At 41.9% G+C, this 144,179-nt stretch overlaps 1 protein-coding gene across 2 annotated transcripts; it reads left to right on the forward strand.

The window, feature by feature from the left end:
• Positions 1-29,646: 29,646 nt before the first annotated feature.
• On the forward strand, positions 29,647-80,644 carry GPCPD1 (glycerophosphocholine phosphodiesterase 1). Of its 2 annotated transcripts, XM_086701739.1 has the most exons (21): positions 29,647-29,774; positions 34,710-34,786; positions 37,535-37,631; positions 41,656-41,740; positions 47,524-47,599; positions 49,471-49,512; positions 51,408-51,531; positions 55,607-55,838; positions 57,711-57,873; positions 58,190-58,322; positions 59,071-59,125; positions 61,548-61,640; positions 64,301-64,378; positions 65,109-65,148; positions 66,541-66,602; positions 68,531-68,596; positions 70,130-70,266; positions 70,771-70,906; positions 71,341-71,501; positions 75,933-76,004; positions 77,209-77,346. In XM_086701739.1, the coding sequence occupies exons 2-20, from the start codon at positions 34,738-34,740 to the stop codon at positions 75,955-75,957; spliced, it is 1,854 nt and encodes a 617-aa protein (XP_086557865.1). In that variant the 5' UTR covers positions 29,647-29,774; positions 34,710-34,737; the 3' UTR covers positions 75,958-76,004; positions 77,209-77,346. The 2 variants fall into 2 exon arrangements, with proteins under 2 accessions (XP_086557865.1, XP_025788603.1); XM_025932818.2 differs by lacking the exon at positions 75,933-76,004 and having other exon boundaries at positions 77,209-80,644.
• Positions 80,645-144,179: the final 63,535 nt, after the last annotated feature.

The following is a 144,179-nucleotide window of genomic DNA, read 5'->3' on the forward strand; positions in this document are numbered from 1 at the left end:
TGGCCTTTGAGTTGCTGACAGGCATCTAAAGATGATGAGGGGCGCCTGGGCTGGCTCAATCAGGTAAGCATCCAACTTCAGCTCAGGTCATGATCTCGTGGTTCGTGGGTTCGAGCCCTGTGTCAGGCTGTGTGCTGACAGCTCAGAGCCTGGAGCCTGCTTCAGATTCTGTGTCTCCCTCTCTCTCTGCCCCTCCCTGCTCATGCTCTGTTTCTTTCTCTCTCTCAAAAATGAACCTTTAAATAAATAAATACATAAATAAATAAAAATAAAATGATAACGAGACATACTTGCTGAGATTATAGCCAGCATGGGGAAGTGGAGGCAAGAAATAATCACAAGATTAAAACCACTGGCTCAAACCACGTCTACACCAGTCACCAGGGCATTTCTCAACCTACAAACCAATTAATTCACTCTATTGTCTGAGTCCATTTCAAGTTCCCCAACTGTAAAATGGCATCGATGACTGTAGAACCTTTTTCATGAGGACGTTTTGGAGAATAAATTATCAATGTACCCAGCACGTCGGAAGTGTCCCATGGATTTTAGAAATTCATATGGATTTCAAAACCCATAGCTAATTTACTTGATGGAAGCATGGGTTTTTCAAAGGTACAAGGGTCTTTACTGGACAATATCTGGGGCTTTCCTTCAACCTGTAGTTAGGCTTTTTGCAGAGCTAAGATTTTCAATTTTTATGCAGTGGCATTTTTTTTTTTCAACATTTAATTATTTTTGGGACAGAGAGAGACAGAGCATGAACGGGGGAGGGGCAGAGAGAGAGGGAGACACAGAATCGGAAACAGGCTCCAGGCTCTGAGCCATCAGCCCAGAGCCCGACGCGGGGCTCGAACTCACGGACCGCGAGATCGTGACCTGGCTGAAGTCGGACGCTTAACCGACTGCGCCACCCAGGCGCCCCTATGCAGTGGCATTTTTAAAAAAAATTTTTAATATATTTATTTATTTTTGAGAGAGAGACAGAGTGTGAGCAGGGAAGGAGCACAGAGAGAGGGAGACACAGAATCTGAAGCAGGTTCCAGGTTCTGACCTGTCAGAGCCCGACCCGGGACTCAAACTCAGGAACCTTGAGATCATGGCCTGAGCCGAAGTCGGACGCTCAACCAACTGAGCCACCCAGGTGCCCCCATTTTTTTTTTAATGTTTATTTATTTTGAGAGAGAGAGACAGACAGACAGAGTGCGAGCAGGAGAGGGGCAGAGAGAGAGAGGGAGACACAGAGTCCAAAGCAGGTTCCAGGCCCTGAGCTGTCAGCACAGAGCCCGACGCGGGGCTGGAACCCACGAACCGCGAGATCATGACCTGAGTCGGATGCTTAACCGACATAGCCAGCTAGGTGCCCCTGCAGTGGCATTTTTAAACCTGAAATCTCCCGTGGAAACTGTGAATACATATACACATAATAATCCCCAAAATGTTTAGCACACTTGCTGTGTGCCAGGGACCATGTGTACCATTTCACTTTTACGTTATATGTGCATACTTGTGTTATGTACGAACTCACCGGCACCTCCCAACAACCTTGTGAGGTACACGCTATCATTGTCATTCGTAGTTTTGGGGGGAAACTTCTCAAATGCATTCCCAATAGTACAGAGAATGGTGGAATTTGATGAGTATGACTGTTTACTCTGAATAATAGACACTGTGAATGCAGTTTGGGGGGGTGGGTCACAAGAGTATAAAAAGCAGGAAATCGAATATATGTAGCAGAAATAGCATAAAGTAATAGTGCGCGCACACATTCACACACAGTCACACACACTTATTTCTGAGGTTTAGCTGGCTCTCGGTGTGGCTGAGAACAGTTATTGAGGAATGCGGCCACTCAGTCACAGATCTCTTTCGTATTCCGAACAGGCCTGAAAAAAGCCATCTGAAAGGGGGAAAGGGAAGGGAAAGCAGATTAAGGAAAGGAAGGAATGCAAGCTTATATAGAGATGTGGAGTTTTATATTCACCGGGGAAAGATAACTATGCCAATTATAGGGTATGTAGGAAGATGTTTAATTTCCTCGTTTTGGTTTAGACTAAGGATTTACGTCTCTCTTTGGGAGACTGTGCGTGTGTTGTGTGTGTATGACACACACACACACAATAAGTCGTTTCAGCATCCTGAGGGGCAATGAGAGAATAAAGGGTTTTCTCTGTAACCAGACTGGCAGGGAGACTTGGAGTTCAGAGTCAGGACTTAGGGACCCACGTCCCTGTTGGACTCTTGGAAGAGATTTGGAACACCGCTACCTTCAAGAACCATCCTGACACCCATGTCCCCAACGTGTTGACCCAGACCAAATAAATCAGCCTTGAGGCCACGAAACACTCAGGGAGGGACACCTGATGAGGACCCAAGACAAAGTCATATGGGCAGGGGCTGGGTTTGAATGAGCGAAAGAGCTCTGTGTGGCAGTGAAAGAGACTCTTTCACAGACGATAAAAGATGAGTTGGTGAGGGCAGATTTCAGAACTGGGGTGTGCCAACAGGAAGTCTCAGTGAATAACTGAACTGTTTGGAAAGTTTTCCCTTGAACTAGAGAAAACTTCTTGCCCAGGCTCATCTGAACTCATATCTTTCCCCTCCTATGTGATCTGAGTTTTCCTCAACAGTATGGTGAAATCTGACCCAACGGCATACCTTGTGAGCTGTGACAATCAGGGGGCACAGGACCTGGGGAGACCTGCATCCAAAGCAGAAAAGGGGAGGGGGAGGGCCTCTTAAGACTGGGGGGTTAACGGGGTCCATAATGGATATCGGGAACCTCTTGTGTCCCAAAAGAATGTGCTGGGGGCACCTGAGTGGCTCAGTCGGTTGAGAGTCCACTCTTGATTTAGGCTCAGGTCATGATCCTAGGGTCTTGAGATTGAGACCTGCTTGGAGCCTGCATGAGATTCTCTTTCTCTCCCCCTACCACTTCTTCTCTCTCTCTAAAAAAAAAAAAAAAAAAAAAAAAAGGACAGTGCTGGCCCTCAAAGGGTCCAGAAAACCGACCCTTGAGTTACAATAAGCTTTTCTCCTTAGCAGAGTAATCAAAATGCATTCCAAACATTTCTCTACAGAATTGAAAATATTTGTTCAACATTTCCTGTGGTAGAAATGTGAGATCATGTTAAAGACTGATCAAAGAAGTTGTGGGAGCCATGTTTTTCTTAAAGAGAGACATTCAGCACCAGTGGACCTCATGTTACCGTGTGCAGAGGATCCTTTATGCAAGGACCCCGGGTCCATGAAACACAAGCACATTTTAGCAAGAAAAGAGAGTGGTGTACGATGGGAAGCCAAGAGCTCCAGCTTCAACCCACCACCAGCCAGCAAGGGTAACCTCCGGCACATCCCCTCAGCCTCTTGGAGCTTCAGGCTTCTCTTGTTCAAAATGAGAGCGTTGCAAAATCTGCCATTAGAGATTCATTCTTTTGGCCTAAAGTGTTTCCTCCTGCTAAAATATATGTACCCCTGAGAGTGTGGTCAAAAACCATAACCAGGTATTTATGCTAAAGCGAATTTATTCAAGAACAGCCTTTAAAAAAATTGTTTTTAATGTTTATTTTTGAGAGAGGGGGAGAGTGAGCAGAGGGGGGGCAGAGAGAGAGAGGGAGAGAGAGAGAAAATGTGAGGCAGGCTCAGCGCTGTCAGCGTAAAGCCCAACATGAGGCTCAAACCCACAAACTGTGAGAACACGAGCTGAGCTGAAGCTGGATACTCACCCCACTGAGTCACCCAGGTGCCCAAGAAACAGGCTTTGATGGAGGAGAAGGGAGACGTGGAGGAGGTCACTAAGTTGGAGAAAAAGTACCAACGGGGGAGGCCGGAGAGGCCAGCATACGGTTTTGATTGGACCTAATGAGCTAAGAGAAGCACAATGAGGAGTCTTGACATTGTTTCCGTGTCAGAGTGAGAGGGAATTAGAAGGCAGACACATGGCACCACAGTTGAGTTTTACTAAATATCGGCTCTCTTGGTAAACAGCTGCTAGCTGTGCTGGTTAAAACCACGGAGGGCAAAACTGGGGTCGTGATATGACTGCCAGGTAGACCTCGGAGTGGGAGAATAAACTAATGCCTTTCTTTCAGATTTCCCCTCTGTAATGTATGTCTGGTGATCGTTTTCCAATTAAATCATTTATTGAGAATGTAGGGACGTTCTACTCTGTTTTATCAACTCCAAGCTAAAAGATGAGTCAATGATTTAAAAAAAAAAAAAAAAAGGCAGCATCAGAGGAGGTCAGCCCTCAAGTTCCTTCCTGAGATATTTGGGTTGCCTGCCTTGCCTTGCATCTAGAAAGTGGAGGTATTTGAAGAAGGCCCAGGCCCAGGCCCAGGCCCACAGGACCCAATGAAAGACGGGGAATGCGCCGTGCTCGGGGCTGACCAATTTGGCTGACTCATGGAGAGCAGAAAATGCACACTGTCGGTATTTATTGAGCAGTAAAAGGAGAGCTGTAAAACAAATAAACAAATAAAAATAAATAAGTCAATGAAGAGCTGTGTCTTGTAGCTGGTGGCATCTCCTAATTTCTTCCAGAAGCAAGGCAGACACTGAGGTAGTGATGAAGCCAGTGTCATTTTCTTTTTTTTTTTTTTTCAACGTTTATTTATTTTTGGGACAGAGAGAGACAGAGCATGAACGGGGGAGGGGCAGAGAGAGAGGGAGACACAGAATCAGAAACAGGCTCCAGGCTCTGAGCCATCAGCCCAGAGCCCGATGCGGGGCTCAAACTCACGGACCGCGAGATCGTGACCTGGCTGAAGTCGGACGCTTAACCGACTGCACCACCCAGGCGCCCCCTTTTTTTTTTTTTTTTTTTGCCAGTGTCATTTTCTACCTACAAGTTAAGCTGGTCACCTCAGTGCCGGGCTCAGTACAAAGAGCTCCCTTTAGAAGCAGCCAAGGAAACGGTCTTTACCAATACAGCATGCATGGATCGGTTAGGACAATCTCTTAATCCAATCATCTGATCCTTACAGTTCACCAAACAAAACAAAAATGCTTCTCTTGATATCATTTACAATTTTTAATTGGGTCCTGCATACCATAAGGATTGTAATAATTGGCAGAAGAAAATATAAAAGTGGCATTTTGGGGGGCACCTGGGCGGCTCAGTTTATTACGTGACTGACTTGGGTCCCAGTCATGACCTCACAGTAAGTTTGAACCCGCATAGGGCAGTCTGCTGTCAGCAGGGGGCCGCTTCAGATCTTTCTTCTGTCTCCCTCTCCCTCTGCCCCTTCCCCGATTGCCCTCTGTCTGTCTCTCTCTGTCAAAAACAAACAAACATTAAAAAAAAAACTTTAAAAAAGTGGCATTTTTGTCACTAAAATAAGCTTTCTTCCTCATAGAAACAAATACGAACTGGGCACATTTCCTCTTCAGAGTTTCCTCAAAGAAAAATGAGCTTAGGATCTTTGACCCTTGAGTATCTGTCGACTCCTCTCTACAGGTAAAAATCTTTTTAACTGTCTGAAGATTGGCCAATACAAGCCTATTCCCTGGAAAATACATTTCTTCCCAGAGAATTTCATCCACGCACTCTTTTATGATTTATTTTGAAGCCCTTGAAACATTTTTGCTTCTTTGGGTGGGGGCTTGGGGAGGATGACCTGAATTCCCTTAACATAGGCTGAACTTTCCGGATCTGTAACTTGACAAAAGGGATTTATGGCTTTTATGAATGCTGGAAAGTAGGAGCTTCTGTGGGTTAAATTCCACTGATAACTTGCTGGTAATTTGTACCCAGCACCTAGTGATTTATTAACAAAACAGAAGGGGAGCTGTTTAAGGTGTTAGAGCAGGATTCAAATCCTGAGTCGGATGTAGCCAAGTAAATGACAACTCCCAGTTGCATAATTATTAGACCTGTTTCTGGCTCAGAGAGCATAACACAAAGTGGCTGTAGGCTTAAAAGCGAGACATAGGACTTTGAAGGGTCTATTTCCTTAAGGTTAATAGTTTCTTTTTTTTTTTTTAATTTTTTTTAACGTTTTATTTATTTTTGAGACAGGGAGAGACAGAGCATGAACAGGGGAAGGTCAGAGAGAGGGAGACACAGAATCGGAAACAGGCTCCAGGCTCTGAGCTGTCAGCACAGAGCCCGACGCGGGGCTCAAACTCACGGACCGTGAGGTCATGACCTGAGCCGAAGTCGGACACTTAACCTACTGAGCCACCCAGGCGCCCCAATGTTAATAGTTTCTATGAAGGTGAGAGTTTAAAGTGCCAGAAGCTCATCTGGAATTTCATTCACGCGCTCATCCACAAGAGTTTAAGCCCAGTTCGAACCTTCTTTTCTTACTCCATTTCCCAAGACTTCAATCTTAGGGGCAGAAAAAAGAGAACAACAGTCAACTCCAATGAGAAACACAGGAAATGAGACTTGTGAGAAAATTCTTCCAGTCTCTGCATGTTAAGTTGAATGCAGCTGTGTGTCACTGAGGGCCAAGACCGCAGCAAAACAGGAACTGCTTAGTGAAACACTTTCCACTGAAGGGGTCTCAAGAATGTCCTTATTTTCGGTTTCAGATGCTGATTCACCTTATCAATGTTTAGATATGGATACTATTGGGTGTGGTTGGTCACATCCAGCAGGATCCCCAGAGAGGAGAGAATTCATTGTTTATGTTGCCTTTGGTTTGTTTCAAATCTAATAAGTTTCCTTAAAAGTTTCCCAGTATCATTCATGGAAAAATTGGGCTGACAGTATAACCATGGGAATAACTGTGATGATGGGGGCGGGGAAAAGGAGCCAAGAAGAGAATATAGAGGAAGAGAGAGGCTTACTTTAGATAGGATGGTCTGGGAGGCTTCTTTGAGTGGACAATAATTAAGCTAAGATCCAAAGGAGGAAAAGAAAGTGCTAGGATAAGAAGAGTATGGGAAGAGCTTTCATAAGAAGGTATAGCATGTGCAAAGGCCCTGAGGCTGGACAGGGCCAGTATAGTGAGCCTGAGAGACAGAGGTGTGAAATGACTTGGGGAGGTAGATAGAGGTACTATAGCAGCTTAGAGGGCACAGCAAGTTTATATTTAATTCTAAGTGTGGTAGAAATCCATTGAAGGATGTTACATAGATCATGGCACGATGTGATTTTTAAAATCAACCTATTGGGGCGCCTGGCTGGCTCAGCTGGTTAAGCATCCGACTTCAGCTCAGGTCATGATGTCGTAGTCTGTGGGCTTGAGCCTCGCATCAGGCTCTGTGCTGACAGCTCAGAGCCTGGAGCTTGCTTCGGATTCTGTGTCTCCCTCTCTCTCTCTCTCTCACTTCTTCCACCACTCATGCTCTGTCTCTCTCTGTCTCTCAATAATAAATAAATATTTTAAAAAATCATAAAACATTCAAATCAAATCAACCTATTTAATGTGTAGAGAATGGGTACGATAGGGCAAGGAGATTGGATGGTAGTGGAGGTGGACAGGTTTGAAGTGGGCTTTGGAGATAAAATCAATAGCCATTCTGATGAATTGGATATAGAGAGTGAGGGAAAGGATGAATCAAGATACACTGAAGTTTCTCACCAGGAAGACTAAATAAGGGGTGGTACTGTTTACAAGGCAGGTTAGGATTAGGGTGTGGCAACAGATTTGGGAGGTGAGGAACTAAGAGCAGACACATTGTGACATCTGTGAAATTCTCTAATGGGAATATCAAGAAGGAAGTTGGATCTAGGAGTCTTGAGTTCCAGGAAGAGATCACGGCTGGAGGTATTAATGTTGGCATTGTTGGTACCTACATGGTGTCAGAGCCGTGGGATGGATAAAGTTATGCAGAGAGACGAGAGAGAAAATTACCAAGTTTAGAGGTTGGATGGTAGAAAAAAGTTTCAGACATGGTGAACAAAAGGGATTTATGGCCGAAGAGTATTTCCAGAAACAGTGGGATGGTCAACTGGGTCAATGATGCTCAGAGATCAGTTAATACAAGAAACAGAAAAATATCCATCAGATTGGGCAACCAGGAGGTTCGTGTTAACCATGATGAAAGCAGGTTCGATGAAATGATGGGGGCAAAAGCCAGGCCAGAGGGATTGGGGGAGGGGAAGAAGTTGAGACAGCATGTGGAGGGCATTCTTCCAAGAAACCTGGCTCTGATGAAAGTAGTTAAAAAGATCTTTGGTTCCATTCATGTTGTGCAAAAACAAAGCTCTAAGATTCTTTTCATATTAGTCTGGTTTTCCCTTCCTGTTTTGATTGCAAAGTCCTCTTTGCTTCAATTTTCAATTAGCACTAACTGGAAAATCACCTCCTTTCATCGCAGCATGAAACCTGGACATTATTGTCCTGTGAAGTAACTACTAATTATGTCGACAAAAGTAAACTTCCTAAAAGATTGTGTCTTTGCTGAATAAAGATATCATTCAGGCAGGCCTGATTTCTTGTTAGAAGCTGAAAATATTTATCTTCATAAAACCAAATAGTTATTCAGGAGAAATAGTCTCCTTTATGGATCAGCCAAGAAATTGAAAATGACCTTTAAGGGCAGGGACAGTTTGTCTCCCATTGTTAATACGATAATAACTTTGGAGGAGGAGAAATTGGCCTGTCATGCTCCCTTCTGTTTCACTTCTTATCTTCCACAAGATGTGTCAGGGACTATTAGCCCTCAAGACTCTCTACCCCATTTCCAGCTCCCACATGAAAACTATTGCTTGACTTCTCCTTAAAATGCTCCTGGGTTCAATATTACATACATCCTTTGTGTCTTCTTTTCTTTTCCCAATCATCTTTTCCTTAGTTTAACTGAGCTCAGTTTCCAGGATGGCTCCCAATGATCTCTACCTCCTAGTATTTATTCATGTCCTTATGCAGTCCCCTCTTTCATTGAAAAGGGCCAATGTCTGTGACCAATAGGATATTACAGAAATGACAGAGGATGACTTCTGAGGCCAGGTCACAAAAAGCAACATGGCCTCCACTTTGCTGTCTCTTGGACAGCTTACTCTGGGAAAAGGCAGCCACCGTGTCAAAAGAACAGCAAACAATTCACTGAGAGGTCCTCAAGGAGAGGAACAAAAGATTCATGTCTATAACCAGGACTATGTGAGCGTGCCATCTTGGAAATGGATCTTCCAACCCAAGTCAAGCCTTCAGATGACAACAGCCCCAGACTACATCTTGCTACAGCTTCCCACAAGACCTGGAGCCAGAATCACCCAGCTAAGCTACTACTGAATTCCTGACCCATGGAAACTATGATATAAAATGCCTATTGTTTTACAACACTAAGTTTTGACGTTATAAAGCAATAGATGACTAGTACATCACCAGCCCCTATCTGCTCCAGTCACTCAGCCGAGTGCAAATAGAGAAGCCATCTTGGACACCTGGTCAGTCTTTTAGCCAGCTCCAGCCCCAGCTGCCATGTCACTGCAACTGCATAAGAAACCTGGGCAAGATCCTCCCAGCTGAGCCCAGCCAGCCAAAAGAACTGAGGGAGATAATATAATGGTTGTTTTACAACACCGAATTGTGAAATGGTTTGTTCTGCAGCAAAAATAATTGGAACAATGAAAGAGGGAATTGATCAGAGAACACTAGGATGTGTTAATGCTGGTCATTAGTTTGTAATGAAGCCATTATCCAGCGGTGTGACCTCCTCCAGCTTGGCATCTCAGGTTCAGGAGTAGAGGGAATAAAGGGTAGGGTTATGCAAGATTAATATTTTGCTACATGGCATGAAGAGACAGAAAACATTCCAGGGGTGATAAAACGGGCATGTAATGAAACTGAATTTGATTTAAAAAGGAGAGAAGGAATCCAGAAAATGGAGGTGTGGTTCCTAAAGTCTTGTTGTCTAGGGCCAGTGGTACCCAAAGAATCAAGTTGTTAAAAAAAAAAAACAACACTACAAAACAAAAAAAGACAAAGCTAATGCATTTTCTCTTCTGAACTCTTCGCCATCTCGGTTCATTCACACTTTTGTGTCTTCCACTGTAATTACTTAGGTACTGAGTTATTTCCAACTATGACATGGTGACATTTAATAGGGCAATGACCATCTCATTCTTTTGAACATCCTGGTAGTCCCCTGCCTTATGCTTTAATCAGGCCTTCAATAAAAGTTTGTGGTGCTGCTAGGCATTTAGTTTTTAAGAAGAAACATCAACATCCTCTTACTGTTAACATTTTTCTTGATCATGAAGCAGGGTGCTGGAAGCTGTCAAATCCACTAGAGGGGCACCTGGCTGAGTCAGTGGAGTCTGTGACTCTTGATCTCAGGGTTGTGAGTTTGAGCCCCACATTGGGTGTGGAGCCTACTTAAAACAAAAAACAAAACAAACAAACAAAAAACACTGGAAATATGCTTCCTATCACTGTCTTTGGTCACTTTGATTACTTCTTTTGGTCAGGTCAACCTCCTCATTCTTGGGGTAGCTCTTGACTTTGGTGAGGCTTCCAATGGCAAATATTTCAGACTTGGATATTAGGTACACCACTTAATAATGAAAATGCTTATTCTTCAGGGAGGTAGGGTAAGGCAGGATGTTTTGTTTTGTTTTGTTTTGTTTTCAATATGAGCCTTTGGCAGGGCATCCAGCTGGCAACAAAGTGACATTTAAGACATTATAGAAAGGACCTAGGAGATGAGTGCCCCTAAGCTTATCAAGTGGATGGTTTCTACTAGACGGTCAAGAGTAAGGTGATTTATTTTCAGAAAGCAGGTACATGCTATTAAGAGAATCAATAGGACAAAAGTTTATTCTCTTGACTTGTACACCTGCTATTTTGAAGGTATTCTACTTGGAGAACAAAATGTGAGACTCATTGTCTGGGATTTCCATAAAAGCAGTCTCAGTGCCTGCTGATAAGTTACAAACTCTACAACAACCACTCCCAGACCATTAAAACAGGCCTGAACCCATCCTGTCTGACAAGTAGCTGATATTTCACAAAACAAAAGTGAGAAAAGTAAATGCAAATAGAGCCCAAGATTGAAACCCATGACTGTGTTGACTGGGCATAGAATATGAAATACCCCTATGTCTACAGTGTTGGGTTTTTAATCTCATTTAATACCCAGAAACTCTCAACATATTTCAAGCAGAGACAATCAAATGAAGACACCAACTTTCATTTCCCTAAAAAAAGAAAAATACAAAGGTTATTTATTACATACTTTGAAAAAAAATTGTTGTTTTAAAATACTTTTTAAGGGGCGCCTGGGTGGCGCAGTCGGTTAAGCGTCCGACTTCAGCCAGGTCACGATCTCGCGGTCCGTGAGTTCGAGCCCCGCGTCGGGCTCTGGGCTGATGGCTCGGAGCCTGGAGCCTGTTTCGGATTCTGTGTCTCCCTCTCTCTCTGCCCCTCCCCCGTTCATGCTCTGTCTCTCTCTGTCCCAAAAATAAATAAAAAACGTTGGAAAAAAAAATTAAAAAAAAATTAAAATACTTTTTAACATCTTAATCTTTTTTGAGAGAGAGGGACAGACAGACAGACAGGGACAGAGAGTGAATGGGGTGGGGGGTGGGGGCAAAGAAGGAGACACAGAATCCAAAACAGGCTCCAGGCTCTGAGCTGTCAGCACAGAGCCCAACACGGGGCTTGAACCCATGAACTGTGAGATCATGACTTGAGCCAAAGTTGGACACTTAACCCACTGAGCCACCCAGGCACCCCTGAAAAATTTTTTTAGATGACTTAATATCTTGAAAAGCAAAGCAGCTATAATTCTATAATCTCATTGTATCAAATAAATATGTAGGCTATTATATGAATTTAACATTAAACATACAAGTCTTTTTTCTGTCATTTAAAAAACACCTTAAGGGGCGCCTCGGTGACTCAGTCGGTTAAGTGTCAGACCTCAGCTTTGGAAGGTAAAAATCTTTAGTAAGTAAAATAAATTTTAAAAGTTATGAACTAAGTGTTCAAATAAACTTTCACCTATCGATGGCAGTTTTAATACATCACCTTGCAATTGCTTAGATTCTCAGCTATGATTATGCATAGTTTATAAAAATAGCTATCCTTTTAGCACCTGAGACTGGAAATGGAAGGGGATTTTTCCTAAATAATCAAGTTGTATAGAATCTGTAAGCTCAAAAGGAAGATTTGCGTAGATGAAAACAACATGGTATAATTTAGTTCAGCCTAACTTCTACCTGACTTGGGGAATTTGTAGAATTTATCTCCGTATTTTTTTTTTCCCTTAGAGAGATCACCCAACCTACAGTTTCACAACATCTCTGGTGGGTTGTAAATATTATTGTCTCTACTTACTGGCTGTGGAATAGCATAAGAAGCTTGGGGATTTAGCAAAGGTCTTCACAAACTTGGGAAAAGCTAAGTGAATTTGGAACCAAAGATGTTGAAGATCATCTTGATGTGTGTCATTTACCTTCTATGCAAATACTTTCCCACTTTTGCTTTGCTTTCATGAGTCATTATGTAAAAGCAACTGCACAAAGGCGGGGTGTGGATTGTCAGCCAGCCTCTGCCGGCGGGGTGACCTGATTGATGGCAGGGGTGGCCAAGCCGTGCATGGCTGAGGGAATTCAATTCACCTGAGGCAGATCAAAGGCTCTAGAAGTTTAGTGAATACACCGCAAGGGAGCAGTGGCCCACTGGTCAGCTAGGGCTTATGGATATTTTGAGGTGGGTCATCGAATGGGCCTGTTTGCATTCAGCCAGGAGGTTGGGGGTCACTGTGGGGCCCTTTACCTTACTCAGGTTTCCATTGCTCAAGCCTATTGCCTAAAAGCAGCCTCTACAGGGGAGGCAATTTAAACCCAGGGTTGCAGGGGTGTCTGGGTGGCTCAGTCGGTTGAGTGTCTGACTTTGGCTCAGGTCATGATCTCATAGTTTGTGGGTTTGAGCCCCGCGTCCAGCTCTGTGCTGACATCTCAGAGCCTGGAGCCTACTTCAGATTCTGTGTCTCCCTCTCTCTTTTTCCCTCCCCCACTCACACTGTGTCTCTCTCTCTCTCTTAAAAATAAAATAAACATTAAAAAAAAATTTTTTTTTAAACCCAAGATTGCAGTATCAGGTCATGTGCAGGGACGAATGCCTTTGTTTAAGAGGCAACCCTATGATTTTAGGTGTCCATGTAATTTTTTCATGACTCGCATTGGCATCACCTTGAAAGCTAGTTGGTGTTCCACCATCTAGAGCTCCTGAAAATACCTGCTCTAACCCAAGAATGTTAGGTGAGAGAGGAATCACAAAAGGCTTACGAAATGACCTATTCCTTGAGTATTACTCCACTGTAGCTAGACTGTGTGAACCTCAGTGGTGATTTGAGGGTACGTTAAAGTTTGAGAGGCACTGATCTGGGCCCTAGGTTCCAGGCCATCCCATTATTGTATTTAATTGCCTCAAATTATCCAAAGACCCATGACACCTCTCTGCGTCTCACTTCCACACATCTCTCTTCTGTTCTCTTTATCTCTTCATCCTCCTTCTCCTTCTTAGTCTCTTTCTCTCTCGTCCTCCCTGCCTCCCTCTCTCCTTTTTCTTCCCCCTCTCTCATCTATAGAACATATGCTAGGAAAATAGAGACCTTCAATTCAAGCATTTCTATGCGTATTTGCAAAGCCAAATAACCCAGCCCACATGGAGCATAAATCTGTAAAGAAACTGAGACTGGGGCATGGAAAGGTAGTGGTTCTAGTTGTTTCTGCCGAGTTGGAGCCGCTCTCTCTTCAGCAGCAGAACAAGGAAGGAAAAGGCAGGTGGACCATGGCAAAAGGGGGGTTTTGCCTCCCTCCTCTGCTAGCCTGAGATTGGTCACTGAGATGTCATCACTTAACTGAAGTTATTGAAGAAGAGGCAAGGTATCATGACTCTGTACCCTTTCCCCCTTGTTTTCTTTTGTTACTATTTTATTTTGAAATAATTTCAATCTTAAAGAAAATTGCAAAAAATAATGCAAAGAACTTCTGTATATTCTTTATCTGGATTCGCTTTTTTTTTTTTTTTTTAAGTAAACTCTATGCCCAACATGCAACTTGAACTCACAACCCCAAGATTAAGAATCACATGCTTTGCTGACTGAGCCAGCCAGGTGCCCCCAGATTCACCATTTTTAACATTTTACTATATTTGCCCTGCTCCCTCTCATTGTCTCTGTACACACACACACACACACACACGCACACACACACACATGAATTATTATCTCAGTAGGCTGTATCCGTTATGCCCCTTACTCTTATCCCCATTTTTTAATGTGGAGCAGACAAGGATCATACCATATTTTCGCAAACTTGTGATTTGAATTTTATGATTTGGGAGATTATCCTGATTGGTTAGTAGGAAAAAAGAAATTCAAAGTTCTCAACATTAAAAAGCTTGCCTTGTCCATGAATTCCACTCTTAGATTAATTAGGCTTTTGTTTTGTTTTTCCTCTATGCCTGTTTACATACTCTATCATCCTTGAGAACAAATAGCCACGTTGAAGCTGTCTTTCTAATCATTTTTATATGTATTTTTTTGATATGTCTGTAGGGAAAACCAGCAAGAGCTAACCACATTTTGCGTTTGAGTGTGTGTGGGTTTTTTTTTTTCCAGCTTATTGAGATAACTGGCATACAACATTGTATACCTTTAAGGTATACACATTGTTGATTTGATACACTTCTATATTGCAAAATGATTGTCACCATAGCATTAGCTAAAACCTCCATCCTATCACATTATTACTATTCCTTTTTTGTGGTCAGATCTACTCTCTTAAAAACTTTTTTCTTGGGGCGCCTGGGTGGCGCAGTCGGTTAAGCGTCAGACTTCAGCCAGGTCACGATCTCGCGGTCCGTGAGTTCGAGCCCCGCGTCGGGCTCTGGGCTGATGGCTCAGAGCCTGGAGCCTGTTTCTGATTCTGTGTCTCCCTCTCTCTCTGCCCCTCCCCCGTTCATGCTCTGTCTCTCTCTGTCCCAAAAAAATAAATAAACGTTAAAAAAAAAAATTAAAAAAAAAAAAACTTTTTTCTCAACATTTATTTATTTTTGAGAGAGAGCGGGAGCGGGAAAGGGGCAGAGAGAGAGGGAGACACGGAATCCGAAGCAGGCTCCAGGTCCTGAGCTGTCAGCACAGAACCAACATGGGGCTTGAACTCACTAACCATGAGATCATGACCTAAGCTGAAATCAGACGCTTAACCGACTGAGCCACCCAGGCACCCCACTCTCTTAACTTTCAAGTACACAATACAGTGTTATCAGTTTTAATCACCATGCTGTACATTAGGTCCCCATGTACATCAGATCTCATAACTGGGAGTATGTTCCCTTTGACTAATATTTCCCCATCTCCCACATCCCCCAGCCCCTGGTAAACACCACTCAATTCTGTTTCTCTACTCCTAATACTTTAGTGTGTATTTCCTAAAAACAAGAATATTCTCTTACGAAATTAAAGTATAAGTTATCAAATTCAGAAATTCAACATTGATAGAATACTATTATCTAATCTATAGTCCATATTCCAGTTTTATTAATTGTCCCCAAATGTCCTTTATAGAAATTTTTTTTCTGGAACAGGATACAGCCCGGGAGCACATGTTATGTTAGATGGTCATGTCTCTGTAGCATTGTTTAATTTGGAACAGTTCCTCAGCTTTTAGACAAAGAAAGATGGGGTGACATTTTAGAACAGTATAGACCAATCATTACTTTGACATTATTAGACTCAGATTATACATTTTTGGCTTGAATACTCCACATGCTATTATGCCCTTCTGCCTGTGTTTATTCTAAATGACAATCGGGAAGTGTTAGAAAGCTCACACAAGAGATGTTTTAACAACTTTGAGTCTAAGGTTTCAGTATAAAAATTTCAGATTCTCCATATCAATACTCCTTTCCCTGTAGGCTAAAATATTTTCCATGCCCAGGTTGGAACAACCAGAAAGTTCTGTGCAATAGTGGAAATGGTCTGCCTTTTAGATATCAGCATGGACTTGGGAAATGCAGAAAACTTGTGGGGCCAGACTCTTAACAGACATGACTCGGCAAGGCCATGGCCAGGCACTGGCCTCTTAGGAGGTGTCTTGGGGAAGGGAATATGAAGATTAATCAGAAAGGGTAGGCCCTGGTAGTAGTTAATATTCTTCAGGCTACTAATAACAAAAACCTGACTCTTCTTATCTTGTAAGAAAGGGAATATATTGGACTATACTAACGAATATATTAGAGCCTCACTACTTAAAAGTGTGGTCCCTGCACCAAGAGCATCACCATCACCCGGGAGCTCATCAGAACTGCAGAGCCTCAAGCCCCACCTTGAAACCACTAAATGGCAGTCTGCCGTTTAACAGGATACCCAGGTGATTCACCTGCGTGTTCACTGACATGGGTGGGGCAGGGGTCTCAAGGAGATGGAAATAGCTGCAAACCAAGCGCTAAGAGGCAAGAGCCAGGGCAAGTCTGGAGCTGTAGGGGCACATGACTCTCCTGTTGGAGTTCACTGTCAGGAAGACTCCTCAAAGTCACGGAGATGAAAAGCACAGCATAGGGAATATAGTCAATGATATTGCAATGATGTCGTATGGTGACAGATGGTGACTACACTTGTCGTGGTGAGCAGTAATATACAGAGAGCTGTGAAATCGTTATGTTGTACACCTGAAACTAATATAACATTGTATGTCAACTACACTTCAATAATACGGTTTTTTTTTTTATTAAAAAAAAAAAAAAAAAGACTCAGCCCAAGTACTCCCTAGCTCTGGTCTCTGTGTTCAAAACTCCCAGTTCCCAGTGAAGTAGTTTCTGTTGATAGCCTAACCATGGTCCTCAGCTTCTCCCAGAGATCACCTGCACACCATTCCCCAATGTTCATGGCTTCCAGTGCCTTCTCTTTGTCCAGAGGTGTTCTCTGGCCACCTGCCTCAAGTGCGGCAAGCCAGCAGGTATGCAAAGCTCATGCTCCCAGAAGCAGCCCTCAGAATGAGAGATGGGATAAATGAGAGTCATGAGGCTGGGGATAAAAGCCTCAGCCTCCTCACCCCTCAGCAGGACAGGGTGGTCTTCTACACAGCCTCTGTGCACCCTAGGAGGATTGAGCCCTGGTTGCCCACAGCGGTCACTCCCTCTTGTGTAATGGGCTGGAGACATGTTCTACTGGCCCTTGAGAGTGAATTGTTAAATTTTCAGAAATGTGGCAAGCTTAGAACCATGATTAAAATAAATTATATTAAAAACAAAGGTAATACATACTCAAACTCACTTCCTAATTGCTTTTGAGGTTATTTACACCTATTATATTTGTATGATGGAAATGCTGTATAAGGGCATGCAATTGTGCATTTCATCCCAGCTCAACATTCAGTGATGTTAAGTTGGTAGGTGAAAATGGCCATGGTGGGGGTATTGATACTATGGAAATTGGCAGAAGCTGTAAATTAGATTTTTTTTTTCCTTCTGGGGGGTCAATATCATGAACTTACACATTCTTTACTGGCTCTTCTCCATTCCTTGTCCCCTTCCTCACTCCCTCTTAATACTTTCTGAGATCACTATGCAAACAAACTACTTGCATACAAATCTTGGTCCCAGAGTTTGCTTTTGGAGAAATGCAAACTCAAACAACAGGAGAGAGGGGCGCCTGGGTGGCTCAGTCAGTTAAGCGTCCAACTTCAGCTTAGGTCATGATCTCAAGCTTAGGTTCGTGAGCTCAAGACCCACATCCAGCTCTGTGCTGACAGCTCAGAGCCTGGAGCCTGCTTCGGATTCTGTGTCTCCCTCTCTCTCTGCCCCTCTCCCACTCCCACTCTGTCTTTTTCTCTCTCTCAAAAATAAAAATAAACATTAAAAATAATTTTAAGCAACAGGAAAGAAAAAATTTTTCCAAGCTGACACCGCTGCTCACGTCTGGATCAATTAGCTATAGCCAGGGAGGCTGGGTCTCTTAACACAAAGCTGCGGCCATGTATCCACCCTTACAGTTTCCAAGCAATGAAGAATCCTTGTGAGCCCTGTAGTCACTGCAAAGGAGTCCTGACGGAACTCTCAGCCTGGTGAAAATGTATTTCAAATGGGGCATTAAGGGGAAAAGGAGCTGATGTGGGCTTCATTAGAGAAAGGAACTGAATTCCCTACTCGGCAAAGCTTGTGGGTGTTATGTGTATGGAATTCATGGGTTTTAGCACAGGTCAGCGGCTATCAGATTTTAGAAATTTTAATCCAACAAGGTCAATTTAAAATAAAATTCTGGATCTAGACATAGGATTGCCAGCTTTTAATATTGCCAAATAGAGCATTATGAAACATCTGCCTTTTACTAGCCATGTGACCTCAACCTCCTTATGCCTCAATTTCCACAGTATTATATGGTAGTAACAATCTACCATTGGTAAAAGAAAAAAAATATATATAAAACAAAACAAACTACTGTCATTTCAATTTTAATGCTATTTTAATCTTTAAAAAGTAGAATAAATAGTATTTATTACAGGATATCTTTTTGTGGGATAAATTCGGCTTCATGGAGAATTAATGACACTTCCTTTGGATTTCTCATTTCTCTTCTGACTAGTGAACGTGCCTCCAAGGAATCATTGCTTGGGGAAATCATTCTTCTGATCAGAGTTCCAATGGTTTTACAATATACAAAGAGACAGTCTCTCAAGTGAACAAACATAAAGAAGGAAATGAATGGTTTAATGGCAAGGATGCAGTGGAGATCACATGGTCCATATTTCAGACATTGTTCCCTCTGCTTCCTTCTGTACATCTATCCTGCCTGTCTGTTCTTTCTACTGCCTTCCCCTGTTGACTCATCTTGGACTCGGCCTGAGTATTTACAACCTCCTGGCCTAAATGTACAGCACTTGCTGAGGACTTCCTCCTCAGTGTCTGTTATGGGATGAACTGTGTCCCACAAAAAGATGAGTTCAAGTACAATCCCCACATCTGTGAATGTGACCTTCTTTGGAAATGGGGTCTTTGCAGATAAAATCGAGATAGGATGAGGTCGTTAAGGTTGGTATGAATCCAATATAACCCGTGTCCTTAGAAAAAGAGGAGAAGAAACACAGACAGACACACGGGAGCATGCTGTGTGAGGACAGAGGCAGAGACGAGAATGAACCACCTACAAGTCCGCAATGCCGAGGATTGCTGGCAACACCAGAAGCTAAGAGAAAAACATGGAAAGATTCTCCTAGTGCCTTCAGAGACAGCATGGTTCTTCTGCTGGCTCTTCTCGCTTTCGGAACTGTGACAGAATAAATTTCTCTCGTTTTAAGTCACTAAGAGTGCGGTACTTTGTTACAGGAGTCCTAGGAAACTATTACAGTCTCCTAGCCGAAGTTGCTGAGAGAAGCCTCTCGGGTGTCTAACTCTGGTCCACTCAGAGGCCAGCTTTGCTTCCCAGCCTGAGTAACTCTGAGTGGGGCAGTTTGACCTACGTGTCTAATATAGGAAGGCTGGCAGTCTAGGACCCACTGGAGAAAGACCAGTGAGTGTGGCCAGTGGCTTGAAGACATATGGGGAAGCAGGACTCTTACCCTCAATCTTCATTGACTTGCAACTTGGCTTTTAGAAGGGGACAATGAACCCCAAAGTCTCTCATTTCTTCAGCCATAATGAGAAATTCTCAATATTTTATCATGGGAGAAAGGGAAGCTTTCCAGGGTTGAATACCAAGTGCTAAAATAATGCTGACCAATACTGCCTTATTTTGATAAAATACCTTAATTTCTCCATGCCAGGCATTCTTGCAAGATGTGGTTCCACAAGAGAAGAAACACAGCCTGATTAATGAACTAGCTGTTCCAAGGCACAAATATGCCAAACAAAATGGACTATTCATAAAATTATTAATCTGGGCCCTTTCTGGCACCAATAAGCAGGGTAGAGAGTCAAAAGAAAAAGAAGAAAAAAAGCTCACATCAACACCCAAAGATACTGTATGTGGTGTATTGTTTCTCTAATCAGATTGAAGCAGCTGAAATGGGAAAAATCTTTTTCTGGGGCTTTTTTGCCATTCTTGAAATTCCTCCACATTGCACTGGGAAAATAGACCTCATGACATGCAGAGCCAAGTGATGAATCATTTGCCATAAATAAATAAATAAAACCTGAATTTGAGCCAAACCAGTAAATCCATTATCTTTCAATCTAGGAGCTGTGGTGTGTTGGTAAATATCCAACAACCAAGTCTCCAGAGAGAAAGGCTCTGGTTTGCAGCCCTTGCTGGTTTCTTACTCCCACCATGACTTCATTTCCAGTCACCACCCTAAAGACAGTGAACTTGAAGTTGGGAAGAAGTGTCTACAACTGACTTGTGAGCTAGCGCCTGCATGCTATTGCTTAGGAGTTTATTTTAATAGTTGTACTTGACATCTGTAGAGAACCTAAAAAAAGATGTTTTCTTTATATGGGGTGTTTCACAGAAGAACTCCTTCACAGTTGACGTCCTTTTTTAATCCTTATACTTGATGAGGTCGCTGCTATCTTAGGTTTATAGGCCATAAAATTGAAAGCCTCAGAGAATGAGGGGTTTAGATGAAGCCAGGTAGCAGAGCTGAACCAGGCAAGTTATTTAATCTCAATGCCCTTTGTTTCCTTTGCTGCAAAGTGGTTTAATAAGAGCATCTCAAAGATGGTGGGGAGAGTTTAATAAAATAATGCGTGTAAAATTCTTAGCACATTGCCTGGTATGCAGTTCTTCTCTATTTCAAATGCGATATTCATTGTAGAACATTAGAAAGTACCAATACGCAAAAAAAGGAGAAAACTTAAAATATAAAAATTCCCATTTAAAATATTGTAACAACGTTGGTGCAGAATTCTGGTTCTGGCTTCATACGACTTAGGAAGGGCAGGCTGAGCATATGAAATATTTTTTCAGTGATGACGTATCTGAACAATCGTTGAGTGCAATTCTGTTTGGTTCATCATGGGAGCTTAGGTCGCATACCGATGTATGCAAATTACTTTTTAAAATAAATTAGAGCCGGAATAATAATGTCGTTGTCACTGGAGTGTGCTATGATGTCCTCTCTGGAGTGGGAATCCTAAGGAAGGAGATGTAGCTGGGGCCACGGGCTGGGACATGGGGACACATGGTGGTTGTAAACTATACCCCCCACGAATGTTGCAAGAGAGATGGGGAGAGAACAGAGTCAGCTAAATTCATAGTTAGGGGGAGCTAATGTGTTTCTTCCAAGCCTGCTCATTGGTAAATGCTCTGTATGCTGTGTGCTATGTTGCAAAGGACAGCAAGGCCTGTCCTCTGAGGGGGGCAGCAGGCTGTGTGTATGTCAAGCTTACCATGGAGAGGAGGGGGAGCGGTGGTTTGCATGCCAAGGACATGCTATTTTTGGTAGGTGGCAGTTCTCTCTCTGAGTTGACTGAGGATTTTCAGTGGAAACATGAAGTGATACTTTTCTTTTGTTCCCCAAATTTTACATTCTCTTGTCTCGCTTTTGTTTCCTTTGTTACCGTAACTCAGTATTTAGAAGATGGGCTGGTAGTTTAGTGTGCTTGTGTATGAAAGAATCTTTCCTGTTGTTCTCAGGCATGATAAAAAAATTAACACATATTCACATCTAATATTTGAAAAACTGAAAAAAATGAAAAAAAAAAAAGCAACAATGTCACATAGCCTCACTGCCTTTTTGTGCATTTCTTCAGCCTTTTAAAAAGTGTTATAGCCACTAGGAGGAATTTATCTAAGGGATACAGGAGTGCTGATTCATAGGGGCACATGCATCCCAATGTTTATAGCAGTGCTATCAACAATAGCCAAATTATGGAAAGAGCCCAAATGTCCATCAACTGATGAATGGATAAAGAAGATGTGGTTTATATATACAATGGAATACTACTTGGCAGTGAGGAAGAATGAAATTCTGTCATTTACAACGATGTAGATAGAACTGGAGGGTATTATGCTAAGTGAAATAAGTCAGTCAGAGAAAGACAGATCATATGTTTTCACTCATATGTGGAATTTGAGAACCTTAACAGAAGACCATAGGGGAAGGGAGGGGAAAAAAATAGTTACAAACAGAGAGGGAGGGAGGCAAACCATAAGAGACTCTTAAATACAGAGAACAAACTGAGGGTTGATGGGGGGTGGGGGAGAGGGGAAAATGGGTGATGGACAATGAGGAGGGCACTTGTTGGGATGAGCACTGGGTGTTGTATGTAAGCGATGAATCACAGGAATCTACCCCCGAAGCCAAGAGCACACTGTATACACTGTATGTTAGCTAACTTGACAATAAATTGTATTTTTTGAAAAAGTGCTATAGCAACATCTATCTCTGTAGATACACATATATCAACATATACTTCTCAAAAAGCGGGATATACTATGCACCTACCATTTGCTTTCTTTTACTTAAAAATAGACTGAACATCTTTCCAAGTCAGTTCGTAAGGAGTAATCACATTCTTTCACTTATGTATCACTTATATATCCATTACCATACTTCCAACTGAAGGGTGTTTACATTGATTTACTTTTTTTTTTGAAAATTTTTAAATATTTATTTATTTTTGAGAGAGAGAGATACAGAGAGCGAGTGGGGGAGAGTCAGAGATGGGGGGGGCACAGAATCCGAGGCAGGCTCCAGGCTCTCAGCTGTCAGCCCAGACCCCAATGTGGGGCTCAAACCCATGAACCAAGAGATCATGACCTGAGCCAAAGTCAGATGCTTAACAGACTGAGCCACCTAGATGCCCCGATTTACTTTTTTTTTTTTTAATGTTTATTTATTTTGAGAGAGAGAAAGAGAGAAAGAAAGAGCATGAGCGGGGGAGGGGTGGAGAGAGAGAGAGAGAGAGAGAGAGAGAGAGAGAGAGAGAGAATCCTAAGCAGGCTCCATGCTGTCAGCACAGAGCCCACATGGGGTTCAATCCCACAAACCATGAGATCATGACCTGAGATGAAATAAAGAGCCAGATGCTTAACCAACTGAGATACTCAAGTGCCCCTACATTGTTTTACTTTTTACTTTTGTTTTTCGTTTCTGTGTGTGTGTGTGTGTGTGTGTGTGTGTGTGTGTGTGTGTGGAGTTTTTTCTTTTTGGCAATTTCAAGCTATGCTACATGAATATTCTTGGTATATCTTTATGTGCCTGTATTAGTATTTTTGTAAATATATATTTCTAGAAGTACAATTTGTGGGTTGAAAGCTATGCACACTTAAATTATTCATAGCTATGATCCAAATATTCTCCAAAAAAGGGTTATCAATGAATCTGATAAGGATTAATGTGCCAGAACACTCATTTCCTCACATCCTTCCAACAATGGGTATTACAAACCCTTATCACAGAAACAGGTAAGTTTCCATGATTTCCTCCTTATTAAGGATTCTTGGAAACTGAGGAGGTTGAAGGCCACAGAACTACAGATGGGATGGAACAGATTGCTCCATGGGCTGCTAGGAGAGGTCTTTGGACCTAGAGTCAAGGGGGCCATCCTGGGATCTGGGACTCACACTTGCCCTCAAACCTCAAGGACTAAAGCACTACACACAGTGTAGGCCTGTGGTGGCAGTAGGGTGGCATGGTAAGATGGTAGGTGCCAGCATTTGGCTCAGGGCAGCATCTCTTGTACGAGAAACAGGATGGGGAGCTAATGTATACTGGAAACAGGATAGGAGGAGTTTAGTGCTCAGTCCCGTGCCAAATTTAAGTAGTCCTGTGAGATTAAAGATCTGTGATTCTGAAATCCCTTTAAACTCTATTAAAGATTAGATGATCCTTTAGGTGACTGAGTCTAAGTACAAGATAGGGTGGGCTGGGCTTTAGAAGGCAATCTTTTATTTCCTCAGGCAACATAATTCATCAACGCTATCTTATAGGCATTGTTCTAGGTACTGGGACTTCAAAATAGAAATAAGATAAGGTTCCTGACTCCAAGGAGTTTCTACTCTAGCTGGGGAGTGCAGAGGAGATTGAAAACCAGAAACCAGTACCTTCCCTGGAGTTCAATCCAGGCGTGAGGAACATTTGCTTATGTAAACTTCTCCCATATAAATTTTTGTCCCACCCACAGAGGAAGAACTAAGGAGGGAGGAGGATGTTTGGAAGGATAATGCTTCCAAGATGAGTAGCAGATCACTCGATTGCTTCTTGGAGCTAATTTTACATTGGTTCAAGTAGGTGGGTGGGTGGCCAGTGAAGAAGGGTCTTGTAAGAGATTTTCTCAAACTTTGTACACGTGAATCCCTGGAGTTCTTGTTAAAATGTAGGTTCTGAATCAGCAGGTCTGGGGTGAGGCCCGAGAACATTTCTAACAAGCTCCCAGTGAATGTCAATGCTCCTGGCTCAAGAATCACACTTTGAATGGCAAAGTTCTAGACTGAGGAGGCCCTGAATCCTTTAGTATGACTGGGAAGGAAAGAAGTGGCTTGGGTCAGAAATAAAGCTTGAGAGGTAGGTGGGAGATAGCTGAAGAATAGCTATCTAATTGTGGGGAGCCATTGGGACACTAAAAAGAGGAGTGATGAGTTGGGGAAGTTCGTGGAATCTAATTCAGAGAAGCAGACTATGGAGAATAAATCTCCTGCTTCCTCCCTTTCTCCTTCTCCGTCTAAGAATTGTTCTTCCTCTCCTCCTCCTTATCTTCCTCCCTTCTCATTATCATCATCATCATCTTGCACTGAGGCCATAAAAGTGGAGAATAACTTGAAGCAGGCAAAGGAGATTTCTAAAACTATAGATTCAACTTGGCCGATAGAACACAGACAACCTATGCCAGCAGTATTTACAAAGAGGTGAATAGATACCCTGGAGGGAATCTTGGTTTGGTTGAGTTTGGCACACAGTGAAATCAGCACTATTGTGAAGACAAAAAAGAGATCTTTGGCTATTACAGGATTCTTAGGTCTCTGAATTCCTTAAAATTTCCAAGGTGAGTTTTTACCTATAAAACAATTTTGGGCTATTTGCCTTACACACTGGGTGTCTGCTTTGACTGTAATTCTACGATTTGAATAGTGAATTAGTGAGTCGACAGTGGCTTCTCTGGACTGTGATCTGATACCTGAAATAATCACTGATTTTACTGACAAGTTTTCTCAGACTGAGTCCATTTTCCTATAGAACTTTTCTGTAGTAAACTCTCTACCTGGAACTTCTCTCCCCAAACTCAGTAAAATCAACATCTGTACAACCAAATAGTTGAATTTATCAATGCTCAATTTCTGTAGTTGGCTGGGCAACACAATAATTCGGGAGACAATTTCCATTTCTGATGGTCTTTGGTTGACACCCTATAAATTAGTCCTCTAACCATGAATCATAGATATGATGTTTGTATTAAATAAAGGAAGGCCACTTATTCAGATTAAACAACAAAAAATGCCTAGTAGTTTGTTAAATCTGGAGGAAAAAGATGGCCTCAAAATTCTAGCTTCCATCCCTTTCATAGGTCTTTAGAGTTTTCTTTCTTTCCTTTAGGAAACGATTTTGATTACTTTAATCTTTGATGGCTTAGCATTTTTATGTACAGTCACATTAATTGGTTGCATGGTGAAACTAATGAATCCCAAGTGGTTTGAATGATTCTTACCCTCTATACTCCTTGGGTTGGGACTTATAATTACTTTTTTTTGTTTTTTTTTTTAAAGGAAAATGCAATAAGGAACACAGCCATAGCATGCACTTATTTCCATGAAAGGAAGACAAGGTTCTCTTGAGCCCCACTGGACTAGGATAATCCAGCTGGGTTGCCTTGGAATCCAAACTCAGAGGGCTATCTGGGCCAGGAAAGACAGAAGTTGTAGGATGAGGACAATGGATAAGTAGTAGGGAATGGTGGGGCCTGTGTCGGGCTAGGGTGTGCATTCAAAATTAAAGAAACCAAAAAACCAAAAACCCAACACTGTGTGAGCCATATATCCATGGCTGTAGGTCAGAATGTCATCTAACTAAATGTCAGTGTTGATAATCAGAGCAGTAATCCTGTAAGACAAGTGAGTGAGTGATGTGAGTGCAAGGAGAGGCCATACAATGGAACCCATAGCAACTGAATCCCTGCTTCTCCGGTGGGTATACACAACATTGCTCATCATTAAATACTGACTTCTAGAACTGATAAACTTACTTAATACTTTTTCCTAAAATTTTCAGTGATTTCTATAAGCGTGTTTATACCTGCTATGTGCCAAGCACTGTGCTGGGATATGAAGTTCAATAATACGTAATCCTGGCCCTCGAGAGCCTGATTACAGGAGGGCAGAATAGCACTGTCACAGATAAAAGCAATCAAGTGGAAGTTCTCACTCTCATTTTCGTTTTATAGGAAAAATAACAATGGTATGGTGTAAGCCAACAAGTCAAGAGTAAGACAAAGGGCAGAATCATTGCCTCTAATCTCCCCCATCTAAATCATTCACATAATAGATGCACCACTATTGCCAAGAACCTCTGCCTTCCTGACTTCAATCCCGGCTCTCTGGCGTGTTGCCAGCCTCGAGTGAGCAGCTGGGATTTTGAGGCTGTGTGTGGTAGCAGTGCTGTTAGAGTCCTTTTGTTCAAAGTAAGGATATGCCCTGAAAACAACAGCTCATTCTGTGGACAGTCATCAGTATTTTCACTAAAATGATAAAATGATAGCCAGTCGACTGCTGAACAATTTGAGCAGTAAAGGGAATTCCCTTGGGGAATCCATTCTGATGCAGAATGCACAAGACTGAGAGGCATTTAGAAAGACAAAAAATAATGAGAAGAGGCTAAAAACAAAATGGCTCAGTTCAGCGTTTTCTGAAATAACTTGTGCTTTTTAGTTTTACGAGGTCTTGTCTCCTAGAATCCATAAGATAGATGCCTTCTAGAGTTGTAATCATGTTAAATTACGTTACGTGTAGTAATTTTTCTTTAGACACTGTTTGATGATATCCAGTTTTACCAATGTACATTTACAAACGGTATTCTACTCTCCTAAATATGAAAATTAGTGCTAACTTTATATGGGGTTGGTAAATGACCCCAAATGGGGCCCACACATGACTTATTTATAGATGAAAAGCTACTTTAGTCAAATTTGAATTGAAGATGTCCTCAATTACTTATGAAAAATGGTTATTTATAATCAATGATATATACTCAAAATGTCAGATGGTGAGGGGTAGGTTTCAAGTTGAAGTCTGGCCCCTAAATCTAGAGCTTTTCCATCAATAGCATTACCTTAACCCAGCAAACGTGAGTTGGCTCCTTGGTGAGTCACAGAAACTACACCGGTTGAGTTGATACACAAAGAAAAAAAACCTTTATTTGCAGCAAATAAGGAGATCACTTGGAATAGCTTGCAAAGCCATGACTCCCCGAGAGAGGGTGAATGGGTACCCTCTGTGTAGGATTATGATGAATATTTCCATAGGGAAACCTTGTCATCAAATGTAGAGGCGGACATAAGGTCAAGCATGCGCCTTAAGGAAACATCATATACATACATTGTATGTTATGTAAATGAGGCTGGGGCTCATTCCTTGGGAGGAGATTTACCTTTAATGAGTTAAAGGTCATGGTAGATCTTTCCAGAGGTCACTCCATGGTCCATCTGTGCAGGCTGGAGCTGGGGTTTAGCTCAAAGGGTGCAGGTGGTCTGGGCCTGTGGGAGGTCTTGTCAAGGCAGTTGCTATCACCTGAGGGGTGGTTTTGAGTTTCACTGGCCTGAGGTAAGAGGTAAGTTGAAAGAAGAGCTTAAGGGAAAATGCAAGACTATGGTTTGTGAGTACAAGCAAGTGGGCAGTAAAGGTCAGGTGTTGGGATCTAGCTGATGACATCACCACCTTTAAAAAAATTACAGTATAAAGTGAGATCATGTAGTGTTGATTTTAGATGAATGAGGTACCATATTTCATTATGTAATCAAATAAGATGTTAATATTTTGTAATATTCAATATATATGGAGCTCTTCTGGAAATAATGAGTAAATCAATCTCATCAATGATGTTTTTAAAAAATAATAACATTCCACAGAAGTGGCAGGAGGAAAGAATGTTTTATATTCTACCTGAATATCTCAATCAGAATGGGGCATATATGATGTAATCTAAAATATCTTGCACTATTAAAGAGTTTTTAAGCAAGGTTTTGTAATATGGCATCTCCAGGAGTACCTTCTTCCCCTGTGTGGGTCCAGGTTTTTCTGTCCTTATTCTTCTTCCAATCATCTAATGCTATTGGCTTGTTTTAGATCTTGTAGAAATTCCTCAACTTCCAGCCCACTGATGGCATCTTTCGAATCTATGTAATGCTTCTATAATTTCAACAGGATTTAGGGAAGGAACACAGACTGGGTCCATCAACTTGAACCATGAACATCGGCCAATAATAACTTGAGTAAGTGGTGATCACAGGAAAACAAAGATCTATTACACACATTTAAAGGAAGCAAACTTGGGGTGAAGAAATCCATCGCTCAAGTATGACTAACAACAGAAAGAAATGATATAGACTCCAAGCTATTAAGAAATGTACAATAGCAGACTTCAGCAGATAATGGTACATAATTGGGAGGAAATTTTAAGTCTTTAAGAAATTTGGGATTAAAATGAGCACTATCAAAAAACCACTGCATCCTGTGCCTAACACAAAGCAGGCACTTGATAATTATTTATTAACTGAATGGGTGACATTGTCATTAGAGCCCTGGGATCTCATCCAAGCTCAAACATCAAATGTGGTCGTGAGCAATTTGATTTATAAAACTAGAAACTTTCTAAAGCTAGCGTTTATCCAGTACAAACGCTTTTTTTCAACCAACTTGCAACTCGGAGCTATGTCTTTAACTGCAAGAGTCCTTCAACATTCACTAAAAAGGTAGTTCTTTAATTGTCAGCACCTCACTTGATTTAAATGAAATCTGCTAATGTAATTTTGTATTAGAGGTTAACCAGAGGTTAACTTTGATGCCGGACAGGTAACAGTTTAAGTTAGGTAAGTGGCAAATGCTGATTAATATTTCTGGGACCATCAAAGGAGAGAAAAAAACTTCACTTTTTTTTTTTCTTGTAGGGTCGATTTTTCAGAAAACAAAACAGTACTACGTTTGTTGAGAGGGTCTTTCTTGCTTTAGGAAAAGTTCCTTTAAACTTTAATTTGCTTACAAATAACCTGGGGATCTCGTTATACGCAAATTAGATGAGAGCTGAAAAGGTCCTGAGAATGCGAATTTGACAGCTCCCAGGTGACGCTGCTGGCTCTGTAATATAAACGCTCAAACATCTTAGGTCACCTAATTCTCGTTTTCAACTTCAAAGATTTGGTCCAAATGTGCTTGCTGTTTTGTAACGAAAGAAAGTTTCCAGAAAACCTTAGGCCTGCTAATTTCCATCACTTTTGAATGGCAAAAAATGCAACTCAGAACTGCGGTTCCGGCCTCCACATTCGGTCGTCCTAAGGCGGCTTCGGGAACCAACTAAGGAACGCGTCTAAGTCCCGAGCCCGGGTGTCTGCGCGGCATCCCGCCTCTGCTCGAGGTCTGCGGAAAACGCTCACCGCGGGAACTCCGGGGATGCCCGGCCGCCCCCGGCCGCCGATTCCCTTTCCAGGAACGCGCGAGACCGCCCCCCGCGCGCGGCCGCCGATTGGCCAGGACGGCGCCGGCGTGACGTCACTCCCCGCCCCGCCCCGCCGCCCCTCCGGCCCCGCCCCGCGGGGTGGCCTGGCGGTTTGGTCTGGAGCAGCTGAAACCGGTTTGAGCGGATCCGCTTCCTGCCGCTCGGCGCCGCCGCGGGCTGCCTGGGGGAGCGCTGGCGAGGCGCTGACGGCGGGCGCCGGGCATCTCGGCCCGCGGCCCTCGCTCTCGGGCGCAGCGGTAGCGGCGGCGACGGCGCGGACCCGCGGACCTGGCAGGTGAGGCGGGCCGCCAGAGGCCTGGCCCGGCGTTCGGTACGGGGGCCGCGGCGGCAGCTCACGTGGCGGTGGAGCTGTCAGGGCGGCCCGGCCGGGGACGTGGCGGGGCGAGGGGTGGGCAGGGTGCCCCGGCCCCGGCGGGCACTGCCCACCCCCCTCCCGGGGGGTGGGGTGTGTGTGCAAACAGCGGCCTGGACCTTGGCGCCCGCACGTCGGTGGGCAGTCTCTGTTTGTTCGACTTGTATTGTTTGCTGCCACGATTCCGCTGGCCTGCCTGGTGCTTAGTTCCCCTCTGAAAAATGTGTGAAGTCTCTTCCATGCAGCAGAAGGCATGGAGCGTAAGACCACCACGAGGAGACGAACTTAAGGAACGAAGAAACACAAATTGGCGCTGAAGTCGTTTGCGTACCCCTAACCCGCAGCGTGTCCCTCGCCGACCACCTCTCGATCCGTCCATAAGTAATTCCCGGTGTTTTGGCGGCTGCTTGTTTTCTGAAATTGCCCAACCGCATAGTGGAAGGCATGCTTGTGTAATTCAGCTGTATTCCAAAAAAAACCCCAAAGTGCCTTCCTGTCCTGGGAAGAGGTTCCAGGAATAGACATCTGTGCTGTCCATGCAGTTTTGGGAGAGCTGCACCTTGTCGCCAAAGCTGTACTTTTCCCAGAGCTGTTCGGATTGCCTTGATGACTTCTGCGCCAAAGCCCCCCTCCTACCCCACTGCCTGCTTATAAAGGGAATCATGCGTGCATTCAGTCATGAATCGTAGAGAATTGTTTCATTTTGAGGCCGCCGTGCCGTGCCGTCTGATGCGGTGATAACGTAGAACAAGATCCAACCAAACAGGATGTTTCGACCTGATGATGTTTTCTTCATGCTGTGCTGTGGGGCTCCCTGTGTGTCCCCAGCAGCTCCCCCCTCCGCTGCCCCTGCATGTGTCTCCATCTTGCTACATTTCTGACAGTTGTGACTTAGCTAAGAAGTGAATACAAGCTATCGGTCCTCTGTCAACTCCTGATGTTCTGGAGACGAGGAGTAAGTCAGGATGAAGCAAACAGGTCAACCTGCACATGGCCTCATCTGTTCTGGACCTAAGGACTAGGGAGAACCAGTATTCAGGACAAAGTAAGATTTAGGAAAAAGTTGTGTTCAGAAAAATAGTGACCACGAAAGAAGTCTTACAGCAGCAGAGTGGGTAAAATTTGATACTTACAGAATGTAGGTTGATGAATCAAATCCTTTTGTATGTAACTTCGCCAGGAAAAGTATGTGGGTTATACGTGAAATAATACCAAGACCAAGTGAGATGGAAAACATTTGGAAGAGTTTTACTGCATTGTTTACAAAGTTGAACAAGGAATTAACCTGAGTGAAATCTCCAGAAACGCTTTCTTTTATAAAAGTCCATTCATGTCTGCATACGTTTGATTAAAATATTGGCTCAACTGTACTGGGGTCAGAATAGTGGGGGGGATCCTACGACAGGGTGAACAGAAATGAACTCTGAAAAACCTAGGCATTTCATATATTCCTTATGGCCAGTTATGAGGACCAGACCTGCTGGCATCTAAGAAAGAGCAAGACTTGGAAATGGCTTTTTTTTCTTTTTGAAGGAAAACAGAGATGTTCTTTTTGGCCAGGAAAACACACTTTAGCTAAAAATATCTATGACCTCAATTTAGCTCTAAACTAAATGTCCCTGTACCTTTGGTTTGCTTAACTATCCCTTTTGTTCCCCAAGCTGGTAAACCAGTAAGATCATGTGTTGGGATAGTTTATTTGACAAAAAGAATAGAGTAGAATTTATTTTGGCAGATAGTGTAAACTCTGAAATATTTCTTGAATGTAAATTGCAATCTCATTTTACTAATTGCTTGTGTCTTTAAAAAACTATTAAAATAGTGTTAAATGCTACTCAAAATCTCAGATAAGAATACTGTTTTATATTTGTCTTCAAAAAGCGCAAAATGGAAGTTATATGTAAAACAAATTGAGTTGGTTAAATAACATTTACAGTCAGCTCATACACATAAAAAGGACTAGGATTTTTCATCTTGTTTTGTGTGTCTGGAAGAGCTCCCCCCTCCAAGTTGGGGTGGTTTTTTGGTTTGGTTTGGTTTGGTTTAGGGTTTTTTGGCTTGTATGGAAGAAGAGTTGGTGAGTGTGTAAATTTTGCGTTCCATGACAGGACAGTATTTTACTTTGTCACTGTTTTGGTGGTAACTGGGTGTCAAAATTGTACATGCCAGTCCTGCACCAGAATTTTGGCCTCTGTCCACGATCAAGTAAACTGGGGTAGGAGCAGCTCCCCAGGCTTTTATTTGGTATGATATTAAATTGTGGGAGGAAGGGGAGTGGAAATTAAACCAGACTATAGGACTTTTGGCAATCCAAGCGGAAAATGATGCTTTGTTGATGTCCAGGGAGTTTTTTTTGGGTGGTATTTTTGTGGTTGTGTATATAGGTTTGTATAGTACCTTTACTGCAGCTGTTTACAGACAAGTTACTATGGCCACTCTTACAAGCAGCCTTAAGATTGAAAGTCAGTTTTAATGATCAGTTGAATTCTTTTATTAAATTTATTGTGTAAGTTCCCCATTTAATGCAGTAGAAATTTAGAGGTAATTTTGTACTCATTGTTGATTTTAATATATAGGAATAATTATATTTGATTTCCCTAAAATTGGCTGAAGTAGATATTTAAAAGTGATCAAAAATAGTTAAGTACCACCTATGTAATTATGTAGACGAGATGATGTAGTCTTAGTTGAAAATTGTGACAGTAAACACTGGGTGAAAGTAACAATTCTAGGTAGAGATTGAGGTTGGTTATTCAGCAGTTTTGCTGGATGATGGGGCTTTTTGCTGTGTCTTTAAATTAATTCAGTTACGTAAAAGCCAAGCTCTTTTGCTAGCCTTGAGGTTTCTTTATATTACATGAATAATTAAATGTAAGAAGGCAGTGTTTCAGTCAACTAATTATTAGAAAAGGATTATTCCTACTCTTAGAGTTATACTCAGATTGATATGTCATGTTAAAGGAGAGCTAATAAGATGTTTGGATTGGTTGACGAGGGGGTAACAATGTAGAGCTATTTTTAGATTTAGAACATTCTTTGCTAGAACTGGATGTATATGCTTTAAATAGATCTTGTTTATTCTTAGACACAGAAAGTGGATTAAGGCATCTTAGAAATTATTTTGATCAAGGACAGGTTTTTCTCCAGTGCACGGTCTTGGGTTTTCTAGCTGAAATAGTAGAGTTATCAAATAGGGAATTCTGTATATAGGTGATATGACACTGACGGGTGGTCTTGCTTAATATACTTAACATTTGCGTCTTATAATTGATGAAAGTGGGATGATAAATAATACGTAGCTAACATTGAGCCTGGATTCTTGACCTTCATAGCAGCCCCCAATAGATCAGCTTTCTCAAACTCAGCTATATTAATATTTGGAGCTGGGTAATGATTTGTGGAGAGCTCTTCTGTGCACTGCATGTGTTTAGCAGCACTATTAGCCTCTACTGACTAGATGCCAGCAGTATTGCCCCTAGTGAGAACTGCTGCTCTAGATCCACCTTGACTTTGAAGTGTAGTTACTGGAGTAGCAGTGTTCATTAAATGCCCATCACATAGTTGTGCATGTGGTGGGGGGGGGGGGGGGGGGGTAACAGAAAAATGAATAGCTGTGAAAATTACCTTATGATTTTTTAAATAATGTATAAATGCAAGTAACATTTATGCTGGTAAATTAATGAAATGATGCAGAGTAGAGCCATTGAAATTCTTTTAGGAACACATTGGTTCACAATGGTGAAATTCAGAGGGAGTTGGAGAAATTATGTGGAATATGATCTACCTTTGTGTAGAGTATGGGTTTTTTCTCTATATAAATTGTGTAACCCATTTTAGAATTGATATTGTATATATTTTTAAAAATCTATTTGTCATCTTCCCTCAGGTACTTAAATTAGGGGATAGTAAACAGACTGGTTTGGGTGGGGAAAACAACCAAGTAATGAAAAATCAACTAAAGAGAAAATGTGGATAGGACATCAAAGGCTTAGGGGTTTAGATTTCTATAAGTAATCAAGCTAATTTCAAGCCAGGGACATGAGGAAGAATATTCTAACTGACATAAATATATTATTGGGAAGACATTTAGAAGCCAAAACACAGGTTATAACGGATACTTAGGAGTTTGAATGAAGTTCAGACTGTAGACAGATAGGCATGGATGTAAGAATCAACAGGATTTGGTAATAGATTGCAGAGTCGAGACTCTAAATTCCAGTCTATAGAACTAGAGTAATGACAGTCCTATGGTTAATACAAAGAAAATCTGAAAAGAATGATTTATGGGGGAGGGTTGTGTTTCATTTTAAGTTATTAGTTACATTACTTAGAAGCAGAATCTCCCTCTTGTAGCAGAACATAACTAGTTTGTTTCAGTGAATGGTACTTAAGTTGTTCAGTTGTTTCCTTGTTATTAAAGTTGAAGCATTACTGAAGTAGAAATCTTTTCTTGAGCCAAGTTTTTTTCTATCTGTAGTTTTTTTGTTTTTGTTTTGCTTTTTTTTTCTTCTTCATAACATGAGCCTTGTCTGGAAAGATAGGCTGAGTTCAGACCAGCTGCTTATCAGAAGAGAAAGTTTGTAACAAGAGAATCTTGAATCCTTAAAAAAAATGTTGGGACACACCTGTTTTGCAGTCTTTCTGGCCCATACACATAGACTAGGTTTTAACATTAGGCCCTAAAAATTGCTAGGTACTTCTTAAAAAGTCTTTATATGTAAGTTTTCTGAAACCTTTTGCTCACAATTGAGACGTATTTTGGGTTTTTTGTTTGTTTTTAATTTGTTTCTTGGAGGTAGCTATCTAGAGCTAAGATTTTTATATACTGTAAATGACGTTTTCTCTTCTTCTTTCTAGCACAACATTCTAAAATAAATCCATCAGAATGACACCTTCTCAGGTCACCTTTGAAATAAGAGGAACTCTTTTACCAGGTATTGTAAAGTTTTATTTTAAAACAAAATTTTAAGTTAAATGAGCATTTTTCTTATCTGGAATGTCTTAAATATAGAGTTTGTTAATACAATGGGCCTACTTTTTAGATGAAGATACCTTTAGGGCTTGCCTGATGTCAGAAATGTGCTTGGAGTATAGTAAACTCATGAAAAAAACCCATACTTCCCCAAATAGTAAATATCTTAGTCTCATGTTTTCCAAGAAAACTGTGAATGTATTTAATTTTCCATAGACAGTTGGACTATGATTTTTTTTTTTTTTTAATTTTTTTTTCAACGTTTTTATTTATTTTTGGGACAGAGAGAGACAGAGCATGAACGGGGGAGGGGCAGAGAGAGAGGGAGACACAGAATCGGAAACAGGCTCCAGGCTCCCAGCCATCAGCCCAGAGCCTGACGCGGGGCTCGAACTCACGGACCGCGAGATCGTGACCTGGCTGAAGTCGGACGCTTAACCGACTGCGCCACCCAGGCGCCCCTGGACTATGATTTTTAAGTACTATGAAAATGAGGGAAGTTTTGCTAGTGCAAGAAGTTGGTGAAATAAAATTAGTTGGCTAAGATAACTTTGTTCCTTTTTTTTTTTTTTTTTTTTTTTGGCTACTTGTATTTCTTGCTGTCTATTAAAGCAGTGTGAAATAATTTTAGTGTAAGCTAGCAAATCAAAACAGTATCATGCCTGGGATATGGATCTCCTTATTTGATATACTCTGGCTAAACTGACCATTTCCCAAATCTGTTAACATTCCTTCCCTCTTTTGGGGGCTTTTTCAGATTATTACCTCTGTATCTTTGACCTCCCTTCTCCCCTTTAACTCTTCTTACTCTAACCCCACATTTAGCTAGGTTAGGATCCCTGTGAAATTCAGAATTTTAGTACCTTTAAGATTTTATTTGAGGAGCGCCTGGGTGGCTCAGTTGGTTAAGCGTCCGATTTCGGTTCAGGTCATGATCTCACGATTCATGAGTTTGAGCCCCGCATTGGGCTCTGTGCTGGCAGCTCAGAGCCTGGAGCCTGCTTCAGATTCTGTGTCTCCTTCTCTCTCTGCCCCTCCCCCACTTGTGCTCTGTCTCTGTCTCTCAAAAATAAATGTAAAAAAAAAAGATTTTATTTGAGATTGATAGATTGTAACCACTGTGAAAATTTGACCTTGTGTTCATGCTGAGTGCCTGCACTTAACACAGTACCTGGCTCAGAGCTGGTGTAAAATATGTGTTCAAAGAATGAATGAGTGGTTCACTTGTGTATATCCAGCATCTTTGGTATAGCAGCCATCAGAGCAGTTGACAGAATGTGTGTTTGTCCAAGTTCAAGTCTTAGCCAAGAAGATCTGGTAAAGCTCCATCTCTGGGCAGGATTCTGCAGATTGAAGATTGCTAGTCAGCTGATAGGTTGGCTCCTTTGGGTCAAAAGCTCACCTCTAGTCCAGTTTGGAGCCTTCTCTATGGGTAGAAGACTGCAGAAGTGTATTGTACTCTCTCAGGGAATTGTTCACAGGCAGCTTAAACTAGGAGGAGGAGCTTGGCTCTACCAGGCAAATGGACCAAGCACAGAATTAGCCACAGAAGGGTCAGCTTGATGAGGGTCTCAATCTTAATGACTAGAGGAAAGATCGTGGCGGATGTGAATGTAGATGAATCTGTAGGTACAAAAGAGAATATTTGTATTTAGCAACAGTGTTAATCTTTTCTTTTTGTATCAGGGAGGGTAGTGATAACCTAAGTTTACTGCAAAACAAAATCTGGTTACCCTAAAGGATTGGTAAGTATTTTGATGTGAAATCTCTATATGTAACCCCTCTGTGCTTGACAAACATGTATTTAGAACCCCGAAAACTCCTGAAGGACTATCGCACTTGAAACTTTAGTTAAGTTTTAGACAGTCCAAGCTTACAGAGTACTCACGCAGGTAGCTGAACCCAACTATAGTTCTCGTTTTACTAGAGTAGTGCCTAGAAGTTACTCAGAATGTGGAGGAGTTTGTCTTGAACTCTGTTCACTTGGGCTCAGTTCATCTTTTTCTTTTATGAATTTTAATTGTAGTAATTCAGAATGTATTGATACATAAGTCAAAGACTTCTTCATACTTCTATCCAAGAAGTTGTAGACTTTTATCGAATATACAAAATTCAGCAAATGTAGGCAATAGCTGTATTTTGGTTTGTCTCTTGATGATAAATGTTCAGGTAAAGCAGTAGTCATTATTTTAGTAAGGAAAATTAGATTTGTCACACTCTGAGTCTGTTTTGAGTAGTTTTTGTTATTGTTGTTACATCGCTGCTTTCCCATTGATCATTTTCTTGACGTTTAGTGTGTTAATAGCCACTGTTTGTTCCTGGAAAATACTGGTTACTATTTCTCTACAATACTTAACATGCATTTAGTGTTTGCCTTTTTAAATTGGAAGCTGCCTTGAAGGTAGGAACTGATCACTCAGACTGATCACTCTGTCTTCTTGGTGCTTGTTATTGGCTCAGTTAAGGAGTTGAACAAACGAAGGATAGTTCATCCCTACACATCCCTCCTTTTCTTTGGCTTTGGTTCTGTAGAGGTAGGTCAAGTTAAGAACACAGGGTCCAACACATATCTCTGGTGAGGTTCCTCCATCTGCTAAAGGGGACTCTGTATCCAGGTGATCTAGTGCAACGGACTGTTCTTTTCTTCTTTAAACTGAAATTTGAAACTTTCTTACTTATCCCACTGTAACAGGTTGTTCTGTTTCTTTAGGAGAAGTTTTTGCAATATGTGGAAGCTGTGATGCTTTGGGAAACTGGAGTCCTCAAAATGCTGTGGCTCTTCTTCCAGAAAATGAGACAGGTGAAAGGTAAGCAGGAAGACAACAGTTGACAGAGTACTTGTGACATTCACATTATAAACTTAGGGGGTTTATAAGATACCTTCGTATAGTTTCCTCTTCTAGTTTTAATTTTTATCAGTTCTCACATGTGCCAAAGAGTGAGGTAGTTGTACAAGGTTGGTGGTAAACAAACAAGTTTCTCTGTTTCTCAATTTCTACCTCTCAACCATTTTCAGCTTTTGGCTGGTTCTTTTGGTAGTGACTACCATTTTTCTAAATAACTGGCTTATATTGCTATTTCTTTTTTTTTTTTTTTTTTTTTAACTTTTTTTAGGTATTATCTTTTGGCTCTCAGTACATATTCTTTTTTTTATATTTTTATTTTATTTTTTAATGTTTATTTTTGAGAGAGAGAGCAAGAGTGAGCACGAGCAGGGGAGGGGCAGAGAGAGTGAGTGAGAGAATCCCAAGCAGGTGCTGAGCTGTAAGCACAGAGCCCGACATGAGATCATGATCTGAACCGAAGTCAGATGCTTAATTGTCTGAGCCACCTAGGTGTCCCTCTCAGTACATGTTCTTGATAAAAGATCTTATTTTTGCTTTAGCCTATAAAATAATTTTCTGTAGCAGAGAGTGGAACAAGTAAGTATGTTAGCTAATGTACTGAAATGAATTCACAACCAATATCAAATACAACACTAAACTTAGCATGGGTGTATTGGTGCATTGCCCTAGAGAAAGGAGGGTCTGGGTACTGGTTTCAGTTCTGTAGTTAACTGTGATCTTGGGCAGATCTGATTTCTCTAGGCCTAGGTCACATCATCTACACAGTAAAGAATCATGAATGTCGATAAAGGTGGGACTTGTTCAGTTGGGGATATTTGGAAGGGTTATGGGTTGTCGAGATGTTATGTGTGGGAGGTAAGGAGATATGAAATCTTAAATAGTATACAAACACATACAGTGGCCTAAGGGAGAAGCACCAGATTGTGTGATTATTAGGCTCAAATTCTGTTTTCCTGTCGAGCAGTGCTACTGAAAATGTGGCCTGTGGGCCAGTGCTAGAGAAAAAACTTTATTGTCAGTGCATTATGGGAGAAATACAGAAATTAAGAGCAAGCAATGTTTATAGCAATTTGACATTGCTGGGACATTCATGCATGTCACTGTGGATTCATCTCTGTTGTACTGGATACATAGACCAGAAGTATTGGTTGCAGGACAGGCAAGCAAACAAAAATTGGTCCTTCGCAGCAAATAGTTTGAGGAGCACCAATGGCGAAGCAAAGGAAAATAACAATACAGTATCATAATGTAAGCTAAGAAAAAGAAAAAACATCTATAAAACACTCTTCCCTGTTTGTCATTAGTGTAATACATTTTTCAGCCAATTCTCAGCTTTTTTTTTTTTTTATGTTTATTTTTGAGAGAGAGAGAGAAATAGTGCAAGTTGGGGAGGGGCAGAGAGGAAGACAGAGAATCCAAAGCAAGTGAAGTTTTATTGGTAAATACTGGGATCACAGAGGAATGAGATGTTCGTTCCTATTTAGTGGCTGGTTTTTCCTCCAGTTTCAGATCAGCCATTCTGATCTGAAGTAAAACCTCATGTCTTTCTGAACTTGTTCCTAAAACACAACTCTGCTCTGGATGCTTGAGCTGCCCTGTCACCTGTCTTAAGTCCCTTTCCGCCAACCTGGCCAAAATTATGTGAACAGATAACACTTAACTACATAACTTCAAGGGACCAGCCACTTTTGCCTTACTGAAGTACACTGAAATGTAATTGATTCATATATGTAGATAAACAGTGTTTCACACGAAGGAAAGAAGATGATGATACAAGATGATAGAAAAGACATTTGCCTTGGACACCATTCTTGTATTTTAGAAGAGTGTTTGGTGTGCTCTGCATTTTTGTTTTTGTTTTTGTTTTTTTTTAAGTAAGCTTCAGCCTAGCGTGGAGCCTAATGCAGGGCTTGAACTCATGACCCTGAGATTAAGAGTTGGCCGCTGAACCCACTGAGCCACCCAGGTGCCCCCTCAGTGTGGTCTGCATCTAAGCCCTCTGTACCTCTTTTTTTAGAATCTCTTAAGCCTCTCCATACCTACAGGCTATTAGGATTTTTTTTTTTCAACTTAAAGATAATTTGAAGGTTGTAGTATTGTTTTCTAATAATGCAGAAAATGTGGGTCACTTGTGGTTTTATTTGCTCTTGTAGATTTTATAGTATTTGGGGGCAGGATATGAGGGGGCTATTCAAAATCAGGCAGGTATACTAGACCTCATTGTCCCTGTGTCCTCCCTTTTCTTGAATTTCATCAGATTATGTTCATTTTTGATGTCACTGAACAGTTCTGGTTCATTTTTAACTTTGCAACCTTTATTTAAGGGAAATGGAGTAAAAAAATTCATTGCTTTGTTCTCCCCATCTCTTTTCATTCAGTGGTTCTTAACCAGGGGTGCACATTAGACCCACTTGTGAGGGCTTTAAAAAATACACGTCTAGATCCTACCCCTGGGCAATGAGGAATAAATAATGGTTGAGAGAGGGGCCCAACACATTTTTCAAAGCTTCCCACTAAGTTTATTGTACACATGGGGCTAGTTTCACATAGTCTGGCTGACTATGAATGAAATAGTATTAGAGATTTGCTATTTTTTTTGGAGCAGAGGTGAGAGAGAATTTCACCTCAGAGTTGGTAGAGTCTGCCTGGGGTGCTGTGTTGAAAAGATTCTGAGGCTTACCAGGGAAAAGTAGTGGGGCACGTATGCCAAGCATTTGCTATTCTTGTTTTATAGCAGTGCTTCTCAACCAACCTTACGTGTTCAGACACTCTGTGAAGTTTGATCAGACGCCACATGACCAGGCTCCACCCAGACCTATGAAATCAGAGTCTCCTAGGGTGGAGCCAAGGCATATGTATTTTATTACTACCAGATGAATCTAATTGTTGACCATGGGTGACAGCTGGTTGTGGAGATTTTGTTAGGAACCAGGATTGAGTCAGAGGGAGGATAATGCCCTAAAGCCTGTCTTGGCAGAGCCAGGTGGGGAGCCGTGCTAGCCATCTGGTGTCATGGAAGAACGTTTGGAGCTGCTGTTTATTCACCAAACTATTCATGCTGAATTAAGGTTTGGGTAATGGCCTGTGACGGTGGCTCTCAAACTTAAGTGTTCATCATCAGAGTCACCTGGAGGCTTGTTAAATTACAGATTGTTGGACCCTCCTCCAGAGTTTCTAATTCAGTAGCTCTAGGTGTGGCCTGAAAATTTGGATTTCTAACAATCTCCAAGGTGATATTGATGGCCCTTGGATCACACTTTGGATACCACTGGTCTATGACTGGAAGGTAAAAGTCAGTTATCATCATGAATTGTAGTGATTTCTTTCACTGTTGAGTCAAAACTTTAGAACAGCAATAGACTATGTTAGCGTAGCATTGTTCGGAGGAAGACGTTGAGTTGAGACAAGGAAGATGCAGATACTGATTGCTTGACTAGGGGAATGAATAGCCAGAGGCTGGGCGGGACAGTCAGAAAAAGGGACAGTTGGGAACATGAGTATAGCTTGCCTGCCTCAGCCCTAAAGCCTCTTAGGCCTGTAACATCTCTGAATAGGTGGCAAGTCAGAGAAGATTCTGACTCTGGCTTCCACCTTTGGGCTACCTTTTCTGTTTGGAACACTCTGGCTCTTTTATGGCTGATTCCTTCTCATCACGTAGGACTCCTGTCAGACAATTCTTCCTCATTGAGGCTTCTCCTCCAAAACCTCCTGTCATGTCAGAAAGGCCAAGCAGCCTTACTGTGTGTGTTTGGTTATTTGTCTACCTTCGCCAGAAAGCAGTCTGCTTGAAGATAGGGCTCTTTCTGCCTTACTCATCACTGTGTTCCCAGTGCCTGGTGCAGGGTAGACCTGGAGTAAAATTTTGTGTGGGAATAAATAAATGCTGTTGGTCACAGACCTTGCTTGAGGGATTTTATGAATTGTGAAGTTTCTGTGCACTTTAGCTTCATCTTAATGCTGCTGCTCTAATTCTTTTTTGTCACAGCATGTTATGGAAAGCAACCATTGTACTCACTAGAGGAGTGTCAGTTCAGTACCGCTACTTCAGAGGGTGCTTTTTAGAACCAAAGGTATGTTTTCTTTATCTAGTTTCCAGTTTCGTTAACAAACTTACTTCTTTCAAAAGCAACTAATTTAAGTTTGGAAACATTCAAAGTAATATGAGTTTGGATCAAATAAGGAAAACAGAACTCTAGCTTAATAATATTTTAGTACTAAAAATCAAGGAAGTAGCCACTTCAGAGGCAGACGATGTCTGCAGTGGAGTTTTAAAAGACTAATAGTAAGTATCTTCTGCAGTATTCTTGTTATGAAATTGGTTTTAATGATAAGTGAATGTTGTCAGTAGCTGTACATTTTCTGTTACTTTTGTAAACCTGTTAGTAACCAGTTACAAGGGTTTTCTTTTTGTTTCATTTTTTTAATCCTTATGTGGTATGAATACATTTGGAGGAATATATAGCCAGCTTTGAGTAATTCTTTAAAAAAATTATTTCATAACAGCCATCTCTCAGTGGCTGCGTTGTTTTAACTCCTATCAAAACTGAAGTCATTCCTCTTTAGATTTTTTCAACAATGGTGTTGATAGATTAGGATCTTTTCTGAAGGCTTTTGAAATATCTGTTAAACCTAATCTGCTTGCTCACAATGATTTATTATTTGGGGATTGTTTTCATATTTGGAAAAGAAAAAAATTGATTCTTCCCTCTTATTTTAAAGATGCTTATTTCCTGAAAGGATTCTTTTCCTTCAGATTTTTATCTTTGAGCACACTTGGGCTGCATGTGAACAGGGGTTTAGGCAGGAGTCTAGGAAGCAAAACATGGAATAACCTTTTTAAAAGTTTTATTTCCCTTTGGGATCATTTAATACTTGTTACATGTGAAAAAATGCAAGCAGCCACTGTTAGCTCATTCTCTTAGCCACCATTACAGAAAAGAAAACTGACAAAGCCACTTCAGCTGTCTTTTGCACCTATTACGTTTCTTACTCCAAGAATATATTGTAAATACTCAGTAATTAAAACTACATTATGGTTGATCATTGTGTTGGCTTATCTTGACAATAGTCTCATTTTAATGACTTAAGAAAAGATCGTTTATTTGGCATAGGGGTTATGCATTGTGGCAAAGTTTTTTGGTATAAATTGAACAGTTGTGCAGGGACAGTAGGTCATAACACTCGTATCATCGAAGGTTTATTTGAGGATCCTGGTATGTGAAATTTGTAATATGTGAAATCAACTAAATTTTACTTACAGGGGTATTTGGACAAGAAAAATCATGAGTCTTTTGGGTGTAGTTTTCTAAAGTAAGACTATTGTCAACATGGATCAAATTAAGCCAACCTACAGTATTTTTCCTCTTCATTAAAAATGTAACCAAAAGCAGCAAATCAGTCCAAATTGCCTTTCTGAAAAAATTGGCAAGAAGTCTGCTTACAGTAAAAAACAAGTTTTTCCCCTTGTAATACTTGCAAAAGTTCACAGTATGTGTTGGTGAGTGTGTTTCTTTAAGTAGGTGCTCTGTATCGTGTACACATGTACCGTGTGATGCAGGGGCTGCCATGGTAAGTATGTTTTTCATGGACTAGAGTAAATAGCTACATAAAATCCCATGCATATAGCTACAGGGTTTTTTTCCCCACATGCCAGCTTAAAGTGACACTTCCTTTCTTTTAAAAGTTGGTGGCGCTTTTTAAGTGAAACATTTTAAATAGAAATAATTATGAAACTTTGTCTCCATTGTGCATTGTCAAATGATAAAACTAATGTGCAAAGAGCCTTACACTGTAAAATGATACAAGCTATTGGGATATATATTTTATGAATATAAAGGATGATAGGAAAGCAAAGTAATTATGAAATATTGAAAATCTGAAATGAGTAATGAGATTAATTTTGCTGAGTCACAAGTTTTAGGAGGTAGTCTACCCAAGCATTTGTAGAGCCTAAGCTAGAAATCTTGTGATCTTGTCACTTGACCTTCATATTTCAGTTTCCTTATTTATAAAATGAAAGGCTTGAACTATAGATTTCCTAGGTCCCTTCCATTGCTAAAATTTTATTGCAAATAAATAAAATTTTACCATTCATGCTTTTTCGTCCATTTTTGCTCTTTGTAGCATATTCCTTTTAGATTAGAGGTTAAGAGTCTTGAAATCCCTTTTCTCTCAATTTTTCATGGCTAGCTATTCTCTTTTACTTTGTAGAATTCTAATAACATGTTAATAATGTTGAATTTTAAAATAATGTCATAAGTGACAAATCAAAATATTATCTTAAACATAGCACACAAAGGTGGTAGATATTCCTGGAATAAAAACACGGGTGTGAGTCTGCAGATGGTCCATTAATTTCACATCTTCACCTAAGATGATTTTTCAGTGAACATGTAACATTTTTTTATCCATGTCTGTCCCTCTATATTTGTGGCTGGAATTAGGAATGTAACCTTATACTGAAATGTTACCCAATTTTTTATTATATTGTCTTAGAGATTTTTCATTCATTTCAGTGGAAATAGCTATTTTTCAGCAACTCATCTGCTTCTGATTTTTATAGGTGTTAATGTTTACTCATAATTAGGTCGTTACAATCTCTTACTTTGTTCTTAATCTCCCTTGATTTTTGTTAAAATCCTGTAACAAAAGAATCATCTGTGATAGGCACCTGATTGTTTATTTTTGCAGTAGCCCAGATTCTTGTTTTGTATAGTAGTTTTCTTAATAAAATTTTCTTGGATGTGAAATACCTTCACCTGTTAACCTCAAATTTGAACCATCTCAGAAATGTCTGTCTGCCTCGCTTTCTTCACTTCATGCTTACTTACCTAGGTGACCATTTTCCTATTGGTCTTATTAAAAATAATTATTAAATAGCTATAGGTCTAGCCTCTGCCATCATAGATAAAAATTGCTCAGAACCCCTTTTTATATGCATCTTTTTTTTTTGATTTTTCAAAATGTGGAAAAACAATAGTCAATAAAGTTTTAGAAGTTTACATTTGCATTTTTCATATTTGAAAGCAGCGATATTGCATGACTAGTTGATAATTTTGCTACATGGTTTGTTCAGAAAAAAACAGACCAAAAACCTCAGTCTGCGTGTTGTTTCTCTCCATGCTTTTGATATTGCTGACTGGTGTCAGTCACTGTTTAAGAAAGCAGTCATTATACTTTTTTCTTTCTTTTCAGAAATAGATTATTGGTATTTTTGTTAATATGTATGTTTGGAAACATTTCAGCAACTATCTGATTTAATATATGCTAAATTGTGAAACAACTATCAGTAATGGAATACTGTCTTGGACTGATGATGTTATTTTTTTCTTCAAAGATCCACGTACACTTGACTCCAAAGTACTTAAAATTGTGGCAGCCTTTGACAGAATGGAACTGTTCTTTTTTTTTTTTTTTCAGATCTTGAAGAATGAGTTTGTTACAGTTAGCATATTAAAAAAGATTGCATGTTTTGGGGTCATTACTGAGATTTTTAATTTCCCAGTGCTTAAGTCTTAAATTTCTTAAGAATTTCAGTAAGGTAAAATTTAAGATTACCTCCTAAAGTTTAATAAAGTAGCCACAACAATTTTGAAAGTTCAGCGTATTTTGGAACTTGGTGGATTTTTTTCTATATTGTAACATTTTATTGTACCAACCAACATGGATATGTAGTGTGAACACTTGTATACACAATAAGTCATCTGTTGAATCAGCTCTTTGGACTGCTCCTCAAATGGTCCATTCTGTCAAGCCTAGGTTATTTTATGCTGGGAGTAGTGGTTTGCTACTAAAGCAGATGAGGGTGGAGTTATTAACATATTATTAAAATATGTTCTTTATCATATATATTTTATCCATAGGGCTATTCTTACGTGATTAAATGTAGATATTGTAGCTAACACTTTGTAAAGTTCCACACCTGAATTAATACAAAAACAAACTCTTCTATCCACTTCTTATCCCTGCTGATATTTAATATTATGTTCCTGGCACCCTTTGAAGTCACCTGTGGTTTAGTAACTTCTATAAGACTGTAGATTGCACCATCTTTGTAGCAAAGAGGGTATTTTCTGGGAAGGAGGGCATGCAGGGGAACTGAGAAGAATGGAGGAAGGGAATACATTAGATCTTTCTGGCTGCTGTTTATTGCTAAGAAACATTGTTCCTTTTTTGATATATACATTTGCATCATCTTTTGAGGATTAGAAAGTTTGACGTTTAAAATACAAATACAGAAAAATGTGATAGGGAAAAGTTGTAGTAAAAAATGTCTAGCGGATGTAGGATTAAATGTATCTCCTTTTTTTTTATTTTTTATTTTTTTAGTGGAAATGAAATTCACCATATTTAAGATGAATAGTTTCACATTAAAAAAAAAATTCATGAACATCTGCCCAGTCTACCAGTTCATAAGTGAACCCTTAAAACAGGGAGGTATTCAGCTAGAGAAAATAAGGATTTGCTATATTATCCCAGCATTAATGATTTGAATGAATACCTAATGCTATTTTAGTTTTCAAGTTCAAAGGTTTGCAAGTTTTAAAAAAGATTTCAACCTCTGGTTATTTTTAAGTGGCAGAATTATCTCTTGTGTTTAATTATTTTCTGTGCCTAATTTGTCTCATGCTCATTTGTTCTCATTTGGCACATATAATACTCATCAATATTGAAATTCTGTAAAATGATATAGAAGAGTATTTAATGTTATCTAAAAGTGTACAGTATATAGAGAGAAACTTATATGTTCTGTGCTTTTTAAGAGTATGCTTAGGAAAGGGCTTGAAGATTATGTATGACAACATTGACAGTGATTATCCCTAAGTGGTATGATAATGAATGATTTGTTTTTTCTTTTTGCTTCTTTATATTGTATTAAATGTCTTCTGAAGATGTGAAAAGAAGAGAAATGTAAAATACCTTATAAAGTTACAGTTTGAAATTTTGCTTCTAAAATGTGTACTTAAGGGTTTTGGCACATAAGTTTAGTCAATTTTTTTTTAATTAAAGGGAAATTAGGAAACAGTACTTCAGGCCTTTAGGTGTTGATAGTTCATTTTTTTTTAATTGCTGTAGATATTAACACATAAAGCTTTATTTTCTTTTTTTAGTAAGAGAGCTTGATAACAGAAGACAATATTAGTTGTCACACTGTATGAGTTTATAAACTCTAAGGCATAGAGTAAAACTAGATGTTAGTTCCCCTTTTACCAAACTTACTCTTCAAAGTTACTCATGTACATGTCTTCTATTTTAGGGTTTTCTGTGCTTTTAGAAACACTGGTTTCTATGAGAAATCTTATGTTCTTCTTGCTATTTACTTACTATAATAAAGCACTTTATTATGCCCTCTAGTTCCTTGAGTAACTTGTGATCGTTGATCCTGAAGTACTTGCACCTACTGTTCCTACTATCACAGAGTTTAGGCTTTTTCCAAACACTTGGAGAGTTACTTAAGATGAGCTACTTTATTCCTTGACTGCTGACATAACCAAGCCTAAATTATATTTGGTGTTAGTTTAACTTAAGACAGAACATCAGCTAAAGATGAAAATTTCTTTTAAAATATTTTGAATATTGTAGGCAGATTTAAGAATAAGGTTAAGATGGTTTTATGTGCCAGTTTCATCTCATTTTTCTCTGTTTACTGCCTCACCCTCATTTTCTTCCAGCACTCATCATGTTTTGTGACCTGGTACATTCCTGATTTCTGGCATATAACATTGATAAATAACAAGATGAATCTCTTGGTTTCATATTTAGTATAAGACTTAGGCCACAAACATCTAATGGAGTCATGGGTAGAAAATAAGATCTAAGAAATTATTGCAGACGTTTAACTTTTAAATTGCAGACTATCGGTGGTCCATGCCAAGTCATAGTTCACAAGTGGGAGACTCATCTACAACCACGATCAATAACCCCTTTAGGTATGGGCATTAACTGCATCTGTTTGAGGCATATGCATTAAAGTTACTAATATGCTGCACAATGGCTTAGTGGGATTTAATAAATTTTTATTCTAAAGTTTAAGGTCAATGCATTGTCAGTACTGCAAATTTCACTTAGCATATCATGGATCTTTTAAAACTAAACAGTTCTTAATTGCCTTTCTTTATAAACTTTGTTAGAAATGCTTGCCAAGTTATTTGGGGGGTGGTTAGATTGATTTATTGTGGAATATTTATTTTCATTTGGAGTAGTTACAGAGTTTGTAAAATACCATTCTTCTTGACCGAGCATCCATGGCTTTGATTATTTGCTCAGAGAGCTTCAGAGAACATTTGAGGAAAGAATTAATCCAAAACAAAGATTCTTAAATTTTTAACTTTGAATAGTAAGAGCAGTAGAATAAGTTATCCTATTTATTGTGTTTTGTTTTGTTTTTAACTAGTAAGTACTTGAATAAGCTTGTATGAACGCATTCAGATTTCTTGGTGGGAGCAGACGTATTTTCCTCCTAATTTACTTAAATACCTGCTGGCTATGTTTAAATGGATAATCAGTTTTGTTTTGTTTTTTAAACATCATTCAGTTTTCTTGTGCCTAAAAATGGCATTTCTCTTCATACAAGTATTTTTGAATTTCCTTTTCCATACTGAGATTATAAAATTTGAAGTTCATTTCACATACGTAAATTCCCCACTTGGATTCATCTGTAAATTGACTCAGTGCTGAAAACTGTTTCTTTTAGTTTCTAGAGAGAATTAGCATTTAAAGATAATAAATGGCTTGCTAGTAGCTATCTTAGATTAGAAAGTAGTGAGAGATCCTGCTTTAGCCTGTGGCAAGGGCACATCTTTGTTTAAACAGATATTTCATTCCATCCTCTTTATTGGATTTTCTTTTTTTGTTGTAATACATTTTTGATAGTATATTTAGAATTTTCGTGATAGTGTACTTTAGAATTATAATAGTCCCATACTGAGGTTGGAAAATAATTAGGTATTAAAGATTAAAAAATAATTTGCGTTTGGAAGCATCTTGCCGTTAAATATATATTTACTTATTGTGAGAAGTGAGATGTTTGTTTCTGGTCTTCTAAAAATTAATGTTATACTTTTAGAGAACATAACTTCTAAACTTAAGAGCTGCGTGAAGTCTACCAAGAATCTTTATTGGAAACTATCACACTTATTTTAAGGAATATATCAGACTTATGTTTATCGTAAAACTGGGAAAGGAAGTAGAAGGGGAGATAGCATTTTACTCAAGAGGGTGGGGCTTACCAGCTTTTCTTACTTAGCTGAAATTTCTGTTAGAAGGGAATGTGCTAGCACTTATTCTTTTGGTAGTTCCTCACAGCTCTGTATACGCAGGTAAGTTTGTGCTGTTTGTAAAGCTTGTAGCCGGCTATAGAGAATAGTTGGGGTTTGAGGAGAATTACCTTTTAGATAAGTTCAGAATATGCACTACATAAGAATAAGCATTTTAATTGTGCCAAGACCTTTGGTTTAAACAATCAGCCGGGAGATACTGTTGTCCAGCAGCCTGTCTCATAAATTGGTGGGTGCAGAGGTTTGCCCCAGAGCCTCCAGAGCACCTCTCTGAGGAGTTTTCTTTCTCTTCTTGTAACACCACGAATCATCACCAAGTTTGTAAGCACTTTTACCGTTTGAGAGTCTCCTTAAAAGGGAATTCTTTATTGAGGGCTACAATAAATATGCTTATTCACTTTGGGCTGCTTGTAAATTTTAGATTTAATATTTTTAAAAATCCTTAAGGTGGGTGATTTCTCAGTTGTTCACTCTGTATACATCATGAATTTTAACTAAGTTTTTTTATTTTCCTTCAATTCTAGAAAGTGAAATTATTATTGACGACGGACAATTTGGAATCCACAGTAAGTGAGACTGAGTTTTGAAGATCTTTACTGATAATTGAGATGTTACTTTACATTTCATTAGAAACAGCACAGGGAACTATGACAGAGCATGATATTGAAAACAGAGACTAGATCCAAGAAACAAGTACATTCTGTTAAGCAATAGTTTCCAATATAATTCTTAAACTTTAAAATTTTATCCTTTCGGTTTTTATTTGACTGGTGACTTTGGGTATATGAGTTAATGTGCTTAACTTGAAAGTATTACACCTAACTGTTAATATATCATCACTTTTTGACATTTATGTTTGATATTAATGTTTCTAAACATTCTAAACTCTTCAGCTAAGCTTGTGCATTTTGTGTATGTGTATATGCATTTACAGTAAGATCCAGATATATGCATTTACAGTAAGATCCAGATTAAACAAAATGTTCCAGTAATTCTCCTGAGATTTTTAACAATTAACTTACAGTATAGTAGACAATGCTTTTTCTTCTGAATATGTTGAAAATGTTACCCATTCATATATTTTTTTGCTTCAGTAAATACTTCATCCTGAGGGTTTAAGTTGTCTTCAATGACTGGAATTCTCACAGTATAATAGCATTATCATGCTAAAATGCATTTTTATTTTAGAACCTATACTGTAGAAGTCAAAGATAGAAGGCGGGGGGGGGGGGGGTGAGCAGAATGTGTGCTTGCAGTGACTGTGAACCAGAGATAAATTGCTGATCCTAGGTACTTGTGTTTATGCATTTCAAAAATATACATGCTTTGACAGTATTTGGATAGGAATTTAACTTCTTTTCCTTAATTTTATTTGGGATTACAGTATTTATATTACATTGTAAGGTAGCCTAAAATACTTGAATAGCTTTAGCATGTAGTGTTTTAGAGTCTTGTCTTCTTTATTTACAAAAGATTATATTTTTATGTCACATGTTTTAGAGAGCTTGGTTTATGGAGTAGTTTTCTCATGTCCTTAACTATAGTGCATGACATTACATCCCTCTATTGTATGTTAGTTACTATGTGTAGTTATAAATGCATGGCATTTCTTTCCTCCTTTGTAGTTGTTATTCTCTTAAAACTCAGCTTAAGTTAGCTTTCAGGATGAAAAGCCATTTCTCCAACTTTGTCCATTTCTGAGAAGAGTTTAAAATTAAAAAGGATAATGGTTTCTCTTTATTTTTAAGATTTGAAAGTTATTAAACCTTTTAAAGTTATACCTAAAGGAAAAGGTTTCTTCTTTTTTTCAAGTCCTGTTGATAAAAAAAAAAAAAAAAACCAACTCACGTTCAGAACAGTTGGTAACTCTCTGGTATTTATGAAACTTTCATTACATATGTTAGCAAGAAATTTCAAGTTAAATAATGCTAACACAGTGTTACCATGATCATGCAATTTATTTATGGCAGAAAATATAAATGTGAGAATACATAATTCACTCACAGTTTTGTCCTTACCTTCCCATGTTTGAAGCTTCAGCTGTAGTGATATGACTAGTTTCACCTGCATAGCTCATGTGAAGCTTTGCAAGTGTGATCCCCAGTGAAACAGCTGCTAGGTTAGAGATATTTGGAACATATATTCTTCCAGAAATAGATTTGTATAACTTCGATAATGGATTCAGTGAGAATTTACTTAAGTTTAAATTTAATTTACGTAAGTTGTTACATATGGTTAGTTGTTAATATTCATTCAACTTTTTTCCCCTTAATACAAAAGTGTTTTTCAGTGATAAATTTAAGACTGTCTCTATGTTTGCTTTGGAGAGAACTTCCAGTGATATATAACTTGAGTGTATTAAAATGTGAACACGAACTAGAATTATCAACGTGTGTTGTACTTAACAGATTGCTTCAAAACATATGTATAATAATTACTGTTTTCATATTTACTCTGCCAGATGGTGTTGAAACTCTGGATTCTGGATGGCTGACATGTCAGACTGAAATAAGATTACGTTTGCATTATTCTGAAAAACCTCCTGTCTCAATAACAAAGAAAAAATTAAAGAAATCTAGATTTAGGTATTGCAATGTGTATATGTTACTTAGACCATTTGTTTTTACTAATGCTGTAGATTTCTTTTTTTTTTTTTAATGTTTATTTTTGAGAGAGAGAGTGCACGCACATGAGAGGGGGACGAGTAGAGAGACACACACAGAATCCAAAGCAGACTCCAGGCTCTGAGCTGTCAGCACAGACCCCGACATGGGGCTCAAACTCATGAGCCAGAGATCATGACCAGAGACAAAGGTGGACACTTAACTGACTGAGCCACCCAGGTGCCCCTGACCCATTTGATTTTTAGCCTTTAAGTGTATAAACTAAGAACATAATACACTTATAGATAATGTTACATTTTCTTTTTTTTTATTTTTTTTATTTAAAAAAATTTTTTTTTTCGACGTTTATTTATTTTTGGGACAGAGAGAGACAGAGCATGAACGGGGGAGGGGCAGAGAGAGAGGGAGACACAGAATCGGAAACAGGCTCCAGGCTCTGAGCCATCAGCCCAGAGCCCGACGCGGGGCTCGAACTCCCGGACCGCGAGATCGTGACCTGGCTGAAGTCGGACGCTTAACCAACTGCACCACCCAGGCGCCCCTAATGTTACATTTTCTAATTGAAGGGTCTTGTAAGAGTGAACTGCCTCCCTGACTCAGATTGTTACAGTTAAACATACTAGTCTTTTTTTTTTTTTAATGTTTATTTATTTTTTTGAGAGAGAGAGAGAGAGAGAGAGACCAAGCATGAGCAGGGAAGAGGCAGAGAGAGAGGGAGACACAGAATCCAAAGCAGGCTCCAGGCTCCAAGCTCCAAGCTGTCAGCACAGAGCCCGACATGGGGCTTGAACCCACAAACCATGAGATCATGACCTGAGCCAAAGTTGGACACTTAATCAACTGAGCCACTCAGGTGCCCCACTTCTCTTAGTCTTAACTGCTAAATTTGAAACCAGAAAATTTTGGTTGTATATAGATAAGTGATTTCCAAGTGTATGTATCTTTGTAGTTTCTACTATTTAAAATTTCTTAGTGTTGCAATATTTAAACTTGCCATTTGAGCCCTGCGTTGGGCTCTGTGCTGACAGCTTGGAGCCTGGAGTCTGTTTCAGAGTCTGTGTTTCCCCCTCTCTCTGCCCCTCCCCTGCTCGAGCTCACTTGCTCTCTCAAAAACATTAAAAAAAAAAAAATTTTTTTTTTTTTTTTTTTTTTTAAAGAAATTAGTAGATAATTAATGGTTGGGGTTCTGCTTGGATTGCAAATGCATACGGAGTCCTATACCATTCTTGTTTATGTAGAAGTTACTTTGAGTATTTGTATATATTATTGTGTTAGGCTTATATTGGAATCTTTTTGTATAACCATACTTTGGTGGGCTCTACTAATTAAGTAACTGATTCCTATTGAAATAATTGTGTATGGGACACCTGGCTGACTCAGTTGGAAAAGTACGTGACTCTTGATCTCGGGGTCCTGAGTTAGAGCCCCATGCTGGGTGTAGAGATTACTAAAAAAAAGAAACTTAAAAAAATTCTGCATAACTAGAAATTTGTGTTTGTTCTGACCACCTTTCCCCCACCCCCCAATTCATATTAGTGATAGACTAAACCCTCATGGCATAGGAAATAAATTTACCTGCAAGAATATCAGGACTTTAAAAATCTAGCAAAGGTTATACATTTTAACACTTTTTTTTTTAATGTTTATTTGTTTTTGAGAGAGAGAGAGACAGAGCGGGAGTGGGGGAGGGGCAGAGAGAGAGGGAGACACAGAATCTGAAGCAGGCTCCAGGCTCTGAGCTGTCAGCACAGAGCCCCCACGCAGGGCTCGAACTCACGAACCATAAGATCATGACCTGAGCCAAAGTTGGACACTCAACTGACTGAGCCACCCAGACACCCCAAAAGCTTGTACATTTTAAGTAAAACACTAGACATGTTGTTCTGTCTCATTATCACTAAGTTTTAAATACAAGTTTCTCTTTTATTTGACTTCATCAATAAGGGGAAAGCAGTGTCTCTTTATGATAGATTATAACCTTCATATAGCTACTTAAAGAAAACCTTTAACATAAATGAATAAAATTCTTTCATGGATCCCTTTAAACTTGAAATTTTTTATTTTATTAAAACTTTTTTTGCTAAAACACATTGCTGTTAGCAAAATTGTCATTTTTTATTTTTATTTTATTTGTTTTAATGTTTATTTATGAAAGGGGAGAGACAGAAAGTGAGCAGGAGAGGGGCAGAGAGAGGCAGACACAGAATCTGAAGTAGGCTCCAGGCTCTGAGCGGTTAGCACAGAGGCTGACGTGAGGCTTGAACTGACAGTCTGTGAGATCATGACCTGAGTGAAGTCGGTCACCCAACTGACTGAGCCACCCAGGTGCCCTAATAGTCATTTTTTAAAAAATCTTTATGCCTTTCTTGCCCACTTATTACTATGCAGTTGTGATCTCTTTTCGTATATCCTGGTAGAGAATGTTTGTTCCTTCAGGCTAACTAATAGAGTCAGTTGTCCAGAACTCTTAAGAGTTAGACTTCTGAGAAAAGATGATTTTTGTTTCTATTATTAAAATACTACTCTTGATTTTACTGTGTGATTATAGAACAGTATTGCTAATTGAGTTGTGTAGATATACCCTCTGAGAGACCTTGGGCCTCAGCAGTGGTTGGAGGCAGTAGGTTATGTAAAGAGAGCAGGCCCCACTAATACAGTTCCATTATTTGTGTTATCAGATCTCATTTAAATCTAGAGTGAAAAGTTTTCATACCTTAACTGTTACTCTATACAGCAGGTAACATCACTTCTATGTTCATAGTTTATAATTGTTTAATCTATGTACACTTTTTTCTTTTTTCTTTTGTAATGTTTATTTTTGAGAGAATGAGAACGAGTGGGGGAGGGGTGCAGAGAGAGAGAGAGAGAGAGAGGGAGACACAGTATCTGAAGCAGGCTCCAGGCTCCGAGCTGTCTGCATAGAGCCCGATGTGGGGCTTGAACTTGTGAGATCATGACCTGAGCTGAAGTTGGACGCTTAACCAGCTGAGACACCCAGGCGCTCCTAATCTATGTACATTTCAATTGGTGCAAGAAATATTCTAGAATTGAGTTGACTCTTTGGCATTACAAGTATGCTATGCAAGTAATTGTTTCTCATTGGGAGGAGACCGGTTTTTGTGGCTCTGTGGCTTAGACAGTTTGGTCTTTGTTTTCATTGCTTGAAGCCTATAAAAAGTTTTAGACTCTTGGTCTGTTTTTTGTTCACTTGTTTCATTTAGAAAGCACATAAATATAAATACATAACACATGTAAAAAGTATGCATACACACAAATAGATTTAATACAATATTTTTCCTTAATAATGTACTTTTCCCAGAGTACCTGGACTCACTGTGGATAAGGTAGAAGAAAAAGGAAAAGTTTTAATTTACAGCCTCCAACTCTAGTCTTTTAATGTACACTAACAATATGGTTCAATTTTATGCTTGTTTTGTACGTATGTTCTTTAGTAAGACATTTCAGAAGAATTTGACATGGCCAGTTATAAATGAGATAATAGTAAATGCCTCTATAGATTCAGTTTTTTAAAAAACAATGAAAACAACTTCAGGCATAATGAGCATGTATCTTGTTTTTTTTAATACTTTGCAGAAATATATGTAGATAAAAACACTAGTGTTTTATGAAACAACTAATGCCATAACCTGTAGTATGATGCAGTCTTATATAATACGGTATTTGTGTTATTTAAAGAATTAGCATATTCAAGGAAAACTTGTTTTTTAATTAAAAAAAATTTTTTTAACATTCATTTTTGAGAAACAGAGTGTGAGTGGGGGAGGGGCAGAGAGAGAGGGGGACACAGAATCTGAAGCAGGCTCCAGGCTCTGAGCTGTCAGCACAGAGCCCGATGCGGGGCTCGAACTCACAGACCGCAAGATCATGACCCGAGTCGAAGTCAGGGGCTTAATCAATTGAGCCACCCAGGTGCCCCCAGGGAACACTTTTGAATTTAGCATTTAGGTAACATTTGTATGAGTTTTCCTCTTCCATTTTTGTTTTTTGCATTTCATTATTTTTTCCTTTCATGTAGGGTAAAGTTGACACTAGAGGGCTTGGAAGAAGATGACGATGATAGGGTGTCTCCTACTGTTCTTCACAAAATGTCCAACAGCCTGGAGATATCCTTAATAAGCGACAATGAATTCAAGTGCAGGCATTCGCAGCCAGAGTGTGGGTATGGCTTACAGCCCGATCGTTGGACAGAGTACAGCATACAGACAATGGAACCAGATAACCTGGAACTAATATTTGATTTTTTTGAGGTAAGTGATTATTTCACTGAGGGGATTGAGAAAGAATGCAAGCATGGGCTTATTTTTATATGTTTTAATTTTTGTAGTCTGATTTGTGTAAACCCATGATCATACATCTTTTTAGATGTTTATTCTATACATTTTAGCAGGCTTAAAAAACTTGGAGTTGATAGATCAAGTACTATAAAAAGAACTTCAGCTGAATTGATGTTTTACATCAATGTAAGTGCCTGTTTTTTTGTTTTTTTTTTTTAAGATTTTTAACGTTTTATTTTTTATTCTTTTTTGTTTTGTTTTATTTATTTTGAGAGAGAGAGCAAGGGAGAGGGGCAGAGAGGGAGTGAGAGAGTCCCAAGCAGGCTCTGCACTGTCAGCACAGAGCCTGATGCAGGGCTCGATCTCACAGACTATGAGGTCATGACCTGAGCTGAAATCAAGAGTCACTCAACCCACTGATCTACCCAGGCGCCCCAAAGAATTTTTTATTTTTAAGTAATCTCTGCACCCAACATGGTGCTTGAACTCACAATCCTGAGATCAAGAGTCACGTGCTCTTCCAATGGAGCCAACCAGGTGCCCCTGTGCCTATTCTAAATGTAAATGAATAATATCCAAAGGAGCCGCTAAGGGTAAATAGAGGAACAAGCAGACTGTATAACTATTGGTGGGCAACCCAGTGTAACCAGCATGATTGTGTCCTCTTTATGACTGAAGTCTGTGGTTTATTGAGGCATTTTATTATAAGAATACATCATAACAGTGAACTCATTTTTGCAACTTTACTTGATATTATAAATATATAGTAAAACATAGTTACTGTGAAAATTGCGCCAGGTTGTTTAGAATCTGCTACCAGCTTTCTAGAGCTGCTTGTGACTCTCAACATTAGAGCTCTCTGGCTTGCTGGCTGTACAGGTGCTCTCCTCTCCACAAGTCATGCAGGGTCCTCCGCTGAGGTCCTTGCTTTATTGTGCCTGGCTAGTGGTTATGTGTACTGCTTTCCTGACACTCTTGCTCTTTGTCACTTGCACTCCCATTTCCATTAGATTAGAGCACCTAACCACAGTTTTGTGAAAATAGCAGAATACAGAATGGATTTAAGCTCGCAGGTAGTGCCTGTTACCCATAATTAAAATCATTATAGTCTTCAAGTTTTAATAGTCTTTATGCATAGCTGTTGCAACTGGCATTTTGGCTACCTTGCATTGTATGGGATTTAAAGTGTTCCTTTCAAAAAACTACAATAAAGAATTCTATTTTTAAAAAAAATCTCTGATTCAGTGTTCCCTAAGTAATAAGATCTGTGGGACTTTATTATAAAAATGTGAGGTTTTGGTTGACTGTTTCCTTATTTCTTCAGGACCTACCTTTTAATACTCTCTTGAACATCCTAACTTCCTTTTCATTTGGTGAGCAGTTTTGGAAATACTATTTCTTTCATAGATTAGGCTGATAAAATATCCAGTGTAATTTCAAAGTGAGTATTCAGTTTCCTAGAGAGTTAACTATCCCTTTATGTCACCTGTGTGGATTCATTTTTAGAGAATATAATACACATTAACAGCCCACTACAGATACTTATTAGTCTTTGAATGTAAAAGTACTTAGAAACTTCATCAGTGTTTTAAATTCATCTAATACATGTTAGAGGATCAGAAGTGCAAATCAACAGTTACAACTAATCAAGTACCATATAAAATCTTAAAATATTATATATTAAAAGAAAATGTATCTTTTATATTACAAAGAAGCTATCTGAATTACTTGAATATAAGTTTGATTCATATTTTATGGATCTTCCTCCATAGGTTCTGAATTAATGGAAAATAATGAAGTATAAGAAATTGAATTCATACCTCTTTTTTTTTTTTTTTTTTCCAGGAAGATCTCAGTGAACACGTAGTTCAGGGTGATGCTCTTCCTGGACACGTGGGAACAGCATGTCTCTTATCATCCACCATTGCTGAGAGTGGGAAGAGTGCTGGAATTCTCACTCTTCCCATCATGAGCAGAAATTCCAGAAAAACAATAGGCAAAGTGAGAGGTAAGCCTGGAGAAGCAGAGGGTCCCTTTACAAATGAGCAAAGATTAAGTTCAAATTTTAGCTAGGGTCAAATTGAGCTTTTGCGAATGGTGGTGATTAAATTAATAATTTGTTTTAGAATATTTACTACTATAGTAACAAGGGGCATCAATTACATTTTCTGGAAGCTTTATTTGAATCAGTTTTGACTTGTTATTTTCTATTTGATAGAGATAAAGTTGGTTTGATTGGTATTGAAATGTAGTGCCATTTAAATGTTCATCGTGGCCTTTTTAATCATCTTTGTCTTTGTTTCTCCCCTTTTTTTCTATGAAAGTTGACTATATAATTATTAAGCCATTACCAGGATACAGTTGTGATATGAAATCTTCATTTTCCAAGTATTGGAAGCCAAGAACACCATTGGATGTTGGACATCGTGGTGCAGGGAATTCTACAACAACTGCTCAGTAGGTTGACTATTTGAGTGGTATTAGCATTTGGTAGCTTATGCATGGTAAGGTTCCATTGGTTTGGCCCACTAAAGGTCAAATGAGCCTTTTATTATTACCTGGGATTTAATGTAATTTGGTGATTAGGGTTCCCAATTCAAATTAATTGGAGACTCTCTCCTAAGACTATCTGGTTAATCTAATGTCTGCTGAACTGATGTCGAGAGGACATTAACAAGAGAAATCCAGGAAAGCTTGATGCGGGGAGGCAGCCCAAACCTCAGTCTGTGTGTTGTGATCCCAGCTTTTGGCATGCTTCCCTTTCTGGGGCTCAGTTTCCTCACCTATTCTCAGTATCATTTCCATACTTCTGCCCTGCTGGGTGTCAGCCTTTCCCCACTCCCCTGGTCTGCCAATATTTAAGTCCTCTGAGGCACCATTGCAAGGAGCAAGTATCTGCGTCTCTCATACGTCATGTCGCTGCAAGATTGTTTTCCTTGATAGGTCAACTCACTTGGGGAGGTATGCGTGGGTGTGGGATATGTTTATGTTAAGCTTGTAAATACCTATAATCATTAGAGCTTGCATTTATGGAATAAATGCATACACCAACTAAGTGATGGTCACAATCTTAATTTGGTGGTGGCAGAAGTAGCCTCAAAACAGGATAAGAACTGTTTCCATTGTTGAAGATAGAGTTGGCTTATCACATTTGTTTTGTCTTTTCTATAGTGGATGATAACTATATATAGTTCTTCTCTTTCAGGCTTGCTAAAGTTCAAGAAAATACTATTGCTTCTTTGAGAAATGCTGCTAGTCATGTAAGTGACCCTCTCTTCTTTTAAACAACTTGGGAATATTGGTCCAAAGGTAGGAAAGTAGAGAAATGTGGGCCTGGGGAGTCTCTTCCATTAGTAGCTTAAAAAAGTTAAGTAGGTTGAAACTGTATGCTTCTTCTGAATGTATATCTAAGTGAAGATAAAGTATCTCTAAGCATTTGTTTTTAGATTCTTGGTGAAGATTGGCATGAAAACAATGGAATCATTAGCATCTCTGTTTGAGGTTACAAGTTTTGAGTGATGGGGGCAAGGAAAACATTCCCCAGTAAGCATTCGTTTTCATTAACTCAGTAATGTGCTCATTCACATACTTTGGAAATAATGCTTATAGAAGGATTTGATAGTGGTTTTATGTTAACATTTAAGTCTGTCAGTTTATATCCTGCATACCATCTTGATTAGTTAAATTATGTTAAATTAAGAAATTTATCCAGTTATAAAGTGTCCATTTTTTAGCTTGTAGTTTTTTCCAGCGACTGCAACTTGACATATTTAATCAAGAACCTGAGATTCCCCTGTGGCTCCCTGCTGCCCTGTACCTGACTAAAAGGCCTCATGCTCCCAAGTTAGGCTAAGGTGAAAACGGAGGACCATCTCATGCTCTTATTATCATTTTTTTCTCCACAGTGTCCTCCACATGCCTTAAACTTTGCCTTTTAAAAAAGAGTTCAGCAAGTAAACTTGATTAGATAGATGTTTAACTTTATCACTTATATGACCACACTTATTCTAAGACATACTTTTTCATATTTTAGCATCTCTAAAATGGGTATGGGTTTTACAACTTTCTTAACCTTGCATCATGGTTTGGCACCATTTTTTCCCCTTTTAGTTGTATATAAATATTGCATTTTATAGTTCATTACATCTTACATTAATTATTTTAATGTTTAAAAATATTAATAGTGGACACTTCTATCTTTGTGTTGAAAGGATTATATTAAATCTATGAGTATGTTGGGCTCTAGTTCATCATTTGGAACCAGTTTTAGTTCATTGTAGCTAACTGTTCTAAACATTGGTTTATTAGCTGTAAATACATGAAGATCCCTGTTAAGGAACTTTAGCTGTCTCCATGCTTTTTGAGAGAGGATGTCATTAAGCCTTTTTTTCTTCCATGTTCTGATGAGATCCTTTGTAATTCATGCTGATCACATTTCAGAATGCCATATGCAAGTTATTAATGGCTTATTTGTTTTAATGTTACAAATATCCCTGTAGAGGTTCTGGTACGTTATTGGCTTATTTCTTAGAGCTCACTCACACATGGATTTTGGGATCAAGTTTTACCACTTGGTAAAATTATCTTCCTGAAGGATGGTGATCCTGTAAAGTTAAACATTTAAAGAGCTACATAATTCGTTTAATTTTTGTAATTATTTAAGGGTGCTTGGGTTTGTTCTCTTCGGTAGAAAAGCTTTGTGTTATTGTCTTGTTTACAATACTAGAAGAAGGTAAACTTATTTCCTGCTTCAGAAGTCATTAAGGAAATGGGCTCCTTCGATTCTAGTCTGGGATCCACGTGTGCTCACAAGTTGAATACCCTCCGTGACCTAAAGCTCGGGGAGGGGTGCAAGTGTATCATCCGTCCCCACACAGCACTTCTCTGGGCTGCAATATCGAACAGAATTCTCAGACCTTGTTTCCTTTGATCCCAACTGGCTTTCTTTCAGTGAACTCACACCTTTGTGGGTCAGTTTATGTTCTCAGCTTTATTTGAATTAATTCTTATGTCAGAGTGGGTCCGACTTGGAAAAATGCATCCTTAACTCATTCTTCTCGTCCTCCATCCTGTTGCGGCTCTGTCCGGAGATTGGGCTTGTGCGGTGCAGTTCTTGACCCCATTGCTGCTCTCTGTGTTTTCAGCAGCACCGTCCTTTCCTCTTGACGCTGCTTCTGGGGTTTTGCCTGGAAGGGCTGGAAGGTGTGCTGCTCATGTTCAGCAGGGAGCAGAGCTAAGGCACGGCAGTTTACTCCTTTCCCTCCTCATCTCCAAGGGCCAGCTGTCCAGCTCTGGGACCTAGGGGCAAGAAGGCACCAGCTGGCCCTGTACTCCTGGCTCTTGGTGGACTCCATTTCTGCTAATAGCAGTGGTGGAGGTGACAGGCCGGCTGTTGCCACAGAGTGGCCCTGGGATGTGTTCAAGAAGATCAGTGCCCATATTTTTGCCAGGAGAAAATTGCTATGCTATCACAATGAAGTAAATACTTAAAATTGTTTTCAGAGAAGAAATTAGTTTTTAGAAAAAGCTTGAAGTGTAACATTAATTCATGAGGAGGTTTTTTGTTTTTATGTACAAGTCTGTAAGTTTATAGTGAATAGTAAATTTTTTACGTCCTTATAGTTTTGGATGTATTGTGGGCCAGGTAGTGTTTTTCAAATCCCTGTTTCCTTTATTTGTTAGGGTGCAGCCTTTGTAGAATTTGATGTACATCTTTCAAAAGATTTTGTGCCTGTGGTGTATCATGATCTCACCTGTTGTTTGACAATGAAAAAGGTATGTTGAAATTCCTTCATTTTTAACTCTTAGAGTTACTTAGGTTTGAACACTAGAAAGTTGGTTTTATGTATATGTATATATTTAGTTATTTATTAAGTAGAGTTGATCAGTTCATTTTCTTAGTTGATTACTACCAATTCTTTCCTCTGTCAAGCTTTTGCAACATCAAGAGAGTGAGGAGACAGGAATAATAATTCCCTAGAGCAGGATCTCTGTACTGCTCAATTTGCTTTTTTCTGTTATCTAACAAAAGGACGTTCCAGGTGCCTTTTATGTCAGTCTGCCACTGTTCCTGTATTGAAGCAAGAGAGGAAGCTTTTATAGTGTCTATTTTCTAGGCTCCCTTCTGTTTCTGCCTCCAGCTTTTTCTCAAATTAATATGCTAATATGATTTGGCAAAATGAGAAGAGCCACAGTGGAAAAATGCTTTGGAGCCAGATAGTGGAGGACCTCAGTAATGGGGTGTAGACCTAAGAGCTGGGGAGATGTGACAGACTTTTGAGCCAGGAAGGGAAATGTTCAGAACTAAACTTCCCGGTGTAAGTACTTGATATAAGGGGAATTTAAGAGGACAGAAACGAGAGACAGGGAGAGTGGTAATGTGGCCAGAGGTACAGTATGCCTGGACTGGAGTGGAGATAGAATGGAGAATGGCATGGTGGAGGATAGAGTCCAGAAGATTTGAAAATCCATATAGTTTCTTAAAAATTGTAATTGTTGTGTAAATGTAATTGATAATTACATAGTGCTTAAACTTTAGTATACCAATTAAGTGATTTCTTAAGGACTTAAACTAGGAGGGATCATTTGCCATTTTCTTTAAAATTGTTGAGTATCATTTTCTGTTGAGATGATTTAAAGTTCAGGCTAATTTGCTATCATGTATGATGTTCTACCAGACACTATTGTTGTGGTATATGTGGATATGGCAAGGCACCTGGCTCTGCCTACTCGTGAATTCGAATCAGTCATGGGGATTCGGATTAGTATGATGTATAGAAAAGCATGGTTTTGTTTCTGTGAAATGGTATTAGGAGAAGGAGGGGAGGATATATATGCACCTGTTTAGATGATAGAGGTAAAATATAACTTAGTAGAAAAGGAGCAGATGGTTTTGCCATGGGGGAAAAAAATCAGTGCAAAATAGAAAAAGAAGGAATGGAGCACTAAAGATCTTAGTAACCAAGATGGAGGTTAATGAATCCAGCTGTAATTTCTAAAAATCTGTGAGAGTTACCTGAAGAGTATTACTGATCCTATTGTTAATCAGATTTTGTCTTGCTCTTCAGTTGAACCTGGATGATGAGTTAGGGAATGAAAATATCAAATTGTATGTATTTTTAGTTTTAATTTTTAAGCAAGTATTTTAAGCAAGTACTTTAAGCAAGTTTTATTTCATAAAATAAATTCATGTTCATTATAAAACAGCAGAAGGGGCGCTTGGGTGGTTTAGTTGGTTAAGTGTCCGACTCTTTATTTCGGCTAAGGTCGTGATCTCACAGTTTGTGAGTTTGAGCCCTGCTTTGGGCTCTGTGCTGACAGTGCAGAGCCTGCTATGTGTTCCCTCCCTCCCTCCCTCCCTCCCTCCCTCCTCTCTCTCTCTCTCTCTCTCTCTCTCTCTCTCTCTCTCTCTCTCTCTCTTCCCCCCCTTCAAAATAAATAAACTTAAAAAAAAACTGCAAAAGATTATGAAGAGTAAGCCTTCCTTTTTCCCCTTTTTCCTTGGTCACACTCTCTTACTCTTAATAGTTTATTTTGTATCCTTCTAGAAAAGCTTTATGCATACATGGCTTCATACCATATGTACATGAATGAATATACATGTAAAGGATTTAGCATATTTGTTGAAGATTTATTGGTGGTCCATTAACTCATGCCTGAACAATGTGACATATGATATGGTATTAAAATATAAAACATTTGGGGCGCCTGGGTGGCGCAGTCGGTTAAGCATCCGACTTCAGCCAGGTCACGATCTCACGGTTCGTGAGTTCGAGCCCCGCGTCGGGCTCTGGGCTGATGGCTCAGAGCCTGGAGCCTGTTTCTGATTCTGTGTCTCCCTCTCTCTCTGCCCCTCCCCCGTTCATGCTCTGTCTCTCTCTGTCCCAAAAATAAATAAACGTTGAAAAAAATAAAATAAAATAAAACATAAAACATTTGCTCATGGGGAAAACATAATAGATTAGAGTTCCTATTACATATTACTGCTTAGCGCTAATCAGACATTTGTTTCCCGTGACCATTGATTTCTGTGGCTATTTTTAACCAACGTAAGTATGAAAGATTGAGAAAAGTTTAGAAATTTACCGACAGAAATTAATCCTTACATAGTACTTGTACATGTTGATTGTGTAGTCATGTAACATGGATATATAGGTCAAATAAAATGTGAACAGAATGACAGGAAGTAGGGGAAAATAACTGATTTCTGGCTTTGTTCTCTGTGTCTTCAGGGTCCTATCCTCCCCCCAGCTGTTATTTTCTTCCAGGCACTCCCACCTACATCAAAAACAAAAGCCAGAATTTAAGAGCTGGAAGGTGGTGCTAAAAGAGAGGAGCTCCCCTACGTGGGCTCACTGTGGCCACTTGTTAGGCCTGACTAGGGTCAACATTAAGTAATAATTTGAGGCTTATTTTTCTCTTTATTTTCTTTTTAGAAATTTGATGCTGATCCAGTTGAATTATTTGAAATTCCAGTAAAGGAATTAACATTTGACCAACTCCAGTTGTTAAAGGTAGTCACAATAGCATACAGTGTAAATGATCTTTCAGTTTTAGAATGATTTATACTTATTTGTTTATGGTAGTGTTCTATTTGTGCATGGAGATGACTGTATATTCAGCATGTATAGAGCGTATGCTTTGATTTTCTGTTCTGTTAGGAAAAATGGGTTTGTGCTAATCCATTTGTCTTCTCTAACAGTTTCCATGGACCCCACTGTTTCTGCATATGTGAAGGGGCTTGGCTCTAATCCTTTGTAGGTAGACCATAAGGGCTAGCCCTTCTTTCTCATTCGTAGTCTCAGGTCGCCTCTGGTCGGCATTAGCCCTTCTTTATCTAACTGTCTTTATTTTACAGTTGGCCTTTTATGCTGTCCTTGGTTTTTATATTTCTGTTACTATCTAAGCTTTGTGTATCTTTTATACCATGTAATTTTATATGGTGACTCTTCCTGTTCTCGTTAGATACCTAAATAAATGGTTGATTGAATATAAACACTTTCTTAAGAATTTTTATTTATATTCTTCTCCCCTACTTGGGTATTTGATCATGATCTTATGTGTATGTATGCACATATGAAATATATACAGTTGTTAGTGATTATTCTTACTAATAATTCTACATTTTACAGTTTTCTTTAACTTGCTAGCTTTTCAAGTTACAGTTCTGTTAACCATACACCTTCATAAACTAAGACTTTTTTCCAATTGCATTTTGTGTGTGTGTGTGTGTGTGTTTTCTAGCTCGCTCATGTGACTGCACTGAAATCTAAAGATCTGAAAGGTATGTACCGATATGGAAGCACTGTTTTCATTTCATAGTTAACATATATATGGTATTTCCTTATTCTTTTTAACTACTGTTGGTCATTTTAATGTGTATAATACTGGGCTATCTAAATAATTTTATAGATATGAGGTCTTTACGTATATTTTCAAATGCATTTATGTCGTGTGTATAGTAATTACATGTTTTTACTGTTACGAGTTTTCTTAGCTTGATCATCAAAGTTCTTTATGATTTTGTACCTTATCATTCTTTCTAAACATTCTTTTTCTTTTCTCTTTCCAAACATTTGTAACCATGACAAAATAGAGGAAAAATCAAGTATAGAAGCTGGCTCCAGAACCAGGAGTCTGAATCCAGTTCTAATATTTACCTACTGTAACCTTGGGCAGGTTACTTTAACCACTCTGTGCCTCAGTTTCCCCAAAGCTTGTCCTGCCTGTGGAATCCCTTTGTAACTCCACTTTGTACTCTCATAGAACTTTATAGTTTGTGTCATTCATTTGAGATTTAGTGGATCCTTTTTTTAACCCTTTATTCTGTACATGTCCTGTCTCTTCAACTAGAATGTAAACCTCTCTAGGGTGGGAAAAATGTTTTTGTATTCCCTGAGACACTTACAGTGCTCTGTATATAGTAGGTGCTCGTTAGATGTTTACTTGCAGTGGTGATAACAGGATAGTTGGAATGCCTTTATGAAGAAATTGTGAAGTGCTAAAGACCAAAGTGTATCCCTAGAGCATAGATAGGACTTTCTAAGCTTTGTAGCTATTTCATGACTGTTAAAAATAAAATATATTTTATTCATTTAATTTATTAGTATTACTTAATATTTACGTGGAAAATATTATATGACTTTAGTCTTTGTAATACACTTTTTTTTAAGAAAGGAAAAGTTGAAAAGTTTGATATTAAATTTTTTTGCCCTCTTGGAAAAAAATTCTTACATGTTTTGAGATAAAATTTGAATTAAATGGTAGTGGTAACAAAAGCACAATGGTAGCTTTAGATTCTCTTAATTTCTAGCTTCTAAACTGATTTTGATATTTCAAATAAAAGCCTTAGCAAGAGGACCCTGCTCTTTAATTCCATTGAGAAATAACTAATCACTGCTGGTGACTACTTTGTAAAAGTAGTAAGAAATAATCACTGTTGGACTCTCAAACTTGGTGTTTCTATGAAATGTTGCAAACTAGTCTTCATAAAGGATGCTTATTTCAAAATGGAGGTTTTATAAACATAATAAATATACGAGCTTTCAAAAAATACTGCATAAAAAGGGTCTCCTAATTACCTCTACATCTCTTTCTTTGTCCTAAGAGTTTAGGAAAAGATCTTAGTGATAAAATGGTATTTTATCTACTGAGTTTTTATAATTTAAAATTTCAGAATCTGTGGTTGAGGAAGAAAATTCTTTTTCTGAAAATCAGCCATTTCCTTCTCTTAAGATGGTAAGTTTCTTAGGAAAACTAGCACAAGACTTACTTCATTCATTCTGTTATAACTTGAATAATTTATTTTGGCACTAACAAGGCTGTGTCAAGGACAACATTTATAAAAACTTGTTATTGATTCTTTTTAGAGAAGATACATTTTTGGTTTGTGTACCTATCCTACTTTTCTTTCTTTTTTTTTTTTTAAGAATAATTCACCTGCTCAAATGAATAAAAATGCTCACCTCAATGGGTTAATTTGGTAAGAATAGGAAATTCACACATTTCTGTATATAAACAAGAAATAGAAGGCACAGAAAAAAGGGGTGAGAGGGACATGTGATGGTGGGAGAGGTATTTTTACAATGTTTAAAACTGTTCCTGGGGCATCTGGCTGGCTCACTTTGGAGGAGCCTGCAGTTCTTGGGGTCGTGAGTTCTAGCTCCACGTTGGGTGTAGAGATTATTTAAATAAATAAAAAACTTGAAAAAACACCAAACTGTTCCTTAGCGTTTGGAGAGAAATGAGATTGTCCAACCAAAGAAAATGAGTACCCTGGTTACATAAAATGAGACACAAATTTCGAGAACTCCCCTGAAAAAACATAACAAATACTAGCATGAGGATTTAAAAACTAGACACAATTCATACAGGAATCCCTTTAATATTAGCAGGCAAGCCTATATGGATGCCAGGCACTCCTTGGTCATGCTGGATCTGCTTTTTTTCCCACTGGCTCCATTTCCTAACTTCTGCTTTTCTCCATTGTCTTTTTCTGGTGATGTCAGGTACAGTAGATATATCTTAGGCAACAGTATATCATTTCAGTTTATCATGATTATTCACCCTACAGAGGAAGCTACCAGAGAACTCCTAAAGTGGACATTGTTGTAGTGTGTTTAAAACCTGATTGGAGTAATTTTTCAGTTATTTATGAAGCCCAGTTAAGTTACATCATTTCTTCTAGTTCAGAATTCTGAAATCATTTGGTTCTGAGAAATCACATGATTCCTAGACTTGTGATTAAATACAATTATTAAAAAAATTGGGGCGCCTGGGTGGCGCAGTCGGTTAAGCGTCCGACTTCAGCCAGGTCACGATCTCGCGGTCCGTGAGTTCGAGCCCCGCGTCAGGCTCTGGGCGGATGGCTCGGAGCCTGGAGCCTGTTTCCGATTCTGTGTCTCCCTCTCTCTCTGCCCCTCCCCCGTTCATGCTCTGTCTCTCTCTGTCCCAAAAATAAATAAAAAACGTTGAAAAAAAAATTTAAAAAAAAAAAAATTGTGTATTAACAGTTTAACATTTATTTAACCAGATAAATTAAACACACATTTATTCACTCTGTCACCATCGCTGTAATTTAATCACAGATGTTTTAAAACCAAAAAAGGCTAATGAATACAATCCTAATTTAAAGGAGAAACTTGATGTTTAGGAGTCTTAACACGAATATACAGTATTTTCCTTATTTTTCTAATTTTGTATTAGCTCGGTAACAATGTGATAGGTACATTAAATAAAATAAGGCTAAAGATACCAGAGAAGAAGGTCAAACAGCCACACATGAAATTGTTTACAAACTGTTTAAGGTACTTGTCATGCAGCTGGTTAGGGCAGACCCAAGATCCCTGATGGCGAAAGGACTTTAGGTTAAGGATGTGTCTTTTGTAGTGGTAGTGTATCTTTCCTCCCAGATCTTGCCATAGACCACTGCTTTTGCTGCTTAATCTCTTGTTTAATTTAATCACCAACCATGTTGTAATTCGGGGTATGGGAAAAGATAGTGGTTTATGCTGAAGGCACAAAACATTTTATCCTTACTTAGTGATATGTTTTACTATCGGTTGCTTTTTTGTAGTAATTCTGTTTTCCTTTTTTTTCTTCTCTTATTCTACCATTCATCTCACCAAAAACAAAACAAAATTCACCTCCAACAAACAAAACTCTAGGTTTTAGAGTCTTTGCCAGAAGATGTAGGGTTTAACATAGAAATAAAATGGATCTGCCAACAAAGGGTAAGTAATCCTTGACGTAACACATTCTTCTTCCTCTTTCTCCCCATTTCTTCAAATGCATTTGTTCCTCTCTCCTTGTTTTAGTGGAAAAGTAAGACTGAAATCTTACTCTGGCTTCTTTCAGCAAGCACAGTGCTTGTTGGACCTTTTTAATAAAAGCATACTTTATCCTTATATGTGAGTACTTGAAAGGAGTGATGAATGTATTGTAGTATAAATTTCAGTTTAAACATGTCTCATGTGGATATTAATATGGTGGTTTCTGGACATACTTATAAAATGAACAGTGGAAACTAAGAACTTTATGTAACTGATGAGTTTTTGTTTTCTTATCCTCCATTTAAACATATATTTTCAGTAATTTCCTAAGCAGTTTTCTGTTAAGTGGCAATAGTAGCTAGTAATAGTTAATCAAGAAAAGAAATTTTCTGCAGGTGTGTTTTAGATCAGTCACAGATTTAGACTTTTTGCTGTTGCTCCACAGTTATATATTGAAAAGCTGCTATGGGTGAGCATTTTGTTGGTGCTGGGTTCAAGTACTGAGCAAAACAGAATAAAACTTGCCTTCTTGGAATAGTGTAGTTGAGGAAAATAATTCACTATTGAATATATCAGATGGAGATGTGTGTAAATGGTTAGGATGTATGGTAAGAGGGTTGTTGGGGTGGGGAGGGCACTGAAAGCGGTTAATTCAGGTATGATTGGGCAATCAGAGCAATATCCTAGAATTTGTTTTGATCAGAATAATCTACAACTGCCCTCAAATCATGCCTTCTAAGTAGCTGTTTATGATAAGCTGGTCCTGGTTAACATAGTGATTTTTCTTAATAAGTGATTTTTAGTTTTCTGAGCTCTTAGGGTTATTTTATTTTATTATCATTTTTTTTTTCAATATATGAAATTTATTGTCAAATTGGTTTCCATACAACACCCAGTGCTCATCCCAAAAGGTGCCCTCCTCAATACCCATCACCCATCTTAGGATTATTTTAATGACTAATAGATAAAATGCCTAATATTTGAATATCAACAGGACTCTTGGTATCTTAGCTATATTTAGAGACTATTTTTATTACGTGTTGAGGGTACTTGATATGCCTTAGAGCCAAAGAATGAGATTTTTAACTAGTAATTCATAATTACCTGGACTTTTTGTAATGAGTTAGCAAGTGAAGTAGAGTCCTTTTGTCTTACAGTTCATGAAGATTATATAAAAATATTTTAAAGTTAGTAAGGTGCAGATTTCCAGAGTTCTGGTTTTTATTCTGTTAAACTTATTAAAGCAAAAGTTTATTGATGATATAATCACTTTGCATATAAGTGTCTCTACCTGAAATATGACAGCTGCACCATCACTAAGCAGCTGTGTGGTCTTGGGCAAATCACTCAATCTTTTCAAGCCTTAGCTTTCCCCATGTAAAATAAGAGTTGGCTTAGATGTTCCCAAGATTTTTTTTTTTTTTTTTTTTTTTTGGCACTGTGATCCTAGGATATTTAATGGCCTTTGTTTTTCTGTTTATTTTTTCCATATAGGATGGAATGTGGGATGGTAACTTATCAACGTATTTTGACATGAATCTGTTTTTGGACATAATTTTAAAAACTGTCTTAGAAAATTCTGGGAAGAGGAGAATAGTGTTTTCTTCATTCGATGCAGATATTTGCACTATGTGAGTAATATTAAATTGTTTTCACCTAGACTCTTAAACCGTAGCTGGGATTTAGGGACAGAGGTTGTGATTGGAGGTGGGGAAGTTGCCCAGACTTCACCCTTGACTTGTCCTCCCAGTTAGGTTCTATATATTCTCACACCTCTAAAGAACTACCCTCTACTCCAGCAAACCTCACACCCACAGGGTCCTAGTACCTCACACTCTGTGTTCATTTTATAGGCAGGTAACATCCTCCTTACCAAATATAAACCCTCGAGGGCTTTCTTGTTGGCCATTTCTGAAAATATTTTAGCTTTTTTATAGAATAATTAAAAAGTTTTCTTTTATTGATTGAAAGATGCAATACATGTTAATGGTGATTATAGCTCAGTCATGGGATTATGCTCTTTTGGTGGGGGGGCAGGGGCGGTTTCTTTATATAGTCACAGTTTCCTAAAATTCTAAAATGATATATAAGAATTATCTCCCTGATGAAAAGTATTTTCTTATTGTCTTCTTTAGGGTTCGGCAAAAGCAGAACAAATACCCCATATTATTTTTGACTCAAGGAAAATCAGATATTTACCCTGAACTCATGGACCTCAGATCTAGGACAACCCCCATTGCAATGAGCTTTGCACAGTTTGAAAACCTACTGGTAAGTTACATTTGAATTTTTTAGATTTTAATTTTTTAAGAAATGTCTTAGAGCAGTAGTGAATAAGTTTTTGTGTTATTTTACACATCTGATTGGTTAGTTTTGACCCATGTTTAGCAAGCTGATAGCTCTACTTAAAAATGAGGATATTAGATCTCAAAATAAAAAGCAGTTAAATGAACATTAAAGTATTTTCTTCCAGGCCTAGGTTAAGTAAGTTCTTGTAGTTTAGTTTTCTGAGTGGATTTTATGAATCATCTAAAATGGCTAGACTGTAGACTTCTTTGATAAATAAATTGTAATTGTAAGAAAAAGTCCTAACAGTTTTTTCCCTGTGCATTCTACTTTGGAGAACACTGATGTAGAATACGACCAATTAGTATTTGCAGTTAATAAGTTACTTTCTCATGAGTAAATTATTTTTCTTCTTTTAGGGAATAAATGCACATACTGAAGACCTGCTCAGAAACCCATCCTATATTCAAGAGGCAAAAGCTAAGGGACTAGTCATATTCTGCTGGGGTGATGATACCAATGATCCCGAAAACAGAAAGAAATTGAAGGAGTTTGGAGTTAATGGTCTAATTTATGATAGGTATTTGTCTTTCATGAAAAGTTTTCATGTATTGTTAGGAAAAAAATAGTTATAAAATTAAAAGTAATATTAAACTTAGTTAAAATTCTGTAGTTCAGCCTGAGGTTTAACATTTATTTGTAGAGTTTTTCAAACTTTGGAGTATAGCACAACCACTTGGGAAGCTTGTTAAACATTCAGATCACTGGGCTCCATACCAGATGTACTCTTGTCTTGGTTGGGGGGCTCTCTCCCCCAGATGCTTCTCTCTCTCCACCAACTTTCTTGGGGGTCTCATCCAGTTCTGTGGCTTTTCATACCTTTATTCTTAAGTTTTATGTCTCCAACCTTTACATCTCAGACGTTTCCCCTAACTGCTTAAACTTTTGTATCCAGCTAGCAACATCTGTTCTTTCTGTAGACTTCCTGATTTCAGTATGACAACTCTGTCTTTCCAGTTTCTCAGGCCAAATCGTTGGAGTCTTTCGTGACTGTACTTAAACTCATACCCCAAAACCAGTCAGCAGAATCTTGTTGATTCTGTCTTCAAAATCTACCCTGAATGTATCCACTCGCCACACTTGCTATATAGTCAGTCTCCACTGAGAAGGACACCTCATTTCTCACGTGGATTATTGAAGTTGTCTGCTCACTGGCCACTGCCTTTATTCATGCCTCCCTGCTATCTGTTCTTAGCACAGCAGCCAGAGGGAGCCTGTTCTAATTAAAGTCAGCTCCTATCACTGCTTATAACTTGCAGTTTTCTGTGTCACCTAGAGTAAAATCACAGGCCCTTCCAAGGCCCCGTGTGAGCAGATTCCATCTCTTTTCCCCCCTCCCCCACCCCAACACGCCCACACAAACAAGCTCCGTGAGGACAGGCTCTTTGCCTGTTTTGTTCACTATTCTATCTCTAAAAATTAGAATAATGTGTGATACACAGTAGGGGTTCAAGTATTTGTTGAACTTTTTTTTTCTTTTTTTTTTTAAGCTCCCTAGGTGTTTCTGATGTAAGTTTGAGAGCCGCCAATCTGATAGATGAAAAGATTGCTTAATATAAAGAAATTTTGGGTTAGAAGGGATGTCATTTAGTCCACTGAGGGGTGGGCAATCTTACTAATACTTGAGCAACATCGTACAAAGAGTAAGTGATGAAATTCTTACCAGGCTTGTTTTAAAAAATACTTTCCTTGGGGCGCCTGGATGGCTCGGTCGATTAAGTGTCTGACTTCAGCTCAGGTCATGATCACCAGCCCCACGTTGGGCTCTGTGCTGACAGCTCAGAGCCTGGAGCCGGCTTCAGATTCTGTATCTCCCTCCCTCCCTCCCTCCCTCCCTCCCTCCCTCTCTCTCTCTCTCTCTCTCTCTCTCTCTCTGCCATTCCCCTGCTCATGCTGTCTCTCAAAAATAAATAAACGTTAAAAAAAAAATACTTTCCTTGATTTTAGTTCCCTTTACCGTTTGTCCTGTATAGTTGTATCACTTATAGTAGACCTTTCCAACTAGTTCAATGAAGATAAAAATTTTACATCACTTATATGAGACATTTCCAACTAATTAAAGGAAAATAAAATGTTTACATTAATCATTTGAAAGAAGTGCTGGCTTTAGCAAAATTTTGGAGAATATTTCTTTCTTTGAGGAGAAGGAAGGGATGATTGCAAATATTTTCAGGCAAGGAAATGTATTGTGAGACATACCGTGTATAATAACTTCCCTTCATCTGAAGGGCCTTACTTAGAGCCAAATTGTGACATGTAATGGAGAACAGGAATATACTTTGTGATAAAAAGCCCCCAAGAAAGAGAGTTCTTCCTGGCTAAGGATCAATAGGAGTACCTTTTTTAAAGTTTATTCATTTATTTTGAGAGAGTGAGAGAATCCAAAACAGACTCTGTGTTGGGGCTCGAACTCATGAACTGTGAGATCACCACCTGAGCTGAAATCAAGACGCTTAACCGACTGAGCCACCCAGGTGCCCCAATAAGAATGCTTTCAAAGAGGAAGTGTTGAGTTGGTTTTTGGGAGTGGCTAAGTTTGCTTTGACAGGATTTGAGTTTCAGGCAGAAGCAATAGCATGACTCAGGGCAGGACTATGTTGAAGACATTGAGGAGATAGCTCAGGGTGGGGCTCCTGCTAGAATCTGTTAGAGTTGGTGTTTACCCTTGAACTTTTCTTTTTTTTTTAACACTTTAATCTGAGAGCTACATATATAAGTATGTATGTGTGTTTTGTATGTGTATACAAGATTTACAGTGAAAACCAGCAGTCCCCTGTGCCTGTTACCCCTTTCATTGTTTTTAGCTGAGTTCCTGTGCCCTGATGTTTTTTAAGCTATTTTGTTCTGGTATGTAATGTGCTTATGTTACTATTTTTTTTTTTTAATCATCAAATTTAGACATTGTGGAGAAGTTTTTGAACAATTAGTGATTTGGGAGCCTTTGATTTATTTTACATTGGGGGAATTATTGATAAGATGAGGTGTTTTAGTGGGTCAAAAACCGATTTAGTCTCCTTTTACAAAGGTATTAACACACCGTAGATTTTACATTTAATCATGTTTTTGCAGTACGTTATGGCATATAAAGAGCTGTGTTCGATTTGGTGATATTTGGAGTTTTTGCATTTGTGATAAGATGACCTTTAATTTACCTTTCTCAACTGGTTGTTTCTCATTTTGGTATGGGGCAAATACTTGCCAAATAGAGTAATTAGGCAATGTTCCTATTTTTATAAAATAATTACTGTACCTGCTCAAATGGTTAAAAAATTAAAATATAAATTCAGTAACAGACACGCATGTTAAAGAATATTAGCATTAGATTTGAAGTCTGCCCTTTGCCTCTCCCTAATTCAATTCCCTTATCTCCTCTCTCAGATACAACTTTATCAAATTATTATTCTCTTTTTAAAAATTTTAAATTCTTATTTCAATCACTAAATAGTATCGTTTAGTTTCTCATGGCTTTAGACTATTTGTACTTTTTTCCCACTTGTTATAATGTTCTTAAAGTCAATCTGTTTATTGTATGTAATTATAATTTATTCATCTTCGTGACTGTGTAGTATTCATGGCTATGTCTCTACCACTGTTTATTCTACTTGAGAACATTTAGGTAATTGCCAAGTTTGCTTTTGCAAAACTTTTGCTTTTGCTTCCTGTCATCCTGAGTGAAGACTGCTCCCTGACCCTTCCTGTGTCTGAGCTTCCATTTCCTGTGGTCCAGATATTTTTTGCTTTATGGTTATTTTTATGGAACACACCCTTCAGTAACTTCTTAAGAAAGGAAGACATGGAGGGGCGCCTGGGTGGCGCAGTCGGTTAAGCGTCCGACTTCAGCCAGGTCATGATCTCGGGGTCCGTGAGTTCGAGCCCCGCATCAGGCTCTGGGCTGATGGCTCAGAGCCTGGAGACTGTTTCCGATTCTGTGTCTCCCTCTCTCTCTGCTCCTCCCCCGTTCATGCTCGGTCTCTCTCTGTCCCAAAAATAAAAATAAACGTTGAAAAAAAAAAAATTTTTTAAAAAAAGAAAGGAAGACATGGAAAGTAAATATGTGGTCTTGCATGCTTGGAAGTATTGTGGCTGGGCATAAATTTTCATGTTAGAAACCATTTTCTTTCAGAATTTTAAAAGCATTTCTCCGTCAGCTTCACAGTTTTCAGTGTTACTGTTGAGGAGTGTGAAACCATGTTGAATCTTGTTTCTGCACGAGTGGTTTCTTTGTTTCCTGTCTGGAAACTTGGAGAGTCTTCTTTTTGTCACCAGTGTGGTAAAATTTCATAGAGATGGGTCTTGTTGTGGGTCTGGTTTCATCCCTTGTGGTGGGCACATGGCAGCCCATTTAATCTGTTGATGCGTGTCCTTGAAGATGCCGAAAATTTTGTAAATTATTCTTTGATTTTTGTCTCCCATTTTTCTGGGGTTTTTTTTCCCCCCCCCTTTATAAAAGAAATCCTTTAGTTTACATATGACACACTCTTGGACCAGGCTTCTAATTCTTATTGTTTCTTCTATTTTCTATCTTTGTCGTTTTGCTCCACTTTGAAAGATTTTGCCAACCTTATCATCCACACATTCTCTTGACTTTTTTGTGTCTTTAATTTCTAAGAACTGTCTTTATTCTCTGAATGCGCTTTTTTTTCTCTATATATAACATTCTGTTTGGGCTTAATGAACTATTTCTAGGAAGGCATCAAGGACTTGTGTGTGTGTGTGTTTGGAATTTTCTTCTCTTTGGCTCATTATCTTACATGTTAGAAGCTTTCCTCAAGTTGCTTAGAAACCCTTGACTGCTTCTCGTGATAAGAAATAGGGATCTAAAAAGCTTGTTGGAGGCTCTGTGTGCATGGGGCGTTGTTCACTTGGATTTCACTGTGGGATGATGTGAGTGGCCTGTTTGGTCATACTTCTGATGTCAGTAGATTCAGAACTTTACTTTTTGACTGACCAGATTCCTCACAGAAGAATCTATATAAACTACCTAGAGGATCCAGATCTGGCTCCCAGGGTTCTTGGGAATCAGGTAAGGGATGAGATCTGGGGAAGGGAAGGCATGTCTCTGAATTTTGCATGTGTGATATGTGTGGACTGTCTCCTGGTGCTGGTGGCTTTTGTAAAATGCCCAAACCCTTACCTGGTTGTCTTGTCCTCCATTCCAAGACATTTCCTGTTAAATTCTTGAAATCCCAACCTCAGGGGTGTGGGGCAGCCTCCATGGCAGGAAGTTAGGAGGAAGGGAGATGCTCACTGCTGCTCAGGCCCTCACCTCATCTGCCCTGTTTTAGTCTCCCCTCCCCCTAGTTCTAAGGGGAAACGGGTGCTGCTTTTAACTCTGCCTTCTCATGGTTTCCACTACTGGCTTGTGATTTGGTGATTTGGCCTTTTCCGCTCGGCTAACTAAAATACTTTGTTATTACTTACGCATCTGTTTCCCAGCTCCCAAAACTGTGTTACTGTGTCTCTTTGTTTCTGTTTTTCCCTGTATGCATGGATTCTTTTTTAATCCCTTTATTTTCTTTTTAATGGGATATACAGGGAAAGTAAACGTAGATGCTTCAGTTCAGTCTTCTGTCTTGACCCAGAGGTCACTTCTCATTTTCTTGGAAATTGTTTCCTGCTCTGATACCACAGTGACCTCTGTCATCGCACCTCACGTGAGCTGCCCGGCCCTCACGTTTAGGCCTGAGAGGCTGTCCTCTCTCTGCTGATGGGCAGTGCAGTGCTGGCATTGTCACATGGGCTTTTTCTGGGCTCTCAACTGTGAGTGCGTGTGCCTGTGCCACACAACTTCAGGACAGTTCTCAGTGCACATCTTCAGTGCTTTGAAGTCACAGCTGGGTATGGATTCCAGCTCTGCCTCTTTCTAGCTTCCCGTCATAAAATAAGGCCTTGTCGATTGATTCACTTGGAGAGAAGATACCTGAAGAATCAGTCACTCAGTAAACTACAGATTTATTTCAGTTTCTGTTTCAGTTGCTTTATAATCAGGCTTTTTCATCACGGGCCCAAAAAGAAATGCTGTTATTCCGCATTATTAGAAAGATGGAGAAGTATTTTTAAACAGAGCTGATAACTTCCATCCTGTAAAAAGTTGGGGGAGGGTGTGCTCCTGTACTACGAATGTTCCAGGCATTCTGTAATCAAATTCTCCTGAAAAGGTTAAGTCAGGTCTTAAGGGAACCATGAAATTACACTATTTTATGTGTTTGTTGTTTGTTTCATCATAGGATATATGATTGGATGCCTGAACAGCCAAATATATTCCAAGTGGAGCAGTTGGAACGCCTGAAGCAAGAATTGCCAGAGCTTAAGAGCTGTTTGTGTCCCACTGTTAGCCGCTTTGTTCCCTCATCTTTGTGCGGGGAGCCTGATATCCATGTGGATGCCAACGGCATTGATAACGTGGGGAGTGCTTAGTTTTTACTGGGCAGAGGCCCTTTTGGGGCACGCACCACTGTTGTGGGGATTCACTTTTCATCACTGAGCATTGTTTATCTATGCCTTCTAGGTTTCTCAGTCCAATGAAGCAATAATGAAGTATTTTACTCTTTCACTACAATTCTTGCTAGGATTTCAAGTATGCTATTTAAATCATTTGGCCAGGTATAATTACCAGTCAGTCTCTTTACAATGAGAAAATTTATTGGTTGGCAAACATTTTAAACTAAATATGTAAACATATAATGTTAAATGTCCATTAAAACCATAGTGCTTGGAAATTAACTATATAAATATATTTACAGTTCTTACAACTTTCATTTGATCAGGTCTGAAATATTTAGCACTTGAGGAACATGACTATGCATAATTATACCTGACCATGGAAAAAATAAGTACCTCAAATGCATGCATTTGCACTGGTGATTCCAACTGCACAAATCTTTGTGCCATCTATGTATATATGTATTTTTTACATGGATTGACATGCACACACACCATTTTCATTCAGTATGAACCTTGAGGCTGCTGCCATTCTCCCACTTAACCAAACCAATGCCTGTGTAAACAGCCTGGAGGTGATCCTTGAAAACTTGTCTCATAAGTCTTTCAAAAGTTGTTTTGCATAAATGTTAAAGTTTCAAAATGCTGCAGGGTAATTTAATGTATAAAATATTAGAAGTATGTAGTGCATACTTAATAGAGTAGGCCATAATGTGTAAATTCTATTCCATGCATGCTTTAGGTTTTAAGCATGAGATTGTACATGTTTACTGTAAGTCCTTGCATCTGTGGTGCTAGGTGAGTGTGAGAAGGTGTCAAGGACTGAAAATATTTTGTTGCCTAAAAAAAAAAAAAAAAAAAAAGCCTGTTTGTAGGCATTTTAAATATGCTTATTTTAAGTGTCTCTCACTACCTATTACACACCGTTGCTCTGTGGGTTTGTTGTGTGTGCGTGTGTGTGTGTTGTACAGCAGTTAAATCTCCATGCAGAAAAATAAATGTCCTGAATTCTCACATTGGTATTTTTTATTGGTTAATGTATATCAGGCATGTAACTTATTTAGGAAATGTAGACGATCCTTCTAAATGTATATGCATGTATTTAGGATTATACTAAGGTTTCTTTCCTTAGAAGCTGATTGTTTTGGCATTAACTGTAACTTAAGAATGAATGTTGAATAAAATACACAGATTTATTTTCCTCCTTTTAAAACAAAATTTCAGGAAGGTATTACTTTTATAGACTTGGTTCTCTTACTACGAGACATTGGACTCCTGCCCTAAAGTAATGCCCTACTTGCATCTGCCTTTTACTGCATGTTCTTCACTTAGGCAGTTTAGTCATGCATTGACACATTTTAGTACTAGCTGAGAATCCTAGCTGAGAACCTAAGACTTGGAATTACACGGTGTATCTTTTTATTTTTTAAGCCAAACAATGCAGTTTTGGTTCAGTCTTAATCGTGTGAGGATAGGCTTTGAAATCCTATGTTATGGTTTTGTGCTGAAACACTGATATTTAATGGAAAAGAGTTTAGGAAATGCAGTCTTCTACAAGTGTTCTATATACTTTTCCCACACTGAAAGATTTTCCACCACTTTGGTATGACTTTGGTGTGAATTAGGCAGTTTTAGAAAACTTCTGAAAAAATTCATTTTGTCTGCAGACCTGTGTACAGTACAGTGACCATTACCTTATGGTAACTCGGTTAGCTGTAGGTGTGCGTTTTCGGTCCTGTTCACTTGCCCTCCTCCCCTGTGCCTTTCCAGTCCCATGGCAGTGCAGCTCCATGTTGAAGACTCAAGATCCTAAAGGGAAAGGAGAGGTGGGAGGGGCGGGGGGGGCGGTTCCTGAACAATGTAATTTGCAAAGAGCTCGCAAGGACTGCTTATGACACAGAAAGAGCCTCACTGCTCACTTCCTTTGCATCCCTTCCTGACCTTATAAACCAGGGTTAGTAGAAAATTAAAGCCTAGCAAGCAGTAGCTCCCCCACTTTTCTAGGACTAAGTCCAGGCGTCCATACCACTAGCCGTTGCCCTGTGCAGTGCTCTGGCCACACTGTACCCACTGTGCCCACCATTCCCCTGGCCACGCCATGCTCCTACGCTATTCCCTGTCTGTAGCCATGCGCCCTGTGCCTGGAAGCCCTCTCCTCCCCACAGACACTTTCGCCCTGCCAGACTCCTTGCTCCTTGAGCCATCGGCCTCTCCTCTGAGTCCTTGCTGAAACTTGTTCAGAAGGGATGAGTCCATCTTTTACTCCATAGCCATGTGCATACCTGGATCATGCCGTGCATTCTAGGTAGGCATGGTGGTTTGTCTCACCAGGCTGCAGTCTCTTCAAGGGCAGGGACCTTGGCTTTTTATTTCCACAGTGCATGGAACATAGTAGAAAAATGTTGGAATTATTGGGATAATAATTTGTATCAAATGTCCTTTTGAATTAAGAGATTTAATTATGTTTACTAAGAATGTAAACTTTGGTTTACATTTTGACAGTGGGAACAGTTTGTTGATGTCAATTTTCAATGTAGAGGTATAATGTTAAAATCGTTTTATATTTTCTGGAAATTGCAATGTTTGATAAAATGCCGCCATTGTTCTCTGGTGTTTTCTACTCTCTGGAACTCTGTACTGTAACTGACTGGATGTGAATGTGAGGAATACAGTTCATTCCTGTGTCGGTAGTGCCTCAGGGCTACCACAGCCGCTCATTACCTCACTGCCATTGTTCCTTGTGTCTCCTCTCCTCCCAACCCCCCCCCCCCCAGGCCTACCTCAGTACCTCAGTACCCCTTTCCTTGTCTGAAATGCCTTCTCTGTCTTCCTTCAGTGTCCAGCTCAGGTACCGCCTCTTCCATAAAACTTTGCTCAGCTTCTGATTGGAATTATGATGCAAACAAATGCGTGCAGCCTCTAAATCTCACTGCTTCGTTTTGTAGCTGGGCCAGTAAACCCAGAGAAGTGAACTGACTTTTTTACCAGGTTGGGACTAGAACTGGGTTTTGTGATTCCTAATCCCGTGTTCTTGAACTATGCTGCCTTCTGAATTCTCGTGGCGTTTGTTAGCATGTGCTTTCTTACAGTCTCTCTATGTGCCTGTTCTATTTCCCTAAGATTGTAAGCCCCTTAAGGGCAGGGACCTCTTTGCATTTCTAGCACTACTATAGTGTTCCATACTTAGTCATGAACTAGACAAATAAATGGCGGTGGCAACGATCCTAGTTTCCTAACTCAGATTGTTTCACAGTATACATACGGTTTTGTACGGCATGCTTGGCTATGTTGTCTGGAGGGTGTGTGCTCGTGTGCATGCGTGTGCATGTGTGTTTGCATGTGTACTCTGCCCCAGTTGCTTGGGGTCACAGGTGGGTTACTGTAAACCAATTTTCTACTTCATGCTAAGTGAGGACAATTATGAGACTGAGTGGAAGATGAGGTACAGGTTTCCCCCCAGGCCCGGCTGCCCCTTCCTGGGGAGTACACCTAAATCCTGCAGCTGGTGGCCTGATAGGGCAGGGTACGCGGCCTTGGATAGGACTTGGGTGACCTGCAGAGTGGCTGTCTCATTAGTCCCGGTGGAGTGTCATTGTCTTTTGTGCCTTGGCTCTTTCTCTTCACAGCTGGGCCGCATTTCTGTCTTTCACGTTATCACTGGCTTGGTATTCTAGGTTGGCAGTGGAGTCCTGTTCATTTAGATTTGGCTACAGCCGACTCCTTTGCATTTTCGGTTTGGATTGTGTGGTGTTGGGGTAGGAAGCAAAGTAAACACAGGAGGAACACTGCATTATTTTGGTGTTCTTGAGTGGAAACTTCCTCAAATAGCTCAGTGGGTTTGCATAGTTTGAGAAATAGATTCGAAATGTTGAAAATGCAAGAGAGCATATGATTAAGACCGTACAAGTATGTGTTAGAGATGAGAGAGAGGTTAAGTTGAAACAAAGCTCTCGAGCCCTTGCAGAATGGGGTAGAGATCAGGGTGGTTGTGAAGCCACTTTGGGGCATAATCATTGTAAACTCAGGCCAAGGTAGTATCTGCAGTATGTTTAGGGAGAATGAAGAAGCCATCCTGACAGTGTGGAGGATTTTTTTTTTTTTTTACTGATTTTAAAGGGAAATGAGAGAAATGCATTTTAAAATAATGAGGAAAGTAGTATTAGTACAGGAGTAATAAAAGAAGTACAGAGATTAATTTATCTAATCTTGTATGAAATTGGTCCAAGCAGGGGCGCCTGGGTGGCGCAGTCGGTTGAGCGTCCGACTTCAGCCAGGTCACGATCTCGCGGTCCGGGAGTTCGAGCCCCGCATCAGGCTCTGGGCTGATGGCTCAGAGCCTGGAGCCTGTTTCCGATTCTGTGTCTCGCTCTCTCTCTGCCCCTCCCCCGTTCATGCTCTGTCTCTCTCTGTCCCAAAAATAAATAAACGTTGAAAAAAAAAAAAATTAAAAAAAAAAAAATTGGTCCAAGCATACATCTACCTGTTTGCTCAGAAAACAAATGCAGACAGGATAAGTGAACTTCTGAAACTAAACTTGCAAAGCCAAACTATGTAATGTCACCAGAAGATAACTAAAAGTCTAGCAAATGTTCCACCCCATGGCTTCAAGTGTCTGTCTGCAGCCCGGACTCCTGTAAGCTCAGATTCACACATCCAGCTGTCTGTGCACATCTCTAGTTGAAGGTTGAATGGGCACCTCACACGTCATGTGCCTCCAAAAAACTCTTCCTCCTTCCTTCCGCTAAAACTTCCCATTCTACCTCCCGCAATGATCCGAGTCTTAGTAAGTGACATCCAGGAGTATTACACTAATCACTCGTTACCAGGAAGAGAAAAATCATGGAAGTTTATATTATGGTATGTGATAGGTCAATTGCCCATTTGTTACTTTTTAATTAAAAAAAATCTTGCACATATTCTTTTAATTGCATAGAATTACCTTATCAAGTGCCAGAAAAGTCCCCTTGGGATTTTGATCAGTGTTGGGTTGATTTTCTGGATTAACGTGGGAAGGATTTAATGTTTTACAAGTATGAAGTCTATCCAGAACATAGTGTGTGTCTCCATTTTTTTCAAAATTTTTACATCTTCCAGTAAAATTAGTTTTTCACATAGGTGTTTTAAACTTTTTAAAGCTTATTCTTACATTAGAAAAACTTAATAAATTTGTTTTTTAATTCCTATTTTCCTTAAGTATGTTCTTCAGTAATCAGTTAATTTTGGTTTACTGCTCTCATCTGTAGCTACTCTGCTGAATCCGATTAGTCAAAACATTTTGTTATTTAACTGGGGTTTTCTAGTTGATCATATTATCAAATACGTTTTCTACTTTTTTTTTCTTTTTTTTTCAACGTTTTTATTTATTTTTGGGATAGAGAGAGACAGAGCATGAACGGGGGAGGGGCAGAGAGAGAGGGAGACACAGAATCGGAAACAGGCTCCAGGCTCTGAGCCATCAGCCCAGAACCCGACTCGGGGCTCGAACTCACGGACCGTGAGATCATGACCTGGCTGAAGCCGGACGCTTAACCGACTGCGCCACCCAGGCGCCCCTGTTTTCTACTTTTTAATGACAGCTTTCTCTTTATCTTGTCTTACTTCAGTAGCTAATAACAATTGTAGGCGTCCTTATTTCTTTACCGTCATGGGAAATAATATGATGGCTGCTGGAGTTTCTAGTTATAGAGGTGACCCTTATGAAATTAAGGAAATTTCTTTTTCTTCTAGGTTAGCTAAAGGATCCCTTCCCCCCAGCCCCTACCCACCCCCAAGGAATAGGTGCTGAATTTATTCTGTGGGTTTTTGAGGAATTAGAAAACAATCATAGTTCTTATTTCATCTGTTAATATTAATGGAGTGAATGAGGCTAATACGTTTTCTAATGTTGAATTACCCTTCAGTAATTGGTATAACACTTATTAATGTTCTTTTGACAGGTATTGACTGATTTGTTTAGGATTTATTATCTGTATTCATTAATGAGATTGACTTCGTTTTCTTCTATTTTTGTCTAGTTTTGGAGACCATTAGGATAGCCTTATAAAGTCAGTTGAGTAGCTTTTCAGGTTTTTCTGTCTTTGGAACAGTTTATGTAATGTTAGTATAGTCTGTTCATTGGCACTTTGATAAGTGCTCCTATAAAACTATGTGCATATTTTGAAGTATTCCTACCCTTACAGTTACTTCTTTAGTTAGAACCTGTTAATGTTCTCTTTTTTTTTTTTTTTTTTTACTTTTTAAAAAAATACTTATTTGAGAGAGAGCATGAGCAGAGGCGGGACAGAGAGAGAGGGAGAGAGAGAATCCCAAGCAGACTCTGTCCTGTCAGTGCAGAGAGCCTGATGGGGGCCTGATTGATTCCAGGAACCATGAGATCATGACCTGAGCTGAAACCAAGAGTTGGATGCTTAACTGAGCCACCCAGGTGCCCTTCTCTACTTTTTTTTTTTTTTATTATTTATATTTTTTGGGCACATCAGCTAGTTTTCCTAGATTAAAAAAAAATTACTTGTACATCCAGCTGTATAGTGTGTATATATTATACATTATATACATTATAATACATACTAAATACTGGATATCATAAGTGTATGTAAACATACATATGTGTATATATGTATGTATGTATGTGTGTGTGTGTATATATATATATATATATATATATATATATATATATATGTATTTGTATATACTTCCAAGAAGTCTTCCAAGAAACAATCACTTTTTCTTAATATTTTCTTTGGTGTGAAGGGGTGAGTTATCCTTGATTAGATTGCTAAAGATCTACTTTTTAAACTAGGCTTTACTAGTATTGAGCAGTGTTTTTGTTTTTTTTCATTAATTACTCTTAAATTTAGTGTGCAAAATTTTACCTAATGTAGATTTATTTGGTACCTTTTCTTGGGTTGAACCTCCCTCAATACTATAACAACATAATAGAGTTGGCCTTGGAAAAATACTGTTGTTGTTGTTTTTAATGTTTTAATGTTTATGTCTGAAGAAGAGAGCCATGAGCTGGGGGTGGGAGTGGTGAGAGAGGGAGACACAGAATCCGAAGCAGGCTCCAGGCTCTGAGCTGTCAGCACAGAGCCCGACACATGACTCGAACCCATGAACTGTGCAATCATGACCTGAGCCAAAATCAGATACTTAACTGAGCCACCCAGGCACCCTGGAAAACCATTGTTTTAATCAAAGGGGAACAAGAATTTTACTTTTTGAAAAAAAAAGTCTATACAAGGAGCTATTGTTTCTATCATGATGGAAGTATGTATAAAGTGTGAACCTTATGTTTTAGTTTCTAGCTAGACTGAGGGCTTAGGAGAATAAAATAGCTTCTGTCTTCAACATGCTTATTACTTAGTTGAGGTATAATGTATGTTTTAAGATTGTAAAGCAGTTGTTGAAGAGGGCAACAGAAGGAAAGTAAGCGTTAGCCTGATATTAGCTCATTTAATGACAGATAAATCCTACCACACTTCAGCCACAGTGACTCTGTTCTGACCTGTTTTGGTTCTCCTAATAGAGATGTGATTTGAAGGTAGGATTTGAAGGTAGGGCTCCTTGGCTAAAAACACTTAAGATGCCTGTCAGACGTTTAAGTGGAAAGGTGGTGTGTGTGTGCACGTGTGTGAGTGAGATGGTTGATTTCCTCAGTGTTGTATTCCAATTGTTTGCTTCCACTGTATCTCATTTACACTTCTTACTGAATTTTTAAATATTAAACTATATTTTTCATTTCCAGGATTTCCAGTCAATTCTTTATGTCCATCTGATTTTATTTCATTACTTCCCATTTTTATTGAATAATTTGCAGTTCTTTTTTTTTTTTTTTTTTTTTTAGTAGAAGTGTAACTTCCACTTATTCTTTAAACATTCTCAACCTATTTTGTTTTACCCTATACTTTTTAGGCCTTTCTGGAATGAGTTCTTTTTCTGATTTTGTTGGCTATCTTTATTTGCATTGAGTTTTCTGGTGTGGTTTGGAGTTTTGGTGCACGAGCTCATGCTCTTGTTTCTTTCCCGCTTCCAGCTTCTCTGCTGGTCTTGTGGTTGGCTCCCTTAGGAGTTCTGGGACCTCAGTGTAAATCCAGGTATATGATTGCACCTGGTAATTACTACCCAAACGGAGAGTGGGGACATTTGTACTCCATCCCAGAGTCGCTTGGTAGCAACATTTTGATTTCTTGTCCAAGGAGTTTTTTCTATTTTATTTTATACTTTTTTCCTCCCTCTTTTTGTGATTTGCCTATTTTTCCTGTGTATTTGTTTGGTTTTGTGTTTTGTTTTGGCACAAACTCACCAAATCATCATCCAGTGCTAAAAATTCCCACCATCCCAGAGGATTGTGATACAGGTTCCTCCTCTCCAGAGGGGACCAAAGTTCATGTGTGTGGTGTATGTGGTGGAGGTTTATGGGTGTCTAGCTGCCCAGCACCCACCTCCTATTTCCTGAGAGCAGTATTTTGGGGGGATGTTCTCTCTCCTCTGTTGGGTACAGTCTTTGGGGACCTGTAAAATAAAGCATTCTCCTTTAGCCAAGGGGCTAGGTGCATGAACAAAGGCAGACCAACTGGACCCTGTCCTGCATCATTGTCTATTAATCAGAACAACCATAGAACAAGTGTTTACACTGTTTCCTTTCTAGAGCAACTCTAGTACCTACAGTGAAGCCCATAGAATCTTCCCGCTTGCCCCTTCTGACCTCTGCTAAGGCCTTCCCTTCAGTTATGTGAGATCACCTACATCCCTCTAGTGAATTCCTTTATTCTAATATTAGAGGCAGGTTTTGTTGCTTTAACACCCAGGAAAACTTGACTGGTAGACCATGTACCCTTACACATGTATATGCACCTACAAGCATGTAAGTGCTCAAATATAATTTTTACATACTATGCTTTGCAGTACAGCAGCCTGCATTTTCCTCACACACGTCAGACACTCCATGTACCTGGCATTAAACAAGCAGTAAATAATTCGAGTAGGTTCTACTCTGACTTGGTGTAGGGATAAATGAACAACGGGTAGGTCATATCTCAGTTAACCAGGCAAGTGTCGTCTTGCTGCCGTGAAAACAATGTGGCTAGAGTGGCTTTATCCAACCTCATGGATGCTCTCCTTCCCCTGCTGCCTCCCAGCCTTTTCTCTGGCCATCCTCAGCCCAGGCCCTCCTCTCCTGTCACATTTCTTTCCTCGCTGTCAGAAAGCTCTTATGTTGTCTCTTCTGGGTGTTTGCTTTTGCCGTATTTTATTATTTCACTTCTTCCTTCCTGCATGACCACCTCAAAGGCCTGAAGTGTTTTCTGAATTCTGAATAGCCTACAGGGCAGTGCCCTTTCCCCTGCCCTGAATTCCCCGAGTAGCTAACTGCTGTTCACTTCACAGTTGCTTGCCTTGTTACTTGTGTGTCTGAGTCCAAGATATAAAGAACACTCTGACGTTGCTTTGATGGCACGTCAGAGAGGCTTATCTCAATGCTTGGTACACATATACTTGCTTTCTGTCTTTTAAATGCCCATCATGGTGTTATATGTGCACTGTTTCATCCACTAAGCAGGACCCCACACACACACAGGAAATTTATTTCATTACCCAGCACCAAGGGTGAAGAAGCCCACTGCCCCCAAAATGATTTGATTCTGCTTCTGCCTCAGAAACCTCGTGAAGCCAGTTTTTCCTATGGCTGGTTCTAGTTCTTAAGGAGCTGTCAGAAACTCTTGCTCATTATGAATTGGAGAGACCAAGGTGCTGTATGTCCTCAACGACTGGAGCCTGGACCTCTGGTTACAGATGTGGTGGTGGCCCATAGGAATGTCTTGTTTGTAGGGTACATGGACAACTTTGTTCACCTAATAACTTTCTTGTTTTGGTAGCATGACAGACTCAGAGACTTTAATTTCTGAGAACCAACAAAAGCCAAAATACACCTACATCAATCAGAGGTGAGTCTCTTGAAAAATTTCTCAGATTGCCAGGGGCCCAGCAATATAGTAATATTTAAATACTTAATACATTTTATAACATGTGAAATCGTTTCATAGTAATGTCCCTTAGTTAACATCCATAGGAAATGAACTGAGCTGAATATATGAAGTCTCTGAGAAAAGTTAACTAATAGTCTGAAGATGAGAATGGTGAGTGGCTGCTTTCTGCCAAAGACAAGCAGGAAGAAAATATTTTAAAAATTGGAACAGAGTTCATATTGTCAGGAAGGGTTTCCTGTTTTAAGTTGCTAAACACGAACAGGTAGCAGTTAATTAGTGGACTAGTCAGGACTAGAACATTAAAATGTCAAATGACCCATAAAACGAGCATGAACAATGACTAGATATTCTTCTGACATGTCTAAGCCATTTTCATGGTTTCTTTAAAAGTTAACATACCCTTACCAGTCAGCCATTCTTCTCCTAATTGTTCACCACAAGAAATGAAAGCCTGTGTCCACATGAAGACTTGACCGTTCATAGCACCATATCTGTACCAGCCCCAAACTGGAAACAACCTATGTATCTATTAAGCGGATGGATGCAAAAATTGTGGTATATCCATAGAATAGAATGCTTTCATCAAGACAAAAGAGTTCATGCCACGTAAGCCCATTTATTTAAATTCTAGAATACAAGAACTAATGTAATTGAGCAAATCAGTGATTCAGAGGAATGGGGGTGAAGTGGGGAGCGAGGAAAGGCTACAAATAAGGCTTGGGGAAATTTGGGGGAGTGATACGTTCAGTATATCGATTGGAAGTGCTTGTTCTTAAGAAAAAAATTATTCTTTGTACCCCAGCTCCTCCTGGTGCACTAGTCATGCTTGGAAGATAAGCCAGATCTCACCAAGAAAGTCTGTTAGAACTGACCCCAGACCACAGCCTATTGCTATAAGGTAGCAAAGTATATACTTTGACTCTCGAGAGTATCCACTGTGTTCATACAGGGAGGCAAAGAGGTAAGGGTTGTTCATATCTGAACTGTCTAGCCTGCTTACCAGTGTCATTTGCTGGTGGTGGCAGTCAAGGAGGGTCTTTGCCCAAGATACCAGCCTTTCTGCCCTCTGGCTCCATTGATTCTCCATTTGGGAATTTCAAAAAGCATTCTAAAATAAGGGTCCAAATAGATCCAAATACTGTTTGGCTTCGGTAGTTTGGAACCCACACTCACATAGCAAAAGTGAATATAACCTGGGGTTTTCATATGAAGGGAAGACACTAGTCGAAATCAACTGGTAGGAAAACAATTTTTTTAAAATTATTTCCAAAGTGATACATGTTCATTATTTTAAAATGGAAAATAGAAGTAAACAAGACACAGATATTATCCACAAGTCTATGACCCAAATACTATTATTGTAATTCCGTATACTGTATACTTCTAGTCCTTTTTCTGTGCATGTAGTACATTTTATTTTTGGTAAAATTGTAGGTCTTTTTTTTTTTTTCATTTTTTGATTTACTATATAATGAAAAATTGGACTCCTTCCAGAAAAATGGAAGAGACGGACTTTCCATATTCCTGCTGCTAGTGCAACTGAAAACCTCATCAACATTGTATGTAACACAAACATAAGACTGAAAGGCAGAGGGAAGAAAGATGGCTAGGGACCTTGGGACTCAAGGAACAACATGGTGGTGAGTTCCCTGGGTTTTCTTTTTGCCTCAGCTATCCCAGAGAATACTGGAGAAGCTGGCAACGAGGAAATACCGAGTGTAGAAAACAACAGCAAAGCTTGCTCTCTACAGCCACAAAACCAGGAAAAGGAGAGCCTAGCAAGACAAGTCTTTTAGGCAATAACGGCTCTATTCCAATCAAATGCCATGGGAAAGACTGCAGCCCCATCCTCCCCCTGCAACCAGTAAAGGCCAGGTGGAGAGCCTAGATTCCACCCATGCCAGGCTAAAACTGCCCCCCCCCCCCAATCCCTGACAGGACGGTGCCAGAGAAGGCCTAGAGGGGAACCTGTACTCCACCCTCACCTGTAGTTGTGAGGCACCCTCCCCTTCCCTCCCGGGATGGAGGCAAAAGAGACCCAGGAGAATCGGGGTTTTCACCACCACACGGGTAATGAGGCAGCTCTGGCTACAGTGTTCGTGGAAACTACACAGGGAGCCCAGACTTCATCTCCTTCCTGTGGTAACAAGGTGCCTCCCTCCCCACCCCACCCCTGTCCCCAGTGGGCGCTGTCAGATGAGGTCTAGTGTGGACCCTGAACTCCCAGCCCTTCCAGTCTCCAGGGGCCAACAGGAACCTTCTCCCTGGCAGTAATGAAGCAGTGCAGGGGCAGAAGAGGCCTGTTAAAATACACGATGTAAATAAGGTCCAGAGTCTTGTAACATACTGCTAAAAATCTCCACTTACCATAGCAAGCACTAGGAAGATCTCAAACCACGTGAGAAAAGACGATTGTCAGCACTGAGGTGACACAGACACTAGAGTTATCTGTGAATGATTTTAGAGTACCCCATCACAGAAATGCTTTGACAAGCAATTAGAAACATGCCCGAAACCAATGAAAAATACTCTTAGCAAAGAAGAACTGCATACACATTTTAGAACTATGAATATAAACAAATTTAAAAACTCAACAGCAGAATAGAGAGGACAGAGGGAAGAATCTGAGAACTGGAATATAGAATAAAGATTACCCAATCTGAACAGAGAGAAAACGGACTGAAGAAAAAAAAAAAAAAAAAAAAAAAAGAACATAGCCTCAGGAGCATGTGGGACTAAAGCAAAAAATAAAAAAATCTAACATTCATGTCATCAGAGTCCCAGAAGGAGAGGAAAAAAGGGGGTGGAGCTGAAAAAAACGTTCAAAGAATAAATGACTACATTTCCCAAATTTGGGGAGAAAACCCCATAAACCTAAAGATTTAAGAACCTAAGCAAACCACATACAAACCCAAAGAAATCCACACCAAGACATCATAGTCCAACTCCTGTAAATTAAAGACAAAGTCTTAAAAGCAGCAAGGGAGAAATGGCCCATCACCTACAGGGGAAAAGCAGTTCAAATGCCAGCACATTTCTCTTCTGAAACCATGGACGTCAGAAGGAAGTGACATTTTCCAAGTGCTGAAAGAAAAGTACTTCCAGCCCAGTTCCTGTATGCAGCAGAAATAATATCCTTCAGAAATGAAGGGAAAATCAAGATATTGTCAGATAAAGGAAAAGTAGGAAAATTTGTTGCCCAAAAAACTACCCTGAAAGAATGACCAAAGGGAGGTTTCTAAATAAAAAGTAAATAATGAAAGTAGAAATGTCGAAACACCAGGAAGAAAAAAAGAACTTGGGGGGCACCTGGGTGGTTCAGCTGGTTAAGCATCCAACTGCAGCTCAGGTCATGATCTCACTGTTCCTGAGTTCGAGCCCAGTGTCGGGCTTTGTGCTGACAGCTCAGAGCCTGCAGCCTGTTTTAGATTCTGTATCTCCCTCTCATTCTCTGCCTCTCCCCCGCTCCTGCTCTGTCTCTCTCAAAAATAGACATTAAACAATTTTTTTTAATTAAAAAAACTTGGTAATAGCAAAAATATAGGCAGATACAATAGAATTTCCTTCTCCTATTGAGTTTCCTAAATATCATTTGATACTTGAAGCAAAAATAGCACTAATGTTCTCAATGTATGTTGAAATATTTAAGACAGCTATAAATGGGAGAGAGAAAAGGATATAAAGGAAATGTTTCTACACTCAAACTGGTAAAATCATGGCCCCGGTAGACTTTGATAAGTTTATGTACATACAAGGGAATAAGTTAAGTAACCACTTAAAAAAAAAGCTATACAAAGAGATAAACTCAAACGCTATAGACAAATAACAACGTGATTGTGAAAAATGTTCCAGTATTCCATAGGAAGGCCGGAAAAAGAAAACAAAGGATAAATAGAAAACAAAAAATAGCCAGTTTAAGCCTTAACATATCAATAATCACATTAAACGTGAACACTTCTAAACACACCAATTAAAAGACAGATTGGCAGAGTGAATTAAAAAAGACCCAACTATATACCATGCACTTCAAATACAATGATGTACATAGGGTGAAAAGAGATAAACCCTGTAAAAGTTAATCAAATGCAAGGCAGGAATGACTCGATAAAGTAGACATCAGGGCAAAATAGCCCAGAGTCAGAGGGACATTTACAAAATGAGAAAACAGTCAACCCACCTGGAAAACTCAGCTGTACTAAAGATTGTATATATATCAAGCAGAGCTACAAAATGTGAAGCAAAAACTGATAGAACAGAAAAAAGAAATGGACACGCAGTTATACTTGGAGACAACAATATCCTTCTCTCAACAACTGATAGACCAACTGAACAGAAAACGGCAGGATATGAAGAATTCAACATCACCATCAGCCAACAGGATCCAGCCGACATTCGCAAAAACATTCCACTGAACAGAACACGCATTCATCTAAGTGCCAAGAGAAATGACATCCTGGGCCATAAAACAAACTTCAACAAAGTTAAGTGAATCGAAATCCTACAGAGCAAGTTCCCTGACCACAGTGCAATCAAACTAGAAATCTGTAACGACAAGATAACAGGCAAACCTTCCAATACTTGCAAACAAAACATTGCTAAATAATCCATGCATTGAAGAGGAATTTTCAAGTCAAAATTTTTAAAAATGCATTGAACTGAATGAAAACCAAAAAGCATCACGTCAAAATGTGTGGAACACAACAAAAGCAGGCAGGAGAAGGGAGCCCACAGCACTGGCATGCATCTCTTGGAAACAAGGAAATGCCTCAGGTCAACAGCCAAAGTTTCCATCTCAAGAAACTAGAAAGAAGATCCAGACAAACCCAAAGCAAGCAGGAAGAAGGAGGTAATAAAAGGTAGATCAGTAAACCTGAAAACAGAAGGAAGAATAGAGAAAAACCAAAAAAACAAAAAGCTGGGTATTTTAAAAGATTGATAAAATTGATAGCCCTCTAGTAAGACTAACAAAAAGGAGAGAAGATATAAATTATTAATATCAGAAATGAAACAGGTCCTACAGACATCAAAAGGATAACAAGGCTCCTATGAAAAACTCTACACATAAACTGGACAACTTAAGAAGAAACAGGCCAATTCCTCGAAAGACTACCAGAAGTCACCCAAACTACCAGAAGTCACCCAAAATGAAACAGATAGTTTGAATAGCCCCATAACCATTAAGGAAATCACGTTTTAAAACCTCCTGAAAAACTCCAGGCTCAGACATTTCCCATGGAGAATTCTACTGAATGTTGAAAATAGAATTAGGACTGACTCTACCAAATCTCTTCTAGAAAATGTGGGAGACCAGGTGAAAGGTATGAAAGACTTCTCTTTGTCGCATCTTGTGAAACTATAATTATTTCAAAATGTAAAGTTAAAAAATATACATATATGCAACGACAAATTCCCATGTCACTTTCCTGTATTTTACGACTTCATCTGTAATGACTGCTTGGGGACCCTGACACTTCTGATCACTATTTTTTTTTTTAATTTTTTTTTTCAACGTTTATTTATTTTTGGGACAGAGAGAGACAGAGCATGAACGGGCGAGGGGCAGAGAGAGAGGGAGACACAGAATCGGAAACAGGCTCCAGGCTCTGAGCCATCAGCCCAGAGCCCGACGCGGGGCTCGAACTCACGGACCGCGAGATCGTGACCTGGTTGAAGTCGGACACTTAACCGACTGCGCCACCCAGGCGCCCCTCTGATCACTATTTTAAGTGTTTTACTACCTTTTATTTTTTTAATTAAAAAAATTTTTTTTAATGTTTATTTATTTTTGAGAGAGAGAGACAGAGCAGGAGAGGGGGAGGGGGAGAGAGAGAGGGAGACACAGAATCCGAAGCAGGCTCCAGGTAAAAATGCAAAAACTTCAGGACAAGGTTTCCATAGTGTGTGCGATGGCATTCTGGAGCCAAAGGTAAGGTGGAAGAGGTATTATACAAGGCTCTGTAGGTGAAAGTTTAGGGAGGGGCGCCCAGGTGGCTCAGTCGGTTGAGCATCCGACTTCGGCTCAGGTCATGATCTCACAGCTCGTGAGTTCGAGCCCCGCATCAGGCTCCGTGCTGACAGCTCAGAGCCTGGAGCCTGTTTCGGATTCTGTGTCTCCCTCTCTCTCTGCCCCTAACCCACTCACATTCTGTCTCTGTGTCTCTCAAAAATAAAACATTAAAAAAAAAAAAAAAAAGGAAAGGTTAGGGAGACATTCCTGCCCTCCACCTTCACAAATGCTGACCAAGAGCCCATCAGAAATTCTGGGGAATCAGTAATCAAGAAATCAGGAATAAAGGAGTCAGTCATACAGAAATATATTTAACCTCAAAAATCATTTGTATCTTTTCTTGGAAACGCAGCTATAGGAAGATTTTCATCTGATCAGTCCTTTACCAGAGTGTGGGTTGATTTCCAGATGTAGGTGCTGGTGAATGTTCTGACCAGCAAGGAGAGCAGGCAGAGAATTTTGGAGCACAGGATATCTGGGCCTTGTCCTTCCTTCCAGAATACAGGTGTGCCAGACAGTATGAGGGACAAGAGCCCAGGGAAACAGGATATAGAGGAGGGTGTGAGAGCCTGTTAAAGAGAAAAAAAACTAATAAACAGCATTTTGCCTGGTGTGGCCCTGTACCAAGAAAGAGACAAGCCTCTTGTCTTCCTCTCCCTCCTCGTCCCCATGACCAGAAACTCAGACTAACAGTTCAGCAGTTCAGCAGCATTCATCTGTGGTGGGCTAGCCTCCACTGCCTTGTAGAACATGCCCAATGGGTAGATGGTATCCAACAGTTTCAAAGAATCAACTCATAAGTAACTTTCAGCAACAGTTTCTTGCGTCAAGTGTCTTTATTCAAGATGGAACTAGGAATCTGTCTCCATTGACTTTCAGCAAGGCCAAGGGCCAAGGCTTCGGGACTAAGCGTGATGAACTATTCCAGGCTTGACATTGGGAGGAGAAGGTGGGGAGGGTGGAGAGAGAGGGGCCCAGGCTCCAGACAAGTTTTAAGGGCTCTCTGGAAGTACAGGATTTGTGTATCATGACTCAGTCCTCTCCCATCTGGGGGAATCAGCAAGGACTCACCTACCAGTCCAGCTTCCAAGGTGAGCACCATCTTCCCCTCTGAAGGCATTTCATGGTTGTCTCAAGAGCATATGGAGTCTGGACCCAACTACTCTATCAACATATTGATTAAGTTTGGGTGGCGATACCTTTGGCTCAAGAAGAGTCCCCAGAATGTTTGCACTTCTCACAGTTAATTTTAAGCTTGGGAAACATTAAGACATAAGGAAGCCAATGGCTGGTGATGCCAAAAATGCAGAAGCAGGGACCCCTCTGCTGTGGTCCTTGTGATGTGTCCTGTGGTGGAACAGGTCAAGTATGGGCAGGGCTCAGTGCTGCAGCTCCTGTTGGCGAGTCCTCAGTTTCCCTGTGAGGTATGCTTTGGGGTGCAGGGAGTGCTCCTGATTTTATATAATCCACAGACACCCACAAGATATCTTTTACCAAGTCAATGCTGGTGCTATGCCAGACACTGGAGCCTCAACAGTGAGCACCAGTTACCCCCTCATGAGGCGCCACACCTACAACAGCTAATGCACTGGAATCCTGGTTCCATCTGTATGAATCCAAATCTCTGAGCCTCAGTCTACTTATCTGAAAAATGGGGTAACAGTCCCAAGCTGGCAGAGTACGGTGTGGGTTAAAGGTATGTGTGTGGCACCTAGTTTAGTGCGAGATAGATGTTTGGTCATTAGAGATCATTGTATTACCTATGGATAGCTCCTGTGGGTTCGTGGTGCTGCCCTGCCAGAGACAACCCCAGGGGCGAACATCGGGCCGATGATCGCTGTCTGCTTCCGCGAGCTGTACCTGGGGCTAGCATGCCTGGGAAAAAGGGGTGTGGGGGTGAGGTCCCTTCTTCGCCCTCTAAGAACAATTGCCTTGAATTATCCTCAACCTTATTTTACCCAGATGAGTCCCCTTAAGCCACACCAACCTCTTTGTGCAGGCACATTGCCCACGTGCTGATGAAGGTGTAGTTAGTGCCAAGAATGATCAGAGCCCTACGCACAAAAGCTCCCTCCCCTTCCATCCTGTGTCTACAGCCCATTTCTGGGCATCTCCCCTGCACCCTCAGGGCACTGAGCAGCCTGCAGATGAGTAGGGGCTTATCCAGAACTTTCTGGCCTCATCACCCCACCTACGGCACTTGGCACACTGATTTGTGCTTTTGATGTATGTGTTCTTTGTCGTACTGTGCTCGGGCTGCTACAACAAAACACCACAGCCTGGGCGGTGGTGTAAACCACAGGGATCGATTTCTCACTGTTCCGGAGACTAGAAGTCCAAGATCAAGGTGCCATCATGGTCTGTTTCTGGTGAAGGCTGCCTCGCTGTGTCCTCGGCTGGCCTTTTCCTCTGTGCACACTTGGAAAGAGAGCAAGCTTTCTCTCTCCCTTTTCTTGTAAAGGTACTAATCCCATCGTAAGGGTCCCTCCCTCATGAGCTAATCCAAGCCTAACTACCTCCCAAAGATCCCATCTCCAAATACCATCACATCGGAGCGTCAGGCTTCAATTTTGAGAGGATGCAGTTTAGTTCCAATAGGTACACAGGCAAATAAATAACAATGACCTAAATATAACACTGCAGGTCTGCCCCTGATGACGGGGTTATACCAGGTCCCCCATGGTCCTGAGTGCCTGGAGGGGTCCCAGCGAACCTGGCAAGGCGGAGCCTTTGGTCAGCCTTGGTTCAGGGCTCCTTTCCAGGCATGGTCAGAAAAACACCTCCAAGCATATACCCTGGGATGGATGGTCCATTATGGTTCATTATGAGGTAAGGTCTCACTGTCTTTCTCCTCCAAAAATATCTTACAATCTGTAACTTTACTACCTTAAGGAAATTTAGAATATAGATAAGCAAAAATCGAAAATGAATGAAATAAGGGCCTCAAGAATCCCTGAACAAAAACGCTAATTTGGTTAGGCTATTTCAGACCCTTCTCTGAACTTAAATGCGTGTGTGGTTGCACGCTGTGTATCACTTGGACTCTGCTTGTCCCCACTGGATGGTACATCTTGGGGAGAATTCAACCTCTTTGGTAGCCTTTTCAGCATAATGTAAAAAGGCTGCTTAGCACTTGGTCTTCCTTGCTTCAGGGAGGCAGCTCCTCACAAGGGCTGGCTGAGGACATGGACCCGGATTGGGGGGTGAGGGTGTTGCCCTCGGGGAGCTGACAGTGTGACCAGGGCCCTGGGCCACCACATTGGGAGAAGTGAAGAGCAGGAAGGGGCGAGGCAGGTGATGCTGCCTCGACTGCCTTCTGCTCCAAGGGAGGAGAGTCAACAGGGACCCTCTAGACCACTCCGGGCTCTGTAACCCGGAAGGAGTGGCTTCCCCTCCTGGGAACATGGAGGATGGCTCTCTGCAGTCAGGACAGATCTCCCCTGAAGCAGTGACATCACCCCAGGGCATGAAAGCCAGCAGCAAGCTCTGGGGAAGGCAATAAGGGAAGGAGGGGACAGCCCCTTTTCTCTTTATCTCATCCGAAGCCCCTGAGACTAGGTTGCAGGCACTTGGAAGCCATGTGGGTGGGAGAAGCAGTTCTGTCTGAGCTTTCCTAAGACAAAGAAGGGGGGATGGGGAGACGGGATGCTTAAGATAAATGCAAGGGTCCAGTGTCACTGTCCTGACTCTTACACCAGGAGGACTGTCTCCAGTTTCTGCTTCTACTAAGAAAAGACATTGTTCATCTATTCAGTCATTTATTCTACAAACCTTTATTGAGTCCCTACAGTGTGACAGGCACCACAGAGTAAACGCATTTCATCTGTATTGTAAGAGGCCTTCACCATCAGAACAGTTTAAAGTTGAGCTGCCTTAGGGGTAGCGAGGGGCTCCTTGCTTGTCATGAGATGGGATGGTCACCAACTACCTTCCTGAATGAGATGAGTTTCAAAGCTAATATTAAAATTTTAATGAGTGTTTGTTGCAATGAGTGAGTCATTGGCTTGTTCTGACCCCATAATCTAGCCAAGTTCACCCCTGGTGTCACAACAAGTTCTGGGCTTCCCTCTAAAGTTGGGTGAGGGCTCTTGGGAGGGGGTCAGAGGGAGTGAGAAAGGAACTTATCTGTCTGGGGCCCGGTGCTTCCTAGATGGGCTGGTGGCAACACCCACATCCCCATGTCAGGCCTCATTAATCACCTGTGCTGACTCACACTGGAACGTCCTAGTCCTGACCTCTGGGCAATCGAAGGTCACAGCCGCTCACCCTCTGCTGAACTCCAAGCTCTATCCATCCTTCCATGCGAAGGCTATCATCCCTCCACTGGAGCTGGGTCACCATCCCCTCAGTACACTAAACTGGACGGCTAATGGTCTGATCCCATTTGGAGATACGGATATTTTGATATGCAAATGACAAAAGATGTAATCATCAACCTGAGCAATCTCAGGACAAAATTGTTTTACAACCACTTTGCTGTACTAAATAGACAAGGCAGTGGACTTTCAGCTTGTTCAACGGGACTTTTAGCTGGTATGTGCACACTGGGTAATTTCACTCCACCTTCAGGCCTCATTCTGCCCCCCATGGGCTTCCCTCTCTTCCTCATCCTCTCTGATTCCCCCCACATCCCTGAGCCTCACCTCCGGCCCTGAGCTTCACTCCCTCCTGCTCCAGCTGCTCCTACCTCTGCTCTCTGTCCCTAATCTCTGATCCTCAGAGACAGGGGAAGAGTCAGAAGTGGATAACAGTAGGCAGAAATTTGTTCTTTGGATGTTGGATGTCAAAATGCCCATTCCAGAACCTGCCTTAACTGAGCTTATCCACCTTGGGCCAAGGGCACCAGTGTTTGGTGAGAAGGGGATAAAGGAATGTCTGAACTGAGAGTGAATTCTTCCAACAGCAGACCTGAATCTCCAGAATGTTCTGATTTCTTCCGCTTCCCCTTTGTTTCTGCCTACGTGGTTATGAAGCAGCCATGTTAAAGCCAAAAGCAAAACAAAAAGCAAAGCAAAGCATGAGATCTGGGTACGCCAAGGGCTCCCAATGCCTAAAAAGAAAGGAGCCATATAAACTCAGAGTATAACTCTCGAGGTATCTTGCCAAACGTAGAGGTGTCTAAGACCAGCATCTAACGACCACGACTGTTAGCCAGAGGAAAGGCCCAGAGAAGTCCAAAGGAATAGGAGATATCAGGAGACGCAGTGAAATGTCACACAAGTCCCACTAGACCAGCAGAAAATAGAATTTAACAGTTTAGGGCAGGGGATGGAGACACGCATGGACATCTCACTCTGCCAACAGCAAGGAAGATGTCAAAGGCTAATGGAATGAAGTCAGAGGAACACACTAGCCAACCTGAAGGGACTTTCACTTGCCTGAGATCAAACGGTTCCGGCACCTAAATAGATAGTGTCTACAATGGACTGAAACATCACAATGATACAAGAACAAAATGAAAGAACAGAAAACCCTGCGTTTGTCACCATTAGAAGTTTCAAGAGCACAACTGATAAATAAATGGACAGAATCAGGCAGTTATCCTACCTTTACTGGACCAGCTGTATTTCAGGAAGTCTTCCTTTATAGAAGAATTCCAGCTAATAGAAGCTAAGAGAATGATAGAATCAGAAAACTTGTCATCTGCAAGCACCACGAAATAGTGAATGCAGGCAGTGATCATTATAAAATGCTGGAATCACAGTATGAAAGTTGATGGGGAAGGGCGGGGGCGGGGCACTTGGGTGGCTCAGCCGGTTGAGTGTCGGACTTCAGCTCAGGTCATGATCTCACAGTTAGTGAGTTCAAGCCCCACATCAGGCTTGCTGCTGTCAGCCTGTCAGCGCAGAGCCTGCTTCAGATCATCTGTCCCCCCCGTCTGCCCCTCCCTGCTTGCGATCTCCCCCAAAATAAATACATATTAAAAAAAGAAAGAAAGAAAGTTGCTGGGGAGCTTATAATGGGAGGGATCAGACCAGTGCAGAACCTGCAGAACGGTCTTAGCACCACCAGAGGTAGTCAGGAGCTAGTATATGGCCCCCGATGGGCAGCCACAGCAAATTCCCAATTGGCCTCCTCTCAATTCTTCTGGCCTCAAAAGCTGAATCTGAATATAAGCAAGCGTTTACACCTGACTTCCAGTGTACAGGCAATATAGGGAACAAAAAGCACTAGGGTACATGGAAGACACCATGGATGTAAAAAAAAACAAAAAACAAAAAAAAAAAAACACCAAACCCAGAACAGGGAACATTCTAGAACACAATTGATCCACTCTCTCTAAGGAATTAATGGCATTAAGACAAAAAGAGAGATAAGATTGCCGTGGACCAAAAGGTAGTTAAGAGACATACAACCAAATGCAACGTGTGGACCTCTTTAATCCTGGTTGAAACAACCCAACTATTAAGCCAACTTTGAGATAAACGGGGAAATGAATATGGACAAGCATTAGATGATATTAAAGAAGTCACCGTTAATTTTATTGAAGGCTTAATGGCATAGGTTTTTATTTCTGAATATTCTTAGGTGAGTTAGAGAAGCCTGCCAAAGTAGTACAAGAGAAATGATGAATCTTGGATTTGCTTTGAAACAATCCAGTATAAATATAAGTGTATGTGTGGGGGGGGGGAGGGAGGGGGGTGGATAGATAAAATAACACCGGGCAAAATGCAGCTAATTGTAGCTGAGTGATGAGTATCTATGAGTTCATTAGGCTATTCTGTCTACTTTTGTATACACTTGAAATTTTCTGTAACAAAAAATTAAGAGAAGGCAGAAACTGACCAGTTCTAAACTTGAGCAGTCAGCTCACCTTTCTGGGCTTTGGTTTCCTTATAGGTAAAATCAGTTCTTTAAAATAACCAGCTTCCAGCTCCTGACTTCTGTGGTTCTTTATCCTCTCTTTGATCTGGGAGCCATTTTTTTTTTTTTTAATGTTTATTTATTTTGAGACAGAGACAGAGCATGAGCAAGGGAAGAGAGAGAGGGAGACACAGAATCCAAAGCAGGCTCCAGGCTCTGAGCTGTTAGCACAGAGCCCAACACAGGGCTTAAACTCATCAACCACGAGATCATGACCTGAGCCGAAGTCAGACGTTCAACTGACTGTGCCACCCAGACACCCCTGATCTGGGAACCACTTTTAAATGTTTTCCCAGTTATGTCCATGAGAAGGGGCATCTGTAGTATCAGTTGCAAGGGAAGTGTGGGTGTTGGGGGTTCCGAGGGAAGGAAGTGGAATGCAGAACCAGCTTAGGGTTAAAGGGTGATAAACAAGGGTTTATTGGTGTTCTGTTTTAGATGACCAAGGAACTGCAAAAGAGAAGAAAGCTTCATCTGATGCAACTTCCTTTTTTAATTTTGTTTTTGTTTGTCAGTGTATGTATGCTGTTGGTCAATTTCTCACAGAAACCTCTACGCTGAGAGTCTGGACTATTTACCGGTTGGCCTAATGCAGAGGAAATGGCTTTCTTCAGCGGGGGTGATGTGGCTGGTTCAACCCCAAAACTTCTTCCAATTTTAGTATATGTACTGCCAAAGTGAGCACTCAGCCCCAAAACTTCTTACCCAACATTTTATGTGTGTGTGTATGTATGTATGTATGTATGTATTTTAAATGTTTATTTACTTTGGAGAGAGAGAGCTCAAGCAGGGAAGGGGCAGAGAGAGACAGAGAATCCCAAGCAGGTTCCATGCCATCAGTGCACAGCCTGACGCAGGGCTCAATCTCATGAACTGTGAGACCATGACATGAGCCAAAACCAAGAGTCAGACACTTGAACCAACTGAGCCACCCAGATGCCCCAAATTGGGAGTTATTCATATCATGTTATTCATCAAGCTATAGGAAGATGGCTGGATTAATCTAGAAATCATTGATCTCAGAATTCCCATCCCAGAGCTTTAACTACAATCTAGATGCAAAGGCCCTCGGCTGGATTTCTCTCTCTAGCTTCCGCTCTTCTGTGACCTGCAGACCCCTGTAGTCAATTGCCTCTTCAAGATTCCCACTTGGAGGTCTAGCAGGGTCCTCAAACCTCACATGCCCCCATATGAAGTCATGGCGTCCACTACCACCCCCAACATTCTACTTGCTGTCCCCCTTTTCAATAAAAGGCAACTCCGTTCCTCCAGTTGCTCAGGCCAAATCTTAGAGTCACTCCTGACACCTCTTAGACTTCCATTCCCCATATCCAATCCACTGGCAAATCCTGTTGCATGCTTCCTTCAAAATGTTTCCGACAGAGTAAATGGGAGTCCCTGACTAGGACTGGATCACCTCCTTGCCTCCCAAGTCACAGCTTTACCATCCGTATCTACCTTGAGAAACTCAGGACTTACCTCTTTCTGACTTTCTCCTGGCACCACACGTATCTCTGGACTCCCTGGAGATCCCTCAGCCCCAAGACACTCGTCCTCACGTGACTATGCCTCAGCCTTTCGGACTCTTTCTGGCAGCCCCCCGCCAACCCCTGGAGCCATTCACTATGCCTTCAGGACATGTGGTCAGGTGACTGCTAAGTGCCCTGTGTCCTCTATTTCTTCACTAGCTGTCCCTTTCATCATCGTTCTCTAAGCCAGCACTGCCCAACAGAAATGTAATGCCACATATGTAATTCTAAATTTTCTAGTAGTCACATTAAAATAAGCAGAAAATAAAGCAAGTAAAATGAATATAGCATTGTACGTCAATTATACTTCTATAATAAAAAAAGCAGGTGGGGCACCTGGGTGGCTCAGTTGGTTGAGCTTCCAACTTCAGCTCAGGTCATGATCTCGCAGTTTGTGAGTTCGAGCCCTGCTTGCTCCGGGCTCTGTGCTGACAGCTCAGAGCCTGGAGCCTGCTTCGGATTCTGTGTCTCCCCCTCTCTCTGCCCCTCCCCTGCTCACACTCTGTCTCTCAAAAATAAATAAACGTTAAAAAAGTTAAAAAGGGAGCCTGGGTGGCTCAGTCAGTTAAGCGTCTGACTTTGGCTCAGGTCATGATCTTGTGGTTTGTGGGTTCGAGCCCCGCATTGGGCTCTGTGAGGACAGCTCAGAGCCTGGAGCCTGCTTTGGATTCTGTCTCCCTGTCTCTTTGCCTGTCCCCCCCCCTCCCCAGAAATAAACATTAAAAATTTTTTAAAAAGCAGGTAAAATTAATTTTAATAATATATTTCATTTAACACAATAGATCTAACATGCAAAAACATATTTTATGTAGCCCAATATATTTCAACAAGAAAAAAGTATAAAAATACTAATGAGATCCTTTACATCTTTTTTTTCTTCATACTGTCTGAAATGTGGTATGTATTTTACACTTAGGGTATACTTCAGTTTCATGGTTTTTTAAAATTTTTTTTTAGTGTTTATCTTTATTTTTCAGACAGAGAAAGACAGAGCATGAGTGGGGGAGGGGCAGCGAGAGAGGGAGACACAGAATCCGAAGCAGGCTCCAGGCTCTGAGCGGTCAGCACAGAGCCCAAAACGGGGCTTGAACCCACAAACCACAAGATCGTGACCTGAGCCAAAGTTGGACACTCAACTGACTGAGCCACCCAGGCGCCCCTTAGTTTCGTTTTTTGATGGTTAAAGTGAAATGTAGTCCTACCAAAACATTAAAACTGTGTTTAACAGAAAACATAATTCATAGTGCTTTGATTTTTAACTTAATTGGAATTCAATTCAATTAAATATTCAGTTCCTCATTTCAAAGTGCTCTGTAGCCCAGTGGTTGGCGGCTGCAATATTGGACTGCAGATCTGAGTGAAACCTCACTTTCCCAGCAACTGTTTCAAGCTGTGGGCCTTTCCTAGATCTTTTGTGTTATCTGTGGCCCTGAAGGTGGATCGGGGTCTTCCTCGACTCTCCTTGTTTCTTGGCTGGGACATTCTCCCTACTTCCCACCGCAAAGCCCAGGTAGATACCTCTCTTCCTTGAAGACTTTGCTTCCTGGCTCACTGCTACTTTCTTTAACACACTCCAGTCACGATCCTTGGAAATATCAATATCTTTAAATAATATTCCAGCATAAGAGCTATCAGTTCTCCACCAATGATCTTGTCTGCTCAGCCATTCATTCCCATGATCATACCCTAGATCTGTTCTGCCCACTATGGACAGCCCCTCAAAACAGAAATGTCAAGCATCACCCTCACTTGTCACTGTCCACCCCCTTACACCCTCCCCTCAACAAGATCACCAGTGCATTGATTCATCTCCTTTAACTACAGCCCACCCCCTGCCTCACCAAGCTTCCATCGTCAGAATCCCTTCCTCACCCATGCCCTCAAGGCCCTGCCCTGTCTTGCTTCATCAAGCCCCTCTGATGACATCCACCTCACCTCCAAATCTGCATCCGCACCCACACAACTGAACATGCCGGAGGAAGGAAGCAGCACTTCTAACTGGCTTCCACCACATTCAGCCACGAGCTGACCCCAGTGGGTCTGCAGAGCTGGTCCGAAACCTGACACTTCTGTACGCGTTCAATCCCTGATTCTCCTACATGATGTTTTACTCTCCTTATAAAAGCGCAAAAGACTTCCACTTAGCTAAATTCATTTTTTCCCTGGATAGATCACTTAGGAAAGTTACATGATACCACATTTTCCTGATTTGAAAAAAGAGAAAATGCCCAACCTACAGGATTATTATGAAAGCTTTACATAGCTTTACATAATTTATGTATGCCATATATACCAAAAGTGTGCATATCAAAAACTAGAGACATTATTTCTAGTGGAAAGCTGTATGCTGATAGGATTTGGTTAGCTTTCTTTATTCCTTCTTTTCCTTTCCTCTCCTCTCCTCTCTCCCCTCCTCTCCCCTCCCCTCTCCTCTCCTCTCCTTTCCTCCCTTCCTCCCTCCCTTCCTTCCTTCCTTCTTTCTTTCTTTTTTCTTTCTTTCTTTCTTTCTTTCTTTCTTTCTTCTTTTTCTTTTAAATTGAGATATAATTGACATATAACACCGTGTGAGTTTTAGGTGTACAATGTATTGATTGGATACACTTCTATATCCCAAAATGATTACCAGCATAGTGTTACCTATCACTTCCATTGTATCACATAATTATATTTCTTTTTTGTGGTGAGAACATTTAAGATCTATTCCCTTAGCAACATTCAAGTATATAACACAGTATTGTTAACTGTAATCGCGACACTGCATTAGATGGATTTGGCGCTTTCAATAATACTAATAAAAAGACAGGAACTTCTTTTTTTTTTAAGTTTATTTATTTATTTGGAGAGAGAGTGCAAGTGGGGGATGCAGGGCTCAAACTGATGAACTGTGAGATCATGACCTGAGCCGAAGTCGGACGCTTAACTGACTGTGCCACCCTGGTGCCCCAAAAGACAGGCACTTCTGATTTCCTATTTGCTTTCTCCTGAACCGAATCTTGTTCCCTTCCCCCAACTGAGCCAGGTGCCTGAGTGCCTGAGTCAGATGGGTGTGTATGAACTTCTAGGCCTGAAGTGGCAGGATTCCCCACGGATGAAGACAAGGCACATGTGCATCAAGCAGACCTCACCTGTCTCCCTCCTACCTGCCTGCCTACCTGTCTTTTCATCCATTCACCATCTTATCACTTGCGTACTATGTGTTGTTGAATATCTTGAGCCCCTCCACCCATTGTCATAAATAAGAATGGAGAATAGCCAAATTTCCAAAATTAAAAAAAAAAAAAAGGTGTTACTATTCATGTCCAGCCACCTCACCTGCCCCCTGCCCAGCACCAAACTAGCTGTGCGTCTGGACACGGGCCACGCAATATCAGCTGTATATACTTACCTGAGATCTGTCACTTCCACGAGTCTTTTGCCAACCTATGGCGCTTTGGGTATCAGTGTAATTTTAGTCCTGCAATTACTGGAGTGAAAAAAAACAAAACCATCAGGTGCCCATGTAATGTTATGATGCTTTTTCTTGACAACAGTTGCTAATTAGCAAATAGTCTCGCTATTTCAAACAAAGGGTTCTTCTCATTTGGGGTTAGATGGAACATACCAATGATTATATTTGTTATGAAATATTTCTGATGGAAGGAGAAATACCCCCCTTCAGTTACCATATTGGTGCTAGACTTCTGGGAATCACGAACCAGTAAAAGCTCAGACATGAGCGCCACCTAGAGGAGTCCTCGTGTACTGGGTGGCATTGGGTGTCAGACTGGCTGAGTTCAGAGTGCACCTCAGGCTTTACTTGCTCTGTGCTGTTACCAAAGTTCTTAATGACTCTAGTCCCTGCTTTTCGCGCCTGTAAAATGAGGCTAATAATAGCTACTCCAAACGGCTGCACTAAACTTTGATGCATAACGCGTGTAGGACATTGCCAATATGCCCAGCGTCTGGCTAAATTCTCAATAAATGAGATGCAAGGACAGTACCCCGCACAGCCAGTCTCAAGCCATGAACCCAAGCAGGAAACCTGTGCTTCACAAATCCTTTCATCAAATATTAATTTTTGGCTTCAGGTGCAAGATACATAGTCTAACTACATGATCTATGGTCATCCTTTGAATCTATGTATCTACCTAAAGAAATTCTTCATGCGTTTGCAACATATTATAAGAACATGCTTCATGGTAAATCAGAAAGTGTAGGGTTTCCCAGAGGGCGGGGCCGTTGCTGGACAGTTTAATTGCAAGATTATGGTGGGTGAAAGAGCTTGAATGTCATGTGCATGTGCTGCCATCTTGTGGTACTTGGGGGAACATGTCTCTGATGCATTCTGGAGCTGTTAACTGACTCGGTGCCCTCCATCCTTTCTGGGGATTACATACACGTCTATGTATTACACGGACGCCCGTAACTCTGCACACACACAACTACAACACTGGGTTTCACAAAGTGGGTCACTTTGCCCATGAAGTTATTCAAGGTTGTTCTAAATGTAGGAGAACAGATGGCAAGGCATTTTTATTCCCTTTTTACTCTATTTTTACTCTATTTCTACTCCCCTGAGATTTCCTTTTTGATTCACACATTATTTAGAATGTGTGGTTTAGTTCTCAAGTGTTTTGGAGGTTTTTCTCATTATCTTCCTGTTATGAGTTTCTTTTTAAAAATTTTTTTTAATGTTTATTATTGAGAGACAGAGAGAGAGAGAGCGTGAGCAGGGGAGGGGCAGAGAGAGAGGGAGACACACAATCCGAAGGAGGCTCCAGGCTGTGAGTTGTCAACACAGAGCCCAACGCGGGGCTCCAACTCACAAACCGCGAGATCATGACCTGAGCGGAAGTCGGATGCTTAACCGACTGAGCCACCCAGGCGCCCCTCCTGTTATGAATTTCTAGTCTGATTGCTGAGCAACTAGTCTTCTGTTCCCTTCTGTGCTGTCCTGGCCAATCCTACCTAGCTCGCCTCCTGCTGTGGGGGTAGGGGTCACAAAGGGACCCTCATGCCCTCACTGCCCCTCCCCGAGGTACTTGATTCTGGGAATTGCTCCCTGCTTGCCCCAGCCCACCTGAGGCTGAGCCAGTCTCAGAAGGACCCATCAGCGACTGTCCTTCCCAACTTCTACCTCTTGCTTCCCTCTCTCCCCACCCACCCTGATCTGTCCACAGTGAAGTCAATTACACATCCCAGGTTTGCACAAGAAGAAACATCTGAGATTCAAAGAGGGTAGCATTGCCACAAGTTGATAGCCAGGTGTGCAGATGTAATGAGTAGGAACACAGAGGGCTGGAGCCTCCAGATGCATGGCCAGGCTTTGGGGACTCAGACAAGAAAAGGTGAGCCACTGAAGCCCAGGGCTCTGGACCCGGGGATCAGGCTGGCAGTGATGCGGAGCACAGGAAACCAGGGTCTCAGCAGCTTAAGTTGGGGAATATGGGTAGAGGTTTGGCTGACGCATCCCAGATTATTTCTGGCCCCTTGGTGGCCAGTGCTAGGACCAGCCTGAGGAAGACATAATGTGGTGGGGAGAAGGGGGTCTGTTTATGGAAGACCTTGTTGGTGGGATTGTCCTGGAAGGGACTCAGCGCTTTGTCAGCAGAGGCCTGAGACCCCCGCAGGGGACAGAGTCTATGGGTCAACACAGGCCAATGGCCAGGAAAGGGGCTCTTTTATATTATTTTCTATTTTTAAAAAATCAAACTTATTTATTCACATAGATTGAGCAAAGAACTTCAAAGAGGTTTTATTTCAGGAAACCTCCTCCCTGACCTGTCCCCCATTGCCTGCCCAATCAGAAAGCCATTTTCTCCTGTCTGAGCTGAGCCGCAAAGATCTTCCGTCCCATTCCCTCCCTCTCCCCATGCCCCCAACTCTGCCAGCTCCTGTTCACGGAGTCCTGCTGTCTCCCCTTCTGTTCTGGGAGCTGTTACATCTCAAGATTGCTGCCTGATAACTCGTGGCAACAATTTGGGTCATAGTTGTCTTTGCTCTAACATTCTGGTGAGTGTTCTCAGTAGGATTTGCTTTGCCCTTTCTTTTCTTTTTTTCTTTTCTTTCCAATTCTTCTCCAACCGCCCCCCCCCCCCCCCCCGGACTTCTCTCCAGCTTTTACCACTCTTATATATTCTTGAATGATATAAGCTTTACCCAGATCGGTTTTTAGCAGGGGGTCTGTCCAGAGGAGGACTGAGCACTGTGGCCCAGATTCTCACAAATCTCACCGAGACTAAGGTTTTTGTGTGTGGGATCTTTTACTCCATCTTGAAAAATGAAATGCAGTAGCCAAACTCAAAAGAACATCAGTTGCATACATGAGGCAGGAAGGGATCTAATCACGAAATGTTTCCTGGTGGAGCTATCCCTGAGCCCCAGAAACAGTCCCCTGTGATGATGTCCGCAGGCCCCTGTGCACTCTCACCACCAGTCACGTCCTCGGAAACCGATGTCCAGAGCTGTGGTTCTCAATCAATTGCCTTTCTTCTTTCTTTCTTCCTTTTCTTTTCTTTTTTGAAAATTTAAAAAAATGTTTATTTATTTTTGAGAGAGAGCGAGACAGAGAACGAGCTGGGGAGGGGCAGAGAGAGAGGGAAACACAGAATCGGAAGCAGGCTCCAGGCTCTGAGCTGTCAGCACAGAACCCCATGTGGGGCTGAAACTCACAAACCGTGAGATCATGGCCTGAGCCAAACTCAGAGGCTTAACTGACTGACCCACCCAGGCGCCCCAATCAATTGCCTTTCTTTGTAGTTTGATTACAATTCTTGTGTATTTGCAAGGATTGCATTGAAGGGTTTTATGTGTCTCTTCACACCGTGCTGTTCTTCTGGACTCCTTGGCTGCTCCACTGTGCTTGTGACTTGCTTGCACACTGAAGTGTAGCGAGCTTGCACGTCTATACCTCTGTGGATACGCCTCCGCCTGTGGTTCTACCACGATTTATGTCTCCATTCTCCTGTTAATGTACATTTGGATTGTTTTTAGTTGTGCTCCTTGGAACAAGATTCACCTGTCCTCTGGGACACGTGTGCAACATTGTATCTAGTAGTGGAATTGCAGGGCCAAAGGGGCAAAGTTACACGCTCGACTTCATTGGATGAGGCCAAACTCTCTTCCAAATTGGTTGTACCAAACCCAGTGTAAATAAGTTCCTCCTATTCTACTTCCCTGCAAATACATTAATTTTTGCGTTAATATTAACCCTTCACTTCTCACCCAGCTGACAGTGACAGGTAACTGTCAGTTACAGTAACGGTGACGCTGCTTACCAGAAAAGTCTCCCCTTCCTCCTCCATCAAAGTGTTTTTCCTTGTAGCGATTTCACCACCGAGTATCACTGTCTTTTTATTGTTGTTTCCCCTTCCCTCTTAAAATGTAAGTTCCAGGGGGCAGGGATTTATTTCATCTGCCTTTTCAAAGCTGTTCCTTGGGGTTTAGAACTGTGTAATGCACGCAGTAGGTACTCAGTAAATACTTGTTAAGTGAATTAATAAGAACATGAACTAAATCAGAATTATTAAGTTAAAAACACTAAAACACAGAGCCTTAAAATTACACAAACACTTAGGAAGAGGCCCAGAGTCCAAAAGAAATCCACAGAATTGCCTGGAAAGTGTTCTATTACTCTCTCTCTCTCCCTCTCTCTCTCTCACAGGTTACGTTCTCTGTTTAGGCACTTATTTCTGGCCATCATCCCTCTCTACCCACTTTCTAGTCCCTCTTCCAACCACAGGCAAATTTCTTGAGGCGGCAGTTGCAAATTCTGAATAGCTTCAGTCCAATCCCATCCGGTCTCAGAACCCTTCTCCCTGTGGTTACCGTGTCTCCCATCCCCATTTGACCCTTCACCTCTGGACAGGGTGCCCCAGGTCTGTTCTTCTGAACCCCTCTTTTCCTGAACCTCAACGGCACCACATCCACCCAACTCCAGCTTAACCCATTACATTTCCTGCACTGGATCCCCCCACCTCGTTTAGGATCCTAGAGACAGAGCTGGGCACGGGATCACATGACTAGTTGGGGGCTGCTCCCAGGAGAAACTGAGAGAGCAAGTGGGGGTTTTGCCCACTGGTGGGTGCGGTGAAATGGAACCTCTGCCCGATCCTGGGGTGCTGTGGAGTGTGAATTGCACTCTGTAGTCTGCCCCATCTCTAGACAAGGGACGTCCACTCTTGTCCCCCTCACCCCAGGCAGGCCTTTGCTGCAGGCCTACAGGAAGGCAGGCGGCACGCGTGGTCACCCAGCAGCAGGGAGGATTCAAGCGTGATCCTCCCAGGGGAGGTAGGTAGGGCAAGCCACTCGGCCAAGCCCCCAGAGCTCCTGGGATCCCAGGGCGTCTGGGTGGGCACAACGGACCTTCTCTTACAGGAACTTCTGGGGAGCACCTCCGGGTCAGCCCTGGGTTTTCTCCTCATTTCCCACTCTCCACTTCACAAACAGGTCCCTGAGCACAGCTTCAGCCGCTGTCTACGCGCCAACCGCCCCAAAGGCTTTCCTCTCATCCACGCCTTTCCTCCCAGTTCCAGACCTAACAGCAAACCGCTCCAGACCATCTCCTCCTGATGCTTATTGAACATCTCAAACTCAACCTTCTATTAAACAGGGCTTTTTTTTTTTTTTTTTTTAAGTCTGTGCCACAGTGAAAGGGTGCAGGGGACCCTGTCCGTGGCTGTGTCTCAGGGTGAGCACAGTGCCTGGCATGGTAGGTGTTGCGTATGCATGTAAACGGGGGATGAATGAATAAAGCAAGATGCTGGGAGGTCAGACAGGGCAGGGCCAGGTCTGGGTGAGGGGAGAACCAGCACCTGTGGAGAAGCAGTGAACAGGCCTCCAGGGAGGCTCAATGGTAAACACACTGAAGAAATCTCTCAGATTTGAGTGGGGCCTCTGGGTTGGAGATGGGATAGCTATCGAGTCTTAGGGAATAGCTGGGTTTGAGATACGGGATTTGGATGCTGTTGGGATTGAGGATGATACACTGAGGGCTTGGCGGTGGAATTCTTAGGTGTTGGTGCAAGGAATCAGGTGGGTTGGTGCGGCTGAGGCTTGGGACTTTTGAGGGACACCAGGTGGTCTGGTGGAGAGGTGGTGCTCTGTAGAGTCACCTGGGGCCCCCTGAAATGTGTACAGGAAGCGTGTAGCAGTCACAGGTGAAGAGAGTCCTCATTAGGGGAGCAGGGATGTGGCCACACAGCTGGTGATGGAATCACTCCAGTGAGTGGAAAAGAAGAATGGGTTTGAGGGTTGGGATAAGAATGGGGGTCACTGAGGATAGATTATGGGGTTGGAGGAGGATGTGTGAGGCCCTGGTGCAGGGGAAGGTGAGGCCGGAGCTTGGGACTGCTATGTAGCAACTATTCCTTCTCTGGTGAACCCCGACAAATACAGCTCCCCGAGTTGCTCTCTAGGTGCAACGCAATGCCTGTCAAAACTCCAGCTGGTCTCTTTACAGAAGTTGACAAGCTGATCCTAAAATTCATGCGGAAACTCAAGGGGCCCAGAATAGAACAATATCGGGAAAGAACGGCAAAGTCGGAGGAGTCACGCTTCGTGATTGCAAAACTTCCTACAAAACTACACTCATTGAAACAGTATGGTACCAGCATTAAGGATGGATACATAGATCAATGGAATAGAATTGAGGGCCCACAAAGAAACCCTGATACTTATGGTGAATTGCTTTTTGAGAAAGATGCCAAAACAATTCAATGGTAAAAAGATAGTCTTTTCAGCAAATGGTGCTGGAATAACTAGGCAGCCACAGGCAAAGTAATAAACTTGGACCCCTACCTCACATCATATATAAGAATTAGTTCAAAATGGGGGCGCCTGGGTGGCTCAGTCGGTTAAGACTCGGACTTTGGCTCAGGTCATGATCTCGTGGTTCATGAGTTCGAGCCCCGCGTTGGGCTCTGTGCTGACAGCTCAGAGCCTGGAGTCTTCTTCGGATTCTTTGTCTCCCCTTTTCTCTGTCCCTCCCCCACTCGCTCTCTGTCTGTCTCTATCTCTCTCAAAAAAAATAATAAACATTAAAAAATTTTTAAGAATTAGTTCAAAACAGATCAAAGACTTAAATGTAAGTTCTAAACTATAAAACTTTTAGAAGAAAACATCAGAGTAAATCTTTGTGATCTTGGGCTAGGCAATGATTTCTTTTCTTTTTTTTTTTTAAGTTTATTTATTTTGAGAGAGAGTGTGAACAGGAGAGAGGCAGAGAGAGAAGTAGAGAGAATGCCAAGCGGGCTCTGCACTGACGGTACAGAGCCAGACCCTGGGGCTCGAATCCACCATGTGAGATCATGACCTGAGCCGAAATCAAGAGCTGGACACTTAACCGACGGAGCCACCCAGGTGCCTGGCAACCATTTCTTAGCTCTGACACCTAAAGCACAGGTGACTAAAGACAAAGAGAAATCGGGACTTCATCAAAATTTAAACTTTTGTGCTTCAAAGGACACCACCTAGAAAATGAAAAAGACAGCTCACAGAATGGAAGTCTTTGCAAATTATATATCTGATAAAAGACTTGTTTCTGATAAGAAACTTTTAACTAGGATACATAAAGGGCTCTTACAACTCAACAAAAAGACAAAAAAAAAAAAAACAACTAAAATATGAGCAAAGCATTTGAATAGACTTTTCTCCAAAGATGATATACAAATAGCCAATGACACATGAAAAGATGTTCAACACCATTAGTCACTAGGGAGATAGAAATCAAAGCATGAACTTAAGATACCACTTGACTAGGACAAATGAGATACTGTCCCACTAGGGGTCTGTCAAGGAGACAGGTGATAACAAGTGTTAAGTTGGGGGACAAATGGAGTCTCATGCATATATTACTGGTGAGAATCTAAAATGGTGAAGTCACTTCAAAAAAAAACAGTTTGGGGGCTCCTCAAAAGGTTGAACACTTTGACCCAGAAATTCCACTCCCAGGCATATGTTACTCAAGAGAAATGAAAACCTATATCCGTGCAAAAACTTAGCACAAATGTTCATGGCGGTTTTATTCATAATAGACAAAAAGTGGAAACAATCCAAATTCCTATTCAATGAGGAACAGATAAATACCATGTGATGTATATGTACAATAGAGTATTTTTCAGAAACAAAGGAATGAGTTTTTGAGACATGATTTAATAAGGATGAACTTTGAAAACATACTAAGTGAAAGAAGCTGGTCACAAAAAAACATGCATTGTATCATTCCATGTATATGAAAGGTCCAAATTAGCAAACCTCTAGAGACAAAGTAGATTAGTAGTTGTGTCTGACTGGGTACTGGTGGTGAATAGAGAGGACAGCTAATGAGTACAGGCTCTCTCTTTGGGGTGATAAAATGTTCTAAAACTAGATCGTGGCGATGGACCCATGACTCTGAGTATGCTAAAAACCAGTGTACATTTTAAATGGGTGAATTGTAGGGTATGTGAATTATATATCAATCCATCTGTTAAAAATCAAAGAGGGAGAATAATAACAAGGTGACTCAAAGAGCCTGTGGTCAGCCTCCGGGCATTCCCGACCAGCCTCCCCTCTCTCCTGTCCACCCCGATCTCTCAAGCCCTCCTGACTCCCAGGGTCTGTCCCTCTGACAAGCAGCTGGTGACCAGTTGGCCAGCTGGGCCTATGCTGCTCGGCCAATCAGCATCATCCGGCAGTTGGTTCCCTGGAGACAGAATCAGTTAAACTGACAAAGCTTCTGTCAGACTCCTCGGTGAGTCACGACTGTTTGTTGGTCTAGGCTCAGGCAGGAGGGCAGTTACTGGAATGTTTGGCGTCAGGGAGGTGGCCGATAGTCGGCAGGGTCAGGCCACGGAGGGACAGAGTGTATACAGCCTGCCCTGGGCCCTGGAGACATGCAGACACGTGCTGCTCGTGGTGGATAGAGGAGCAGGTGAGGATAGGAAAGTCACCCCCCTGGTGAGAGGTGACATCACGCAGCAGGGTTGGGCAGCATGAGATCCCTTTGGGGACAGCGCCCCTCCCCCCCCCCCCCGCCGCACTTAGGGGCTGGAGTCCCGCCTATGACCTGAGGTCAGGCCTCTTTGGAGCCAACTGAGGACAGGCTGGGGACCTGGGAGGGGGCAGGGGCAGGAGCTCGGGCACAGGGATTAGGGTAGGATCCTGGGATGTGACCTATCAGGGTCAACAGGGAGCTGTCTGTCCTGTGGGGAGTGAGAATAGCACCCACCATGGTTGAGGTTAGAGATGATGGTCTGAACCCTGGTATTACTTCTTATTCTGATGGGTACAGGTGAGGGTGCCATGGGAGCCGTGGCCTGGGTGGGGAGGGGCCCTTGTGCTGAGCTCACGTTTAGCCTTAAGTGCCTCACTGTGCTATCTGCCAAAATGTGGCTTAGAGGGTGGGCGAGGGGTCTTAGTACACCTGGGCCACATCCCACTTCTGACATGACGACAAAGCCACCCTGGGCAGGTGACAGTACACTTGTCTCGGCCTCCGATTCCTTATATTCCAATGCCACGAGCAGCCCCCGCATCTGGGAGCACATGCATTCAGGAGCCCCTCGGAGCAGCTGAGCCTCCGCTTCCTGGAGGGGCTGCCCCTGGGGAAGGGACCCGCTCTGCTGGTCCACCGGGGGCCCCAGGGCTGGCAGGTGGTGCCCAAGAGGGCACACCTCTCCCCCGACAGCCCCAGTCACCGTCCCCTCCAGGCATCTGGTGAGGCGATGGTAGCTCAGACAGGTCCCCAGGGCTTCCCCCTTGTTCTTCTCCGGGAGGCCAGCCAGATGCCTGTTCTGTTTGGTCTTGAAGTTAGCAGAGGAAGACATGTGATCTAGAGAACACTCTCGCTTTGATCGGTTCTTCCAACTGAAAGCAAATCCCACACAGTTGGGGAATTTGGTGGGGAGACGCCTCCCTCCAGCTCTGGGAACTGCAGTGACCAGAGTGGCCCAGTTTGGGAATCTCTGGGGTCTGTGTGTGGGGAGGCTGGTGAATCTGGGAAGGCGATGGACACGAGGACTTAGGCTGAGGTCTGCGTTCTAGGCGCCTCAGTCGGGCCCTGGCCCCAGGTGCCAGAATGATCCGGGGTAAAGGCTTGACCTGAATGAGCTCTCCCTGCTCTTGAAGTGGCTCCAAAGGTCCACACAGAGGGGAAGGGTACATGGTGTTGGAAAGTCCGCTCTGGGTGGATTGCTGAGTTCCAACACCAGCTCCCCCCTGTATGCACCCCGTGGTCCTATTTACTCCACTTCTCTGTGCATCCACATCCTCATCTGTGAAGCGGGCGTGACGATAGCCTCTCCACATGGGAGTAAATCCAGGATGCAGTTAGTCAATATCATGGACTTAGAGTGCTGCCAGGTACCCAGGAAGCACCCACACACGTCCGCAGGTGGCATAAAGGAATTTGGCAAGCACGTGGCGTCCTGTTAGCAAGGCAGACACCTGCTGATCAGTTGTGACCTGGGAGTCATCCTGGCCATGGAGATATTGGGCTCTGGCCCCTGTGCAGGAAGGTCCTTTGAAATGTCTTTGGGCAGAGTGGAGTGTTAAAGGGACACAGCAAGCCCAGGCTGGCCGGGGGCTCTGTTAGCCAGTGGGCAGGGAAGACACAGTGCCTAGGGCCACAAACTTACGTGGTCCATGAAAATGTTTCAATTTATCTATTTTTAAATGTTCAGTCATTTATTTTTGAGAGACAGAGAGAGAGGGAGCACAAGTGGGGGGAGGGTGGAGAGAGAGGGAGACAGAGAATCCAAAGCAGGCTCCACGCTCCAAGCTGTCAGTGCAGAGCCCAATGAGGGGCTTGAACCCACAAACCATGAGCTGAAGTCGGATGCTTAACTGATGGAGCCATCCCGGCGCCCCTGTTTCAATTTCTTTAAAATTCAGGAGGAAAGAAAGATAAACTTTTAACTGGAAGAAAATGTTTTAATATATAATATATATATTTATCATATATTTGTATATATAATATAATATACAAAATAGTATAATATTAATTATATAATATATAATATGTAATTTTAATATGCTCATATTTATACCAATAAATTATAAAATCAAATTTAAGTTTTTGGGGTTTTTTTTTATGGAAAAAAGGGCTCAGACGAGCACAAGTGCCCAGGACGCACCTGTGTCATAATGCAGCCCTGTGTGGGTGTGACTGAACAGGTTGGGAGTCTGGTAATCAGAGGTTGACAGGGGTCATGGGCTCTGCTTCATTTTCAACCATGGCTCCGCTGCCCTGGTGTAGACGTGCAGAAGGGGCACCATTGGTTTATCGAAGATGAATTTCATTTAGCAACACTGGGCAGACAGCATGCAGAGGGGTTTCTCAGCCAATGTGAATCCCCCCGAAGAGACCGGTTTTACTATGTTCACGCACATAATCCCTCAGAAAGAACAGAACCTGACAGAGCAAAGAATAAATATTAACATTTGATTAGAAATATTTGTGGAATGTGGGATGGGACAGAGGTATAGAGGGGAAAAGGTCATCTTCAAATTCAACTTGGTTACTGCTCAGTTTTGCTCAGGATCATTCCCCGTCCTCGGGGGGGAAAAGTAACAAAACCGCCCGGTACCTGCATTTTCTCCTGGAGTCTAGCTGATGTGAGGGGTCACTCGGGCACGTAACGAAGGGGGGTTTTGCTGAGCATGTACCCATGCAGATGCAAGCACCTAGGCAGCCAAGGGACACACTGAGACACACCCACACTCAGACAAAACCCTGTGCTTCTCCCTGCAGCTTAGAAGCAGCATGTGGCAGGGGTCTTGCCTGGAGCACATCCAGGAGGAATGCTCCAGGGGGGCTCCCTTGTCAAGACAACCTCTCCTTGGCCATAACGAATTCGTGGGAGCTGGACCATTGTTCGGGGTGGGGGAGTGTCAGCTGGAAGGGGAAGGTGGGGGGAACTGCCTAGAAATGTCTCACAGGGACACTGGGACACCCCTCCCCCCCCCAAGAGTCCATAAGGAGACAGGAAACCCAGAGGGAGGGGAGGGGGCCTCCATGTGAAAAAGGGGCTCACAGACTCGCTCCATCAGGGTATCAGTTACTATTGAACTTGGAAGGCTGCCAAGTACCAAGGATGGGGCCACCACCTGCTGAGCCCCTGGCCTGTGTCTTCTGCTCCTGCCTGAGTTTCAGGAGAAGAGTAATGCCTTGTTCATCTTTTTCTCTAGCAATCAGCCATGACTGTCTTTGCATTGCCAGCCCTCCCTGCCTCCTCCTTCCTCACTCTTGTGCTGCTAACCTTTGGGCTGGGCCATGGGAGTGGCAGACACACTTCCCTGGAGACGAGGACAGGGGACTAGCCCCCTCCCCCAACACCCCTCAGCTCAGCACTGCTGCAGGGGCCGTGGCCACCCCAAGAGCCAGAGACAGCCACCACCTGGAGCTGGGGCAGAGAGGCTCAGAAGAGGTGACAGGACTGAAGGACCCGGTCACCAGGCTCCACACACTCCCAGGGTCCTGCAGGTTCCCAGCACCTTCCTCCAGGCTCCTCTGGCCCCGCCCACTCCTCTGAAGGTCTTCGGGGGACACAGAAGGCCTGAAACACTACCCTGGGCTCCTCCACGGTGCAGATGTTGGCCACTTCCGCTCTGGGGGCCGATTTTTCTGTACAAAATAATCTGCTTTCCTCCACCCCAGGCTGCCCTAGGATGTCCAGCCTCCCCACCAGCCCACTTGGGCTCTGGATCTGCAGATTAAGGTCACTTGCTTTCCTGCCCCTTAGGGAATCAGAGTCATAGAAATGAAATGAAATGAAATTTCCATTAACCTCTTGGTGGTGATATTATTTTATATCTTCTTCATAAGCTTGAAAAAACAAACACTGAGAAACAGGGAAGGAACTGCACACAGAAGAGTCAGCAGGTCGTCCTCAGAGCTGAGCTGGTGCGCCTTTGCTGGTTCTCTTCCAGCTGCTGCTGGACTGTGCTAGAGGCATCGAGTGGTCAGACTCCCAGAAGGACTGTCAGGTGGAGAAATTCCAGAGGCAGGACCCATGTGACTCCTGCCCGAGGCGGTGGCAATGGCCACTCTGCCAGGGGACAGAAGGAAGCCCTGGGCTGACCATGAGATCCGCTCTCCCTCCCACCTGCCCTGTCCCTCTGGGCCTCCTATTCTGAACGGGAAATGAGGAACACAGAGCAAGACCCAGAGAACCAACTGAGTCAGTAAGGATCATAAAACCCTCAGGCCTTTCACTCTCTCCTTCTGCCAGTTCACAGGTATTGAACTGGTTAGGATGCAGACAGAATGGAAGGAGGAGGCCCCGTGGGTGGCTTCCACCTCCCACAAGATGACCCACACCCCTCCTGGGGTCTCAGGTTGTTTCCAATGCTGAGGGTGGCCCTGAGTGCAAGATGACTCCTCTCTTCCCTGTCCCACCCGGGACAGAACAGGACTTGCTGATCCCGGAGAGGTTCTGTGTGCCTTGTGGCTTCCCCTGGAAACTTGTGCCCACCAAGGCTCCCCTCTGCTGCCATCCTGCTCTTAGCCCTCACATCTGCCAAGAGAGAGCCTGGGCTCGAGAGAGAGACCTGGAACCTGCACACAGCCCCTGAAGGTCCAGCTGGGTCCATTTCCTGAACTCTCAGGGTCTCAGCCTTATCGTCCTCCTCCTCCTGAGTGAGGGCCAGGGGAGTGTGAAAGCAGGGCAGAGAGCTGGGTGGGAGAAAGTCCAAGGAACCAGGATTTACCAGATCATGCCCTTCAGATGCCTGGGATCAGATGCCATGTGCTTTGGGCAAGTGTAAGAACCTCTCTGTGCCTTTGTTGTCCTCCTAACATGTTGATAAGAGAACCAACTCCACTCATGTCTGTGCAGAGACCCAGGGCAGCATCTGGGGCCTCTAAGCAAGGATTGCTCCTCGTCACAGTTTGCTGCCGGGAGTGGCTCGGAGCACCATGACGTCTCAGAGCCTGGCCATCGGCATACACCTCCTGCCTCAGTCCGGAGGGTCAAATGAGGTAAAGGTCAGAACTTCCTTCAACAGCCATCTAGCTACCTCCCTCTGGACTTCCTGCATCCGAGTCCTGTTGACATGGCCAGTGGGTCCATTTCCCAAGACTCACCAGGTGAGGTTGGTGGTGCTCTTTTTCGTGTTGCTTTTCATTAGAGAAAACAAAAGTATGGGAGTGTGTTTCATGTAGCCTCAAGCTGTAATCACCTGGGGAGGAAGTGAAGGCCCGTCTTCAAACCCAAGTCCATTCTAAGCCCATCTCTGTCATGAAAAGGGAAGAAGGTCATTGCAGGTGGCACACGATTGCGGTACCAGGGACCTCACCAGTGTCGGTGCTTGGCCCAAGCCGTGGATTTGGCTCTGAAGACCTCTCTGGAAGGGTTTCATGTCCAGATCGTCCCGGAGATGGCAGCACAGGCTTTGGTCTTTGAAGTATTTCTCTTGCTGGGCCCTGACTTTCTTCTCTGTTCTCTTCCATTCTGTTGTCTTTTTGAGCTCAGTTGCTGGTTGTTCACAGGGTCTTACAGAGTATCTTCCAATGGCTCACATCTCCAGAGAGTTTATGCTCACCTCCTCCCATTCCTTCTGGAATCTGCTTCTTTGGAGGAGCCATGCTGGTGTTTTCAAAAGCTTCCTTGCCGCCTTGTCTTTTTTTTTTTTTTTTTTCATGATCTGATCATCTTTTAACAACTTTTTGTTTTTTTGTGGTGACATTTTTTGAACTTTTGCTAAATCCATTGTTGATCCCCTGATATTGTGGGTTTATGGAGCACGTCAAAAGAAAAATATGATCATTATGGGGTCCCCTGCCCCTTCAAAAAAACCCTGGCCCAGGTCTGTGAGCCTGGGTGGGGCAGCCAGTACCAGCCCAATCTTATCCTCTCCCATCTGTGGCTTTGGCTATGAGAGTTCTTCTGAGGTTATGGTGACACTTTAGTGTTTTAGATCCAGTGGGGTCAAACAAGTCAGAACTGGTGTAGGCACTTCCTTTAGAAGACCCATTTTCTCATGACTTTTCATATTTCTTCATGAGTAACGAGCTTCATTTATTTTGCTTATTGATGTTTCCATTCCTTTCTTGTCAGTATCTCATTGATTAAGGAGTGTTACTAAGTAGTTGTCATCCAAGGTCCAAGGAGTGGCCAGTGAGACACGAACCTCCCCTAGAGAGGGTTTGTACCTGATTGGTTGGGCCTTACTTGAGGCACTGACCTGCTGCCTTCCCCATCCCCGTGGCACCTCATCTTCCCACACTGGCTATGTCCCCATGCCCCAGGAGTACCAGGTAGACTCATCAGTAGAGTTTGTAGTGTGTTAGGAAGAAATGTGTCAGAAGAAGTGCAGGGGTGGGAGAGTCTCTCTTGGCCCAGGCTTCTTTATGCCTTGTCCCCAGGGGTTTTATCTCCTCTCGGTGGCTGCCTGGTCAACAGCCAGCTCCTTCTGTCATTGGATCTCAGTGAGACCCTTGCATCCACCCGTTCCCTCTCTCTATGACTCATCTACAAACATCTCCCTGGATCTGCTTGCTCTCTGAGTCCATGCTGCAGAGGGAACCATCCTCACATTGTCCTTTGTCATCTTCCAGCTTGGCCTATCTCTCACTCCATCCTACCTGTTCACTATTCCCTATTGCAGTCAGAAAATGCCCCATGCATTAGAGGTAAAAAGAAAATTGGGCTCAGAAGGAGTGATCTTCATAAAAGCAAATGGAGTTGGCAGTTGGTAAGACCTCCGATCCAGGGTTTATGATCCTGGGCTGCCTCCCAGGGATTCCTGATGTCCAAGAGTCGCCAAAGAGATAAGATAGACATGGGGCCCAAGAAGGGTTGTCTGACACTGCCACCTCCAAAGCTCCACCCAGTGCACCTGGCCTGAGGTTTCCATGGTGATGGTAAATTAACTTTACCTGTTGCCTCTTCTATTACTGCCATGTCTCCTCTCATCCTAGTCCATGATGAATGTCCAAATATTATCAACAGAATTGGGGAATGGAACCCAAAGGTGATGGCCCAGACCCAGGGAGTGGCATCATTAGAGTCAGAACAGAGTCTGGAGGGTGCCTGGGTGGCTTAGTTGTTAAGCATCTGACTTAAGCTCACGATTTGTGAGCTCGAGTCCCACACTGGGTGAGCTGGAGCCCTGCTTCAGGTGAACATGAGCCCCACTTAGGGTAAGCCCCACTTCTCTCTCTCTGTCTCTCCCTCTCTCTCTCTCTCTCTCTCTCTCTCTCTCTCTATCCCTCTTGGGATTCTCTCTCTGCCCCTCGCTCACTTGCACCCTCTCTTTCTAAAAAAAAAAAAAAAAAAAGGGCTGGAGGCTCGGAGGTTCTTGAGTTCAGGGTCTTCAAACCTTGGGAGTTGAGTAGCAGTGCCCAGAGGAATGGGGGTTTTGGGGGCCAAGTTTATACTGGGAAACAAGAATATAGGCATGCTTTTAAGAATGATATTTATGTGGTCCTAGCACACAGAGCTAGGACTGGCTGGATTGAAGACTGGGTACTAGAAGGTTCTCCAGGAACAGGGCAGACACATGGATCAGCATGGGATCTCCCAGACACTGGAGGCCCAAACTTTGCAGCAGGGACAGTGTGAAGGGGAATCAAACATGAGGGAGGGGTAGGAAAAGGTGATTTTTATAAATTTGCAAAATCCAAATGACAAATTCACATTTTAAGAAACAAATAGTTCTGCATGGTGCACAAAGAACTTCCTCTTCCTCTCCCCACTGTCTGCTCTCTGCTGTCATTTGGCCTTTTCCTATTTTTAAAAAACCTCCTTCAACTCTCTTTTCATCTCATCCTTTACCCCTGATATTTCTTCCTTAGTCTCTTGTATCTCTACATTTGCCTCTTGTTTTTAGAGATGACTGCTTTATTACCTTTATTAACTGCTGTATTAATATGGTTGACAATATTTGGTCATACTTTTCATTCGCATTGTGGCAACCTTTTTTTTTTTTTTTTTTGGATCTTCCCGTCCTTTTTCTGGTCTCATCTTGGATTCAATTTTGTGCTCATCCTTGGTAGGGAACTCATATTTGAATGAGTTGAGTTTACTTATACTCAATTTCTGTAAACATGTTGTGTGGGCTCACCCGATGTGGGACTCGAACTCACAAACTGTGAGATCATAACCTGAGCCAAAGTCACATGCTTAACGACTAAGCCACCTGAGCACCCTCCAGACCCTGTTCTGACTTCAATATACTTTATTGCGTCTCGAGGTTTTGTGTGTGGTTATGTTTACCCATATGAAGGAGAACGAAAGGCATAGAATGTACGAGAGGTGTTACAGAAGGTATAGTAAGCGATGGTGAGTACTAATAAAACAAGCTATGTGTCCAACTCTCAGCTTAAGAAACAAACTACCATCGGGGCACCTGGGTGGCTCAGTCAGTTAAACGTCTGATTTTGGCTCAGGTTGTGATGTCTGTAGTTCATGAGTTCGAGCCCCGTGTCGGGCTCTGTGCTGACAGCTTGGAGCCAGGAGCCTGCGTCTCCCTCTCTCTGCCCCTTCCCCGCTCATGCTCTGTATCTCTCTGTCTCTCAAAAATGAATAAACATTAAAAACAATTAAAAAAAAAAAGAAAAAGAAATAAACCACCATTATACTGAGCTCCTCTCTGTGCCCCCAAACACTGTATCTCCCTCCCTCACACCCAATGTAACCACTATCCTGAATTTTACTTGTCACTTGCTTTTCTTTATAATTTTACAACATTTCTGGTATATTCGCAGAATTCATTAACTGCATTTGCGTGTCCTAGGACATTATATAAAAATGATTTTCATCTGTCTTATCTACATAATAAGCTTATCTACATAATAATCTTATCTACATAATACTAGCTATTGCTTGACAATGCTACATAACAAACCATCCCAAATCTCAGTGGGATGCCACAGTAAACATTTATTTCGCAGCTGTGTGCCTGGGGGGTCAGTGACACTCAGCTGGGCTTGGGTGCAGGATCCAGGCTGTGTCCACATCTGCTCCACATGTCTCTGAGCTGTTTGAACCTAGAGCTCCCTGAGGCATGCTCTTTGCGCTGCAAAAGACAGAAACACAAGGCAACAAGACCAAGCACGCAAGCTCATTTTAGATTTAGGTTTGTGTCACATCCATTAATCCCAGTGGCCAAAGCAAGACCTATTGCTTAGCCCAAAGTCAATAGTCAAAATTATGTTGTGGAATTATTCCACGTTGGAATATTCCACGTTGGAATATGGAATACTTTGTTTTTATTGATGGAACATAGTTTATCGTACAGACTATTTTTCCATTGTTCTCACAATAAACCTTTGAGTGGTTTGCAGATTTTACTAATGAAGATAATACTATTGTGAATAATCTGGCAAATGTGTACTGGGGCAGACGTTGCAAGAATTGCTGTGGATTATGTAACTATTTAGTATAATTATCCAAAATTTTGAACCAAGGTAGAAAGATGATTTTGTGTCATTAAGTCTATTGAAAGGTCATCTGACTCCCATGGAATGGAACTTTATTGACTCGCTTTTGCAGTTGATTGGGGCTAATGTTTTGTAACTCCCTAATGTCAAAGGTTAACTGGTAGAAAACTGATTAGGTGTGTTGATTCTTTAGTCAGTAAAGGAGGTAACATCAAAAGTTACAGTAGTTTTAGGGGCGCCTGGATGGCTCAGTCGGTTAAGTGTCCAACTCTTGGTTTTCAGCTCAGGTCATGATCTCACGGTTAGTGAGTTCGAGCCCCACATTAGGCTCTGCACTGACAGCATGGAGCCTTCTTGGGATTTTCTGTCTCTCCTTCTCTCTGTCCCTCCCCTGCTCATGCTGTCTCTCCCTCTCTCAAAATAAACTTAAAACAAAAAAATAGAAGTGAGCCTCTTTCCTATTATAAATGCCTGAGCCCTTAAGGCTCAGGCCCCACCTGCCTGCCCTTCTAGGAGGATCCCATCAGCAAGAAAGTCTTCTAGTGCTTCTTAGAACTATAACTTCCTAGAACACTAGTGTGTGTTCCCTCGGCTGGCCCTAGCTTTGGGGACATAAGGAACCTCTGGGCTCTTTCAGCCATGCTTCCTTCTGAGGTCCCCAATCTCTGCACTTGAGACTCTGTGGTTGACCATCTCCTATGGGGACATAATTGACTGTGCGGCTGCTTCACATCCCCACCCCAGGGGCATTTGCTTTGAAGATGCCTTTGTGTCTACTCTCCCTGGTAACTGACTTCCTGCTAAGAGGCACCTAACTTTGTTGCTTTTGTTTCAGAGACTCCCCACAGGCTCTGCCTGAATTGAAGTCTAGGGCACTCCCACGGGGGATGAGACCCACGTGGAGATCCCCTAGCCTTGTGTAGTTCTCTGGTTTTCTTTTTACACAGGTATGTCCTCTCTTAACTTTAAAAATAAAAGTTATTTCACTAGCAAAAATAGGTTTATTTGTGTATAGCGGAGACTTGCAACCCAAGACCTGTAAGCTATGGCAAAACCACAGGCAAGTTCAACAAAGGAGAGAAATAATATTTTATGGAAAAGGAGGAAGCTGGGAGGAGTTGTTTTGAATGAAAGTCCGTTGGAGAAAAGTTCAGGGTGATGATGGTTTCTCATTCGCTGAATTGCAGGGGCAGTTGGTTTCTTATAGAACATTCAATTCAATGTACATCTTTTCCTGCTGGGGCCTGTAACTGATCATTCTTTCTCGTTGATAATTCTGTTGGGGGTTGTAATTGACATGTCTTCCTATACTCAACTTTCAGTGCTACGGCTCCCCCTTCTGGCCTCCCCACTCCACTTTGGTAAGATTTCCCTTCATTAAATCTCACACCCCTGATAAAAATCCTTCGAAATTTAATCTAGTCTTCATGTCTGCTTCTCAGAGGAGATAGGTAAGAGACACCCCTACCCCAACCCCTCTTGCAGTGGTTTGGGAGAGAGGCCTCAAAAGGATGACCCCATCTCTTGGCACCCTAGTGATGATCCCTGGCCCCTGGGTGTGTGCAGTTTCCAAGGACTGCACCACCTCTCCTTAGATGGCAGGATGGTGGGTTTAGGAGCCGCTTCTGCCCGGAGAGTTTTACCTGCATTACTGGTGCCTGCCTGGGGAATCCCCAAGAACTGCTCTGCAAAGTTGCAATCAGATGCTTTTTGTCTTGTCCCCTTATTTACTGTACTTTTGAAATCATTCAGTAACCAAACATCTATAAATTGACCTGTCTTCTGTGTGTGGCTTTCTATGTGCCAGGTATGGAGGATGAAAAACCAAGGTAAGAGACTGTTCCTGTCCATCAGGAGCTTGCAGTTCAATCCCTTGTCACCTCTCTCCTTGCTCAGCTCAGCACAAAACAGCGACTCTCCAAATCATGATGCTCAAAACCTTCACTTCATGGGGCACCTGGGTGGCTCAGTCTGTTAAGTGTCCGACTTCAGCTCAGGTCATGATCTCACAGCTCATGAGTTCAAGCTCCGTATCGAACTCGGTGCTGACAACTCAGAGCCTGGAGCCTGCTTCAGATTCTGTGTCCCCCTCTCCCTGTCCCTACCTGCTGGCACTCTGCCTCCCTCTCTCAAAAATAAATAAACATTAAATTTTGTTTTTAAAAACCCTTCACTTCTAAAAAGAACATCACGTTCGGTGCCTCTGCTCTTCCTGACTCGACCTCCCTTCTCTGCCTCCTCTGGGTCTCATGTTCTTCCCACTCACCCAACTCCTATAGCCCTGAGACAGCTGATAGAAAAATTGCATTTCTGAATCCTTCATTTGCTTGTGGATAATAAGAATTCTTTGTGAATTGAAGTGGTGAACATATTTCTCAAAACTTTGCCATGAAAGATTAAGAAAGTCTAAAAGAGCCTCTGCCCCTTAGAAGCATATTCACCTACAGGGGGAAGGAAAAGGACACCCGCCCACCCTTCAGACTACTCAGTTTCCATATTCAGCCTTCAAAACATATTAGAACTTACATAAAACAATGCAACATCTCTATTTCCACCAAACAAAATCCAGATTTCTTGTTGTGTCTGAAGATGTTCTCAGTCTCAGCTATGTATGTAGTGGAGGGACCCCCAAATTCCATTCCCAAAGGAGTCAAGTCCTCAATCATCTGGCTGTCTTTTTTTTTTAATTTTTATTTATTTTTGAGACAGAGAAAGAGCATGAACAGGGGGAGGGTCAGAGAGAGAGGGAGACACTGAATCTGAAGCAGGCTCCAGGCTCCAAGCTCTCAGCGCAGAGCCCGATGTGGGGCTCTAACTCACGGACCGTGAGCTCAGGACCTGAGCCGAAGTTGGAAGCTCAACCTACTGAGCCACCCAGGCTCCCCACATCTGGCTGCCTTTTACTTCCCGTAGTTCTATTAACCGTTACAACTGAGCAGGGAAACACAAGGAGGCACCCCAGACAATCCCCTGGGTTTCTAACATAGCCCTCCTTGCCCACTGGGTAACAACAACCTCATTACCCTTGGAATCAGGATCAACCACAGTAAATAGTAATCTTTGTTCAATGGAATAATGTCTATTCAGGTAAAATTCAATGGAATTATTTTTTTTTAAATGTTTATTTTGAAAACATATTTATTTTGAGAAAGAGAGAATGTATACACTTGGGGGAGGGGCAGAGAAGGAGAGAGAGGATCCCAAGCAGGCTCCACACTGTCAGTGCAGAGCCCAACGTGGGATTCCATACCATGAATCATGAGATCATGACCTGAGCCAAGATCAAGAGTCCAACACTCAACCAACTGAGCCACCCAGATGCCCCCAATGGAATAATTTCTATATCCCTTGATATTAACCCCTTGGGGATTAACCCTCTAAATGAACAGAACCCTAAGTTGCTGGGACAAGGTGCAAACATTCTGCAGGTGGGTTGCTAGGTGTAATTGTCAAAGGAGCCACACCCAATTCTACTCTTTCATAGTCCAGTATCCTGGCTATGGGGAGACAATACCATATAATGGTCTCTGATTCAAAGCATCTACTGCATCAGGTAAAACAGAGCCCGTCCTTGTAGGGTTCTCTCCCAACTGATGCTGCAATAAAATCTAAGCCAGTCTACCTTTCAGTTAGGCAACCCACTTCTGGGTGATGGAGAATGTGGTAAAAATTCCATGGACATGAACTCACTGCTGACCATCCTTTGTTGTGAAATGCGCTCCTTGATCAGACATAACAATGGGTTGATTGCCATGACCGTGAAGAGGCATCCTACAAATCTGCAGATGGTGTCGCTGGCAAGGAAGGCAAATCCATTGTCCTTCAGGGTCACCCCATAGTGCTGCAGCTGGCTACTTTTGTGTCACAGCTTATTGTGCAAACCCAGCTATAAATCAGATTCAAATGGTTTTCTCAGCCAGGTGGTCATAACGAACGTGTCATGAGGCCATAGGCATGGATTAAAAGAGAGGATCAATGCAACAGGTTCAGGATCAATGAACAGGGGTTCATGTCAAAGGAGTCCGAGCCACCTGCTCATTCAATCTGCTCATGTCTTCCCCACTTCCTCAAACCTGATCTCTTACATACCATTCCCATTTGATGATAAATGCTTCTGCACTTGCCCACCCTTTTGGATAGGTGTGTTCATGGCGGGGAGCTCAGGCCTCAGGATTACATGTTGTGCTAGAGTTAGGTGTTCATTATCTCAAGGTCCAGTAGAGCAAGCCAGAAGTTGCTTTCAAAAGGAGAATAGCTATCGGCAGAAAGGGTATGGATTTCCTTAAAAATCTTAGAAATCAAGCCATCATTCTATCCAAGCTTGTGAGAGTCTCCATGCATCAATTATATTTACCACAAACACTTTGTGAATATTATTGGATCTGCTGGATCATAAAGAACCGGTTATAGAGAAGCGTGTACTACAGCTTGAACTTACCGCAGAGTCTTCTCTTTCTCTGATCCTGCTTGACACTGGCGGGCTTATCAAGGTCTCTAGAGATGGGTCAAAAAAGCACATGCATATGTGACATGTGTTGCATCAAGAATCCAAAAAGGCCCACCAAGAGCTGTTCCTTTTGTTCTTGGTAAATGGTACAAAGTGCAGAAACCTGTCTTTTCCTTCTGAGGCTATCGCTGCATACGACAGACTACTGAACCCCCTGAAATGTCACTCAGGTGACAAACTGCTGAATTTTCATGACCTGTGTCTTCCACTTCCGCAATGTGGTTCACACGTTCTACTAAAGGCGTGTAAGGTACTTGCTACTTCCCGCTCATCAGATCCAATCAGCATCATGTCAATATAGAGGACCAGTGTTCTGTTTTGTGAAGTGTCAAGAAATCAGTATCTCTGTAGACTCTATCATGGCAGAGAACAGAATAGGCCAAGCCCTGTGGCAATTCTGCGAAGGTATACTGTTGGCACTGCTAGGTAAAAACAAACTTGGGGCGCCTGGGTGGCGCAGTCGGTTGAGCGTCCGACTTCAGCCAGGTCACGATCTCGCGGTCTGTGAGTTCGAGCCCCGCGTCAGGCTCTGGGCTGATGGCTCAGAGCCTGGAGCCTGTTTCCGATTCTGTGTCTCCCTCTCTCTCTGCCCCTCCCCCGTTCATGCTCTGTCTCTCTCTGTCCCAAAAATAAATAAACGTTGAAAAAAAAAAATTAAAAAAAAAAAAACAAACTTGCCGGCGGACCTTGCAAGTCGATATGAAGAAAAAGGTATTAGCCTGCTCAGCAGCTGCGTATCAAGTCCCAGGGGCCATATGCATTTGCTCCAGTAAAGTTTTTATATCTAAGCCTGTCATCACAGGTCCCTAACTGATTAACTTAATGATAACCAGTCACTTTGCACAATTCATCCAAGTTCTGCACAGGCCAAACTGGTGAGGTACATGTTCAAGTCTTGGACTGTGGCATAAATCTCTACAATTCCCTGAGTAATGCTAAGTTTGGCTTCGGGTCTGCAGTTTGGCTTCTCAGTACAGAGGGGAAGTTGCAGGGCCTTTCCTTTATCAAGCATGCACACAAAAAGGGCAGGACATGAATGATTTGGCTAGTAAAGACACAAAAGCCACCCCTAGGTTCAGCCAGTCTATTATGTACATAGACAATGAAAGAAAGAATAGTCAAAAATTCCAGCTCCCTGTTGCACACACATCCAAGACCCAGAAATAAGGAGCCAGGGTGCCTGGGTGGCTCAGTTGGTTAAGCATCTAACTGCCTTAGGTCATGATCTCACAGTTCGTGAGTTCGAGTCCCGCATCGGGTGAGCTCGAGTCCCGCTTATCTCTCTCTTTCTCTCTCTCTCTCCCTCATTCACTTGTGCCCTTTCTCTCTCTCTCAAATAAAAGAAAAGAACTAAAAGGAGTCAGGTGACTGCAGCACAGGCTGGGGGATTCCCATTACTGAGGAGACAATTCTAAACTGCCATCAAGCATTTCCATATTCTGTGACTATTCTGAGGGGGGGTGCAGAATGCCTTATACCTCAGCAGAACCCAAAAGGCAATGGTGGTCTTCAGGGCATACAGAGTAGTGAGTAGAAAATGGCCCAGAGCATCTCCTCACACATCCTTCTGTGTTCCAGGGAGATCACAAGGTGTTCTGCCAAAGGTCAGATGACCTGTGGTTCAAGCCTTTACCTGTGAGGTCTATGTTGATATGTACAAGGTTGCCAAGGTGCCAAGGTGGAGCCATTTCTCTTCATGTCCACACCCTTGGCCTTTCATATATCCAGCAAAGAATTCTTAGCACAGCCCATCCCATCACACGCTGTAAGTAATTGCACTGATTGGGGCTCAGACCAAGTCTGTTGTTTGTCTCGGGCAACAGTGAAGGAGAATGTCCACGCTATGACTCTCATTAGTGTAATAGGCCTAATTTGGAAGATGGTCCACAGCCAGATTCTCCACCTGGGCCGAGTCAGTTAAATAGGACATTAACCCAGATGCAGCATGAGGTATTGGCAACCACACACACCCTAGATTAACTGGCAAGCGGGAAGCCCAGGGCTAGGTGATTGTCCATTATTTGTGCTACAGCATTTAGAACAATCAATAGTCAATGAGAAATGTACAAAAAAAAAGGTCTCACAATAGTATCAGTGTCCATACATTAATCTTGTTCTGTTGTTTCAGGTGGACGCTATTCCTTTTGGGAGTCAGTGGCTTTTGAGAGATTTCTTTGTTTCTTTTTAAGTTATTATTTTGAGAGAGGCAGAGACAATGCGAGTGGGGGAGGGTCAGAGTGAGAGGGAAAGAGAGAATCCCAAGCAGGCTCCATGCTGTCAGCACAGAACCTGATGAGGAGCTTGAGCTCACAAAACCTTGAGATCATGACCTGAGCCAAAACCAAGAGTCGGACACTTAACCGAGACACCCAGGTGCCCCAGTTAGGAGGTTTCAGAAGAATCTTTTGGTCAGCTGATGAGGGTAACGGTGGCGGTCTGGATTAAGTTGACAAAATGCCCTGAGGACGGCGTTCAGAGCGAGATTATGGTACCTCCCTCCACCCCTGATATCCCAGGTTCTATAGGGTTCTGTTCCCACTGACGGGGTTGCCCCTCTCCTTCCACAGCCAGGCGATCATATGACCAGCGCCTGGAGCTGTCACTCCATCACGTCTGCAATCCCTCTCGTGTCTTATCCACACCATACATGTGGACAGGCCCTTCAATGGTTCCAGTTTGTTTCCTTACTTTGTACTGTCTTAGAAAATCTCTGTCAGCCCCCGATGTGTGGCTCACACCAAGACCACTTTAGGAGTTGTCACCTCGCATTCCTGGTCATTGCCATATGCTTAATTGCCCAAATTCAGCAAGCATAGCCAGACAGCAAAAGCAGCACCAGATTACAGTCACCCACCCCCTGGCTCTTGTTGGCTACTCTGAAATTCCAGTAGCCCCGTTTCTCTAACATGTCAGCATGAGTGGTAGAGCACGGGCTAATTATGTGGTTTGGGAATCTTACAACTAGTCTGGGCCTCTTCCATCTCCCAACCTGACCAATATCCTATTTAAATAGGACATACCACTTCAGGGAATTGCTTCATTTTGAACCCAAAGTGCTTGTATGAGGAATATGCTCCCCTGGGAGCTGAACCTCCGGAGTCCATTATCTTGGTCAGTTTCTCCCTTCAGAGGGGCCGATTCCATCCTTTAATGGCACCTGCTACCTGAAAGCACAGGTCTGATGAGCTGGTGGATTCCAGTGACGTTCACCCTCGACGCTGTTTGGTATCCACACGGGTCACCAGCACGGGGGTTGAGGTCTTGGGCAATATGCCGCCATAACGTTTGTCCCCGCAGAAGAGGAACCTTCTTCATCCAGCTGTCCCACCATGTGGCTGCCCACAGGTCAGTGAAAATGTAAGAGGGTGCATTTTGGGGGATGTTTCTGGGGCCAGCCTCACCGTCTACAATTCCCTGCACTGGGCAGAGTTCCCTTCTCCAGGCACGGTTTTGAGTTTGGGGGCACCTTGGGGTGTACCCCATTAGCCTTTACCTAGCTCGCCCATTGGTGAGCCGGGGGCCAGGTGTCTTCAGGAAACACAGTGTACTGAGGCCCCCAAGAAACCCAAATCACAGGCACAGACCCTGCACGCGAGAATGCCATATTCGGTGAAAGGATGGGCACTTCGCACGTGCTGTGAGATGCCACTAATGCCTGGTGTACTTGCCCGGATCTAGGTAGCCTTCCCCCTAGTAACGGATGCTTGTTGGGCAATATGCACTCTGTTGGTGCTCTCCTTCCTTTTTCTTTTTTTCTTTCTGGTGTTCTCATTTCTGACTCATCTCAGGATAGGGATGTCAGGTGTAACAACACCTGCCAGTACTTTCATAGCCTTTCGGTGTCCACCAGGGCCTAATAACAAGCAATGACTTCCTCTCCGATGGAGTCTACCAGGTGGCAGTGTCGGGCCCAGGTACTGCAAAGTGGCATTCTCAGGTTGTTACAGACAGGATTCTCACCCAAACAAATGGCGAGCATTTAAAATTTTAATTCCAGGGGCGCCTGGGTGGCGCAGTCGGTTAAGCGTCCGACTTCAGCCAGGTCACGATCTCACGATCCGTGAGTTCGAGCCCCGCGTCGGGCTCTGGGCTGATGGCTCGGAGCCTGGAGCCTGTTTCCGATTCTGTGTCTCCCTCTCTCTCTGCCCCTCCCCCGTTCATGCTCTGTCTCTCTCTGTCCCAAAAATAAATAAACGTTGAAAAAAAAAATTAAAAAAAAAATAAAATTTTAATTCCATAATGAAGGAAGCAGAAGAATGACAAAACTTAATGAGGATATGTGACCCTAGGATTTATAGAACCAGAGGAAAAAATTACTAAATATAACATTATTGTACAAAACATTATTGTACCGAGGGGCAATAAAACTGCAGAATTCAGGGTTATCATCTTTACCGCATACAAAAATCACAACTTCACTGTTTTCTACAAGTTCACCTCTCCCTATACTGAGTTGTAACACTTCATCTATAATATTTCTTTATGAAATTAACCATTAATAAGTTACATCCTTGAGGCGCTCCTGGGTGGCTCAGTCAGTTGAGTGTCCAACTCTTGGTTTTGGCTCAGGTCATGATCTCACAATTCATGAGTTCAAGCCCCACACTGGGCTCTGTGTGACACTGCTTGGGATTCTCTCTCTCTCTCTCTCTCTCTCTCTCTCTCCATCCTCTGCTTATGCTCTCTCTCTCTCAAAATAAAATAAATTACATCCCTGAGCATTAGAGGATCTTTAGGAGGCTTGATGAAAATGCTCTTAGAATACTATCTAAAGCTCATGTGGTCTTTTTTATTTCAAAGTTCTGGGTAATTTGCTCTACAATAGTTTAATCTTGAGCAACTCTCAGACACCTGCCCTGGAGACATGTACCAATGCGCTCAAAGCAGCATTGTTTGTATTAGCAAAACACAAATGTCCACAGAATCATAGACACATAAAATACAGAGGATAGAGGAAGGGGCACCTGGGTGGCTCAGTCGGTTGAACATTTGACTCTTGATTTCAGCTCAGGTCATGATCTCACAGTTCATGGGTTTGAGCCCCACATTGGGCTCTGTGCTGGCATTGTGAAGTCTGCTTGGGATTCTCTCTCTCTCCATCTCTCTCTGCTCTCTCTCTCTCACTCAAAAATAAATAAAATAAACTTTAAACAAATAAACTGGGGTGCCTGGGTGGTCAGTCAGTTAAGTGTCCAACAGTTGATTTTGGCTCAGGTCACAATCTCACAGCTTGTGGGATGGAGCCCCCCACGTCGGGTTCTGTGCTGACAGGTTAGAGCCTTCTTGGGATTCTTTCTCTTCTTCTCTCTCTGCCCCCTTCCCTGCTTGCACACACACTCTCTCTCAATAAACATTAAAAAAAAAAAAGAAACCAGTTCTCTCTCTAAAAAGTAAATAAACACTGAAAAAAGACACATAAAATACAGTCATTGCACAACAGAGTACTACTCATCAGTTAAAATGAATAAAGTACATGGGGCGCCTGGGTGGCTCAGTTGGCTAAGCGTCCGACTTCGGCTCAGGTCATGATCTCACAGTCCGTGAGTTCGAGCCCCACGTCGGGCTCTGTGCTGACAGCTCAGAGCCTGGAGCCTGCTTCAGATTCTGTGTCTTTCTCTCTCCCTGACCCTCCCCTGTTCATGCTCTGTCTCTCTCTGTCTCAAAAATAAATTAAAAAAAAAATGAATAAAGTACAGCTACATAGTTCCTAGATGGAATCATATAACAAATATCGTATCATTCTGGTAGGTTAAGGAACAAACTCCAGTTGACTTCCAGCTCTTGTATTATAGATCCCCATTCTTCCCAAAGCCTCTTGGTAGGCAGAGGGGAATTCCTCATCTCTAGATTTCAAGCTAAGCCATGTGACTCACTTTGGCTATTGGGATGTTGTGAACGTGACATAAGCTAATGCTAAAATTGTGCATCCGTGGTTGGGCTTGCTCTCTGTGCTCCTGCCTTTTACCATGTGAAAAGAGTGCTTCAGATAAACACTGGGAGAATGGGACATACAAGGAGCAGACCTATACCCAAAACAAACCAGCTGAACCTAGCCCAGTCAAACCCAACCAACCCCTAGATGCATATATGAGAAATAATTGCTTATTGTTGTGTGGTACAGAACTTTGAGATTGTAATACATGATTGGACAATCGTTAACTCAAAATGACACATGGTGTAAAAATATTTTTCCAAGAACATGTAAAACTCCTTAATAAATTTTTTGAGCATACAGAGATTTGTAAAAAATACTATAACGAGAAGCAACTGCTCAATAAAATTCAGGATAGGGATTACCTTTAGGGTGAAGGAGGAGATACGATTGTTGGAGGACACACAGAAGACTTCAGAAATTAAGGTAGTGTTGCATTAAACTGAGAGATGGGTATACTGGTATTCCTTAGACTCTTTATACAGTACATATAAGCCTTAAATAACCTCTTTATAATATTTCCTTTTATTTAAGTTGGGGAATAATAATTACATGCAGAAACCCTAAATAAGATGATGTATAGGAGCATGGGCCTGAGCCATCCCTAACATGAATTCTTAAAAACAGGTAGAAAATATGAGTTAACAAAAAGAAATGAGCCAAAGATTTAATCAAAATTATAAATAAAGGAAAAGAAAGCCCAAATGACTGAGAAAGAAAACTCACCAGCAAGTCCACAAAGCAAGTTAAAAAAGACTTGAACGAAAATTTCAATCAGATTAAAAAGCTTAATGAATCAATTATGTCTATGAACAAGAGGCAAAAGTAGAGATACAAGAGCTCAGGACAGAGATAAGAACTGATGAAGCTGGGGGTGGGGGACAGGGAATATCTCAGATTGTTGAAAACCATTTCTCCTGGGAGCAAGAAAAATGGAAAAAAAAGAATTCTTCATACAGAGCTATTTGACACTCAAAACCAAGTGAGTGTACAATTGCCTTACTGCAAAAAAAAAAGATAAAAAGTACCTTTTCCTACCTCTGCCCCATGTTTGAATACCCTTGGTGTCTCCCTGCAGCAGTGTTTGGGCCTCCAGTGACTGGGAGACCCCACATTGGTCCATGTGTCTTCCCTGTTCTCAGACAACCTTCTAGCACCAGTCTTCCCTAGCTCTGCATGCTGGGACCACTGAAGAATACTGAATACCAGGCCTACATACTTGTTTCACAGTATAAACTTGGCCCCCAGTCTCTTGTTCCCCTGGGCACTGCTACTCTCCTTCCAAGGCTTGAAGACCCTAAACTCAATGCCTCAGAGCTCCTAGCCCCTGTTCTGACTCCAACATTGCCACTCCCAGGGTCTGGCCCCCTTCACCATTCGATTCCATTCTTGCTTGATTCTGTTGATCACATCTGGAGGTTCAGCACAGAATAGGAATGGCAGTAATAGAAGAGGCACCAGGTGAAGTTTATTTACCATCACCATGGAAACTTCAGGCCATGTGCACTGGGTAGGGCTTTGGAGGTAGCCAGGTCAGACAATTCTTCTTTAGCCTCTGTTCATCCCAGCTCATTGAGACTCTGGGACATTAGGAGTCCCTGGGAGAGAAGACAGCACTATGGAGCCCCCATTCCAAAGGTCTACCCCACTTCTAACTCAAAATGTGACTCTTTGAAGATCACTCCTGTGAACAACCATTTCTTCACCTGTAAAATATAAATTTTCTCCTTTATCCACACAGTGGGAAAGTGGAATGGGAGTAAGAGAAAGGACAGAGGTGGACGTAAGGAAGGAATATTGTGGGGATGATTCCTTCTGGAGCAGGCTATTGGAGAACATGTAGCCCGTGGGAAATTTTGAGGATGAATTTGGAGCACGTGGAGTAGGGAGGATGTGAAAATCTGATTGAGACATACCTGTGGCAGGAGTATTGGGTATTGGCCAGGCAGTCCTGAGGAGGGGATTTAAGTCTTGGTTAGCAGCCCCAAGCCAGACAGAGTGGTCTGTGCAAAAAGGGATGATTCTCCAGCTTCTGATACTTCTGGATCCTTTCCTCCAACACCCTTCAAATCCAACTCTCCTGTCTTATCCGGTAGCGATGCCAGGGAAGCCAGGGTAGAAATGGCTGCTTCCGGAAGATGAGTCACTGTGGGGATGAGGAAGGTGGCAGCTGGGGACGTGTGAAGAGTCGACTGTGTCTTCAAGCCAGGAAGAGATCCCTGATCAGAAACAAACCCTACTGTACCTTGGCATGGACTTTGCAGCCCCAGAACCATGAGAAATAAACTCCCATTGCTTAAGCCGTTCAGTATATGGCATTTTGTCACAGCAGCCTGAGCAGACGAAAACACCTTTCTCCTGCATGCTGAAAATGAGGGAACTGCCCCTTTCCCCCTACTAATGCCCTAGAATTCTTTAGTTGAGCTACCATTTAGTTTTGATCAGGCATAGTGGAGTTCAGATTTAAAGCGTTTCAAATAATCCGGGAGCATCTATTCATAATAGCTCTCATTTGCTGAGGCTCTGTGTTAAGTCGTGTTTAGTAGGTACTACGTTGCCCAATCTCCACAATCACCCAATGAAGCAGTGCACCCATTAAACAGACAAGGAAACCGGGCCTCAGCGGGCTGAAGTGATTTGCCCAGGATGATCCAGTGAGGGACAACCAGAGCCAAGATGAGATTTCAAGGCTGCTGGGTTCAGAGACAATTCCGCTCTATTCTGCCTCTCTAGTGCAGAGAAACTGGACGCCAATTGCAAATAACTGTGACTTGTTCCCCAAGCAAATGAATCCCGAGTGACAGACAGTGGTATTCCTTACCAAATGCGTTCTGCTTCAGCCTTCTCTCAAGCTCCTCACCCCCCCACCCCAAACACTTGGGATGAATGGAACCCGCCCCTGGACAGCCCCCCCTTTTTTTTTTGTCTCCCCACAGCCCCCACACTTTTCTGTCAGGCTGCCCCAGAGTTTTCTAGTTCCCTGAAGCTCCTGTTCAGGATCTGTTTCCCCCTTATTGACTCACACAGTACACAGGCTAGTGCTGGTTTCAGGAATCCAGGGCGGAGGGCGAGAGCTTCCAAGGGGGACAGGGAAGGGGGCAGAGAGGGGAGGTCCATGAAAAGAGGCCCAGATCTCTGGCAAGTGGACCTTTTGCCTAGTGGTGATTGGGAGAGCAGCTGGGACAGTTGATGAGGAAGGAGGAAGGAAATGAGAGCAAGGGTTCCTGTCTCCCCCCCTCGACTCCCCCCTCCCCCTATGCCCAAGCGGTCTCCCCTCCCCCACATCAGAAATCCGTTTCTCCTTGAGGACTCCAGACGCTGGCTTCCCCAGAGAGGCCTCGTTCTTCCCTTCTCTGTACCCGCCCGGCCCTTTTTTGTTCGGTATTGGCCACTCCGGCTCTGCGTCGGGTCGGCCGCTGGCGTGCTTCTCTCACCCAATAAACCTTAGATTCCTTCGGGCCCAGAGCCATGCCTTACTCTCTAGGGTTCCTGCAGCACCAGTCACAGCGCGACTGACACACCGCGCCACTGTTGGTTGGGAATCAATTATTCCAGGGAGGCAGTAAGAAGTGAATGTGCCCAGTACAGAGTGCGCACAGGGGAGCGGTAACGACGGAGGGGCAGTGAAAAGCGCTTCGGCTGCAACCACTTTGCATCTCGGCTCGGGAACGAGAACGTTGCTATCCAGTCGGCCACCGGAGGGCGCTCCGAGCAAAAGCTCTTGAGCCCGCTCTTCCTGCCCTTTGACTTCATCTCCCTGCAAGCTCTGGAATCGTTGCTGTCTCCCAGAGGCAGGGGGCCCATGACTCCCATGCCGGTTACCGCGGTCTCAAGGCATGGGTGTTTACAGTTTGCTGGGATTTTCCCTGGGAAAGTAGAGGCAAGAAAATCACCAAATTGATGGTGGCCTGTTTGTTGAAGAACAGGGCTGGAAAAAGGCAATGTGGTTAGTGCACAGGTGTCATGAGCCCTGAGCTGTCCAGTCTCCGCTTTACCAATCTCTGGAAGTGTGGCATTAAGAAAATCATTCTCTTCTCTGGGCCTGATTTCCTCCTGTAAAATGGCGAGGCGCAAGTTCCAGCCTGTCTGGGGATGTCAGCTCTCACAACCCTCCTTGGGCGGTCAGTGTGCATGCAATTTAGTCCACACAGAAGCTTAGTCCCTGCTTTCTGCCTTTCTTAGGGACTTGCCATCATGGAAACCATACAAGCCTGCAGCCCTTGCTGCAGTAGGAGCCACTAAGTCTTGGGCACTCCCCATATTCTTTCTGAGATGCCCCATATACAACCAGAGGAGTGAAACATTCAGAAAAGCAAACGCACCCCAAGGCATCTTTCAGAAATGAGCCTAGAATGGGTTTAAGCAGGTGGAAACTATTCACGCAAATTCTTCCAAAACCCAAAGATGACGGCATATGATGTAGGACTCATTCTTGTGCATAACGATAGAACAACGTGCAAATGAATGAGGCAAATGAATCAGGATGGGCGCAGGCTTGGAAGGGAGGCAGGAAAGGTGAGGAGGGAGAGAATGAATTGTTTCTGTAGCATTTTATTTCATAAGAGACCGATGGACAGACTTGAAGCATTTGTAGCAAAGTATCAACTCCAATAAATCTGATTGGTTCTTAAATTGTTTTCTGTAATCCTACATCTGACCCATTCTTTTAATTGAAAAGAAAAGGTGACTTAAGGTGATTTTTAAAATAACAGAGGCCACCAGCCCCTCAGAACACCTCAGGACAGAACCTGGTCTATGGTAGGTTTTTTTCCCCCCCTAACACAACTTTCCATAGCTGCAGATGTGTTTATAGAGTATCTTAGGTTTCCCAGGCCCAGTGGGGCAGGATAATCGTAAAGGAGGATTATCCTTGGAATAACTGTGGGAGAAGGACCAGCCTCTGCTCTGGATCTAAGCAGCCCTCCAGTGACTCAGATCCATGGGGCTTTGCCCTTCTGCGTCTGTAAAATGGGGATGACTTTTGTTTTTTCTACTTTACTAAGACTTGCATTAAATGAGATACTTGTAAAGATAATATGCTGCTTGAAAATAATGGTAGAAGCAGGTAAACAGCGATTATTGTCAAGCTATGAGTCTCCAGGTCTCATTAGTAACATTAGCCATAACAACAACAAAGGAAGAAACAATAGGAGGCTGAATTAAGGCGTATAGAGGGAAGAAACTGTGAAGAAGAAAAACCTAGTGATGAAAGCTAAAACCTCCAAGGAAATGGCTGGTCTTTCTAGATCCTGACTTGAGGCCTGTCTTTTGAAATAATGAAAATTATACTCTGTGAAAAATGATCCCAGTGGTCACTGCGATTAGAACTTAGAAGAATGTTTATATATCTCACCACAGTGAGTCAACGGTTATTTCCTATGAAAGCCACAGGGCTTCAATTTTCAAACTTTAAACAATGAGCATAGAGATATCACCAAAGAAACACTTATTAAATATCAATATAGAATGAACTGGAAGAAAAAGAGGAAAACATCAAGCTATTCACTGCAGTATTTCCAACTGAGACTCCGTTCTGCAGGACCCAGGGAAGGACACGGATTAGACAGTTTCCTGAAGCTCAGGTTAACCCTGTCAGCTGCAGACTTCCTGGGGCCAGTGACAAGTCAGTTTGTCTTCTAAAACCCTGGCACTAAGATAATCCAAGCCCATCAAATGGAAGCTTTGCAGGAGGATTGTTGGTGGTACAGTGCTCAGAAATTCACCCACAGAGGGGCGCCTGGGTGGCTCAGTCTGTTGAGTGTCTGACTTCGGCTCGGGTCATGATCTTGCGGTTCATGGGTTCAAGTCCCACATCGGACTCCGTGCTGACAGCTCAGAGCTTGGAGCCTGTTTCGGATTCTGTGTCTCCCTCTCCCTCTCTCTGCCCCTTTTTCACTCATACTCAGTCTCTCTCTCTTTCTCTCGAAAATAAATAAACATTTAAAAATTAAAAAAAAAAAAAGAAACTCACCCACAGAGACTTTCTGATAGTTGCTTTCAATGACAACAAAAGCAAAATGCACAGTGGGTGACAGTTATTGGCCTTTCCCAACTCTGCTTCTTGGTCCTGTCCTCTGTTCAGTGTCCACCATTTCCCTCCCCTTGTACCATGCCAAGGACCCAGGCTTCTCCACCTCTCTTATTACATTCTTAACATAATCAATGCATCTACTCCATGCTATTTCAGGCTTAAGGTGATCTCCCTTTCAGAAGGACCCCCAAATTTAAGGAGAATGCTGGAAGAGGGCAGCACAGTGCAGTCAAGGGCTTTGCCATCAGACAGACCTGGATATGAGTCCTAATTTCTTCATGTGGTAGTGATTCTCCATCACGGCCCACAGTGATCCTGCCTCCTGGTATTCATGACCTTGCTACTTACCCCACATATGGAATCAGGGCTGGTCCTGGGTGACCAATAGAATATGGTGGACGTGACAGTGTATGAATTTTGAAGGTAGGTCACAAAAGGCATTACAGCTTCTGCCTTGACCTCTTGGATCACTCTCTCTCGAGAAACCAGCTGTTACTGTGTGAGGACACTCAAGTCGCTCTGTAGAGGGACCCACATGGAGAACTGAGGCATCCTGCCAAAACCCAGTACGAACTTGCCGGCCTTGTAAGTGAACCCTCTTGGAAGCGGGGCTTTTAGCCCCAACTGACATCTGACTGCAACATCATGAGAGACCTTGAGTTTGAACCAAGGTCTGACAGTACCTAATTGTCAGCTGAGCTGCTTCTGAATACCTAATTCACTGAAACCATGAGAGATAATGAATGGTTGTTGTGGTGTTAAATCCTAAATTTGGGGGCAATATGTTACATAGCCATATTAACAAGAACTTAAACTTTCTAAGTAGAGGGAGCAGTTAAGGCTGATATTCATTTGGGAGACAACTGTACAGCTATATCAATTGTTAAAATGTTTAACTGTCATTGAACATTGCTTAACTGCTTTGTAAAGAGCCCTGTACTTGAATTAATATGATCTTGGGTGGCTAGTTCCCCAAGGTCCTTTGAAAAGGCAAATCACATCCTCTTCAGAAGAAGGGAACATTTTCCTTGGGCTCAAATTATTTCAACAAATATTTTACAAATACCATGTCTAGCACACAACCAATGACAAACTGATACGTGATCAAATGCAGATTTTTTTAGGCACCCGAAAGACACCCTTCACCCATAGCTTCTGCATTGGAAAAATTAAGCATATGATGGCAATGGCTTTAGTGTGGGGTGGGGAGGGAGAAACCAAAGTTTGGAAGGTGTGCAAATGGGCCTAATGAAAGAGGAAAGAGGCTCCCATTGTTTCCCCAAACTGGGATCCAGCTCTTGGAATAACAGTGAGCAAACCCCTCTCCTTGATGTTCTTCAGAGGGTAGCTGGACCTCCGATGGAGTATCCAGAGACCCCTACAGCCCAGATTTTCACTTGTCTCCCAAATCCCATCTCCAAACTTGGCTGGAGAATGGCAACGTTGCTTTTCAAAGTGGCCCAAATCACGTTGGACCCATGAAAGGGACCAAAGTAGTTAGAAGATCCTTAGCTGAATGTTCCAGACTGCATGAGACCCAGAGACTCCTAGAAAACATGACTGAAGGAAAATACTTCTTCATCCAGGAAGGTGAAGACTTGGAACAGCTATATGACATCTAGAAGGAAAAAAAGGTAAATGTGTGTGTCACATAATGTAAAATAAAATGGAAACCCACTCTAGGATATTAGCAAGATCTGTGGCAAAGTCCCTCGTTATACAGACGAGGAAAAGAAGAACCAGATGATTAGAAAGCAAGTCCTAGACTGCTGGTCCACACTGTGTGCAGCTCTGTCCTGGTGGCTGTTGTCACATCCTATTTCTTTTTTTTTTTTAATTAATTAATTAATTTTTAAATTTACATCCAACTTAGCATATAGTGCAACAATTGATTTCAGGAGTAGATTCCTTAATGCCCCTTACCCATGTAGCCCATCCCCCCTCCCACAACCCCTCCAGTAACCTTCTGTTTGTTCTCTAAATTTAAGTCTTTTATGTTTTGTCCCCTTCCCTGTTTTTATATTATTTTTGCTTCCCTTCCCTTATGTCCATCTGTTTTGTATCTTAAAGTCCTCATATGAGTGAAATCATATGATATTTGTCTTTCTCTGACTGACTAATTTGCTTAGCATAATACCCTCCAGTTCCATCCATGTTGTTGCAAATGGCAAAATTTCATTCTTTTTGATTGCCGAGTAACACTCTATTGTATATATATACCACATCTTCTTTATCCATTCATCCATCAATGGACATTTGGGCTCTTTCCAAACTTTGGCTATTGTCGATAGTGCTGCTATAAACATTGGGGTGCATGTGACCCTTCGAAATAGTACACCTGTATCCCTTGGATAAATACCTAGTAGTGCAATTGCTGGGTCATAGGGTAGTTCTATTTTTAATTTTTTGAGGAACCTCCATACTGTTTTCCAGAGTGGCTGCACCAGTTTGCATTCCCACCAACAGTGCAAAAGAGATCTTTCTCTGCATCCTCACCAACATTTGTTGTTGCCCGAGTTGTTTTTTTTTTAATTTAAAAAAAATGTTTATTTATTTTTTGAGAGAGAGAGACAGAATGTGAGTGGGAGAGGGGCAGAGAGAGAGGGAGACATGGAATCTGAAGCAGGCTCCAGACTCTGAGCTGTCAGCACAGAGCCCCATGTGGGACTCGAACTCACAAGCTGTGAGATCATGACCTGAGCTGAAGTCAGACGCTCAACTGACTGAGCCACCCAGGTGCCCCCCGAGTTGTTAATGTTAGCCATTCTGACGGGAGTGAGGTAGTATCCCACTGTCGTTTTGATTTGTATTTCCCTGATGGTGAGTGTTGTTGAGCTTTTTTTCATGTGTTGGTTGGCCATCTGGATGTCTTCCTTGGAGAAGTGTCTATTCATGTCTTTTGCCCATTTCTTCACTGGATTATTTGTTTTTTGGGTGTTGAGCTTGATAAATTCTTTATATATTTTGGATACTAACCCTTTGATAAATATGTCATTTGCAAATATCTTCTCCCATTCCGTTGGTTGCTTTTTAGTTTTGCACATCTTATTTCTACCTTACTCTCAGGATATTGATACCCTGGATTTTATAGACCAGCTGGCACTTCTTTCTCAACAAGCTAATATTGGCCCACCCAAACTGAAAGCCTTAATTTGACATCATTTCAAGTATCCCGTTTTTTCTTTCTTGACCCAAAGTTCAACATCCACTGCTTTTTCCAGGCAAATATCCATACCAGGTCTTTCTTCTGACCCTGCCAACTCACCATGGCATACTGTTTTGAGTGGTACCATCTAGAATATCTTATTTCTTTGTGCCTTTAAGAGTTTTATATACTTACCTATTCTGACAAATAGGAGCTTCCTCCTTCCTCTTTATAAAGTAATTTTGATTAGTGATTTCCCAGTGGAGCAAGTGACATGGCCAGCATTTGCCAAGTGCTCCCAGGCCTCTGAGGGGATAAGCTCCCTGTCCCTGTAGATATTTGAGCAGGGTCTCAGTGGTGGTCTGCCATTCTTGTGAGTCAAGGAAGTTGGTCCAGATATTGAAGGCACCTTCCAGAATTAATCATTACAAATAAAAGCTTTTGATTTCTCAGCCTTTCGGGGGTGCCAACTCTGCCTTACCAACCCGCCAACCCTAATCTTATCTCCATTTAGAGTGATTTCCATTTTGTTCTTCTCTACACCTCCATGGCAACCTCTGTCATGGTCTGGAGAGACCCAGCTTTCATTCTCGACTTGACCACCAATTAGCTGTGGAAACCTGAACAAACTTGCCAACTCCTGTGAACCCCAGTCTCGTCCTCTTTCCCTGCATCATGGAGCAGTTGAGGAAAAGAGCAATAATGAATATATCCAGGGCAAAGTTCCTCAGTGCACAGAAGCCTCCGTAGCCTGGCCACCTTGTCTTAAGATCACTGATTCACATGTCCTCCTTCCCTTTAGCCTCTTGGAGGGCAGGGTCTGTGTCTTCTCCATCCGTGTCCCTAGCCCCTAGCCCAGAGCCTCATAGCTAGCCGACACTCCACGAATTCATTACTCGAACATTACTGAGCTAGAGAAATGGTGCTGTTGCTACAGGGTCAGACAAGATCTAGACTCTCAAGGAAGTTGTATTCGAGCAAGTGAGATAAAAGCAGGCAAATGCTGAGTTCTTAGAGCTGAGTTGTAATTTTTAGCTTCCCTTGACCTTATAATGTGACTGCTACTGCTTTAGCATATGTCAAAATAATTGACCTGGATGGGCAAAATGTCATTAAGTAGGGAAGCATTTCAATTAAGGGATATTTTATTTTCTATGGGGTCTTTGAGAGCTCAGAGAGAAAAGAAGCAATAGTAAAATAATAGCAAGCAGACTGCTGCAATTAAATGTGATTTACCACAACTTAAGTATCACTTTCAGAGAGCGTCAAATTAAAGCATTTAAGAAGATTGCTGAAAAAAAGACTTTTTTTTCTTATCTAAGTGAAATGCTGGCACAGGAGTCCTCCAAAGGGAAACTGCCAGATGCTGTTTTATATGCTTGGCATGTTGGTGCCTAACATCTCCTTAGTGTTTTT

This window comes from Puma concolor, chromosome A3 (assembly GCF_028749965.1).
Source record: "Puma concolor isolate L17-30 chromosome A3, mPumCon1.1.hap2, whole genome shotgun sequence".
Taxonomy (NCBI): Eukaryota; Metazoa; Chordata; class Mammalia; order Carnivora; family Felidae; genus Puma; species Puma concolor.

Coding starts and splice junctions, on each gene's coding strand:
- GPCPD1 (XM_025932818.2), top strand. CDS start 34,738: ATGACACCTTCTCAGGTCACCTTTGAAATAAGAGGAACTCTTTTACCA. Junction 34,787..37,534: donor AAGAGGAACTCTTTTACCAG/GTATTGTAAAGT, acceptor CTGTTTCTTTAG/GAGAAGTTTTTGCAATATGT. Junction 64,379..65,108: donor ACCAACTCCAGTTGTTAAAG/GTAGTCACAATA, acceptor TGTGTTTTCTAG/CTCGCTCATGTGACTGCACT.